Source organism: Odontesthes bonariensis, chromosome 23 (genome assembly GCF_027942865.1).
Source record: "Odontesthes bonariensis isolate fOdoBon6 chromosome 23, fOdoBon6.hap1, whole genome shotgun sequence".
Taxonomy (NCBI): domain Eukaryota; kingdom Metazoa; phylum Chordata; class Actinopteri; order Atheriniformes; family Atherinopsidae; genus Odontesthes; species Odontesthes bonariensis.
Window position 1 is genome coordinate 11150761 of NC_134528.1, and position 144179 is coordinate 11294939.

Sequence of the window (144179 nt, forward strand, 5' to 3'; positions counted from 1 at the left end):
GGGCTCTCAATGCACGCTGCAATGTAAGTTGGTAACGGTACATTAATCATTGGTTTTATCTGCGATGTTTGCACAGACAGGAAGTGGGGGACGGATTGGGGTCACTCAGTGGGGTCACATGGCACTGAAAGGATCGGATTATTGGCTAAATTACAATAAGACTGACTTGAGCAAGGGTAAAGGCCCATTTATGCCCTACGTTAACTACGGAAACGGACGCTTTCACCCGGTTCCGGGGGGCGTTTCATCCGTCAGTTTGTCCGTAGGTCAAGAGTTTAGCAATCCGGTGAGCTCCGGGCGAAACGGAGCAATACCAGATGAAGTCGTGGGGGCAGTAGAGAGTCAGGAGCGTGTTGGCTCCGGAAGTTATGGAGGAGGAAGAAGAACGAAGAGTAGGAGATTTACTCTGAAACCGTATACGAAAGGAACGGGTGTAAAAAAATAATAACGCACAAGTTAATGTTTCCTAAACACCGGTTTCTTTGTGTGCTGCCATAATAGATAGAGAACTGCAACTTCCTCAATTGACGCCATGTTTCTCAAACCCGCGGCCGACAATGACTCAATATATACCGCCCTCTAGAGGATTTCTTACGGACGTGCGCAATACGGACGGAGGCATAAACAGAAGCTCCGGGAGCAACGTATGGACCGGACAGACGAATTTCGTCCGGTTCCGTAGGGCATAAATCGGGCTTAATTCTCCTTGGATATATGGCGGTGAATCAATGGGATCAGAGGCACAAAGCGTGTCATACCCCGGTATGATAGGTGGCGCTGTACCCATTCCAACTATTGCTAATAGAGCCACTTCCTGTTGACCTCTTCACCAACAACAACAACAACAAACTCAGGCGTTGGGGAAAGATGGAGAACGCAGAGCAAGATGAAGCTACGTCCCTCTACATTTGGTCTGTGATGAGCTGCTTGTTGCACAAACTCGATGCCCAACGGAGCATTCTCCATCGCGTTGTTTGTTTCTTTCTGACGGCGACAACAACAGGAATATTGACTTACGGGTCACGACCCCGGGAAAAAATCTGGAGCATGCGCAGAACGCAAAGTCTAATTCACCACGTGCTTCAGCATCTACAAACACGTTTAGTTTGACTTTCAACCGAGTTATCTCGGGGTCTTAATCCGATCGCGAGTAACTCGATTCGATCCAATTTCTTGGCAGATTAAGGTGTCTACATGAACTTAATAACTCAATCTTATTGTAATTTAGCCAATTATCTGATCCTTTCAGTGCCATGTAACCCCACTGACTGTGACAAACGTCGATCGAGAGTACCATAGAAGTCGCATGAATTCCAATTTGACTGTTCAGACGGAGGTCGCATTCTAAAATTTCAATTTGTCACCTCATACTGAAGCGGCCCAAATTGGAATTGGGAAAACAAACAAAAAAAAAAGATTCAACGTGACTTCGGCTGTTCACATGGTCATTAAAAAAAAAAAATAAAGTCGGATTTTCGGCCACATTTGACATGCAGCCTGAAGGCAGCCTTAAAGCTGTGGGAACACTCCTGCTGCCTTGAGTGAGTCACACATAATACACATTCAGTTGGAATTTGGTCTGAACTCCCCATTACAAACAGGTAAAAAGGTACAGAAACAGAGAAACACTTGATGGTTAAAGCAAAACTTGGTAACTTTGAGGTAAAAGATTGAAAATTTGAACAAATACAACTGATAGGCCCCTCCCCTCCCTCCCTCTCTGCTGTGCTTTAGCTCGACATCCTGCTGCTTCTTCCTCTGTGGTGGATCACGGTCCATGTAAGTACAGCTGGAATCACTGCACAGACGTTGTTTTTAAGTCACTTGAATGGTAGATGAGGCCGTGGTAATAAAATCAGAGTTTTATTAGAGTCTGTAAAAGCTTTAAATGACCTTGAGTCATCCTGATGGGCAGATTTTCAGCCACAGTTTCTAATATATGCAGGATGTCGCGTGTCTATTTCGGTCAAACTTGTTTACATAAAAGTCTGGTTTTGCTCTGAGTAGCACAGTGAGATGTAAACTTGCTCAATGAGTAATACATTGGTAATGTATACATTTGTCAGTTTGTTTAATATGTAGCAGTGTCCCAATCTGTGGTTATTCTTGTAAGATGGTAACATATCCCTTTCTGATGGGCAGCTTTCACGCGACATGACGGGAATTGTGACGCATGATGATAAAAATGTTTTTATCTGTAACCACTTTGATTTTTGTCACAAATAACACTTTTAATGCCTAATCGTTTGAGGCAGAGCGCAGCAGAAAAGCACAGAATCATGAGTTGGAGGCTCGAACCAGAATTCTCCAACGAGACCCTCATTTCTCATTTTAAGTGTTTGTTTGGAGTTGTAGGAAGTCGACATGCTAACTCACAAAGAGAGTAAAACATAATCCTTCATTTTATTTTCATCTTATTTGTGAAATGGTAACATTTCGCATTTTATACCAACTATTTTCTGTTCTGTTGTGAGATCAGGTTGGTGATCGATAGCATTTCTACTCTGTGGGGTTCCCCAGGGGTCAATCCTGGGACCCCTATTGTTCAATCTGTACATGCTTCCATTAGGCCAGCTAATGCGCAGCTATAATGTGTCCTACCACAACTATGCAGATGACGCTCAGATCTACGTGTCACTGATGGCAGAAAACATGGGCCTGTAGATACGTTGTGTCGCTGCATCGAACAGATCAGTGTGTGGATGCAAAACGGTTTTCTCCAGCTAAACTCATTGAAATCATTGTCTGTGGCCCACAGAAACGAAGAGAAAGTGTTATCAGTCACCTTGAGACTCTCTCTGAAACCTAATAATCAGGTTAGAAATCTGGTGGTAATACTGGACTCAGACCTGAACTTTAACAGCCACATTAAATCAGTAACATCAGCAGCTTTTTACCATCTAAAAAACATTGGTTTAGACACTATTCCTTTGATTCTGGCAGACTTAGAGAGACTGATCCATGCGTTTGTCACCTGGAAGTGTTCTGGAAATCTGTACTCTTCACTTTTAATTGAATTAATGATTATTTTTATGTTTTAATGATTTTATACATATAAGCTTGCCTCGCCTTACTCCTCCCAGCTCTAATTGGTCGATTTCACTCAGGCACATGGGACTCTTAGACATGGCAAGTCTCGCAGTAACACATGAATCTGTGACTAAGTAGTGATTCAGCAAAGGTAATGAAGGGATTTTTATTCAAGTGACCAAGTTCTGCTTTAATGAGCCGATTTACAAACACAGAAGCACATTTGCTCAAACCTCTCTACATACAACACAACAGGCTTAAAACACTGTTGTCAGTATGCAGCTTCACCTGTTTACCTGTAGGGTAAGGCAACAATGACACACTGGCAAAAATAAAAGAAGAAAAAAAAGTACAATGAGAGCTTTCTCTAGCTGTAGAAGTGGATCTCGATGCAAATCGGTGAGAATTACAACTTTCTGGCAATTGTGGATTTACAAGATCTTTGCATCAATGTGATGAAGTACCTTTGTCAGGATCAACCAAAACAACAATCCTATTATGTCTAATAACCATTTCTCATGTCAGGCAGAAAATGTGCAGTATTCGAATCCTTATCCGATACCTCGAGAGATGCATGGATACCGTCTGCTCGCTCCGGCCTTACAAAAATAGTGTGTTCTCGTTTACCTGAAACCATGCGTTGCTTCTTTTAAAGAATGACTCACTTAATTTCATTCTAGTGACAATGCTGTTGATTCTTAGAGTAAATAGGGGTTTGTTGCAATAGCAGGAAGTTGTGAAACAGTACAGTAGTGGTCATAAACGAAGAAAGAAGTCACAAATTATTGGGTTGCTGAGGTTTGACCAACTGCTTTCTCAACAGCTCGGTAAGCAGACGGCCTTTAACAGTCACTTTGCTTCCTTCTTTCACACGAGCATGTCCTTAGTCTCTGAACCAGCCAAATATTAACCTTATATTACTTGTGATACCTTTAAGGATTCGTCATGTTCATTAATACAAGTAAAACATTTCCTAAAAAGTACAAAGTCTGTGGAGCTGTACAGTCTTGTTCAAAGTGCTGATCCTTTGTTGAAAAGCCAGAAAGTTTGCCATCTTTTACTGGGTGACGGTTTAATCGTCTTGTTTCTGTAAGATGAGAGAGTGACGAACACTCCCAGCTGTGGATGAAAAAGTTAAAGAGGCTGAAAATGTGATGCTTTTCAAGGGGTCTGTCCTTTCCACTTTGTCTCTTTGAGCCAGAAAAATATGTCCAACATACAGCTCTCCCCCGGGTTCACAAATGAATGTTTATACAGTAAATATTGATCTGGACGTTTTCCTATATTAATCATTCTCTTTTTTTAACTGTTTAGGCCAGTCCTACGCTGTGGTAAGACGGCGCTTTCGAAAGTGTCTTCAGGCGGTAAGAGGCACTGTCTTGTGTTGTGAAAACCTGACGTGGAAATATATCTGAAGTCATGCTAAAGTAGGCCCAGCTGTCGTCACAGCGAGGCAGCACATGTCCACAGCTGTTACTCCTTTTCTCCGTCTTCACTGCTTCCTACAAAAAGAGACACAAAACAGAAGAAATTAATGTGCATCAGTGTTCCCCCTCCTCCCCAAATGTTTGGACATTTGTCAAGAAAGGGTTGACTTTCAGTAACTCCAGATTTCCAGACAGAGATCAGGTATAAGACGAGATTAAATTAACCTTTTGACTCCAGATCAACGAAAATAAATCAAGCTGTCAGCAAGAACTTACAAGGACTCATTTTATAGCTCAGGTATCTCAGGTGTTTCTGCTCATGTTGGTTCCTATCTCAGATACTTCCAGGTAATTTAACTAAGTGGCAGCCATGATGAGAGCCGGTTGAGCTCAGAATTGAGAGCGTATCCTTTTTCAGACGACTGAATAACTAAGTCTCATCTTTAAAAAGTTATGTAGTCCTTATAAGGTTGTTTTAACCCATTTCTAACACCCGCTAAGAACAGCATGTAATATGTTACACTGTCATTATTTATTTATTTATTAAAAAAACTAAGTGAACTAAACAGCTTGAGCAGCAGTCAGCTGAAGTAATGGTTTCCTGTGGGACGTTCTCAGTCTCTCTCTTGGTTCTGGAGGAATCTTGTTCCCACTCTTCTCTCCAGCACTGCTTCAGCTCATTGAGGTTTGCAGCTCTGGTTTCTGCACAGCTCTCTGAAGGTCCCACCACGGCATCTCAGTCAGGCTGAGGTCTGGACTCAGACTGGACCGTTGTTGTTGATTCTTCTCTTCTTCACACATTCTGTTGTAGATCTGCTGCTGTGTTTGGGATCTTTGTCCTGTTGATGAGCCAGTTTCAGCCCAGCTTTAGCCTCACATCTGACTCTAGAACACTTTGGTATCCAGAGGAGTTCATGGTGGACTCACTGGCTGCGAGGTGCCCAGGTCCTGTGGCTGCAGAACCAGCCCAGATCATCAGCCCTCCACCACCGTGCTTGACAGCTGGTTTGAGGTGTTTGTGCTGATATGCTGTGTTTGGTTTCCTCCAAACGTGCGGCTGTGCATTATGAGCAAACATCTCCACTTTGCTCTGGTCTGTCCAAAGGACATTGTTCCAGAAGTCTTGTGGTTTGTTCAGATGCAGCTTTGCAAACCTAAGCTGTGCTGCCATGTTCTTTTTAGAGAGAAGAGGCTTTCTCCTGCAGCCCTTCCAAACAAGCCATACTTGTTCAGTCTGTTTCTAACTGTGCTGTCATGAACTTTAACCTTTAACATGCTGACTGAGGCCTGCAGAGTCTGAGATGTAGCTCTTGGGTTTCTGACCTTGGGGTGACCGTTAACCTTTAACATGCTAACTGAGGCCTGCAGAGTCTGAGATGTAGCTCTTGGGTTTCTGACCTTGGGGTGACCGTTAACCTTTAACATGCTAACTGAGGCCTGCAGAGTCTGAGATGTAGCTCTTGGGTTTATGACCTTGGGGTGACCTTGCTGGACGTCCACTCCTGGGAAGACTGACAGCTGTCCTGAATGTTTTCCACTTGTGAATAATCTTTCTCTCTGTAGAACGATGGACTCCAGATAGTTTGGAAACGGCCTTATAACCCTTCCCAGATTGATGGGCAGCAACAGTTGCTTCTCTGAGATCATTGCTGATGTCTTTCCTCCTTGGCATCGTGTTAACACACACCTGAACTTCTGCTTTTATAGAGGCGCTCACACTGACTGATGATCAGTTAATCAGAGCATTGATCAGCAGCAGCTGGCTCCCTCGGACTGGTTGAGTCAATCTTAATCCTGATCTTTTGATTACTTTTAAAACTTTGCTTTGATAATCATTCTCATGAGGCTCAACATTTTCAAGGCACAAACAAGAATCTTGTTTATTTCAAGAGTAAAGTTAATCGTTTACAATAAAAGGCAAAAGTTTAACTTCTCGAATGGTTTTTATTTCAGGTTTAGAGCTTTCTTCAAAGGCTGAGAAATAAAAGCAGTGGTTATGAATTGATGTGATTGAATTTGGTAACGCGTTGCTTTGTTCCTCCATTTTTTTATTTTTTTTGCATATTTGAATTAAAATTTTTGTTTGTATGTGTATAAAGAAACTCAAGATGAGCTGCTTTGTTGTTGAGGTGACCAACCTCCTGCCGAGTCCATATCGGAGTCCGAGATGTGCGTGATGGAGAAGCGGGAAACGCTGGACGGGGACACGGTGAAGCGGGAGTACTGCACGGCCGGTTTGGGGTCCGGGGCTTTGGTGACGGAGCGGGCCGGAGGGGAGTCGGCTGCAGACGAAGACGTTGGCAGAGGGAGGAGGGGAAAGTCGTCCTCCCACTCGAACGCTGCACCTGAGAGAAGACGGTGAGTAATGGTTTCTTATCTGCTAATCTTATTTAACGGGGTTAAAGTTAAAGTTAAACGTGTACTCACTCTCCTCTGAGACGTTCCCATCTGAGTCATCGGAGGCGTTGAGCCTCTCCTGGGATTTTCTCCCCAAGCTCTGACCCTCCATCCCTAAAGGGAAGCCGTGGTCAGCGAGCTCTTTAGTTGGGCTCTCCTGGTGGTAAGCACGATAGAAGAAGAAAGTCATTCATGGCTGAAATAACTGGTTTTGATGACTGGGAGAAGCAGAAAAGGTTTAACTGGCAAAACATCTCTTAGAAACACATCGAAATATATCCAGATTTGGTCCAATTGGTATGGAAGCCCATTTCCGCCACTTAATAAAAATAAATTTAGAAATACTATCTCATAATTATGAGATAACAAGTCGCAATGATGAGATACTAAGTCAAAATTATGAGCTAGTATTTCTAAATTTATTTTTATTAAGTGGCGGAAACGGGCTTCCATAGTTTGGCCATGGCAGGAGTGTGAAAGTGACTTATCAACATCACATGTGCAATTACGTTTGATTTAATAAGCCGTCCCCACATCAATCATCCATTTCCAAATTTTATGAATCAATGAACCGTAGATCTTACCAACCAATTTCTATACAAATCCATTCAGCCATTTATGATTTATAACCTAACCTTTAAATGAAGCACAACACTTTATAGTACAAAATCTCAAGTTTAAAAACTTCAGCAGGTTGGAATTAATCTATAAAATTAAAGCTGCGGTCGGCAACTTTTTTTTAGTCATATTAGCTTGAACTCTCATGGGATTCTGGAAGTAGAGTATTAAATAGGCTGTTTAGGAAAAATAACGAAATCTGTAGCTCCCTCTGAAGCCTGTAATCATGCTTGCAAAAATCGAGCGCTCCTGGCTGTTTTTAACCAATCAAGTTAGGGTGGAGGAATCCTACCTGTCAATCACAGCTTGTGCACACGCTGCTGAGCGTGAGTCTGCCCCAGCTTGTGTGCGCTCACACTGGTGTGAACTCACGTGCACAACCTCCACAGAGGGGGGAGGGGTTTGAGGGGGCGATTCGGAGCTTGTTAGAGGTTGGGGGAGGGACCTGAAAGTTGTATCAGTTCGAATTTTCCGACTTTAGACTCGCAATTTTGAAAACCTGCCGACTGCAGCTTTAAGGTTCTCATGAAATCAGGATGATCGGTTCAGCGCTTTCTAATGAAAAGTTTAAATGAAAATGACATATGTCATCTGTTTCTGAGATAAGCGTCCCACATGTTGGAATCAGAGAAGGAACTTTTAGAAAAATGTTCAATGTAAGCTATATGCTACGGTCGAATGGTGAAATTCTGCTGAGGAACCTTCATAACTGGATGAAATGACATGAAATGAGCTCAGAAAAGGAGCTCTGATGCTTTCTTAATGATCTCCTCTAGCAGATGAAACACTGGGCCGTCTTTTACGAGGGAAAGGGGATAATTCTGTCCCACAATTCCTTGCAACCGCAGCTTTTATAACGACACTCGATTATTTTCATCTCTGCTGAGGCCTGAAGGATCTTTCCTGCCACCTTACTTTAAACCCACGATGTTTATCATAGAGGTAGAATCTTCCATCCACTCACCTGATCAAACAGATAGACGGTGACATCGTCAAAGAAAGACACCGTCTTCGTCTTGTGTCCCAGCTCCTCCGGGCGCTCTGCGGTCAGCGTGGTCGGCATCTTCAGGAGGCTTCGCAGTTTGTGGGCCTCGCTGTCGTCACTTATCACGATGGGCACCGGGTGGGGCTCGTCTTCGCTCTCCTCCCCGCCGCTCTGCTCCTGCACACTGTAGGTCCGCAGGTCCTCGTCAGACTCGTCGCTGTCCGTGTCGCCATCCTCCTCGTCGGCCTCCTCGCCATCGGCCGGGGATGCTCTGCCTTCTGTTGCAGGGAGCGGGGGCCGAGGGGTGGATGGTGGTGGAGGGGATGAAGAAGAGAAGCGTCTGGCGTTTGCTGTGTGCTGCAAGGCCACCTCGTCTTTGGGTAAGCTGTGTGGGATGTCGCTGGATATCCCCGATGGCTTGTTTTCAACGCTTTCAATCGCCGTCTCTTCTGAAGCTCCAATAGAATCTTTCACGTCCTCTGTTTCCTCCTCATCTACCTTGAAATTGGAGGCACAATCACCGTTTAGGGCGCCGAGAGCTTCCTCCATGGCCCCCACCACCTCAGCTGCCCAGTCCCCCATAGATGAGCTCTCTTCCTGGGATGGCCATTCATCCAGCACCCCTTCTGTTATGGAGGCAGGGTCAGGGGGCTCTGAAGGTGCCCCAACCTGGCACCGCTCCTCTAAGTCTTCATCCATCTCTGTAGGAGAACTGGATTTCGTTTCCTCTTCTAGAACATGTTCCTCTTCCAGTTTTAAGTCTTTGCTCGCCACAGCATCCTCTAGTTCTTCCTCTCCTTCATTCTTCCTTTTCTCTGCCTTTTTTTCCTTTCCATCATTTTGTTCATCCGTTGCTCCCATTTGGAGTTCTTCCTCCTCATCCCGACTTTGCCTTTCATTTTCATAGTCTGAAAAGTAGGCAGAGTCTCTGTAAGGAGTCTCCTCACTTAGTGGTAAAAGACTGTGGTCGTCTGTTTGTGAGGCTTCTAGGGTTGAATCTTCACCACCCGTGGACTCCACTTTATCTTCATCCTCGTCTTCCTCCAGGCTTGCATCAAGGGTAGGCTTTCCCTGAGGTTGTGACCGCGGTTCGTGAGACTCTTTGGGGACAAACTCGGGACTCTCGTTGTTCTCGGTATCGTAGCCGCTGTCCATGGCTTTAGGCGAGCTGGAAGGGTGGGAGGACGCAGGGCTGAGGCCTTCGCAAGACCCAGTCGCTGATGGAAGATCCATGGAGTCCATGGAATCGGGAGTTCCTACCTGCTTCTGTAGCGACTTGATGGCCGGAGAGGCGTTCAGCTCGCTGGACTCGTCAGCAAAGATACCCGAAGTAACATCGGTGATGTCATCGTCTTCATCACTGCAGTCGAGGATGTCAACCAGGCTTACGGTGGAGTCGCCGCGGTCCACGCCGCTGTCGGCGGTGGGACTGAGCTCCGACTGGGGATCTGTGACGGTCACCATCACATGCATGTTGTCAGGAGGAGGCGGAGTGGCTTTAGTCATTGTCAGGGTCACCTCTTCTATTCTGGGCTCGAGCGGTTTTTGCATGATTAGATTTTCTTTGATTGCTTCCTCCCTTTTCTCTTTAAACGGTGTTTCATCAGCTGTGAGATCAACACACTGTTCCTCTGAGTCTTCACACTTTTTCAGGGTCGGCTTGGACACAATGGGCCCCCCTGGAGCCGGTGATAGATTAATCATCTCCTCGTTGCTTGGCACGTCAAAGGCTTTATCTCTAATGTAGCTGCTGTGACCGTAGCCGGGACAGTAGCTGTTGTTTCTCACTAACAAGCCAGTGAGTGGGTCAACAAAGTGGGAGTGGCAGCACTCTCCAGATGCCGGCAGCTGAGTCTCCCCTTCATGGCACAGGTACACATAGGCGTTGCAGTTGTCCGAGGGCACCACGGCATGATGTTTACTCAGATTGAGGCAGGCACTGTTATCTTTGGCCTGTTGCGGCTCCAGATAGTCTATGGGTTTGGGCAGAGCGTGGAAGGCCAGGCTGTGCTCGTCCGGCCAGGAGTCCTCGATGTCTGTACTTGGCATCGTGTAGTGGAAGTCGGCATAGCTGTCCTGTCTGCAGCTGTGGCTGGCCCGTCTGTGGTGGCCGACGCTGCTGTGACGGTGTTTCGAAGGCCAAGTGTTGCAGGTGTGTCTCTCAACAAATATGTCGTCTTCTTCCTCTTCTGACTCGCTGTCCCTGTGTCCGATGAACAGAGCCCCCTCGGCCTCCATGTTGATGCTGACAGAGTGGCTGTGGTGCCTGGTGTGGCTGGGCATGGTCTTCCTTAGAGAGCCCATCATGTCATAGTAGCCCCCCGTCATGGTCTTCCCCAAGATGCAGGTCTGACTGCTTTCCAGGTATGGATTGCTGTAAGCCTGCTGAGGTGGACTGTTTACAGATGGGGAAATACCGAGTGGGTTCTCCAGTTCCCCCAAAGCCTGACGAAGGCTTCTCGACCCCCAGCTTTCCTGATGCTCACCAGAATGCTCTCCTCCAATCAGGTAGTGATCTATCCCTAAAGGTGGGGAGTGCTCATAGTAGTAGCCCCCGTCTCGATCTTTGTAGGACACATAGTGACTGGACTCCCAGGGTCGGATGGGGCTGCTGTCTGCCACTTGCCCTAAAAGGGGCTCCATAGTCAGGGAGATGGCTGGGCTTGAGTCGTTGGAGTCGTACATGTCAGCTTTGTGGATGTCTGCAGACCAGTAGGGATCCATGCTTTTAGTAGCCTGTGATGGGCAGGCCATGCACTCTCCTGAGTCTGCGCTCCCAGTCAGGAAGCTCCCGCTGCTGCCCTGGTAGTCCGGGCTGTACGAGCACATGGTGTAGTCCGGGTCAATGTTACAGTCCACCGGCTCCTCGATGCGGATGTAGTACTCACTGCTCACTGAGGGGCTGTGGGCGCTGAGGACAGGCAGCACGCTGGGAGGATGGAGGTGTTTTGGTTGATAGTAAGGAGAAACTCCATGGTTGAGGCTTTCCATGGGGCAGCCCCCAACAATGCCCCCAGGTGGGTAAAACGCTTCCTGGCAACGATGGCTGGCTTGACCCAAAGTGCTCGAGGAGTCGGGGGCTCTGTATGGCTGATCCGCTCTGGCTTGCTCCCACTTGTACTCAAAGTTCAGGCCATGGGCCGTCTCTGTGACTGTCAGGATGTCGTCTCCAGACTCCGAGTGGTAGCCGTCACCAGCTGAAAAATGCTCCAGCAGAGGGAAAGAGGAGGTCGAGGAGGGGTGGTCCCGGGACGTGGCACCACGGTGGCTGTTGAATCCGGCATTGGGACGCATCAAGTTCCAGCGCCTCTCAAAGTCTTCCACTGCCTCACTGGCCCCCTTTGCACACAGGTAGCTGAGCAGCAAGTGGACCTCCTCAGCATTGGGTCTTTGTTCAGGCTGGAGCCAGCAGAACTGCATCACCTCATACCTGAGGAGACCGAAGCTCAAATAAGAGGGAAATACTGCAGATTGAACATAATAATGGGAATTTGTAGAAGTAGAAGTGGAATGGATTTATTTTTTTTGTGTGCGACTCACCAGCGCTCGGCCAGCGACACTTTGAGCAGCGGCTTGGGCAGTCGCAGCTGCTGCTCCCTCACAGCGTACGTCAGGACCTGTCGGTCAGAGTAGTGTCTGTAGGGTTGGTTTCCCAACTCAAACAGCTCCCAGATGGTCACACCAAGAGACCTGAGACGAGAAGCCGCCAACATTAAACAGAGCCTGAAACTTTTCTTACAAATTCTAAATTATAATCCTGATTTCTTTTTGTTGTTTTTTTTTGGGGGGGGGCTTTTATGCCTTTAATGGACAGGAAGCAGGGGCCAGAGAGAGGGGGAACGACATGCAGCAAAGGGCCGTCTGATGCGAGGACCACAGCCCCTTGTACATGGGGCGCCCGCCGTACCCACTACGCCACGGACCACCCCAATAATCCTGATGTGATCTGAGACCTCAGCTGTAACACACTGCAGTCTTATTATTATTATTATTATAATACGGGATCTAATCACACCTGTTAAACAAAGAAAGTATAAATACTCAACCTGAAGGTGTGTGATGTATATATTATGTTCTATAATTATCTACAGACCCCTTCCAGACCCCTCAGCTCATCTGGATCCGGTCTTCTATCAGTTCCCAGAGTCAGAACCAGACATGGAGAAGCTGCATTCAAACTCCCAGAAAGTCTCAGATCAGCTGAAACACTCAGTGTGTTTAAGTCCAGGCTGAAGACGCACCTATTTTCAGCTGAATAAAGCTCCAAATCTGAAGCTTTGAGTTTCAAAACTTTTATCTGATTTGATCTATTGTTCTTAGTTCTTTCTTTTTTGTTTAAAATTTAAATCTTGCTTTTTATTTCTACTGTTTTAATGTATCCGTAAAGCACTTTGAATCACCTTGTAGTTGAATTGTGCTGCACAAATAAACTTGCCTTGCCTTACAGGCTTTACATTGCTGAAGTGGTGTCGATTTTTGAGTTGGCCCAGATAAAAAAAAAATAATCATAATTCTTTCTTTAAGATGCATCTGATGTATTTATTTGCATGAAACTTTTAGAAATGATGCTGAATTTGACTAAACTTTTCATACATTTCACTGGAGTTACCAGTGAGAGATCGGCGGTGAAAGCAACGAAGTTTAAGCCACTGTCAGCTTTCTGTTTGAGGGTTTTGGGTTAAGTTTAGGAGAAAACGTCTGATGTATACTTGTGCAGAAACTATTTGGGAAGACACGGGTGATTGGATAAAGCTTCTGTTTATCATGGTCACCAAACTAACTGATGTGATCAACAGAAGCGCTGCAACTGGGAGGTGGTCATCCTACATTTCTGATAAGGTCAGAATTTTGTCTTTAAACTTCTCTCAGTGCAAAGTGGGATCATCGTTTTATATATACCAAAGATCCCTGGGTACAAAGTGTATATACACCCAGCTTTATGGAAACATTAAGTGGATCCTACCAGATGTTGCTCTGTTGGGTCTGATCAGCCACCAGCAGGTTTCCATGAACCTCGTCCACCAGCTCCGGAGCGATCCAGCGCAGCGGCACGTGCATCTGATCCGATGTCAGGTAGTAATCATCCTGATCGGAGGGGGGGGATTATTAACTATCCATCTTTGGATTTTTTTTATGTAAACTTCTGGATAAGAAAAGTGTTCTTGTTCTGAAGTCTAAAGACTGATAGCTGCAAACGGGGTGCCTAAATGCAGGGGTGGAAAAAGTACCAAAAAAATCTACTCAAGTTAAAGGAAAAAGTAGCTCATTTAAAATGTACTCAGAGTAAAAGTTACTTAGTTACTTCTTTAGTTCTTTAAAAGCAGGTTGTTCAACCACAGCAAATGGATGAAGGCCTTCACAAATGAAGTTAATCAGAACCTTTTCAACTTTTCCTTTCGGCACACGTTTGGTTCCACCCACTGACAGCAAGTCAGATATTCTTGCTTGCTTGGGGTTTTTTTCTGGTTCCATGGTCAGTGTAGACCATACTCTTTGGTTTCATTTTAAAGAGACCCAATAATAGAACAACACTAGAAGATTTTTTATTAGCCAAAACTTAATAGCTTTTTGGAGCATTTTTCAATGTGTTATTATACACTCATAAGCAATTGTCAACGCATATCATGGCTATATTAGCATACATTTGTGTGAAATTAAGGAATGAGTCAAATTTTATTGTTTAAAATGAAGCTTACTACCAAGTTAGCTAACGTTAACTAGCACTATAAAGCTGGCTGCTAACACTGACGTTAGCATACCATGATTGAGTAAAGTTATAAATTGAATGAATCAATGATTAATTGCATGTAACGTTATTTAGCTTCACGTGAGGTTATCTGACCTGTACATGCTTGCACGGGTTGGAAGCAGAGCTATTTAAAATGTAGTGAAGTAAAATACTTCCAACAATATTTACTTAAGTGAAAGTAAAATTACTTTTTTTTAAAAATCAAAAAAATGTTTTTTAAATTTTACTTTTAAAAAAATTACTCAAAGTACAAGTACACAAAAAACTACTCAATTACAGTAACGAGAGTAAATGTAATTTGTTACTTTCCACCCCTGCCTAAATGCCTTCAGCTTCGATCCACAAATGAAACAAAAAACACTTCATGTGTTTGCAGTGAAATAAATTACCTTGTACTTAGTGTGTGCCAGTCCGTAATCTCCAATCTTCACCGAGACGTCGGCAGTCAACAAGCAGTTCCTCAAGGCCAGGTCACTGATGGCAGGGCGGGGACAAACAGCTGTTACACGACCTCGCCATTTAGAAACACACTTAAACAACATGTGGGAGGGTCGCCGTGCATCTTAAGACGGTTCAGAGCTCTTCGTGCAGAAATGACGACTCTTTCGGCCTGATTCAACATGCTGTATTTGAGAAGAAGACCCCCGTCTGTCACTCTGGAGAAGAGGAGTCACCGCCTGCAACAAAATCACTGATGCTGGAGTCTAAAAGCAGCACTCGGGCAGCACCAGGATATTGTTTCAGGAAGTAACCGAGGAGCAGAATCCAACGTTGGCAGAAGCCGGAGTTGTGCTCGGTGGGATCATTATACATTTACACTGGGAAAAATTTAAATCTTACCAAGTATATTTTTCTCATTGAGTATCTCATTACACTTAATATCAGACACAATTGCCTAACAAGTACCATTTCAGCCAGATATAGGGACTTGTTTTAATACAATACATCTTGAATATCTTGTTAAGTGAAAAAGTCTTGAAAACAAATTGTTTTGAGTCACATTTCACATGAAACAAGCTTTTTTTTTTTCATTTGAAGAGGTTTTTAAGGTAATTTCAAGATCACTTTTAACTCAAAAGTCCTAAATATCACATCTTATTTCAAGAAATCTTGACAAGCTGATTTTCACTAGTTCCATTGGCAGATTTTTTCCTTATTTCAAGCAAAAACATCTTGTATTTCTTGTTTTTTTTTAAACTTATTTTTGGAGGGGCATTTTTTCCAGTGTAGCAGCAGAAACTGGTGACTACCTGTGTGTGAAGTTGTGTTTGTGCAGGTGCAGGAGTCCTGATGCGATGTCACAGGCCATCCGCTGGAGAATCAGAGGATCTGGGGAGATGGTCTCGTTGGACCTGCAGCTTCGGAGGTAACCCTTCACATCCCCCTGGAGAGAAACCAGAAAAAGCTGCATGCTACAACATCCGACCACTGGGGGGCAGTCTTTGCCAACTTTCTGCACGTTATGGCCTCTGAAAATTTCCTGTCTAGTCATGTAATTCTGCACGAAGAACAAATTTGAAGATGGACAAAGAATCTGAGTGATAAAACGCCTCTGACGTCTCCCTGGCAACACACGTCGACTACTGCTGCCATTTCCCCACAAGAGGTCATCTTGAAATTAAATTTAACTGTGAACCCAATGCTTTTCATCAGATAAAATCCATTTGCTTCACTTGGAGAATAAAGAAGTGATCTTTGCAGAAAACAAGTCTGGAAATGTTTACAGCAGCTGCCAAGAAGGATGTAACTGCCAAACATTACAGCACCGTTCTCAGTTGGTGTCATGTCAGTTATAGCAGGTTATTCTGACCTTAAATTAAAGACCAATTTTAGAATATATGTAGTTAAAACATATTTCTGAACGTTTAAGATTTCAACTACAAGGACATATTTGGTCAAAATGTTGAGTTGTACAAAACTTTATGACTTTATGTAATCTTTTAAAATGGTCTTCATCAATAGTTCTCCAGCTTTCAGAGTTTTTCTTTGGACATTTTCTGCTTTTTAACAATTTTTTTTTTCTTTATGAAGCCACTTAACTCATACCTATGAACCATTCAGGCAGAAAAAAGGCTCCTAACTCAAGGGATGAGCCAGTGTTGTGTCCACACAGAACAGACAACTTAGCAAAGAAGCCATTTTAAATTGGATCTTTAGGCACTTTGTTCCCAGCCTGTCACAGAGACACATCATTTGTTCCCATTTCTTTAGCTGCATGTGTGAAAAACAGCAAAGATAACACAGTCTGACAGACAGAAAACAGGATTTCTGCAGCAACAAGGTGATTCCCAAAGAGCTGTTAGCTGAAAACTTGGCATATCTCAGCATGGTGTGCAGTGTGTCCTTAAAACATTTGAGGAAACTGGACAAGTGGAGGACAGAAGAAGAAGTGTCAGGCCTAAAGAACTATCTACAGCAGATGAACAGGATCTGAAAGTGAGAGGAAAAACTCCAGCAAAGACCTGACACAGGAGCTGAGAGATGCATCTGGACCTTCAGCTGATCCATCTGCTGTTGGCCCAAGCCTCATCAGAAATGGGCTCCATGGAAGGGTGGCTGTCAAGAAGCCGTTCTTAAGGAAGGGAAACAGGGAGAAAAGGCTGAGCTGTGCCAAAGGACACAAGAAGTGGGCTGAAAATCAGTGGCAGCAGGTCTGATGGAGGGATGAATCCTCCCCAGAGCCCGGAGCTCAACATTACTGAAGCAGTGTGGGATCATGTTGGCAGAGAACGGAACAAAAGGCAGCCCACATCCAAAGAAGAGCTTTGGGATGTCCTTCAAGAAGCCTGGAGAACTATTCCTGAAGACTCCTTAAAGAAAGGACAGAAAGCTGGTCTGAGAGGGTTCAGGCTGTGTTGGAGGAGAAAGGAGCTCAGAGCAGATATTCACTTCAAAGCTGCTCAGAACTGAACTAACTCTGTTTTTTAACCTTTATATACGGTGTTATATTATTTCTTGGCAATATATAAACAAATGAAGGGTGGCTCAAGACTTTTGCACAGCACTGAATACTCAATACTGATTTATTTTGTTCATGCTGCTCTGAGTGTGTGAAACTCACCAGGGGGCAGAACTCCATCACCAGCAGGTAGGGGGTGACCTCTGTGCACTGAGCCAGGCACTGCAGCAGAGCCGGGTGCTGGAGAGCGCTGAGGAGCAGGAACAGGGGGAGATCTTAGGACCCTTACGTTTCCACACCGAATTAAACATTTATTTTAGACGCATCTACTTTCTGTTTAGGGCTCTGAAAACATTCCTCAGCTCTCACCTTACAGCAGGAAGCAAGATTACACAAATCAACTAGAGCAGAGATACTCATTGTGCGGCTCCTCAAGCTTTAATTGGTGGCTCATACTCACATAGTAGCTTATAACAATATGGTAACAATAACAATACATTTTTTTCAAATAACATACAGTGAATACAGCACAGTATTAAGTATTTTTTATTAAGTATTAATTAAGGCTTAATGGTGTTTCCTAAAGGGGGAACTGTTAAACCTGGCAACGCAGCCCACTTAAACCACCGTCACACTTCACCGCAGTGCACGCTAGCTCCTTTAGCCAGCGCGAGATGCAGGCACAATGGATCAGTTTTTAATTAAAAAAGGGCAAAAACCAGCACAAAAACCATGCTCATCCTGAATGTCTCACTATGATTACAACAACAAACTACAAATACAACATGAAGAAAGTCAAGGACATGCATGTCAGCTTCCACTCATCCCAGTATTAAGGTAAATGTGGTCTTAGTTGAACATGTATTGGCTGTGTTGTTTCTTTTTTTGTGGGATGTTTCATATGTAGAAATGCATATTTACACAAGGGGACTTTAGTATGTTGTGGTAAAAGTGGCTCTTCCCTTTGCCAATGTGGCTCTTGTGAAAAAAAAGTATCACTGAACTAGAATTTCATGAAACTCATCCAACAGAACAATATATCGTGAGCCTCAAGTTCTAGATGTAAAATCGAGTAGTTAAATCGAGTCTTAAAGTTTTAAAGGTGTACCGACCGGTAAGGTTGTGCTTCATCCAGGAAGTGCATCTGGTCCTGCACGCTCTTACTGGCTTTGAGCTCCTTCACAACCACCTGTGTGGTGTTTAGGCCCGAGTTCACCTCCCCCAGCAGAACCTGAAACAGCACAGGTGGAGACAGATGCATACAGGAGCACACACACGGATGCACGAACAAACCCAGTCAGCGTGGAGACAAAGACACGAAGCGGTCATGCAAGAGACGGCACAGAATGAACACATACAGATGGACATACCCAGTCAAGATACACAAGGATGGAGAGGGCGGAGGTGTATTCATGAGAGGAAAGTATGAGTCGGAGTCAAAGGAACGAGGGGAGTGGGGAGAACAAGAGAAGACAACATGTTAAATAGTTGGATAAGCGTGGACCACACGGTTCTGCCTGCACTGACGCCTCTCTGAGAACTAAGTTTAGGCCCAAAATACATCTGTGATCTGTTCAGAGAATATAAACCCAGCAGAGCTCTTAGATCCAAAGACTCAGGTCAGCTGGTCCAGTCCAGAGTCCAGACTAAACACGGAGAAGCAGCATTTAGCTGTTATGCTGCAAACAAGTGGAACAAACTGCCAGTGGAGATTAAACTTTCACCAAATGGAGACATTTTTAACTCCAGGTTAAAAATATTTCTTTTCTCATGTGTCTATGCATGAAATCTGCACAATATCTTTTCATTTAAATTCATTCAAATTATTTTATTTGTTTCTCTTTATATTCTTTTATGTATTTCTAATGCTTCTTCCACTCCCTGCTGCAATGCTTTTATTTTATAATAAAGCACTTTGAATTGTTTTGTACATGAAATGTGCTATAGTCAAATAAATTTGATTTGATTTAAGCAGCAGAAAATTAAGACTCTGGATCAAAGTAAGAGGCTCAAGCTGGAATTTCACGCTCAGACATTACAGGTCGGACATTTTTTAACCAAACTGTATTCTGAACAGCCACCGTGTGCTTACCTTCCCGAACCAGCCATTTCCGATCTCTTTCAGGTAGAAGAGACTGTGGCGGCCCAGGTCTGTGGACTTCAGGAGCTGGACTGCAACACAAGGACAAACTTTGTTAAAAAACACTAAACGTGGTAGAAATGTTCATATTTCCACATGAATCCGTGTCGCTCAGCACCGCCTGCACTAATTAAACGGTCATTAGGGTTGAGATACCGCAGTGTTACACAATAGAAAGGCGAGGTCATTAACTTTGATGGATTTCACCACGCAAACGAGCTCGAGTGATTGCCAGTGCTGATCGATTACATGTAGAAGTTGGGAATCTAATGGGTTAAACACAGTAAACAAATAACATGAAGCATTTAAAACTGCATCCCAACCCATTCAGATCACCATTAATCGGACTTGTTTACATTGTAAAGTCCCCTGAGGTTAATGTCATTGTAAATTGGCCCAAAATAAACAGAATTTAACTAAATTGAACAGAATTGGATTGTTTGGCAAAATATGAACCAGAAAAAAAGATTTATTCGTGCTGACAGACACAAACTGGGCACGTTTTCTCATAATAGTTCTTCCAACAACAAAGCAGCTCTGTTCCACACACAGACACAGCTTTAGTTTCTATTCGCCATACATGTAACAAACCCATAAACATATCATTAAGTTATGTATATACCATATAAAAGACACAACGCACCACTTCCAGCTCGTTAAATGCCTCCTGAAGAATCCATCTTCAGTCCAATCAGCCGCTGTCAACCATCTCTAAAGTGAAACATCCCAACATGCCAGTGAACGCCGCTCATTGCCCACGAGCAAACAAAACCGACTCTGTTCTTATGTGTTATTCTATATCGAGCCATCTCTGGCACCGATCCGTCTGCCTGTCCTCCAGCTCCCCGATGCGTCGCTGTCAGCATCCCCCGATGAACATGCCCGATCGTCCTGTCCTGACCTGTCCCAGCTCAGCCAAATGAAACGGACAGACTGCAACACCCCCTCCTCTGCCCCTCGCCATCCATCCATCCCCCTTTTTTTTTTGTTCCCCTCACTGCATCTCTTGCGATGACACTTAGATTCTTGCCATATAGCGACGAACAGGCCAGTCTTTGTGGCGTTATCGTCCTCCCACCAGACTGCCACACAGTCCAGTCACTGTGTGGAGGCCATATTGGACACCCCTGTCCCCGTCCCCGTCCCCGTCCCCAGACTGGTCATTCCTAACACCCACTCACACTCTCTCCGGCCCAAAGGGAGAATAGTCACCATTGTGTGGCTGCATAGGGCAGCACGGCACCAGTTAGGACCAGTTACTGTACACACTGGGGCTATTATCCCCCAGTTCCATGACACAGGGATAAACAGAGGTTTGGTGCTGCTGGCAGTGGGTTCCACCCACAGCCTCATGTTTACCTCAGCTATTCATAAAGCTGAGAGAACAATGGGAGGAAAATTACACGTTCTGAAAGAAAACGAGGCTCAAGGAGTTAATACGAGCCAGATTTCCAAACAGTTTGTGCCTGGTTCTGATTCTGATGGAGGGTTTCTTCCTGTTAAAAGTGAGTTTTTCCCCCCACTGTCACCTTGTGCACGCTCAGCACTGGGGGATTGGACTAATTTGGTATTGATTCAACTTCATTTGATTGAATTCAATTGTGATAAACCGCATCTTTGAAGTTTGTTGTGGCCCTAAATCAAACTGAGCTGAAACGAATGGGTGCTGATAAGGGCTGGGCGAGTTAACTCGTTAATTATTTAGCATCGATAAATATTTTATCGTTTAATTATTATTATTTATTTATTTTTTTTTTAAATTACATTTAATTTTTTTTAAAACATTTTTGGGGGGGCTTTTGTGCCTTTAATGGATAGGAAAGGTCATAGAGACAGGAAGCAGGGGGCAGAGAGAGGGGGAACAACAGGCAGCACAGGGCCATCTGCTGCTGTCTGCTGCGGAACCGGAAAAGAAAGTAATCGGCGGATCCACCAAACATGGAGAAGGGTACGGAACTTTTACTCGGCCATTTTCATTTTAAAGTTCTTCCAGACGGCGGAGTCGAAAGAACCAAAGTCATCTGTAAACACTGCCAAGTGTAATTGTCTTCTCAGCGTAGTAGTTCCAGTCTAAAATATCACTTAAAGGCAAAACACACAACTGATAGCAGCAAGTCATTCAAGGAAACAGACAGTGGAGCGAGGCTTCTACATAAATACTACAGAAAGATGCTGATGTTAAAAGTGTGTTTGCACAACAAATGTTATGGCACTTTCATTCATATGGCAGCCCATTTAAAATAAAACTAAATACTAAAAGCTATACACTACTTTGGAATTCATTTTGGGATTTTGCGTACAAATGCGATTAATCGTGATTAATCAGGGAAATCGTGTGATTAATTAGATCAAAAATTTTAATCGTTGCCCAGCCCTAGTAGGCTGTACTGTGGGATGTACTGTGATAAAGAGGCGCGGTGACAAGTTGGTGTCTGAGAGGCTGAGACGGTGATTTTTTATGCAGCCGACCTTCTTGCATGTGGATTTATAGGAGTTAAGGAAATGTACTGCTGACTGGCACATCTTAAATATTTAGTTTAACGGAAAGCTGCAGCAAGGAGGAGGTGAACGGATGATTAGATTGGAGCAAATCCAAGATGTCCTGGGACCTCCGACGACCATTAAAAAATAATGTGATTATTACTTATTTTTCTCCACACTGTAACAAAGTGCTTTTAGCAAGAGAATGAGACGCATCAAATGAGAATAAGGACGTAGAATTTCACCTTCTTCCAGAGGTCCCTAATAGGAAAAGCAAGAAAACCGAGAAAACGAGATGCTGTAATTCTCCTAAATTGCAGCCTTTTACAGAAACAGAGGGACACAGATTGTGGGCTATGGTGAAAGCTGGCAGTTAGGCGAGTTCAAAATGTTTTCCTTAACTTCGCCGTTACACATTAGGTTTAAATGACTGAATAATCGCCTCACTGATGTGCTGTCCATGGTGCTGAACGGTGAAACCGAGGAGAACCCTGAATGCAGTTAAACTGGATACTAAAAGTGTCGTTACACCAACGTAAAAACAGATTTAATTAAGCATATTTTTACAACTCTAAGTGGTAAACGGGTTCACCGTCATGCTCACGGCTGCCTGTGTTGTTAGTTGATTATCTGCGTCTGATTCTAAGCGGTTCTGCTTGTTTGCAACTCTTCCGATGTGCGTTGCTCTCGGTTAATGTTAGTTTTCACTGGTCATTGTTGAAATGAGATGATTGCATCGGTCTTAACATGCTGCACCACAGGATTAACACCAAGAAAAACTCCACCGGTAATTGTTTTCCCGAGCCAACAGGTTGAGTTAGGTTTGTCAGCAACAGATCAGCGTTTTTGTGGGGAATGACGAGCAGAACTGGTTTCTCAAGCTAATTAACAGGAAAAAGTCAGACCTCACAATCGCTTGGCCCTATTTTCTTTCCCTTCGTATCACTGCCTGCTGCTGCCTGCCGACAGATGCGCCTGTTACGGTGTTTGCTGCTCGGTCTGCACAGCAGGCAGTGATACGAAGGGAGAGAAAATAGGGCCAAGCGATTGTGAGGTCTGACTTTTTCCTGGAGAACGATTTTGTGATGCAAATGTATTACTCTTTTGAACGCATATTGTTTTGAGAAGCAAAACGCTTTATTTTTTAAACCCCAGCCAACTAGCCGGACTACCTTCATCAACACCAAAACGAGGCTGGAACTCGGCTCACAGGACGCAGCAGGGGGTAAGAAAATGTTCATAAATAATATTGCTGATATGGGATGTCATACAGCTTCATGTCAAAAGAGACAAACTATCCCTTTAAGACCTTCAGTGCAGACAGTTCAGTTGATTGAACAGAACAGGAGGTTGGAACAGAAACCTGCAGCAGCACCGGCCCTTTCACGGATCAGTTTGAGACCGCTGCTCTAAACCGTCTCTGACCTGTAAGCCCTAAATTACCCAGGAAGTTTTAAAAAGATGCATTTAGAGAAACTAAACAACTCCGAGCCAAGAATTCCCATCATCCCACTCAGCCCAGCTCCAGGATCCTGCTGCTGTTCTTGGACGATCATTTAAAGTCATGATGTTCGCCCATCTATGTTGAGTAATTCATTTAGAAAATGGTATCAATTTAGCGGTCGATAGATCTGAAATCGCCTTGAAGTGCATTGATCCGCTTTGAGTGTGCACACAAACAAAAAGAGATCAACTTGTTTTTTGTGCTCAGATTTCTCAGTGTGTGCACGGCTGCTCTCAGGTCTCCTCTGACTGGGTGAGGCTCCGTCAGTCTGCACAGTGCAGCCTGCAGCGCAGAACAGCTGCATCAGGGCGGCTCCAAACTGGGCCTCGGCCTGAGCCAAACTCCCGTAGCACTGGTGTCTCATTAAGACTCCACCCACAGCCTCAGTGTGCAGCGGGATGAGCGAAGAGATGTGAAGGATGTATGAAAGCTGCCAGAGTTACTCATGGCTGCAAAACATTCAGCTCCCCGGAGACATTAGAGATTAGAAATCCGAGACTCACATCTGCATGTGTTAAAAGCATGAGACTCTCTCTGCTTCGTTCTGCTTCAATAAAGTATTTCTATTTCTATTATAATTTCTTTGTCTTTTATCATCTCTTTGCCTTGTTGATAAATGTTAAACATTTTTTAATTTGAATATTTTGTCATCCAGTAAAAGCAATTTAAAACTGCACAGAAACTGTGGTTAAAATTATGGAAAATACCCGAGAATTTACGAAAACTTTAAAAGTTCTAAGCATTAAAGTGCAATGAATCCATTTCTTCTCTCCATTTCTCTTTGAAAACAAAAGCCGATATTCCCTGATGGTGTCACTGGGCGAGGCTGTCCTGGAGGTGCAGTAATGAAACCCCGACTGCCACTGCTGTAATACCATATGGTTTCTATTTTTCACAAAAGGACAAAGAATGGGTTATAGGCTCTGTTTACTCGAATAAATATGTTCTCTTACCCTCAAATAATGTATGCAGATGGCTTTGGTTTAGGTTGTTCTCTAAAACCTTTCTTTTTATGAGCACCACAAATCAAATTTAACTTATTTTTTTAAAATTATTTACCCTATTTTGTTGATATCTTAATGCCAGGGGTGGAAAGTAACGAATTACATTTACTCTTGTTACTGTAATTGAGTAGTTTTTTTCTTTGTGTAGCCTACTTGTACTTTTTTGAGCAATTTTTAAAATCAGTAATTTTACTTTTACTTAAGTAAATATTGTTGGAAGTATTTTACTTCACTACATTTTAAATAGCTCTGCTTCCAACCTGCGTAAGCACGTACAGGTCAGATAACCTCACGTGAAGCTAAATAACGTTACATGCAATTAATCATTGATCCATTCAATAAATAACTTTACTCAATGATGGTATGCTAACGTCAGTGTTAGCAGCCAGCTTTATAGTGCTAGTTAACGTTAGCTAACTTGGTAGTAAGCTAGTAAGCTTAAATTTAAGCAATAAAATTTGACTCATTCCTTAATTTCACACAAATTTATGCTAATATAGCTTATGAGTGTATTATAACACATTGAAAAATGCACCAAAAAGCTATTAAGTTTTGGCTAATAAAAAATCTTCTAGTGTTGTTCTATTATTGGGTCTCTTTAAAATGAAACCAAAGAGTATGGTCTACACTGACCCTGGAACCAGAAAAAAACCCAAGCAAGCAAAGCAAAAGTTGAAAAGGTTCTTATTAACTTCATTTGTGAAGGCCTTCATCCATTTGCTGTGGTTGAACAACCTGCTTTTAAAGAACTAAAAAAAGAAGTAATTTTTACTCTGAGTACATTTTAAATTAGCTACTTTTTCCTTTTACTTGAGTAGATTTTTACATCAGTACTTTTACTTTTACTTAAGTAAAATTTCATCAAGGCAACAGTACTTTTACTTGAGTAATGCTGCTTAATGCTTCGACAAATAAAAACTAAGTTCATCAGCATCACTAGATACTCGATCTACTATCTTTTTATCGTATTTATTCTTTTGTTCGAGCCGTGACGCCGTCCCGTGTCTGCGTGGGCATAATCCATCAAGTGTCCCCACATTCGGGTGTCATAAGTTTATCGGGCAGCATCACCTCATTAACACACAAGAGCCATTGTTCCTTTTAGGCAGGAGGAGAGAGAGAAAGAGGGATATTCTCACTGGGGTTTTGTGCTCTTGCATGCCTCACATACCAACGAGCAGCAGTGTAGGCCGGCTGCCTGGACGCTATTATGCAAGCAGCAGATGTTTGTGGGAGAATGTTAAAGAGTTCATTCTGCTGGGACCTGCAGCGAGGGATTGTGGGATAGGTGGAGGCCCAGCTGACCAGCATCAGGGTGGTGCTCGCTCCAGGGACACACAACTTCGCTCATTCTTCTATTGCTCTCACATGCTCGAAATGTACTCGCATGTGTAAGGATTCGGGTTCTTTTTGCAAAGCTGTTGCAAGGTTTGCGTCAGCAAAGGCCGAGAGAAATGAATCAGAAACCCCTGACACAGCCGGCGCAGATGATATAACGATTGGAAATTCTTTGACAGCCGATCCATCTTACGTTTGTTCCCTTTCAACAGCAGGGTGAGGGTGTAAATCTCTTTAAATATACTGTAGGGGGTTTTACAGATTCGATCGGTCACAAAACTGGGAATTAAAATCATTGTCCATCTTTAACCTTTTCAGCTCTTCTCTGTGTGATCTAAACATTCAGGATTTAAATGCTGCAGCACTGCAAACGGCAGAGTTTAAAAAAAGATTCGGCTGCAATGAGCTGGAGCGAACGCTGACTCACCCGATCGGACGGGTTGTTTGGCGGTCGGCAGGGACACCTCGGTGAGTGGCAGGACGTAGACGTCCGGGCTGCCCTGGGAGGCTGGCGAGGCCAGAGTGGACATGTCTGCATGGTACTCGTCCCCGTCCACATTCTTGAACTCCTGAAAAACACAATTGCAGAGTTTAAAGCGGGCTACTTTCTTTAAACTGGTTCCTTTTTTTACACGTTAGACTTATCAACACCTCTTTTACATGAATTATAAAGTAGAAATTGATGATCAGGTGAAACAAACTAGCAAACATCAGCCCTGCACTACGTCATCAAGAGTATGATCTCATCACCGCGCCCGTTTTTCAACAAAAGAAACAAAGACACTTTGGGGAAAATACTTCATATTGATGATACTCTGCCGAGGAATTGCTGTTTGGTTGTTGCACCAACAGCTAAACCAAAAACTGATGGTGAACCCTTAAAAAAAGGTCCTGACAGAGGATAAAATGGCTCTGGACACAGCTGACATGGAATTTGACTTATCTAAGAGGGACAAACGAGTTTTAGTTAAAGACTTTTATAATAACAGTTCTTTTTAATTCTTGGTTCATTCACAGCTCGCCTACACAACTGTGTTCTTCGGCTAATTTTCTTACCCTAAAGACTCATTAGTTTTATCTGTCCACACGAAACCTGCTGAATTAGAGAGAAAAAGAGCTGCTCCCAATGCTTGGTATCAGCTCCAAATTAAACTCAATCAGGTCTCTCTAGAATAATACAAATCCTACTACAAATGCTGTGATTGACCATAATTTCCCCTGTTTTGACCTTTAGAAACTGTGATCATAAAACATTCATATGTTTACTTTAGGTTTGTATTTAAGCGCGATGCTTCTGCAGTTTATTCTTCAGGAAACGCTTTAGTAAATAATTAATTTATGTGAACATACTGCATGTGTGCTGTTCCATAACTACAGTTGGTCCAACATGCTGTCTGTCTTGGCTTGGACATTCTTGTAAGACGGATTTAAAATATCTTTGTCTTATTTCTTGGTTCAACCCAGTCTCGCCAAATATTACGTCGGCCCAGATTGCAAAACGTTGCAGTTTCACAATAACAGGCTCACAAAGTGTAATTCAACCACACTTTCCGAGTCCAAACATTTGTTATCGGCCTCCATCTGACTTTGTAATTTGCCAAAATTTTGCATTTCATTAAAAAAAAACTGTAAGATTACAGCTCCTCAAATGTTACTGGCAACATTTTGCTTCACGTAAAACTGTTGCAATTCTTATTGCACAACTAAAACATGTAAAAAAAATGGAAGCAGGAGGGGCTGAAAGGTTAATGTCACACTGTAACTGAACTAAGTTGGAGCCCCATCCAACCTTGTATCATGGACTTTTGACTTCTTCTTTGCTGTAACTCTTGATTGTTTAATGTTAAAAATCTAAAGACTTAAGACATGATTAAAGTTAGATATTACTAATTCAAAGTGTGGGTTAATGACAAAAACACAAAGTAAAACATCAACATCTTACCATTTTTTTCACTTTTATTGCAGCACTACATTTCCCACATGTGAACAAACTTAACTATTTAATGTTTTCTTGTGAGACTGGGCTGCCTGGTCGGATAAAACTTAGCGAAACACAGCAACACATTAGTGAGACCTTGTGCTAATTCACTTTGCAGGATCTGAAAGTTTGATGTAAACCACTAACACGTCCTGGATGGAGCTCAGGCTAAAATGGCTATGCTAACATGTCGGCTATGCTAACATGCCGGCTACGCGGAAGCTAGCTAAGTGCTAGCTAGAATGCTATTAATAGGGATTGAAAGAGAAATGATGTGCTGATATTTCCTAAAGAGATTTAGTAAAGTAAAAGCAGTTGTCTGAGGAGGACACCATCTTCCCTAACAGAGTGAACATATACAACATAAAATATACTGCTATTTAACAATAAAGCTTGCCGAGAAAAGTCAAAGTTCCTAGATGTTCCCACTTTTGTTGCATTTGCTTTCCAGAGTTAGGTTAATGTAACTCAGCTTGTCTGATATGTTTACAACTCATTTACCAGTTCAACTATCTGACATTGTTTTTACAGCAAACCTTTTTTTTTTAATGTGAAATCAGATTAAAAGTACTTAAAGAAGAAAACACATCAGTTTATGCAGTTATTTGCAATCCTGATAAAGCCTCTCTAAACCTCATCAGTGGAGGATATCGCAGTTGAATTCGTCATAATTGACCCGTGCATAGAAAATACTATGCATTACACATTGTGAATGCTTTTTTGCAGTATGAACTGATGCTTGAAAATGTAGAAAGTTGATATTTTCACACAACTGCTGAAGGAGAGCCGAGATAAACTGAAGCAAGCTGTCCTGGCACAGTTCAGAGTTTCTCTGAGCTGTTTGTGAGGCTGTTGGAGAGTCATAGTGTAAACAAAGCCAGTCCACTAAATCCAGAGATTATTAGCTCTAAGAGTACATGTGTATCAATCTTCTTCTACACAGATAAGCTTTTTGGTTTCAGGTGCCTTTTGGAAACACGCACGGCACAGACGGTAGAGAAAAGCTTCTCCAACTGACTTTCACCGAATGAAAGAATGTTTTCTTTTTAGATATTTCTACACAAAAACCAGTGAAACATTTTTCATTAAAAAAAAAAGAGAACTGGAGAAGGATTTCAGACTTATTTTCCCACCATCTGACTCAGCCTCTCAGAGACACGAGTCTTAAATGGCACCAGACAGCAGAATGATCAATAAGCCTTCTCAAATCTGAGTGGATTAGGGCGACTGGTGTCACATTCATGACTCTGGTGCTAAAAGATTTTTCAAAGTGTGTCAACCATAAAAAAAAAAAAAAAAAAACTATTTGAAAAAAATGCACAAGTGAGATCTGGGAAAATATCGCTTTGAAATAAATTATGAATTTAAAGAAGTGGCGGCGAAAACTAACAGAAAATATCAGAAAAACACAAAAAATTGCCTGAAATTTTAAACAATACCTGGAAAAGATGCTGTTAAAAAGTTTTATGAAAAGCTAAGGAGGAACACTTACTGTGAACAGCCATCAAGAAAGATTTTTCTTTAATATTACCGTTTAAAATAATGTGGCTTTACACTAAAAATGTGATCATCAAAGCGAGTCTCAGCTTTACAGTTTGGCTCTTAGCTGGTGAAATATCCCTTTTGTCTGTCGAATGGGACAACAAGGCTGCAGAGGATGTGGAGAAGGGAGGGAGTTGGCTGCATCTACGGGCCGGATGTCAGAATAAAAAGTGTCTTAGATGGGAGCCGGAGGGTTACAGGGTCCCATGGCTGGAAAAATGTGACCCGCTGCAACACCCACACAAACATATGCACACATAAACACCTCCATCTCCCGCTTCATCCTGTCCCCCAAGAATGCGAGCGCACACACTCTCGTGCACGAGGCCACGCACCCCTCCCTCCGCCTCGGATCCAAATCTTCACACGGCCCTGCTCGCCCTCCCCTTCAACATGTGGTTTCACTCTTTGCAGCGACACACACACACACACACACACACACACACTCCAGTATTTGCAGAACTGTAAAAGTTGCTCTCACTTTCCCTCTAATTTGCAGAAAAGGGTGCACTTATTTTCTACCTTTTCTCTAAATATAAAGCGACATTTTTCACGCAGGTTTCAGGTTTTCGTCCTGCAAACGGTCCAAAAACTTAAAATGTGAAACAAAAGTTTTTAAAAAACTGAACTGGTTTCACTCTTTGCAGCGACACACACACACACACACACACACACACACACACACACACACACACACTCCAGTATTTGCAGAACTGTAAAAGTTGCTCTCACTTTCCCTCTAATTTGCAGAAAAAGGTGCACTTACTTTCTACCTTTTCTCTAAATATAAAGCAACATTTTCCACACAGGTTTTCGTCCTGCAAACGGTCCAAAAACTTAAAATGTGAAACAAAAGTTGTCACATTTAAAAAAACTGAACTGATATCTTCGATTTTCAGTTGATCCATTAAACTTCGGAGGACTTTGCATGTCAAATGAAGGGCAGATGGAAAACCACTGCAGATTTTATGATGTAATTCCTGCTAACATTTACAACAGACCCCCCTCGTACAAAATAAATAAAGTCTTCCAAGCATCACTGGGAGCTTACCTGCACTCAGAGTCCACAGAAGAAGATGACAGATGCCTTCAGACTTTGCATTTCAGCCTTTTTTTCTGGGTTTCCCATAAACACACACATGCAGCCCCCCACCCGGGTGCCCACCCAGGTGCCCACCGGTGGGGGGCAGCTGGAGGAAAAGTGGCCGAAGCTAAAGGTTTCATCACTCTGCAGAGAGAACCTCACTGTTGAGAGAAGAGAACGAGGGTTTGCAGCTGACCACAGACTGTCCCTGGGATCGCTGGCAATGGAGGGATGGAGAGAAAAACCAGAAGGAGGGGGGGGGGAGAGAAGAGGGAGGAGCACCCAGTCTCCCAGTTCACAAGCCAGGGCGAACCTCTGGTCATCTGCTGAGGGAGCGGAGAGAAACTGAGCCCTCGCAAAAATGTGAGAGAAAAATACAGGGGGGGGGGGTTCACATACTACACATGTGACATCACCGGCTTCTTCCTCCCCGTCCTAAAAGCCGAAGAACATCTGCAGGACAGTCGCCCCACTCCCAGACAAACAGCCACACTATACTTGTGAGGACCGTCGACTGACCACGTTCAGAGTCTGACCTTTGAACTCATCACTATAACCCTAAAGCTGGCGTCCATCCACTCTGGAATTCAACTCTTAAACTGACACAACCCCCCCCCCACCAGAAGTTACTCGAGCCGACACAGTCTTCTATGGTCTTTGTGAGATGTCTGTGACATGCTTTCTGTGGTTAAAATACCACAGAAGTAAACAAGTTAAAAAAAAACCTTGTTGGAAAACACCGCCGAGTTCAGGAAAGATTCTTCACACTGGAAAAAATCAAAGTCTTACCAAGTATATTTGTCTCATATCTAATCAAAATATCTCATTACACTTAATATAAGACACAACTGCCTAACAAGTTCTATTTCAGCCAGATATAGGGACTTGTTTGAAGACAATACATCTGGAATATCTTGTTAAATGAAAAAGTCTTGAAAACAAATTGTTTTGAGCCGGATTTCATATGAAACAAGCTTTTTTTTTACATTTGAAGAAGTTTTTAAGTTACTTTCAAGATCACTTTTATCTCAAAAGTCCCAAATATCACATCTTATTTCAAGAAATCTTGACAAGCCGATTTTCACTAGTTCCATTGGCAGATTTTTTTTGCTTATTTCAAGCAAAAACGTCTTTTATTTGTTGTTTTTTTTAACTTATTTTTGGAGGGGCATTTTTTCCAGTGCAGGATTTAAGCAAGAAAAAAGTGCAATGAAAATGTTTAAGATGTGACACGGATCTGCAGCCCCGAAACTGCAGCTGTTCAATAATCTACAGAAAATCCCTTTGGATGCTTCGTCTGATGCGGCCTCCTCACATCGCTACACCAAGGTCATCATGCAGAATAACATTTCATCGTCAAAGTTCAGAATAAAAAAAAAAGAAGTGAAATAGTGTCCGAGGCTCATATTCATCCACACGAATCCCAGTTCTGTCTGGGAACAAAGAGAAGAGGGTCAGCGTTGGTAAATATCTTGAGACTCGGGACCTTACAACCACTGACCAAGTTGGTAACCCCTGAGTGTTGATAGACTCAGATCTGACTTTCAGCAGCCACATCAAAGCTGTCACCAAGGCAGCTTTTTACCACCTCAGAAACATCAACAGAATTAAAGGTTTCCTCTCCCAAAAAGACCAGGAGAAACTCATCCATGCATTCATCTCCAGTAGACTCCATTACTGTAACGCTCTTTTAACTGGACTTCCCAAAAAGAGCATTAAACATCTGCAGCTCACCCAGAACGCTGCTGCTGGAGTTTTAACCCGGACTAAGAGATCTGAACACATCACAGCAGCTTTAAAATCTTTACTCTGGCTTCCAGTCAGTCACAGAATAGATTTTAAAAGTTTATGACTGCTGTTGAGAATTAGCTGTAAAAAAAAAAAAAAAAAAAAAAAAAAAAAAAAAAAAAGTTTGACTTCCTACTTTAGAGGTACAGCAAATGCAGCATGATTTGAAGTTAAATAAGGGTGAAGATATACATTTAAAAAAAAAAAAAAAAAGAGCTCAAGCAGCCATGTTTTCCCCTGAATTTATGTGAGAATTATTATCGGCACAAAAAAAAAGCCCCAAAACAGCTGTGAGACAGCTGCGATGTGATGAAGAATGGCATGTAAATTAGTATAGCAACTGAGAAACTCACTGAGAGAAAAGTGTTTCTCAGAAGTCTCGCTGGCACCGAGTTGCTGCAGGAAGACAAAAGTCCACGTGTGAGATGAGCAATGGGAAGTGTGGTGCAAAGCTGTACAGTTGGAGAACAAAATGTAGCTTCTACAGCCAAACTACGGCAACAAAATGTCAAGCTGCACTCCACAAAGCTTTCACAGACAACCTTTTTGAAGACCGGAAAAAGCGGAAGTTGTAGCAGTTGTTATTTGCTGTGCCTTGCACATTTTGACCACGATGACCATCATTTCCCAAAGAAAAGCTTCAGAAACCTGCTGCAGACTGAGTGGAGGTCATTTTAGCAGCTAAAAGCAGCTAACGTTCAGCCTTCCTTTGTAGAAGCTCTTCTTCTGTATGCATCGGATCAAAAACAGGGATGCCATCAAATTCAAATCCTCCAGTCAAATAGTCAGAAATCAGACCAGATCAGAGGAAATAAATTAATTCCAACTGTTTCTCTGTCTGAGGCATGATTACTAAAATAAATGATCAGGTCTGATTATTGTCAGACTGTCATAACCTTTGTAAACATTACTTAACATGGCCAACTCTGTTGGCATCTTCTTCACAATTAATACAATAAATATCTAAATGGAACCATGAATTATTTTCAGCCTAACCTGAGTCAAGGTAATGGAACTCTAATTTGGTTCATGCACTCCCTCCTGCCTCCTCATAGGACTTTTGAACATGCAATAGTTGGAAAACATTACATTTATGACAGTTTCAGATAACAAAACATAAACACGTAAGAACGAGCAAAGGGAAATGTGGGTCTGGAATGTTTTTTGAGCCATTTTGAGCATGTGTGACAGTCTCACAATTTAGGAATACGAACACAGGAATACATACACTGGAAAAAAATCAAAGTCTTACTAAGTATATTTGTCTCATTTCTAGTCAAAATATCTCATTACACTTAATATAAGACACAACTGCCTAACAAGTACCATTTCAGCCAGATATAGGGACTTATTTGAAGACAATACATCTGGAATATCTTGTTAAATGAAAAAGTCTTGAAAACAAATTGTTGGATTTCATATGAAACAAGCTTTTTTTTTTTTTTACATTTCAAGAGGTTTTTAAGCTAATTTCAAGATCACTTTTATCTCAAAAGTCCTAAATATCACATCTTATTTCAAGAAATCTTGACAAGCCGATTTTCACTAGTTCCATTGGCAGATTTTTTTTGCTTATTTCAAGCAAAAACGTCTTCTATTTGCTGTTTTTTACTTATTTTTGGAGGGGCATTTTTTCCAGTGTACGCAAAAATGCACATTTGAGCTTTTATTATAAAAATGCTACGTTTTGCTCCGTAGATCAAAGTGGCTGCGACTCGTTCTGCTGAGGCTGTTATGAGACAGTCGTGCTGCTCAGTTTTAGTGCCTTTCAATATTTTAGAGTAAAAAACAAGAGAAAATAGAGTCCTTGTGGAAAATTCCTGCATTTTCCTGAAAGATAAAATCTGCTACTTGGGTGAACCACTAAGTGTCACTTTAGCAGTCGACTCTAACTGCCAACCAAACTGGGCCAGAACCTAAAGTGAGCCCCAACTATGAGTTTAAAATAAATCGGCTTATAGATCTCTATATCCAGGCAACAAATTGGAATATATGAAGTGAGATCATATTTTATTTTATCTAACTGAAGAGGGTAAATTATTCGGTGGAGGATCAGGTTGAAAATAAAGGCAGGCAGGGGGTCCTGGTGCATTTTTCTGTTCATGATTCAGTGTTTTAAGTCATTTTTAAGGATTATTTTATGAACCCTGTCTGAGGCATCTCATCCAATGAATTTGGGGAACCTGCACGGGTTAAATATTTGTGCACAAGCTTAAAGAAAAACTAATTAATGCATTTTTGGTTCTTGTAATGCTTCAAGTTTGCTCTGAAGGCAACTGGATTTGCCTCCAGGATCTCTAATTCTCACCATCCTCCCGCAGAGGTCGAGTCTTCATCTGTGTTACTGTTTCTAAAACACAGAGAGCTTTTTTCTTTTTTCTTTCTCTTCTCTGGGAGGGGATGTGCCTAATTCCAGATGGGGCCCCGTGGCCGGATGCACTGTGGGCTCATGGGTATGCCCTTCCTCACGCCCTCTCACTTCCCCCCCTCCTCCCACTCCAGCCCCCTCACCAAACACACCCTGACAGGTTCCAGCTGGGTGGTCCCACCAGACACAAACCAGACAATCCTTGTACATCTTCACTGGATGACTTGTTCCCGGTTAGGAGCCTCATACGGTGTTTAACCTGGATAACAGAGTTTCCTCGCAGATAGGACGCTGTGTGCTACGGCTGTGGATATTCCTGGAATCGGATGTCCCTGACTGAAAGTGGACGTGATCTTGGACACATCTTGCACTTCTACACAGCTTCACAGAGGCCATTTCTGCAAAAAATAAATCATGTTCCTCTGACAAGTGCTGTGCATGATAATGGCTGCCAGCAGATGCATGTAGTAGTGAAACAAACACACAGGATATGATGAGATGCACTTTAGAAGGAAAGGAATCTTTTTTTGTTGATTATTTTTCTAAATAATTACCGTATCATGTCAAGTCTCATGCTGAGATCACTAGTTCAACTGTTCTGTTTGCCAGAACAGAGGTCAAAAACCTAAAGATATACACTTAAAATAACTTGAAATAAAATTAGACTTAAATCAGATCCAATTGGAGTATTTTCCCATGCTAATTTTCACTTTCGAAAAGCTGGAAACACATGAAATTTACCATATTATGGTATGACGCTAATTATCTAATGCTAACATGCTAAACTAATAAAGAAACCATGGCAAATAATCAACACATTCTCACTGCCAACTCTTAATTTATTAATATTTGGTCAGTAGCCACTGGCATGACACTTTAGTGCAGTAGGTACCCCTCTAGCATAACTTTTCAAGAAGTAAGATAGCAACTTACACAAGCATAACGCTAGTTGAGTGTGTAATAAAAAAAAGACTGAATTTGGAGTTTGAGGATGGTGTAAATGAAAAATACAAGACTTTCAAATAGGAGAATCAGATTCTATTCTTGTTTATTTGCTTGTCTGTTATACTTTCACCTGACCTTTGTTTTTTTTACCTCCATCAGGTGTGCGATTGCCACAGTTTGTCAGTTAGCATGCTAACTAGCAAAACTAATAATTTGATGGACATTAGTGGAGAATTGGAGCATGTGCAAAAAGAAAAGCTGTTAAAAATAGATGCAGATCACAATCATTTATGTCAAAAGTGCAAAATCCAACATTAGTCCTGTCAGAAACATTTAATTTCTTACTTTTGCACTTGTTATTTTCTGCTAGCTTGGTTAGGTTTAAGCACAGAGACTAAGTTACTTTATTATCTTTAGGAAAACTTTAAGATTTGTGCTAAAATAAACCCCCACGATAATGTCGACTAACTGTAAGGCAATACCTTTCCTCTTCTCGTCTTTCCTTCATTTTCTTGGTTACCATAGTTATGAGCCCCACAGTATTTAATTCACATGAAGAAAAACATTTACCCTCAGAATCAAGTGATCTGTAACAGGAGCAAAATGGCTTCTATTGAAATCTATTCAATATGATGCAGACGGGTTCCTCTTGAAATGTGAACCAGAGGGACGCTGATCAGCAAGTGACGAGTTAGGAGTGAAGATTAGTTTCAACTCAAACATCTGCATAAACAGATCTCATGTTTTTTAACTGAAATTAATATTCTTTTTCAGATGTTTAGTGACCAGTACTTACATGTGGAAAAAATTATATAATTTCACTTCCAGGATTGATTAAGCATTTCAGCTGAACTGAATTGAGTTGAAAAAGCTTTAATTCTGTGGTCCTTAACTAAACAACTTCCAGGGGTGGTCAAAGGGTTCATAAACTCACTTAAAATGCTGAGTATTGCTCAACTGGGGGCAAAAACCTGACTTTATTCCTTAAACCTGACAAGTTCTTATTACATTTCTCACACTTTCAAGTCAGTGAACAAGTAAAAAAAACTGGGATTAAAATACATAATATATTTCTTTAATTAAAATGAGTTTTAATTATGTGAGTGCATCTGGGAAACACCAGCATGATAGCATGTTGACATCAACACTTGTCAAGAGATCAGAGCTCTGCTGTGCATAAACACAACCTCCAACGTGGCTCCCAAAGAGACTCTGTGCATGATGAATCAATCAAGTAATTGCACTATTATCACTTTGTGCTTTTAAGTGTGTTTTTGGTGACCAGTAACTTGAGTGAGGTCAAAAAAAAGCAGAAACTTGGCGTGAAACACATTCCTGCCGAATGAGCAGAGTCAGTAGAAAGGAAGAGTTCACAGTGGTTTATGATACTTTGATACTAAGGACTGCAACAGGCAGTAAAGAAATCCTGCAGGTTTGTGAATATTCTATAATCACGCATAGAAATGCCTTTAAAGGCACATTTCGCCTCTTTTGACATGAAGCTGTATGACATCCCATATCAGCAACATCATTTATGAACATGTTCTTACCCCCTGCTGCGTCCTGTGAGCCGAGTTTCAGCCTCGTTTTGGTGTTGATGAAGATAGTCCGTCTAGTTGGCTGGGGCCACAAAAATAAAGCGTTTTGCTTCTCAAAACAATTTGCGTTCAAAAGAGTAATACATTTGCATCACAAAAATCGTTCTCCAGGAAAAAGTCAGACCTCACTGTCGCGGCCTTTTAAGTTTCCAAATGATATTTTCCAACAAAGGCCGTGGGTGGCAGCAGGTGGTTTTGTTCTTGCACGCACTTCAGTTGATTGTTAAAAAATATATGTAGTTTATTTTTGACAACAAAAAAAATATGAACAAAACAATAACAAAAAAATTCTTACAATTTGGATGAAAACAAAAGTTAACTTATTTTGATTTAACAAGATCTAAAAGTGGTCAAAAAATCATTCAACCACCACCTCCCCTCCTCACACCGGACATTTGACAAACAAAAAAGAGCCCCTGGTGTGTTCTTAATCTGTCTGATTAATGGGCGGGTCTAAAAGTCACCAAAATAATTTAAACAATCTCTAATACAAAAATGAACCCCAGATCTTGACTCCAAATCAACCAAAGTACATTCCAACTGCCCAAAGAAAACCAAACCGATAGAACCCATGACTTACATAACATAAATGGCCACAACACTCACAATCTCTTGGCCCTATTTTCGCTCCCTTCGTATCACTGCCTGCTGTGTAGACCGAGCAGCAAACACCGTAACAGATGCGGCTGTCGGCAGGCGGCACCGACAGGTCTGACTTTTTCCTGGAGAACGATTTTGTGATGAAAATGTATTACTCTTTTGAACGCAAATTGTTTTGAGAAGCAAAACGCTTGATGTTTTAAGCCCCAGCCAACCAGCCGGACTACCTTCATCAACACCAAAACGAGGCTGGAACTCGGCTCACAGGACGCAGCAGGGGGTAAGAACATGTTCATAAATGATATTGCTAATATGGGATGTCATACAGCTTCATGTCAAAAGAGGCGAACTATCCCTTGAAGTGTACACACAGTTTTAGTAGAAAGTTGTAAGTTTCAGCCTGCAGGTGAATCAGCAGTAACACACATACGCCCTGACACAGAATAAAGGCACACAGGCATATATGCATAGGTTTTGTCCACACACACACACACACCGTCCTATTTCCTTCAGTGCCGTGACCCATTTCAGTGTGTGCTGCAACATCCACAAGGCGGCTGTGGAAAGCTGCAGGGCTCCAATTGTGCCACGAATAGACTCGACCAGCTTTGTTTGCAATTGTTCCCACTTCCCATCAATATATCTCTGTGAAAATGGCTGAGGATGTTGTTTACTGAATGTATTGGATGTCTAATGAGAAGCTACGCGGGCTGGTGGAAGTCTATCCCTTTGAAAGACTGTATAAAAACTTGTGTGTGTGCCGAGGTGTGTCTCCATGCCTCATGTTTTGTTTTGTTTTGTTTTGTGTTTAACGTGGAGGTCGATGAGAAGTGATGCACTGCACCTTGAAGCCGATTTTGCCCTTCTTGCAGCAGAGGCAGGCCAGCATGAGGAAGACGAAGGTGAAGAGACCCGAGAAGGAGATGGCCACCACGGCCAGGGAGGACGACCAGGACAGCTCACTCAGTGGAGCGCCATCTGCAGGTCACAGAGAGGCAAGAACATCAGCTCTGGGGCCGGATTCTGCAGTTTGCATGAAGTACAACAGTGTGATCGGATGTTTATTCAGCATGCATCACATGTGAAAGCAGCCAGTTGGGATCTTTTATTTCCATCACAGTCCAGGCTCGTGTTTTTACTGGAAAATATATTCCTTTCAGACATAAACAGCCCTGCAGTTTTTACCCAGAACACAGTGAAGAACAATAAGTCTCTGCACAGCTTGACACCACAACACAGACACGTCTGCTGCACCAAATGGCCTTTTCATTCATTTTTCATAAACGGGGCTGTAACACAGCACTGGGACGGGGGTTTACAGAAGAACAAAATGCTTTTACTTCATTTTAGCTTACTCAAAATGTTTATTTTAGCTGAATTCAGCTAAAGTTTTATTATCTGTGCCACTGCGATGCTGCAGTGCCCCAAAAACACACTTATGGTGCATTTAAACCTGAAGCTCAAACCACAGAGCTTCCGTTAAACTGAAATATGCATGATCATTTTAAATGATTTAATGTGGAAACAACAACTGGGATACTTTCATGTCTTTATTTCTAACTTCTCGTCCTCTCCTGAGAATAAATGACAACAAACGATCCTCCACTGATGATTGGACTGTTGTGATCTTTGGGGTTAAACAGGATAATAAGCCTATGCATCTACTTCTACTTTGCTAAGATGCTTTTTGAATGTAGATGCAGCAACTTAGCAGATGGTCTTTTCTTTACATCTTTACTGACTGTAATAATAAAAGAGTTATTATTATTTCCTGATATCTACCCGACAGAACATGCACAGAATAGCAGATGTAGCAACATGTAAAGGCTTCTTGAGAGGGATCTGGTTTCAGACAAGATGATAGATGCATCATTATTTTTCTTGATAATTACAATAAGAAAAATTTGGCCAAAGAATGATCGCCAATAGCAGTGATTTTTATCATTTATTTTCCCATTGATGCCATGGAAACATGGAGCATGAATTCTTTCTATCAAAACCTTTATCACAACATTTCACAGTAAATAGCATTTGTATAAAAAGAATGGAAATGTTTTAAATTAAAGGTAAATAAATCCTGTTTCATAACTAAATCAATGCAACACAGCCAGCCATTGATTAACACTCTCCTGTTTTCTGATTGGCTGATTGTGGTCAACGGCATAAACGTCGGGTCGATGTATATGTGTATCTCCAGGCACAACAAACGCATCGTTTTAGAAGCCATTTAATAAATTAATTGGATTTAATCGTGAAGTAAAACACATCCGGCAGCTTTCTTATTAGTTATTGAGATATTTAGATTGATTAAAAACACTAGATTTAACCTTTAACCAGCCTAAAACCTGAAGCTTTTCTGGAAAACTTGGCAGAATCACCAGTGTCCACAACACGATTTAAAAGTTAGGCTTTAAAGAAACTATAAATATGGAAAAAAAAACATTTAAAAAGTTAAAACTGTCAAAATGAACGCATTAATAACGAGTTAATTATTCTTTTTTTTATGTAGACAAACAAACCTAACACTCGTTTTCTGATGAGTGGACTCATTTGAAAACCCTGATGTTGGAGAACTTTCACCCCAACATCTGCTGTAGCATCGTGCTCTGTCCACCGCGCCTCTGTGTCCACCATCCTGTTGCACTTAGCTTTTCAGATGATTTTTTAAAGCATTTCTGTCCTAATTAAGCAGTATAGAGAGAACAAGGCAGATACACAGATGTGCAACTGGGAACTAAAACCATTTAGCAATAAGAATTCATAACTAGCAACCAAACACAGAGCGACCTGAAGCTGCAGCACTACATGCTACAGACACCCTCACTGGGTCCTTAATGCAACATTTTTCATTGTTCTTTATGGGCAAAACAACAAATTTGGTGGTTTAATTAAAAGTGGGATGTGAACGGGATGCAAACTGAATGCAGATGAAGCGTCACGTTCACGCTCTCTGCTTCTGAGCCCCAACAGTCTTTTTCTTCTGCAGCATCCTTTTCCCGTCTCATCGAGCGGCTCCGAGCATCATTGGAAGCCCGGAGGACGGCGAAGGTCCGAATTACCCTCCACGAGGGCAGCTGCACGTCGTCTAATCTCACAGATAATACCTCGTTCCCACACCGGAAACGCAGCGGTTGCCACAGAAACAGCTTGGACGGACAGCCATGCGGGGGTCGCCTTCAGTATTAAATCTCTCACACCAACTCCTGCCAACAGCAGTGCCACCCAGCTGCACACACACAAACACACACACACACACACACACACACACACTTAATGCCGAGTAAGGACCGAGTAAAAACCACTCAAAGTGAGGACCAGTATTTCTAGTTCACTTAGAAACAAACAAAGTGTCATTCCAGACACTCGGTGGCATAGTGATCCAATACACTGCTTCAGATTTTGAGAAGCACAAAAGATTCAGAAAAAGATTTTAATCTGTGTTAAAGGGATAGTTCGCCTCTTTTGACATGAAGCTGTATGACATCCCATATTAGCAATAAATATATATATATATATATATATATAAAAACATTTTCTTACCCCCTGCTGCATCCTGTGAGCCGAGTTCCAGCCTCGTTTTGGTGTTGACGAAGGTAGTCCGGCTAGTTGGCTGAGGTTTAAAAAAATAAAGCGTTTTGCTTCTCAAAACAATATGCGTTCAAAAGAGTAATACATTTGCATCACAAAATCGTTCTCCAGGAAAACTCAGACCTCACAATCGCTTGGCACTATTTTCTCTCCCTTCGTATCAATGCGTTCAGCCACCTAGCGATAGCCGCACCTGTTACGGTGTTTACTCCTCGGAAGCAGGGGAGTGCTCGGTCTACACAGCAGGCAGTGATATGAAGGGAGAAAAAATAGTGCCAAGCGATTGTGAGGTCTGACTTTTTCTGGAGGGACGATTTTGTGATGCAAATGTATTACTCTTTTGAACGCATATTGTTTTGAGAAGCAAGACGCTTTATTTTTTAAACCCCAGCCAACTAGCCGGACTACTTTCATTAACGCCAAAACGAGGCTGGAACTCGGCTCACAGGACGCAGCAGGGGGTAAGAAAATGTTCATAAATGATGCTGCTGATATGGGATGTCATACAGCTTCATGTCAAAAGAGGCGAACTATCCCTTTAAACTTTAGGGGTGAAAAATTGACACTTAGGACATTCTGAGGTCCTACTCAGAAAATTAGAAGATAACATCTATATAACCTAAAGAGGTCATCTAGAGGGAAAAAGTGAGGACCGGCCAAAATGTCCTCACTATGTAAAAATGACCTCTGTTGGTTAAAAACTGGATTTGGTCCTCACTCAACACGAAGTGCAAGAACACACACACACACACACACACACACACACACACACACACACACACACTGATTTCTGCTGTTCCTTTGTGCTGATCCTCTGAAAGCTGGTGCAACCGGCTCTCGTGAGCACGGGGCTCTTAGTTTAATTGGACAGAGAGCAAACATCATTGTTTATCATGGTGCCTGGCAGAAGGAAGTAGAGAATGATGATGAAATAAGTATGAAAAGATGCAGCTTTAACCGTCAGCCACAGGATTAGCTGGCCTGTGCTCGCATGTTACCGAGCGGGGGCTCATAAAAATAGCGTTCCTCCAACAGGGGTCCATTAAACGTGGAATATGATGCCATATGCAGCTCAGTGGGAGGCCGGAGTGAAGAAGCCAGCTTGCTAAATTGGTCAGCGACCATTTAGTGCTCCGAAAAGCTAAACAAGAGAATTCAGATTTAATTACTCCATTTGTCGGGGGGGATAATTAAAGAGAGCAGAAGCATATTGTTTCCTATGTTGTGGTTTATGTAAAACTCCCTCAGATCCCGCCTCACTCGGCAGCAGAAACAGAAGAGAGTGACTGTAGAGGCTCTGCATATTAATATTTATGCAACAGAGAGCATTTAAACCCTGCAATCTATGAATATCACTGTCGTGCAGTCAACTTAAACAGCAGAATGAATCAACCTTTTGGTCCCAACATTAACATTTCTTATTCAGTTATTCTGTGTGAATCCAATTCCTGATACGTCTCATTTCTCTGTGGTTTTGGGTTCCACTTTGGGTCCAAAAACCACTAAAAACAGTAACCTGTATGCTGAAACATAAAATAACCACGAAAGTAAAGACACTGCGTCTTCTTTTAGCCAGCCATCATGTTAGTTCTGTGTTTGTGTGCTTTACAGAAGACATTTTCAAGCGGAAACCAAGAAAAATAAAAAAAAGAGTTCAGCAATGATGTTTTCTGATAAGCAGAGGAAAGCATGACTATCACCTGTTAAAACTCTTAATCACTTCTTTTGTGACAACTTCAGTAAACATTTGGACACTTTATGTCTGTATAGAAAAGGGAAAAGTAATTTCCCTGAACATAAATCTATAAATTAGATATTGGAAGAGTTTTTCTATGAATATACTGCCTTCACTGGAAAAAATCTAAATCTTACCAAGTATATTTGTCTCATTGAATATCTCATTACACTTAATGTAAGACACATTTGCCTAACAAGTACCATTTCAGCCAGATATTGGGACTTGTTTTAATACAATACATCTTGAATATCTTGTTAAGTGAAAAAGTCTTGAAAACATCTTGTTTTGAGTCATATTTCATATGAAACAAGTTTTGTTTTTTTCATTTGAAGAGGTTTTTAAGCTAATTTCAAGACCACTTTTAACTCAAAAGTCCTAAATATCACATCTTATTTCAAGAAATCTTGACAAGCCGATTTTTACTAGTTCCATTGGCAGATTTTTTGCTTATTTCAAGCAAAAACATATTGTATTTGTTTTGTTTTTTTTTTACTTATTTTTGGAGGGGCATTTTTTCCAGTGTTGATGATCTATTATAGAAGTACATGTGCATGAATCTTCTACATTTGAAAATTCCCAGTGCCTGTATAAGTCTTTTTTTCATCAATTTTCTGCCATTTATTTGAGAGCAGGTCTGCAGTGCGATATGAGACTTCCTGCAGCTCCTCTGAGGTGGGGACACAGAGGAGTTAGTAAAACAGACAAACAGAATTACAATCTCTCCAGAGAGTCCCGGCTTCCTCCCAGTGGGATACGTATGAAACTTCTCCCCTTGGAAATGAGCAAAAACGAATCCCGGCCAGATGTCCAAATACCTCAGCTGGCTAAGAGCCGTGACTCTGTCCTGAGCCATCTCTTCCTTCCTGTCACTACATGAACCCAGGTGAGGGTTTGAGCATAAATCAGCTGGTAAATCACTGCAGATGCTGCCCAAACCTGCCTGTTTGCAAACGAATCAATGTGCAAATATGAGACCCACTGCACATACACACAGAATGATATCAAGAGTAGGGCTGGGCAACGATTAAAATTTAATCTAATTAATCACGATCAATAGCATTTGTACGCAAAGTCCAAAAAGGAATTCAAAAGTCGTATATAGCTTTTAGCGTTTAGTTTTATTTTAAATGTGCTGCCATATGAATGAAAGTGCCATAACATTTGTTGTGCAAACACACTTTTAACATCAGCATCTTTCTGTAGTTTTTATGTAGAAGCCTCGCTCCACTGTCTGTTTCCTTGAATGACTTGCTGCGATCAGTTGTGTGTTTTGCCTTTAAGTGATATTTTAGACTGGAACTACTATGCTGAGAAGACAATTCAACTTGGCAGTGTTTACAGATGACTTTGGGTCTGTCGACTCCGCCGTCTGGAAGAACTTTAAAATTAAAATGGCCGAGTAAAAGTTCCGTACCCTTCTCCATGTTTGGTGGATCCGCCGATTACTTTCTTTTCCGGTTCCGCAGCAGACAGCAGCAGACTTTTACAAAATAAAAGCCTGTGAGCAACAGACTTTTACAAAATAAAAGCCTGTGTGCAACAGATTTTAATAATAATATAAGAAATAAAAAAAATAAAAATGTGTTAATGCGCAATAAAATATTTATCGTCGTTAAATAATTAACGAGTTAACGCGATAATAACGAGTTAACTCGCCCAGCCCTAAACAAGATCAATGAATTCTGCAAAGGTGGGTCCGACTACTCTTTTCTCCACAACAAAACAAGCTGCAATGTATGCCTCCAGATGTCAGTACATCATACACCCCGGGCCTCGAAGACAAGTAAACCTATAAACCGACTTTGTTCAACAAAATCAGAGTGAAGTGAATTCATCTTTTAATTATGAGACCATTCGCCAATACCTAAACGAGACTCCTCGAAGCGACAAGAAGCCGGCTGCTACAGAGGAGGAGAGTGTGGTTGCAGCAGCAGTGAAGAGGGGAATTCTGCAGGAGACAGGAACATCTAATCTTTTTTCAGTGGAAAAGCCACAGAGGAAATGTGTGCAGGTGCAGGAAAAAGCTGAGAACAGCAGAAAGAAAACCCAGAGGAGAGGAGGAAGGAAGATCACTGAAATGAATCGCTGAACATGTCTGAGGTCTGTCAGATTAGGGAGGAAACATCAACCGCCGAGAAACAGAGGCAGTCCTCGTTGTGGTGTTGAGGAAAACCACGGCCACTGATTGTTAATTCTAATTAATTAGATGGGACTCTTCCTTTTGTGTGCTGTAATGAGCCCAAGTCCAAAGAGACGAATGCCTCCCGCCAAAGGTTGTTTGTCCCCACAGAGATCTTCAGCACAATAACTCAGAGATGCTGCGTTTTTCTCTGCTTCCACCACTTAATGCCAGCAGCGTGAGCACCACATCACTTAGAGGTGGTAGCCATTTTTAGCCTCCTGAGGCAGAATTCTGTTCAAGTTGATGACTAAATGATGAAAAGGGGGCGAGCGTGAGCGAAGGAAAGGCGGGAAGAGAGAATCTGAGGAAGACCTACTCTGCAGCAGCTCCTGGGGGAGAATCGCTCGGAAACCAAAGCAGCAGCAGCAGCTCGGAGTCTTAAAACTGAGGCGTTCTGACAACTTCACGTGTTTGTTACTGTCGGAGCTGCCTGAAAAATCCCTCAGCAGGTATTTTTAAAGCTGGGAGAGGTTACTGCTGCGTATATTTCTGCAAGCTGAAACACCACCAGGGCCTGTGTGGTGCATGTTCACCAAGCATAGAAGTGTGGTGTAAACAGAAAAGATCTCTACACATCAGCTGATCGTATCAAAATGTGTAACGGAAAAGAAAAATGGTCGACCTTTGTTTATTGCAGGCCAAACGCTGTATTACATTATGCTGGAAAAATGTTGGTTGCCCCTCTTTTGCCCCACTGGTTAAATAACTTAACATGGAGTTTGGCTCTTGAGAAACTGACCTATATTGTTAGAAAGAGGGCTTCTGAATTTTAGGATATTTGGAGGATGTTTCTGGAACTGTTGAGGGAGGGAGAATGAAATAATGAAAAATATTTTAATATTTAATATTATAATTTTAAAGGGACACTATGTAATAAATTAAGTCATTTATTAGCTCAAATCAACATATTCATTCATAAGTTAGTCCTCATTGGTGTAAAATGATCTCTGTCAAAAATCTCACTTATCCTCCTGAGTGAAGAATAACTTGTCTGTATCTACATAGAGCAGGTAAGCTCTATGGAGGCTGCCATGTCCTTCCGGTCTATGTATAATGACGAAGTGCCGAGAGGGACATAAAGCACTTCGAATCGCGATTTTTTTTTTTTTTTTTTTCCGAATCGCGATTTCCCCACCAGGCCTACAAGCAGAAATGACGTCATTGTGACGTCATTTCCGCCAAATGGCTTATTACAGCCGCTAATGCTAAATAGATTTTATTCCTTGGCACATATGTCTTTGTGTTCATTAGCTTTCTTTTTGTAAGTGCATCATCTTCTTCTTTTTATTATTATTCCTATGCTCCCCCTGGATATCTTCTTTTTGGCGTTATGCTCACATTTGTAAACTGTTATTTTGTTGATTTACTAATAAAGTTTAAAAAAAAAAAAAAAAATGCCAAATAGATTTTATCTCGTAAATGATCCCACTAATAATGCACTGATTGTTACCAAACTTCTGCCGTAGTACACATAGGCTCTTAACTCACAAAACGAGGCATTAGAAAGTTTGTAAGTTTACCGGGAGTTTATTTACCGCTGCTAATGCTCCTCTTTGCTAACGCAGGCTAATGCTAACGCTGCGTCGTCGTCACTTCCGGTAACTCCCGGAATATGACTAATTGCATTGCTTGCACACCAAAGGAGATGTTATGTTATCTGACATGTTATCTGTCATCTGTATTCATAGTGTTGTTGTATGTGTGTTATATAATCCTTTGTACTGTGTGTCTTGATGTCTTTTTGTTTGTATGGACCTTGAGTCTGAAGCTATAGCTTCTTGAATCTTGACACATTCCGCTTGCCGTAGTTCAAGAAGTTGCAGCGCACATTTGAAAACGTGAGGCGCTAGAGAGCAAATTCATTCAACTTTGCAAAATAAAATTGCACCACTAGATGGGGGAAGAAATTACATAGTGTCCCTTTAAAGCTGCAGTCTGCAACTCTTTTTCAAGCATAATGCCTGGAACTGTCCGGGGATTCTGAAAGTAGTACATTAAATACCCCAATACAAAAAAAAATGAGTTCTCTAGGTCCCCTATATGTCCCGCTAGGTCCCTCCAAAGCCAGCAGGTTTGTTTACAAAATTGCAGACCGGACCGGTAGAAGGTAACCAATCAGGTTTACGAGCTGGGCTCTGCTGCCTGTCAATCACCGATTGTGCACGCGCGATACAAGGTAGGCTCGTCCCCACGCTTATTTATCTAGACTATTGAACTTCATTACGGGCTAGTCTACTTACTGTGTCTTCCATGATCGCAAATGACAGGTGAGTTGATGAATGAGGAGTCGTGTAGGCGCATCTGGCGTGCACGTAGACGTGCACGAGTTCTCATGTGTTTTGAAGGGGCGGGACAGGAAGTTGAATAACTTTTTATTTTTCGGTTAAAAAATAAGCATTTCTTGCATTTTGCGACTACGGAGGTCACCGTTTTCAACTTCATGCGTTCTGATAGATCATGTAAACTCTTAAAATGCCAAAAAGTAGGACTTTACGTATGACAACAACAAATCCTGCAGACTGCAGCTTTAAACATATTTTTATTATGATTTTTCATTGATTTAAACATTGACATTTAAACATGAACATTATATCCCCATCTGGCAATAATAATAATAAAAATAAATTTAAAAAAATAGAATCAAAATAAATAAACAGAATAAAACAAACAAAATTATACTAATGTAGATAAATAATCATTAATAAAATAAAGTTACATTCCAATAGGGTCACAGCAGTGCACAAATTGCAGAACTTGTAGAGTTATGTACATTTTGAATACTTTTATTTATTATTATTTATACATGTGTTTATTTACTCATTTTTATTATTTTCATTATTTCATATTGATTGCACAGTAATTTGCTGACTAATTACTGCGATTTAATGTATCTTTTTTAATCATTTAATATGCCATATGTTTTGGATGTTTAAATTGTTGGCTGTTGTTATATTAACATGAAAAACCAATAAATATATGTTTAAAAAAAAAAAAAGTGTAAAGGGCTGAAAGTAATACTTTTTAACCCATAAAGCCTTATGGCTCCATTTAAAACGTGACTGTTTGGAAGAAGGCTCCTGAAAACTAAGGAGTTTAACTAAGGATATCCTTCGAAACTTTTTCAGCCTGAAGAAACAAAAAGCATTTGACAGCTTAAACTGTCCATCCAAAACTATCATTTCGCTGCAGATCTGAAAGGCTAACAAATTTGGTTCATGAATGTTACAATAATTAATTAAAGGATTAAAGTCTTCAATCCTCTAAAATTCTCAGAATTTCTATGTTGAGGGAAACTTTGGACAGCCTTTGCTTGCATTTACATTTAAAGAACCTTTTCCAATCTAAATGTGCAGTCGGACCAGAACAATTACGTTAAAACGGGCCGACGCTTCCTGCCAACCTCTGCTGCAGAGTCAGATACCAAAGATACAACCAATTAGGAACATTGTTCAAAGAATTAAAATACAACTGAGAGACTTTTGGATCTTTTAGTTCCGCGAACTTTTAGGAAACGTTTCCGTTGGATTCTTGTTAATCTACCCTGAGCAGAACCACAGACTAACATTAGTTAAAGGAGTTAGTTAAGGGAAGGAGTTAAAGAATATTTTATCAACCCCTAAAGGGAAATCGGGTTGTTGCTGATTAAATAAACCAACGACAGTCACTTGCATGGATGGGACATTCTTGGCCGATTGTTTTTTACACTTATTTTCCTTTAATCCCAGAGAAACACTGAAGTATACTTTTAAAAGTTAAATAAAATATTCAAAGTATGACATGATCATGATCTAGCATCTCGCAGCATAAGTCCTTAAACATCTGACTGTTCCTTTGAGGCAACGCTGCAAGATGAGGGTCACGTCGCCGACTATTTCTTGTAAAAGAGTCCTTCACGGGTCGAGATTTTCTCCTCCGTATAAATAATAAAACTGAACCAAAAGGGAGCTGGAGAAGCGTCTGAAAACACGGTCAAAGTGTTTCTGTGGTGTTCGAGTGTTCTCAGAGGTGTCGGTGAATCACTGCCTTGGGTTTCAGACCTACTGACACTCAGTGAGGGAACGCTGGTATTTTCAAAGGGACGGTCAACAGAGCAGGTGGGAGTCACTGTTCTGGTGTGAATGGACTGCTAAAGAGTGGCAGGCAGGTCAGGCACTTAAACTACAGCTGAGAGACTGAGGCAAGTCTGAGCTGCACGCATAAAACAACACTTCCATCAACAGATGGCAGCTCCATCAGCGTTCTTACAGCGGCTGCATTCAGACAAACCAACAGGGACACCATCACCGGCCCAGTTAACAGATCCTCCTGTTGGTATTCCTCTCAGGGGGATCAGCAGGAAGTCCATCCAGAGGACTGCCGACACCCTTCACCCATCATCGGCCCAGGTGAGTGTCCACGACAGAGCTGCATTATCTAAAGCTCAGCGGAGACGAAGGTCCATTTGGAGGGCTGGAAACAAGCCAGATCCCAATCAAGGATGAAAGAAGCTGAACCAGAAAAGAAACTCGTGCAAAATACTGCCTGGTTGGCCGGTTTGATGTGATCAGCAGCATCATCAGGCCCTTAAAAAAGCTGAAGACATATTTAACATCAAGACTCATTAGAGTCGATAAATATTTTATAGCGCATTAACGCAGTTTTTTTTTTTTTTGTGCCTTTAATGGAAAGTTTAGAGAGACAGGAAGCAGGGGGCAGAGAGAGGGGGAACGACACACAGCACAGGGCCGTTCGATGCGGGACTCAAACCGGGGCCAGCTGCAGCGAGGACTATAGCCTCAGTACATGGGGCGCCTGCTCAACCTACTACGCCACAAACCACCCGTTTTATTATTTATTTTACTATTGTAAAAGCCTGTTGCTCACAGGCTTTTATTTTGTAAAAGTCTGTTGCTGTCTGCTGCTGAACTGGCTTTTGTGCCTTTAATGGATAGGAAAGGTCATAGAGACAGGAAGCAGGGGGCAGAGAGAGGGTGAACAACAGGCAGCACAGGGCCATCTGCTGCTGTCTGCTGCGGAACCGGAAAAGAAAGTAATCGGCGGATCCACCAAACATGGAGAAGGGTACGGAACTTTTACTCGGCCATTTTCATTTTAAAGTTCTTCCAGACGGCGGAGTCGACAGAACCAAAGTCATCTGTAAACACTGCCAAGTTGAATTGTCTTCTCAGCGTAGTAGTTCCAGTCTAAAATATCACTTAAAGGCAAAACACACAACTGATAGCAGCAAGTCATCCAAGGAAACAGACAGTGGAGCGAGGCTTCTACATAAAAACTACAGAAACATGCTGATGTTAAAAGTGTGTTTGCACAACAAATGTTATGGCACTTTCATTCATATGGCAGCACATTTAAAATAAAACTAAATGCTAAAAGCTATACACTACTTTTGGATTAATTTTTGGATTTTGTCACATGACAGGATTGGAGACGCATGTAAATACAGCCAAAATGTGCTGTAACCATGTCGATTATTGTAAATGTGTGTATTTTGCAGAGGTGGGTAGTAACGTGTTACATTTACTTGAGTAAGTTTTTGAAAAAAATCATACTTCTAGGAGTAGTTTTAAATCACTATACTTTTTACTTTTACTTGAGTAGATTTGTGAAGAAGAAAATGTACTCTTACTCCGCTACATTAGGCTAAAATGAGCTGGTTACTTTTCTTCTTACCTCTTTGGTATTCTACGCCTCATTATTTTTATCCCCCCGCGTACGCCTCATTTTAATGTTTTATTCTGACAGAGAGAGAGGCTGTGTTCGAAACCGCATACTTCTCCTACTACTCCCACTACTCATACTTACTTTTTGAGTTAGTGTGCGAGAAGTTCCCGGATGCATACCAGATTCGCCAAAATGTTGGGTATGCATCATGAGGTTACTACTCATACTCAAACTACCCAAGATGCAACGTAATGTGACGTCGCCGATCGTCATTTCCTGTCAAAACGGCAGTTTCAAGCTAGCTACAACGAGGGTAGGTTCACTTCCTATTTTCAAAACAAAAGCACCAATTGTATCGTAATGGCTTTCCCTATGATAAAAGGCAACGGGTATTTTATTTTTTTATTTTATTTTAAAATAACCGGAAGTGCGTTGCTCACTGCGGCTAGCTTTAGTAGCGCCGAATTCATCGGAACAAAATTGTAAATAGCCGGTATTTTGTCAGATTTTCAACACGTTTGGGATCTAAACGACTACTTTCTTGCCTGAAAATGTTTCAAATGTTGCTAAAGTTTACAGAGTTTAGAGCTTAAGCGAAATCAGCTTCAAGCCGTCTGATTTCGGCTTGGGCAGGAGCGAAATGCTTTGTGGGTAAACGCTCTGCATACTGTCTGATCGATGAGTATGCCGTATGTAGAATGGAAGTATGCAGTTTGCAAGTATGTAGTATGCGGTTTCGAACACAGCCAGAGACTTCCGGCAGACGTAGCCGTGCAGTCTGGTCACGTGACCATACTCAATCTCAGCGGCGGGACGGGTTAGCTTTACAGTTCACAGTCGTAGCAAACAAACAAAGAAACAGATGAAAAATGTCAGAATCAACAGTGGGAAATGAAGACACAGACGAGGCCTCATACTGAAAGCATGTTTACCTTACAAAGAGTGAGAAACAGCAGCTACATTATGTGTCTTCTGTGTCAACCAAAACAAACGCACATTTCAGCAGAAACTCAACATCTAACTTGAGGAAACATGTAGCGGTAAGTTTCATAAACTCGTTTTTTTCCCCCATGGATAGGTGAATGTTTGTTTTTTAGGTTACATATGGGTTACATATGTTTTAAACATTTCCTAAGTCTCTTATATTTTATTGAAGTACTTGAATTTACCTGGATTATTTTAATTTAAGCTATTTTGTAATTAATTCATTAATTTTAATTTATTTTATCAACTGGATGAACTCTAATTTGCCTAAAGATGATTATTTAGTATTTTTGTCTGTCTGATTGAATGCTTGTGTTAACAAATAAATCAGACGTTACTCAACAGTTACTCAGTACTTGAGTAGTTTTTTCACCGAGCAATCTTTTACTCTTACTCAAGTAATTATTTGGATGACTACTTTTTTGTTTCGTAAGCGTTTTAATAAAAGGAAAAAAAAAAACGGACGGAGGATATCTCTACCCCTGTCGGTCTTCTTCGGGTCGAGGCAACCGATGAAAAGAAAGGCTGAGATGGTAACTGAGGGTCTACCATCACTCTACATACCATCAAAGTTGCTGAGCACACTGTTAGGGCAAAAAGCACAGGGCAGGACATCATCTCCTCGAACTACGTAGCATAAAATGACACAAATAAGCGCCTTAATAACACGCCCGTGTGCAATAACGACATCTTTTCATGAGGCCAGGCTACAAATGCACGGAATCATGAGTGGCAGGAAGTGCAACGACAGTTGGGAACATTGTACAGGATGATAATCAAACCAGTGATCACCAAGGTCCATGAATCAGTGGCCTCTGCCATCCCCTCTGACCTCATCGTGAGGTCATCATGAGGTCACACTGGAAAAAATGCCCCTCCAAAATTAAGTAAAAAAAAACAACGAATACGAGATGTTTTTGCTTGAAATAAGTAAAAAAATCTGCCAATGGAACTGGTGAAAATCGGCTTGTCAAGATTTCTTGAAATAAAATGTGATATTTAGGACTTTTGAGTTAAAAGTGATCTTGAAAATAGCTTAAAAACCTCTTCAAATGAAAAATAAAAGCTTGTTTCATTTGAAACATGACTCAAAACAAGATGTTTTCAAGACTTTTTCACTTAAGATATTCAAGATGTATTGTATTAAAACAAGTCCCTATATCTGGCTGAAATGGTACTTGTTAGGCAGTTGTGTCTTTATATTAAGTGTAATGAGATATTCAATGAGACAAATATACTTGGTAAGATTTAGATTTTTTTCCAGTGCATCATGAACGGAGTTGTCAACATCCGGACAAACTCGAACTTCAGGTGCATATAAACTGGGAACAGAATAAGGAGACTATTGTATTTGTATGGTTTTTTTGTGCCGTTTGAGCTTTTTTTCTTTTTTAAATGTGAGTTTCCACAGACTAACCTTTGGAGGACTGGAAAATGCTAACATTGAAGTAAACACCTTTGTTGCTACGCTACATCTTACAGATCGAAATGGATGGAAACACACACACAGAGTCCCGTATATGTCAGAAATTCTGTCTGAAATTTCCCACAGTCTGCAGCATCAGGGGACGGGCCACTTAAAGAGACATCTTAACTGTTATTTTAAGACCAGACTGAGCAGCAGCAGCAATATTTAGCTCTTCCGTTTGTCTGTAAGTAGTCTCAAAAGAGGTTTAAATGCTGCGAATTGTTCATTAGGTTTTGTCCCACTACATCAAATATACCCCAGAGAAAACAAAGTGAAATCACCCCAAAAAGGACCTCGGGTTTCTCTGCAGAGGTTGTAAACACGGTCACAAGATAAGGAATGGATACGATCAATACCAGCTCCTCTGAAAGAGATATGCATGAGAGTGTCCGTGTGCCAAACCAGAGGCAGAGATGGAGCTGCTGCTCTCACAGCCAACAGTCACTGTATCAAAAATGCTGGTGCCGGTAAAATAAATCACGGCCCCCGCCCCCACCCTCTGCCCTGACACCATGCATCCATCAGACGCTCAGTGAGATGCAGGGCGGCATGACAACAGGAGGACTCATCATTCTGAGGAAAAAAAAACAGCAACAGAAGAGAGGAAGAGATGATGGAGACGGGCGGGGGGGGGGCGCAGATGGGTGGAGCTGGAGGTGGTTAAACAACATGTGAAGTGCATGAAGCTGATGATCCGATCACGAACAATCTGTGTCTGAGGCCGAGGACTAAATCTGCTGCACAGCTGCTGGTTCTGCAGCGCTCGCGCTCGTTTCTGCTCGCAGGCCAACAAACAGCAACCTCGGTGCACGTTTGGCGTGTCATCAGCAACGTAAACACCAAATGTTCCTGAACAGCTGCTGAGAGACGTCTGGCTCAAAAAAAATAAAAATAAATAAAAATCTGCACGTTTCCATGGCAACGCCTTCCCTGAAATCCCATTCGGGCTCATTCGAATGCTCTCCTGATGCTCACGAACACAGAGCCAAAAACAAAAAAAAAAAAACTTGCCTTTGACACCGGAGAGAAAATTAACCCTCCACACACTTCCTGTTTTTCTTTTTGATGGTTCCTGAATACTTCTGTAAACAGTTTCAGGTGATAGAAGGTCCATTATTCTCTCTCGTGTGGACTGTCTGCAGCACAATCTCATATTCAGATATGTCAGATGTGCACTGGTCCACAGGAAAAAAGACCTAAACGGTTTTAAATAAATAAATTGTAAGGTGGATCTGTTTGGGGGGGGGGGGTGTCATCACCCTGTAAATAGGATGTTCTGCTCAGTGGTCGCCCTGTTTCACATGCCCTTTTTGTCAAAAGATCGCCTCATGTTTGCTTCTCTGGTGAATTATAACAAAATTTTGTAGGATAGCCTGAAGAAAACCCATCTATGGGTGCATAAAGACATAAAAGCTAAAAGTTGTGTTTGGTGCGTCTCATCATGAGAGTCTGGACCCCTGCTGACCAGGAAGGCCATCAAGCAGGAACTGGATAGAGGGGATGATAGCTTGTCTTGTCGTGGAGTCTGTCCCATCCGAGTCTGGATGTTCCAGCAGAAAAGATACAAACCTTTGAGAAAATATGGAAACCTTTCTAAGAGTTTCAGAATTGCTAACGGTACATGGGACGCCTTCAGTCCCGGAGCCCAGAGGGGGAACATCCGGTTTGGCTTTATTTTGATTCCAAGATGGTTTACACAGAGTTTGTAATTGTAGGGAAATAGTTTGGAGGGTTCCCAGGCTAAATATAAGTTAATCATGTCTGTTATTTTGCGTAAAAAAATGAAAACCCTGCATATAGATCCATGAAGTCCCACTTTTCGGTTTTTCCTGCAGATATGACGTGTAAGGCTGATTTCAGCCTGAATGAACACCTGAGTCATCTCTCCTCTTTAAACTAATTCAGACGGCCTCCCGTGCTGGAATATTCCGCTTTTCATTTCCCTGCCGAAGCCGAAAGCTTCAAAACAATTACAGTGTGGATCCATCTCACAGAGGAAGAGGAGGAAGAGGAGGATTAGCCCCTCGCATCATGTGGGAGTCGGGCCTTCCTTCCATCCGTGATCAGGCAGGTGCTGCAACCTAATTACGCAGGAAGCTTTAAGCGTGAGACACGTGTCCTCGGAGCAGCCATGTTATCGGTGTTCAGCATCTCTACAGATAAGAGGAGCCTGTGTCTCTGTGAATAAGACCTGATGTGGCAGAGCATTCAGCAGGCTGAGTGTTTCCTCGGCTTCTGACAGCCTCCATCTGAGACTCCGCCTCCATCAGCTCGGCCCCCAGAGGGCCCGACGGGCTCCTCAGCACAGCAGAAGGACGCTTCTCTCCATCTTTCTCCCACTCTTTCCTTTGGTCATATTCATTTATTTCTCCTTTCTGTCACTTCTCTACCTCTTTGTCTACTTTTACTTTCCCTCCATCTCCCTTTGCTCTTCTTTTTTTGGCTCTTTTCCACTCGTTTATGCTTTTACTTTTTCTCATTTTTCTTTGCTCTGATCCCTCATCACCTCTTCTTTTTAAACTTTTCATCACTCGTCTTTGCCTCTCTTCTGTTTTCCCTTCTTAATTTTCTCCTCTTTGTGTTCCTTCAATCTATTCCTTTAATTTCCCTCTTTCTTCCTTTCTCTTGTCCTTCCTTTTGTTACTTCCTACATTTATTCATTTCTTCCTTTCCAGTTTCTCCCTACCTTTACTCTGTTCTTCCTTCCCTCTTTCCCTTCAGCTTTACCTTATTTCTTCCTTCTTTTCTTTTAATTGCTTCCTTTTCTCTTTCTTCCTACATCTACACCATTCTTCCATCTTCCTTTCCCTTTCTATTCCTTCAGTTTCTTGCTTCTTTAACAGTTTCTCTCTCTTCCTTTAACCTTTGCTTCCTTCCCTCTTTCCCTTTTCCTCTTGTTTCCACCTTCTTATTTCCATCCTTTCCTTTCCGTATCTTTTCACCCTACATATTTTCTGCATTTCTTTTTCCCTCCCTTTCCTAAACACTTTTTTTCCACTGACCTAAAACCCTTCTTTATTTATTTAATCATCTTTATCATTTCCAGCATACTTTGATCGAGCATAAAAGATGTTAGTCTTTGCTGCGAGTTCAGAGTCCGTCAACAATCATCTGACAACTTTAACGTCTCTTCTGCTTTTCATTCAAAGCCGTGAGATAAATGTTTACACTCATAAGCTGTGGCGTGCACGTCCACATGCTGAGCTGTATGTGTGTGGGATCTGTTAAAGGTCACAACACCGAGAACCAGCAACGCGATCCCTGCTTCTGACCTCCCGTCACAACAAACTCCTTTGTTTGCCCTCATCTTTTCTGCCCTTTTCTCTCCACCTTAATGCGTTGCCAGTCCCCCGGGATGAAGGGATTTCACTGCATGTGGGTTTCTCCCGGTGTTTCCGTCGTGTGCGTGGGGTCAAACTGGAGTCGCGTTGTTCTCTGTGGGTTTGTTTGGTGGCGGCATGGAGAAACAGCCAGCCTGCTGAGAGGATTAGGAGTTTATGAAGACAATAAAACCGCAGGCGAAGGCGGATTAAGCGCCCGTGTTGGCTGATGACATTACATGTGGATTTTAATATTAATGTAAATGCGCTCTGAGCATTTATGTCCTAAAGTGCTATCAGCCATTATATTACACATCACGTTGAATCACCAAGCCTGCAACTGTCCCTTGAATTTCCTGCAAATATGAAGTTATCGGCTGTGTTCGAAACCGCATACTTCTCCTACTACTCATACTAACGTTTTGAGTTAGTATGCGAGTTTGAGTAAGCGAGAAGTTCCCGGATGCATACTAGATTCTCCGAAATGTTGGGTATGCATCATGAGGTTACTACTCATACTCAAACTACCTAAGATGCAACGTAACGTGACGTCGCCGATCGTCATTTCCTGTCTAAACGGCAGTTTCAAGCTAGCTACAATGAGGGTAGGTTCACTACCTGTTTTCAAAACAAAAGCACTGGGACGGTTGGTGGCGTAGTGGGTTAAGCAGCCGCCCCATGTACAGAGACTACAGTCCTCGCTGCAGCTGGCCCCGGTTCGAGTCCCGCACCGGACGTCCCTTTGCTGCATGTCTTCCCCTTCTCTCTGCCCCCTGCTTCCTGTCTCTCTCCAACTGTCCTGTCCATTAAAGGCATAAAAAGCCCCAAAAAATATTTTAAAAAAAACAAAAGCACCAGTTTTATCGTAATGGCTTTCCCTATGATAAAAGGCAACGGGTATTTTATTTTGTGAAAATAACCGGAAGTGCGTTGCTCACTGCGGCTAGCTTTAGTAGTGCTGAATTCGTGGGAACAAAATTGTAAACAGCCGGTATTTTGGCAAGTTTTCAACACGTTGGGGATCTAAAGGACTACTTTCTCGCCTGAAAATGTTTCAAATGTTGCTAAAGTTTACAGAGTTTAGAGCTTAAGCGAAATCAGCTTCAGGCCGGCTGATTTCGGCTCGGGTAGGAGCGAAATGCATTATGGGTAACGCTCTGCATACTCTCTGATCGATGAGTATGCTGTATGGAAGTATGTAGTATGCAGTATGTAGTATGTAGTATGTAGTATGCAGTATGTAGTATGCAGTATGTAGTATGTAGTATGCAGTATGCAGTATGCAGTATGTAGTATGCAGTATGCAGTATGTAGTATGGGGTTTCGAACACAGCCATTGTCTCTCAAAAGAACCGGCACCTTCCCTTCTCTGCAGTAGCCTTACATTTCTCCGTCTGCACTCCTTCAGATTTTTAAATACTCGGCGAGCAGCTTCAGCGAGCAGAGTAATTGTCAAGATGCGAACGAGAGAATATCCTCCAGCGTGTGTTTGCAGAGCAAGCTTGGCATTTATCGAGTCCTTCTGGCTGTGAGCGCAGACTTCAGGGGACTGTTGCTCCCTGAAGTCTGCAGTTCAGGCGTAACTGCAGCTACGACCAGCGAGGCGTGAAAACACAACAAGACGTCACGTAGATGCCGCTCAGTGTGCCCAGATACCATTAAAGGGAAGAGAGATAAAGTGTTCAAAGCAAAGAGGGAACATTAAACAATTCACCTGAGTGAACCTCACAAAGCAGAGCAGGAAGCCGTCCTGCTGTTTAAGGTTCTTATCTGGATGAATCATCTCAGCCGGGGAGACTTAATGAAGCAGAAAACACGAGCCCTCACATCTCAGATGCTGGAGCGGGTTTTAGTCATTCCTGCATGCTTTGCTGCTGCCTCCACAGCCTCCTCGTTTTAAACCATCACTCACAGGTTTGCATTTGGTCTTTCTTTCTTTTCTTCAGAGGCCGCTGAAGCAGAATGAATGTCTGCACATGCTCAGATATGACATCACATTTCAGGTGTCCACTTACAGAAGCAGCTCATTCTGACATTAAAGTTGACATATTTAAGACACAAAAAAACACCTTTTTCTTGGTTTTGGGAGCATATATTAGGGTGTCTGGGGCCACCAGCAAGTGTAAGTCGTTCTCATTTCAAAATCATATCACTCCTTAAGTTGACCCCGCCTCCTCTGCTAAGCCCCGCCCACTCACAGCGACCCTGCTGGAATGATGAAGCCAGCTGTGTGTTTTTGCAGCTTTTTATGTAATTTCTGTCCATTTGGTCTTTTTCAAGCTTTTCTGTCATGCTTTTGTGATACACACTAGTGTGAAAACACTTGGTCACTTTTTGTTCAGTTGCAGTCAAAAATCTGTTGTTTATTTGTGTGGATAACTTTACACAGCACTTTAATATTGCCAGTAATAACTAGCTAAAGATTCAATGATTTAAAAATACTATTGTGGGAGGCAATGTTGGTGTACAGAAAAAAAAAAAAAAATGGAGAAAGCGGAACCGAAGTGCGGTAATCGTTGCACCGCGACGTCTTAGGTGGGGAGTCCCTCCCTCTGCTCTCAGACCGAGGCTGTGTTCGAAACCGCCTACTACATACTACATACTTGAAAACGGCATACTGATCGATCAGACAGTGTGCAGAGCGTTTACACACAGTGCACTTCACTCCTGCCCGAGCCGAAATCAGCCGGCCTGAAAAGCTGATTTCGCTTAAGCTCTAAACTCTGTAAACTTTAGCAACATTTGAAACATTTTCAGGCGAGAAAGTAGTCATTTAGACCCCCAAGGTGTTTAAAATCTGACAAAATATCGGCTATTTACAATTTTGTTCCCACGAATTTGGCGCTGCTAAAGCTAGCCGCAGTGAGCAACGCACTTCCGGTTATGCCGTTTTGACTGCTCTCGTCCCGTTAACGGAATTTGACCGTTCAAATGGCGATGGGCAACGTCACGTTACGTTGCATCTTGGGTAGTTTGAGTGTGACAAGTAACCTCATGATGAATACTCAACATTTCGGCGAATCTAGTATGCATCTAGTGTACATCCGGGAACTTAAAAAAGTAGGACTAGTAGGAATAGTAGGAGAAGTAGGCGGTTTCGAACACAGCCCGAGATTCGGGGAAGAAGATGGCGGCTTGCTCTTTCACTTACAGATGCAATGATTCTGTTTTCCAGGTTAGTACACGGTAAAATGTACATAAATCTGTCTCCTCTTGAAGTGTACAGTCATGTGTAGTAGCTGTGATATGTCTGTTGTGGAATTTTTTACGTGTTTCAGTGAGTTTAGGAACCGCGGCTAGAACCGCGAGATACAGTTTTTTTCTGTAAGCTATGGCGCTAACGGTTGTTTAGCCTGTGTGTGCTTGTGACTGTGCAGGTGTTCGATTCTGTATGATGATGTCTCCACTCCCTGGCAATGTCTTCATTTCGGTTTCTGAGGTCCTGATATGTTAAGGATGAGTGTTAATGTTATAGTAAAATAAGGAGGTTTATAGTTAACAGCTTAAGAGTTATTCCTGAATTTTCACAGGAACCGTTATGGTCTGGTCTGAGCTAAGAAAAATGCAATATAAGTTGAATGGTTATCCCTATGTGTACAATGTTCCATGTTTTGACTCTAAAGTCATTTAAAGATTAATTTAAAGCCAAAGAGAGTTACATTATTACATTAATGTTAAAGTGAGTTTCCTGAGTTAAAAAGAAACAAAGATACATCTACCTAGATTAAAGTGTTTATTCTTTTGAGATTAGTGCACTTGGAAGAAAGTGATATATTTTTGTAATATGATTATTTCTCTGAATGTGTGTGTGAGAAATATTGGCCACTGATGTGTGGAGAGTACAGAACATTGTGTTAACAATTACCAAATGAAACTGAAACATGATTACATGTGGGGAAACGTTTATTGTTTTATACCATGATTGTTGGAAGTTTGTAATAAATCAGACCGAGATTCGGGGAAGAAGATGGCGGCTCGCTCTTTCACTTACAGATGCAATGATTCTGTTTTCCAGGAAACATCCAGGAGAGTTGACAGCAGTGAGCCAGAATAAATATCATTTGTTACTTCCGGTTACCACCTTTGAAACCCGTAACATTTTGGTCTATTTTTTGTGTCTTTCTGGAGTTCTTTCGTGGTTTGTTTTTACTTTTACATGACAATGAAGATAAATGTTTTTTTTATATACTTATGGAATACCTCAGGATGCATGGATGGAGCATCTCCCATCTTGTTCCTGCCTTCATCTTTTTGGTGTTTTGTTTCTCACACTTCAATCATAAAGAGGTCATTCCTGAGTCATAGCTCAGTCACTCAATAATGTGTCTGCTGACTCCATCTTTAGGTGTTACCTTGCTGCTGTTCTCCCCTCTGATCTCTGAGCCATTTGTTTCTCTACATGACACTGCTTATTACTCGTGTTGCCAAAGAAAGAAACTGACAGTTAAATAAAACGGACACTAACGGAAACTGGAGCAAACGTGGTCACATAATGTGCAAGTGTAAGTCGTTCTAATTTTCATCTATAAATCAAATCACTCCTTAAGTTGGCTCCGCCTCCTTTGCTAAGCCCCGCCCTCTCACATCCACCCTGCTGGACGGATGAAGCCACCCAGTGTTACCAGATTGGGCGGGTGGCCGCCCAATTGGGCGTCTTTTGACTGCCTCCGGCGGGCAGAAAATGCCTTCGGCGGGCGAATACAATTTGGGCTGCTTTCGACACGTTTGGGCGGGGATTTTTGTTCTCACAACAGTTATGCATTTTATTCAGTGAATAAAAAGGTTAATGTTAAAAGTGAATAAACAAAATCAAACTGTGTTCCTATCAATCCATACAGTGTAGGCCTACGTACACAGCAGGCGGCAGATATGCCGTAGCTGGTTGAACAGAGCCATATAGTGGTTGAGTACAGGTGTCGTGCCAAAAAGTGATTGTCTGCCAGAATCTGATTTGCTGCCGCGGGAGCGCGCACAGCAGCCCGTTGAGCGGTAGCGCAAAACCGTCTGCTTTTCTCTGGGTTACGCGATCTTACTATGCAGATACACACAACTGCATTATAATGTAGACTTAATTATAGCTTCGAAAGTTTGACGTTTATCACGTAAAGACAATTACGTGATAAACATGTATCTGTGCTCGGTATATCTGATGACTTTGTAGAGCCCTGTCTTTGGAAATTAGACTGTAATGAATATGATTTAGGCTATTGGTGGATTTTCAATAAAGATATGATAACTTTTGCAGCGATCCTCGTGACTGCATTGTTTTTTTATCGGATCTGGGCCCTTCATAGTATTTGCTTCCCATGTTTGGATGCGTTTTGCAGTTATCAATCAGTTTTCACCTGCCAAAAACTGATTGAAGGCCAAATACAGTCCGGATCTCGCTTTTGCAATATTTGCACCGTGCCTTGGACGGATCTTGCAGGACAGGTGCAATCCATACTTTTAGGACGTCCTCCTGCATTATACTGATATCAACAAAAAAAAACGAAAAAAAAAACAACAACTTTGTAACACTGTGAAAGATACTTGTCATGTGGTTAATGAGTAATATGTTTCAGAATTTAAGTATTACTCAAATATTAAATGTTTTCATGTGAAAAACGTTGTTGGGCGGTTTTTTGCTGAAGTTTGGAACGTGATTGGGCGGAAATCGCTCAACCTAATCTGGCAACACTGAAGTCACCTTCTGGTGGAAATGTTCTGCACTGAGGAGCATGCATCTTCCATCCAGCAGCAGCCTCAGAGGATATCAGAGCCCAGTGGATAAACGCCATCTGAGGCTAATGTTCCAGCAGAGTTAGGTAAAGACTGTGGATGTGCAGCAGCCACTTTTCATCCCACTGTTTTAACAACTTGGTCCAGTTCAACACTGGACTGAAGAAGCTGAGCCACAAAGAGGGATCAGATGCTTCCATTTCCCTGCTCTGAAGTTCAGGCTCTGAGAAATAATTCCTCCTGGTTTATCTATTGATTTATTTTCTCCTTTAGCAGCAGCAAACGCTAACAGCTTAGCTCCTCATGGTTTATCTATTGATTTATTTTCTTCTTTAGCAGCAGCTAACGCTAACAGCGTAGCTCCTCATGGTTTATTTTCTCTTTTAGCAGCAGCAAACGCTAACAGCTTAGCTCCTCATGGTTTATCTATTGGTTTATGTTCTCCTTTAGCAGCAGCTAACGCTAACAGCTTAGCTCCTCATGGTTTATCTATTGGTTTATTTTCTCCTTTAGCAGCAGCTAACGCTAACAGCTTAGCTCCTCATGGTTTATCTATTGATTTATTTTCTCCTTTAGAAGCAGCTAACGCTAACAGCTTAGCTCCTCCTGGTTTATCTATTGATTTATTTTCTCCTTTAGCAGCAGCTAACGCTAACAGCTTAGCTCCTCCTGGTTTATCTATTGATTTATTTTCTCCTTTAGCAGCAGCTAACGCTAACAGCTTAGCTATTCATGGTTTATCTATTGATTTATTTTCTCCTTTAGCAGCAGCTAACGGCCTTTTGTCTGTTTTTACTCCTCATTTTTGTGTTTCCAGCCAACAAGTTAATTCTTCTCCATTTGAACCACAAACCCACTCCTCTGCACACAGATGGAAACTAAAGGGCTTTGATGAGTAAAAACCTGTCAAGCAATCACAGTGAGCGCAAATGGAAAGAAACAACCTGTGACATGACAAGCAGATGAGCCTGTTCCCGTCTGGAAAATGGCTCTTCATGAAAAGGAAATACCAATTAACTTGCATCCCTCAGTCGGTCATTAAAACGCGGCACTTTGGAGATCCTGACCCGCCGAGTGCGCTCCAGTGTGGTGGCATTCTTCTCCTTTTAGCCTGGACATCTGCATAAAAGCAGCTTTCAACTCAAATCAAGTGTGTTCGCTTTAAAAGGCCGAACACACACACTGAAGCGTCTCTTCACAGGCTGCACTCTCCTTTCAGGCATTAATGAGAGACGCCGGCCAGGTTTGTGATACGCGTCCGCCTTGATTATGCACCATCACAGGGAGCGGGCGCACAAAAGTGTCCTGCTGTGTGCCGGTTTTCGAAGCACGGTTGCCAAGGAGACGCTTTTTAGTATATCAGGCTGCCTCATTTCCGTGCAAAATGACTTTAGGGCCTGAAAACGTTATCTATTTGAAGTGCTTTCAGCGAGAAATTGCGCCTCAATTTGGTACTTCCTGCCCAGAGTGTCCAGGAATAAAAAATGTGACGTGGCCGTGACGCGTGTGCACGATAGAGTTCATTTACAGCTGAAGATTTCATCAGAAAACATTGTGATTTCCTTTCACATAAAATCTTCACGAGTCTGTTGCATAAGCTGCTCTCGTGGAGGCACATGTGCTGTCAGACAGTAAGTTTCACAGCACCAGGACATGTTAAGTAACACGCCGTGTGCCCACACCTCCATTGTTCCAGTAACATTTTACAATACAGCAGAAAAATGTGGCCTCAAACAGTCCTTAATAACAGTAAAATACTTTAAAAAAAAAAAAAAAAAAAAAGCTCATAATGAGCTTAAACGGTGTTAGTTCATTATTCTGTTCTTTTTGTATGTTTTCTGTCTCTCAGAAGTGAGTTTGTGTGCTTTTTAGCATCTTTTTGCGGTTTCTTAGTCTTTCTTTGTGGTATATTTGTGTTTCTGTTGTGTCTCACACTCATTTTATGGTATTTATCTCAGTTCATTTGTGTCTCTTTTTTATTGTTACTGCTTCTGTGGTCTTTTTCCGTCTCTTTGTGTCTTGTAGTCATTTTTGGTCTTTTTTTTGCCTCTTTTTGTGTTCGTGTGTGTGTAACTTTTTGTGTCTCTGGTCAGTTTACTTCTCCTTATGGTTCTTTTGTGTTTCTTTCTCTATGCAGTATTTTAGTCTTGTGGTCCTTCGGTTGTCTTTTCTGCATCCCCACTGGTTTATTTGTGTTTTTTAAAACTTTTTGTGGTTATCTGTGATCATTTGTGTTCATTTATTGGTATTTTGTGTCTCATTGTGGTCCATTTGTGTCTCTTTGCTTTCTTTTGGTTGATTTTGTTTCTTTTCTTTTCAAAATTGCTGTCTCTCTGTGCCTTGTTGTGGTCTGTCTGTGTGTTTTTGCAGCTTTTTATGTAATTTCTGTCCATTTTGTCTTTTTTTTTTCAAGCTTTTCTGTGACAGTTTGGTCTATTTTTTGTGTCTTTCTGGAGTTCTTTCGTGGTTTGTTTTACTTTTGCATGACAATGAAGATAAATGTTTTTTATATACTTATGGAGTACCTCAGGATTCATGGATGGAGCATCTCCCATCTTGTTCCTGCCTTCATCTTTTTGGTGCCGGGGGTTTGTTTCTCACAGTTCAATCATTAAGAGGTCATTCCTGAGTCATAGCTCAGTCACTCAATAATGTGTCTGCTGACTCCATCTTTAGGTGTTACCTTGCTGCTGTTCTCCCCTCTGATCTCTGTGCCATTTGTTTCTCTACATGACACTGCTTATTACTCGTGTTGCCAAAGAAGGAAACTGACAGTTGAATAAAAAGGACACATCTCTGGCTGTTTAGGACTGAACTTGCTGTGATCATGGAATACTGATCTAAACCGGAATGACTGATATTCTAAATATTGGATGAGCTCATCTGGGATCTAGAGGAGGGTTTGTGGGGGGGTGTAGTATCGGAAACTGGAGCAAACGTGGTCACATAATGTGCAAACACACAGCAGCTACACACAGATGCTCTCGTTTAGACTCTATTCCTGCTCTCACACACACACAGCAACGGGCTTATGGCCACCGGCGGCGAACACACACTTAATGCCAACTCCTGCGGCTGCTTCACGTGCATCGTCCGCCGCTCACGTGTGAATTTATTCTCTCGCTCAGACCTTGATTGCTAAAAGCGGTCTTAAATGCTGTGCTGAATCACAACGCCGATGCTGTGAGATGCGTTGCCATGGGGACGGTGTGACGGAGTGTGCGCCGTTATTACATCTGCTGATGCTTGTGGTGGCTTATGAAAGCGTGTGGGTGGTCAGAGGAGTCAACCTCGCAGGTCAGCCGCCGTGCAGAGGGAACGTGTCAAAGTGGCCCTCCTCAGGTTCAACAGCAGGACCTACATAAGCCCTCCATGTTGCACATATGGAGTGAGAGGGGCTTCTTTCCTGTCCTGACTACAGCAATTACATGGAAATTACTTCAAACACTTTTGATTATTTGATACTAGGGCTGGGCAACGATTAAAATGTTTAATCTAATTAATCACATGATTTCCCTGATTAATCACGATTAATCGCATTTGTACACAAAATCCAAAAATGAATCCAAAAGTAGTGTATAGCTTTTAGCATTTAGTTTTATTTTAAATGTACTGCCATATGAATGAAAGTGCCATAACATTTGTTGTGCAAACACACTTTTAACATCAGCATCTTTCTGTAGTTTTTATGTAGAAGCCTCGCTCCACTGTCTGTTTCCTTGAATGACTTGCTGCTATCAGTTGTGTGTTTTGCCTTTAAGTGATATTTTAGACTGGAACTACTACGCTGAGAAGACAATTCAACTTGGCAGTGTTTACAGATGACTTTGGTTCTGTCGACTCTACCGTCTGGAAGAACTTTAAAATGAAAATGGCCGAGTAAAAGTTCCGTACCCTTCTCCATGTTTGGTGGATCCGCCGATTACTTTCTTTTCCTGTTCCGCAGCAGACAGCAACAGACTTTTACAAAATAAAAGCCTGTGAGCAACATACTTTCACAATAATAAAATAAATTAAAAAACAAAACAAAACAAAAATTGTGTTAATACTCGATAAAATATTTATCGGCGTTAAATAATTAACGAGTTAACGCGATAATAACGAGTTAACGCGCTCAGCCCTATTTAATACATTCATTTTTTTTGTATTGATATGTTCCTTTGGCATGAAGTTTATCACAAGTTGTAGTTATTATTAGAGGTGTGAAACAATGCTGCAAGAGCTAATTAAAGTAAATGATCATCAGCATGTAAAAGCAAGGCTGCATCCTCGTGGCTGTAGAGATAATAAAAGAACAAAAGGAGGAATTCAGGGTGGATGGACGGTCAACAAGGAAGCAGGTGTTTGTTCTCCTGCCGAAACAGTAAATATTCTTAAGTCTTTTAGCTCTGACCCTGCAACAATCTGAATTAGCTTAAGCATCCTCCAACACAAAACAACAACTTTACTTTATCCTCCTCCTTTCCTCTTACTGCTCTGTCTGCAGTCTCTGTCTGCCCGGATAGTCTTAAAGCTGAGCAAAGAGCTGTTAGAGCTGTTACTGCAGCCAGGTCTCTGCCTGATATTCCTGCTGTGTCCTCATCAGGGCTCCAAGCTCGTCCATTTTATCCTCCAGTTTCCTCACATTTCCCATGATGATCAAGGGAAGAAATTGTTTAAACTTCCTCCTCCTTTGTCTCCATTCTATTCCTGCTCTGCATCCTAAAAGTATCCTCCAACTCATCTTGATTTTGGGGTCTCATTCCAGGCATTACTTGGACTTTGGAAAGCTCAGTTAGCTGCCTCCAACTGGTTGACAACTTTCCTGTTGCCACGGTTACGCGCCATAACAGTTACCATCAGAAGTCCCTCCAGCAGCACAGCATGGAAAACCGTTTCAGAAATCTGTGTTTTCACAGAAAAAAAAGCAGCAAAGAAGGACACAAAACATCCGGAGTTACAGTAGCAGTAGCACCTCAAGGGCGGCGCCATTCTGGAATTTAAGAATTTAAGATTTTATTCATCATTTCTAAGGCACAGATTGGCAGCTAAGAACCTTGATGAGCCAAAATGAGTAGCCAGATATCCTCCAATTGGTCCCTCTCACAAACTCTGACCAGTATTTTGTTTTCATTGCTGCTGTATGAACAGAATTCATCGTTAGTCGTATTATAATTAGCATCAATTCTCACTGCTTATTTGACAGTTTCATCTGCTGCAGCTCCGACTCTCGTTTTTTTCCTCGTCTGTCATCGTCCGTCTCGTCTCTCTGCATCTGGTTGTTTTGATTAGAAACTGCTTATTTTCTGTTGTTCATGTCCCACTCTAATCCAGTCTGGCACGAGATCCTGGAAAAGCAAACCAACAGCTCTGCGTGTTGGAAATGAACGTGCAGCGTTTCCAGAGTGATTATAATCCTTTCCCCTTAACCAAAATCAACTATCTTACAAATTTAGTAGAAGCCAAAATATACTTGATACCCGTCTAGATGAACATTTCTGATTGTGGTTCGTCAGAAAGAAGCCAAACACACACGGTGCATAGTTTGCATAGAGCATATTCTATAAATACGCTCTTATACGCTCTTCAGCATAAGAAAAAATCCTGTTTACCTGAAAATATAAACATGTTTGTATCCTTTTGAGAGATTTTGGCTCAGATTATCAACAAGATGGAACATTTTTCTGTCATTTGGAAACATTTACCCACACATTTGTAAACATAAGAATATCTCAAACTGGGGGGGTGCCATCTACAGCCATCTAATAGAGAATTATGTTTATAATGACACAGCTTCACAGCCACGTTGATAATCACTCGACAGAGCTTTACTGTTCTAGTCTGATGGGTTTCCATAAAGCCAGTTCCCCGTCTACCTCTCAGCTCCTCCCTCGCTCTGCTTCAGGATGCTCTTGGACTCTAAAAGCAGTCGGACCATTTTGCAGCCGGCTCAGCAGAGCAGACGATGAATCCCTCTAAATCTCAGGCTTACCGGCCTGCTGTGATGCTGCAGACACAGCGAGGGCTCCGTCGCACTTTTACATACAATGAAAGAGAAGACTAGGGAATAAGTAGGGAACAAAGCACAGCAGATAACAGGAAAGGTTCAGGAAATCAAACCTTAAACGGGAAAAGAGCGGGATGACAGAGGATCAATATCACCGATCTGCAAGTGCTCTGCAGTGTCGGTCAGTAAGTGCTCATCTGTTGACTCCAGGAGTCAAATGATCGGTCTTCCATCTCATCCAAACAGAGCAAAGATGATTAGCGGCCGTCTCTAACCCGGTTTCAGCCCAGAGCGATCAATCTGTCACTAATGTCTAATGCTAAAAAGGTGACCAGGAGCTGGAGTTATAAAGATGGACTCACAGCAATCAAAGAGAGAGTTTCCATCTGTCCAGGGAATCTTTTTTTTTGTTTGTTTCGGTTTGTATCTGCAGACACTTCTGAGCCAGAGGACCTTATGGTGACACGTTTAGCGTTTATATGCAGACAGCAACGCTTCTTTTGGATGTTCCACAAACTTAAGTTACAAAACAGAAAACTTCTGTTTGGTGTATTTCTTCATGCTGCTGTTAATCTTATTAAAAAGGATCTTTGGAAGTTAAATATCGAGATAAAAAAAATACATATTTTCCGTCAAGATGCGATGCAGCGTGACTGTTCAGCTGTTTCTGTTTGCAGAGAATGAACACGATAAGACGTTCCTGAGGATATACTCAACAGCTAAAGGGAATTCATTCTTTACACATACTGTGTGTGGACAAGGCAACTGCTTTTATTTACAGCTCTGCTCACTTCAGCCTTGTGTAACGGGTCTTTTGTCACCGCTTGCTGTAAAACAAGGAGATGAAAACAAGCCTGATGCATGCTTCTTGTTATGCAAATTAAAATTTTGTTCGGTGAATTCAATTTTTGTTATTCAATTTTTTTTTTAAATTTTTTAAAATTTTTAAAATTTTTGTTAATTTTATATACTTTTTTTGCAATTCATTTTTTTAAATCATTTTTTAAATGTTTTTTTATATATATATATATATTTTTTTTTTTAATTTTTAAATTAAAAAAAATATATTTAAATTTTGTTTTAATTTTTGTTATTTTTTTAAATTTTATATATTTTTTGTTATTCAATTTTTGAATTCATTTTTTGATAGTTGAATTCAAAAGAATTCACCCAACAGTTGAATGGAAACAGGTTCTGTCACAGGGACCCATGGAGCTCGACAGAAAACCATTTAGTAAAACAAGTGTCGGTTTATAAAATTCAGAAAAGCATGAATGAAAATGTTTTCATCCATCAAAGAAAACTCATTCAAGTCGCTCCAAGTTTCTCTTTCAGCTCATTGCTTTGTTTTCATGACGGGAGTCCACAGTGCTTAAAGCACGTCTCAGATAGAGGCGATGCCTCAGAGAATAAAACCCCCATCAGACCTGCCATGTATTCACTCAGCAACACAACAATCTGCCTGATCAAACATGGCTGCCGCCCGGAAAGTTAACGGCTCTCATCAGGAGCTGCAGAGACGGACACGCCGGCCGGGGGATGCAGCCGCAGCGCAGAGGAGATGGAAACAGGTGACGAGTGTCACACTCCATCATCCGTCCCATTAGTCAGACCCACTGCAGGACAAGATGGAGGCGGCAGGCTAATAAAACTTGCTCAAGGGCATCGCTGCAGAGATCCTGCAGGAGGAGTCTGGGCTGGAAATATCTGCAGAAACGATCAGTGGGAGGATTGAGCTGCTTTAAACGTCGACCTCCAGTGGCCTGAAATCACCTTCAAGGCTTCAGATTACACGCAGCGTTCTAGTGTTGGAGCCGGTGTGGAAAAGCTCTGCGATCGGTCCTGTTTAATGTCTGAACATTTCCACATGTCCTGTGGTTGAGCAACAGAGAGTTTTTAATCTTCTAATTGCCCTAAAAGCAGCAAAATTATTCAACTGGATTCCTGAAGGAGAGCCAACGTTGTACAGCTTCTTATAAGAAGTGAAACTGAAGCTAAAACTAGTTGGTGTGCGACTCATAGAACATCCTGTGCCATCCCCGGGTTAGAATGTAAAATAGTTTTTTATTAAACCGACCAGGGGCGGAGCAGTGATTTTAAATGTGGGCAAATTAAATGGATGGGCATAAAGGGCCATTTCACTGCATTTTTTGCCTTTTGATCGCCCTAAACTGGGTCCTGTATGGAAACTACAATTGTTACACTGCTCAAATCTGGATAGAATTATTCTAAAGAGGCTGTAGATTCATTAAAACCTTGTTTGGGATTTGTGAAACCTTTTTCTGATTTGTGAAAATGCAGAACAGGGTCATTTTACTGCATTTTTTTTTGCATTCTGCAAAAAAAAAAAAAAAACTCCTCGGTGGCAAGGCCCCGGGGGTGGATGAGGTCCGTCCTGAGTTCCTCAAGGCTCTGGATGTTGTGGGGGTGTCTTGGTTGACACGCCTCTGCAGCATCGCATGGACATCAGGGGCAGTGCCTCTGGACTGGCAGATCGGGGTGGTGGTCCCCCTCTTTAAAAAGGGGGACCGGAGGGTGTGTTCCAACTATAGGGGGATCACACTCCTCAGCCTCCCTGGTAAGGTCTTTTCGGGGGTACTGGAGAGGAGGATCTGCCGGATAGTTGAATCTTGGATCCAGGAGGTGCAGTGTGGTTTTCGTCCTGGCCGTGGAACAGTGGACCAGCTCTATACCCTCCGCAGGATCCTGGAGGGTGCATGGGAGTTCGCCCAACCGGTCTACATGTATTTTGTGGACTTGGAGAAGGCGTTCGACCGTGTCCCTCGGGGACACGTTGGAGAGACTATGTTTCTCGGCTGGCCTGGGAACGCCTCGGGGTCCCCCCAGAAGAGCTGGAGGCCGGGGACAGGGAGGTCTGGGTCTCTCTGCTCAAGCTGCTGCCCCCGCGACCCGATCCCCGGACCAGCGGAAGATAATGGATGGATGGATGGATGGATGGATCTCCCTAAACTAGGTCCTGTATGGAAACTACAATACTTACACTGCTCAAATCTGGATAGATATTCTAAAGAGTTCTTTCTTCTTTCTTTTCTATTTTCATTTGGACCATCTAAAACCAGAACCTGTATGAAATATAATTAAATATGGGCTTAATTATACGGGTAAGACGCCCATGAAACCGACTGTATGTTGTCTAGTAGCAGACTTGAAGGGAAAAAGCAGCAGTAAAAGTATTCAGGTTATTACATTTCATTCCCCTGCTGCTTAACTCTCAGCTCTAATGAGACTCCGTGTGGGAGAGACAAAGTTAGAAGTCTGGAATCTACAAAACACACCGAACACAAAGGGTAGCGTCACATGAGACGTAACCTTCCCGTCACCATCGGCCTGTGGCCTCACCGCTCTGCCCTCCCAGTGATATTTAAAAAAAAAGGGTCATCTCATAGTATGACGGAGGAGCTTCTACATGCAGCATGACATTTTTAATTAACTGTGGCATCAGCTCAGAGTCTCAGACGGTAGGAGGTCCAAACCTCCCGCACTCCTGAGGACTGAGCTGAGGCTGATTCCACTGGCAGAGCGGCGCTCGGCCTGCACGCTGCAGCTTCTCTGCAGCCACGAAACGGGCCGAGAGCCTTCAAACGGGAGGCTGGAGCAGCCTCTCTGCTGCTGTGCAGCAAAGCAAACAAGAGGAGAGCTTCCCTCCAGGATCAATGAAGAATTACACATCATTATTATTTCATTAAGTGTGCCTTTGCATCTCCACCAGGAGCTTAAACCATCACAACTCTTCTCGTACAGAACGCACGCCGCCCGTCTGAATCCACTGGGACGAACACGAGTTTCTGCTCTGCTCTCATCCGTTTGATGCTTTTACTGGAAAACACACAATGATATACAGCTGAGATCTGCTTCTAAACAGAGGTTACCTCCACCAAGGAAGTTGGGATAGGGTTTCTTTCTTTTTAAAAAAAAAAAAAAGTACTTTGCTGAAACACATAGATCAGAAAATAAATGAAAGAACAGCCTTTTCAGAGAAGAACATAACCGAGATGCAACATCCTCAAAATCCATAAAAGAAACCAAAGTCTCATTTTAGACCTGAAAGATGAGCAAAACCCGATTTTTTTTTTTTTTACATTACAGGAAGTGTGCCATAAAAGGAAAATGACCGACTGCTGAGTACGTGCACAAAAAGGAAATACCCCTTTAAGCCAGGATAGAGCGCTGGGTGTTATACCGAAACAATGCTGCCATGGTGAGTCAGCTTGTGTGTCACAGTACCTAATAACCCCCTAAAGTCACATCACAATAGCTTCAACAGAGCTCACTGCTACTTACTTTTGCATTTGGTGCATTAAAAGCAAAGTTACAGCACAAAAAAATGTCATTAAAAAGTAACTTTTGAGCTTTTTTAAATGACTTTTCATTTTCTTTGCAGCTGCAGCTCCCAATGAAAACCCCACAATCATTTCTGAGACCTGAAACCTCTCCAAGCCCAGTTTTTTTTAAAGTTTTTTTTTAAATGCAGCTTTGTTGCAGATGCAGCCACAACACCTGAAAACAGTTTGTCCATCATCATACTGCCTTTCTGATCCAACATGCAAACATCAAGCTTCACAGAAATTCACCCTCATCACAACAGCTGGACTCAGAGTCTGTTTTCCATCAAGAAATATTTTTCTTTGAGAATCTAGCAGACACACAAAGAGGCTCTGTGTGAGTGCGGGAGCCATTAGGAATCAGAGGCACGTCTGCAGCGGCAGCCTCACTGCAAACACTCAAAGTGGCAATCATGGAGCGCCGAAGACACAACAGAAAAAAGGGAAAAAGCACTCGGTACCGTCTCTGTCCTTTCATGTCCTCAGATGAGGAGGAGTGCTGGTGAGTTGCTCCTAATAGGAGGTTTGCAGGGAAACTTTAAGAAGCTGCTCAACTGCTCTAAATGGCTGGAACCCAATCTGGAGTCAGATCTTTGTGCCCTCCACTTGTGCAGGTCACCAACAGGAGTCGTTCATTCAGTGGGCTTCGATTTCAGTCAAAGCACCGCCACCAACGACACTAAGCTCGCCCTTTTTCTCCGTTTGAAGGCCAAGCAACACGGTAACCGACCCCTCTGACAAAGGTTTACCTGGAGAACAGGAGTTCTGCTGGAACTCTGAACGCACAACGTCCTGCTTCCCCTTCCCGACCGCACAGTCCAATCAGAGTGCACTGCTGTGTGAACAGCCAGGAGCCCACAGAGAAATGTGAAATGGATAACCTGAGGCCTGGGACACCGGCCAACGCTGCCAGTAAAATCACTCCCCCTGCTTTTACTGAGCTGTGATGTCATCCTTCTACCCCTTACACAACTGTCTGCACAGCCAGGAAGACTCAGATCATCCTGCCTCTCCCTTTCACTTCAATCCTTTTTGCTTTTGCTCTTCTATTTCTCACTTCCATCAGGCTATTTGTCCTTCTATCCTTCCGTCTTCTCTCCTCGACGTCCTAAAATTTGTAGATAAATTTACAGATTCTATGTTCAGTCGAACCTAAAGAAATCTGGAATCGTTACATTCATGAGAAAAATTATCCGACTTACAGGTAAACACCTGAAATATTGTCATCAACCACTTCCCTCCATGTTTAACTGCTGAAACATGCTGCTGTGCTTCAGTTTTCACTCTGTAAACATGATATCGAGCTCTCACGCATTGATTAATAAAAAAAAAAGACAAAATATTGTGGTCCACGTCGTGTTCCTGAGGAACTGCAGTCATCAGAAAATTAAGAAATAAGATAACAGACTGAGGAAAACAACTAAAATTCAACAAAGTTTTATTTTCTAGAATGTTCAAAAGCTTGCTGCCAAGAAATTTAGAATAGAAAAATACTTTATTCATCCCCCAATAGGGGAAATTTAAATTAGTCAAGTAGCTCAATCAATAAATAAATAAATAAAAATAATAAAATAATAATAATTGTCATCCCTTCTCTTTCACCATGATGTCCCCTGGTTGTTTGTGACTGCAAAAATCCTGAAAAATACCTGAATTTTTTCTTTTTAAAATTATGCAAATTGCTTTGAACGAGCATCTCTGTTCTCTGCACAGCAACTCATTGTCATTTCAGCACCTTGGTCAGCTCCTTGACAACAGTTGCCATGTATTTTTTTTTACATAAAAGATATTAATAAGAACGCGAAACTACCAAAGATTGAATTACACCACGAGCTGAGCACATAAAAAAAAGTGGAAAATGAAAAAGGAAGCAATAATCTGACACAAAGAACTCATGAAAATTCAACCCATCAGATGTAAAGCAGCCTGTTCGAATGTTATTAAAAATCTGTGTGAAAATGACATCGATCTCATTGTTACCGTTTCATGAAGAGTGCTGTTCCAAGGTCCTGATACAGCTCTCATTTCTTTATATTTTCCTTCCAAGCAGCCAGAAGTGGTCCTGATCAACAGTTCTCCAGCTTCCTGAAGGTCTTTCAGAGTTTTTCCTTTGGACATTTTCTGATTTTTTCCCTCATTTTCAGTCCTTGTACCTGAGCATTTTCAGAGGAATGTGTTTTTTCTTTGTTAAGCCACTTAACTCTGACCGATGAATCATTCAGACATAAAAAAGGCTCCTAACTCAAGGGATGAACCAGTGTTGTGTCCACACAGAACAGACAACTTAGCAAAGAAGCCATTTTAAATTGGATCTTTAGGCACTTTGTTCCCAGCAGCCTGTCACAGAGACACATCATTTGTTCCCATTTATTTAGCTGCATATATGAAAAACAGCAAAGATAACACAGTCTGACAGACAGAAAACAGGATTTCTGCAGCAACAAGGTGATTCCCAAAGAGCTGTTAGCTGAAAACTTGGCATATCTCAGCATGGTGTGCAGTGTGTCCTTAAAAGATTTGAGGAAACTGGACAAGTGGAGGACAGAAGAAGAAGTGTCAGGCCTAAAGAACTATCTACAGCAGATGAACAGGATCTGAAAGTGATGTCCTTAAGAAAGAGGAAAAAACTCCAGCAAAGACCTGACACAGGAGCTGAGAGATGCATCTGGACCTTCAGCTGATCCATCTGCTGTTGGCCCAAGCCTCATCAGAAATGGGCTCCATGGAAGGGTGGCTGTCAGGAAGCCGTTCTTAAGGAAGGGAAACAGGGAGAAAAGGCTGAGCTGTGCCAAAGGACACAAGAAGTGGGCTGAAAATCAGTGGCAGCAGGTCTGATGGAGGGATGAATCCTCCCCAGAGCCCGGAGCTCAACATCACTGAAGCAGTGTGGGATCATGTTGGCAGAGAACGGAACAAAAGGCAGCCCACATCCAAAGAAGAGCTTTGGGATGTCCTTCAAGAAGCCTGGAGAACTATTCCTGAAGACTCCTTAAAGAAAGGACAGAAAGCTGTCTGAGAGGGTTCAGGCTGTGTTGGAGGAGAAAGGAACTCAGAGCAGATATTCACTTTAAAGCTGCTCAGAACTGAACTAACTCTGGTTTTAACCTTATAAAGTTTCCTTTTAAGTTTCAATAAATCCCAAACCATTTCCTTCTGTATGGTCCATTATGATGTCATGATGTACTGTGAGGTGAACCTGTAGTCACCATGTTAGGATCTGAATAAAGAAACAGCTTGTTAAAAGCAACAAACAGGATTCTTTTTTTTTTTAAATCTTAAAATGAAACAAAAGACAATATTTTGTTATTGTAATTTCCAGCTTGGACCTGCATTCCTTCCAGCCTGATTTCATTTCATTTTGGAGAACAGAAAAGGCTAAATTTGTTTTCCCTTCCAGTCGCCTGCTGCAGAGACCTAAACGCTGCACTGGAGGGGGAGATTTATGCGATTCAATTAATGTGTTCTGAAAAGGGTGGCAGAGCATTCTGAAACCGAGGCCGCCTCAGCAGGAAAAACATGTTCGGAGGACATCGAGTGGAAGACGTTTGGCTCTGGTTTTATGGCACACGGAGCCCCACATGGTGCCAAACGTAAAAGAGTGAATCCATTTATCCTCCACTGATGGAAACTAAAGGAGACTGCTGCCTCTATAAATGTATTTTATTTATACAGACAATCCTTATGGTGTACCAAAGTGCTTTACAGCAGGTAATAAATAAAGAGAAGAAGAAGTAAAAACAAATAAAAACATAAAAGCACAGATAGAAATAAATATATGACCATAAACCACCTGAATGACAGTAAAGAAGCTGCTGAAATAAAAAACATTTTCAGTTCATTTCTGCTTGTTTCATCACAATCTGCCTCCATTCATCATTTCCCATAATCCCCCTCTTCCTCGGCTCTAATTGGACCACTCAGAGGACTCCTCTGTCCTCACCTTTCACCTTTTCCTGCACCTTTGAACCTCTCAGCAGATCTGATCTTTCCACCCGAATCAGACCGAAGCTGCAGCTCTTTGCCTCCCAAATCCCAACAAAAGCATGCAGGACACACTCAGCCTGAACACTATTCTCACAGATACAAGCGATTACATCATTTCTAAAGCCTGTAACTGTTTTTTTTTATATAGATTTGGGCGAACAGAAAGGCTGTGTGGGCGTCCAGCAGCAACAAATACAGTTTCAGTTTTCAGGGACCATGATGGGGATTATTCACACGGCCCCATTCTGGGGTGGAAGCGGCGGAATGTCGACTCACCTGGGTTGAAATGGGAGCTGAGGGCAGAGCCGGGGCTGAAGAGGAGCGAAGACATGGTCGCCAGGAGCAGCAACATCTTCACAGTTGCAGAAGCGAAAGAAAAAAACTGCGGGCTTCGGAGGGCGGAGAGCTGGAGCGGACCGTTTCACCAGCACAGCTTCATGTCTCCGCGGCGGCGTCTTCGTTTCCGCTCATATCTGCGCGTTCAGAGACGCTCCCGAGCCGCTGGGGTCAGATGGGCGCTGCAGATGGAGATGAAAGTCCCCCCCACACACACACCTGGATGCAGTCAGACCACCGGGGACATTCCTCATGTGACACCTGTGCACACGCGCCAAACCAAAGCCTCAGGCTCGTGTCAGAGCCGCCGGAGCTGTCCGAGGTGCTGACAGCCAGAGCGCCATCTTGCTCCGTAATGCGCCCAAAGAGAATTTCTGGAGCGTTTTTTTTTTTTTTTTTTGCGGGGGGGAGGGGGACGTTGTAGGCGGCGGATAGGCTACTGCGCTGCCTGAGCATCCTCAGCAAACTCAAACGGACAGCACAGAGCTGAACTAAAGTGGAGCAGGACACTATTTTTACAGCCAAACAGGCACATTTTGCATCTCCAACCTCAGAGCTGAAGGCGCCACCGAGTCTTTGGTTTATCTGACTTCACAGGAGGTGTTTCAGAGCTTGTGGGGGCTGCAGCTGCCTCCCTGCCTCATGGCTCAGTGAGATGAGCAGTGAAATCATTAAAAAAATTAAAAAATAAACTAATCTAATGAAGGGGCTGTGATGTAACACAGGCACGGAGCGGGCCCTGGCTCTGTGGACTACCCTCACTCTAATCCTAAATGCTGGATGAGGCCCCCTCCCCCACCCGGCCGGCATTCATCCCCTCCTCCGCTGCCTCCCCTCATCCTTTCTGCCCATCATTTCGGATTCCTGGCAGGAGAGCGTTAACTTTTCTCTGCGGCTCTCACACGTTTACTATGTTTGGGATGCTTCGCCCACACCAAACCACAGAGATGTCACAGACCGAGCTGCCCAAAGCGGATGAAAACAGATCCGCCTCAGCACAAATCCGGTCTTTGTCAGACCCTCCATCCTTCTTGTTGTACACCCGGCTCCTTATTGCATGCCTGAACAGTTACATAAGGCTTCATATATTATTAAAAAGACACACAGTCTTGATGATTTTCTCAGCGCTGATCAGAATACAAATAGAGCAACATCTTAAAGATGTACAAATCACAAAGCCCCATGTAAGAAAGAAACAAGCTTTGGCTGACAAATCATGACATAAATGCATCTTTTCTCTCATTTCTGCATTTTCTTCTTCTCTCTTTCTCTCAGTCAGCTGACAGCAGGTCCTCATACGTCCATTTTCATCCAGAAATTGTCTCAAGGAGACTTCCAACTTTCATTTAGGTTCCACACAAACACAACAAGTACCAACAACATGGCGAAGAGTGAGCCTTTCCATAGAAGTATTAAGTATTATTTAATAAAAGTACCATTACCTCATTCTACTACAAGTACTGCAGGTATAAGTCCTGCATTTGTAGTTTAAACTGCTAAATGCAACCAACTAAATACAAACTCTGTATCTACAAAGCTTTTGGATATAAAGTGCTCATTCTTAAGTAATAAAAATTCTTATTTTCCCACATTTCTATACAAATTAAACATATGAATATAGCGCTGTGTTTTCCTAATGAGTTACCTCAAGTGTTAAGCCCCCACATACAAAATGCACTAAAGAATGAGGATTTTATCCACCTTATGAGCTGTTGTGCGCTTCTGTTTGAATATTAAACTGGTTTTCTTTAAAATATTGATGTTCCAAGTATCCAGGACATCACAGTGTAGCAGGGGTAGTGTGAAAGGAAACTGCAACTCCAGTGGTGTTTTACTTTTTTTTCTGTCCATTTTCATCCAAAACAAAGGGCTCAACGAGACATCTGACGTTTATCGTTGTGCAGCATCTCCAGAAGACGTCTGAACATTTAGTTTTTCCAATATATTGAGATCCTGATAAAAACCTCAGCTCATCGACAGTCGACAGTAACATTTGCAGCTTGTAGTGACATTTTCAGACTAAATACCCCCGCACCATCTACCCCCAAATTACTCTGGATATAAAATCCTCTTTCTAAAAGGTGATAAAGATGCTCAATTTCACATAATTATAATGAAAACTAACACATTTATTGTGCGTTTCTGCTAAAAATCACATGAAAACCTTATTAAGTGTTGGTTATCTTGATGTTTTAAGTATCCAGAACCGATCAAAGCGGAGGTGGCATGAAATGAGCCGGCAGGTTCGGTGATGTAGTGCTTGAAAAAGTCCCTGAAAAGCATTTAAATAAGGCTGCTTGAACAGATTTGAGATTAGTTCTAAACAGACGTTCGGTAGTAGCTGTGGAAGGAAACCTTTTCAGCTTCGGATGAATTTCTCTCGGGCACTTAAATCAGCTCCAAATTAAACTAATCTTGACAAACTGCGAATGTCTACAAAGGAAAACAAGAACCAGAACCAGCGACAAGCTGAATTCTGTCTGATAGATTTAAAAGAAGAAATGATGATGATGTGTCCAAACAGTTTCTAAGCCATGACCCTCAACACAATTTAACAGCAGAGTCGGGGTATTTGTTCTCCTGAACTGACATCTTCTAATGTTTTGATGGGCATTTGGGTAACTTGGAAGCATTTTCATTTGATTTCTCTTTCCCTGTAAATCAGAGCTGAACTCTGAACTTCTGAAGGATGAGTGGAGTTTAACCCCCGACCTTCAGTTAAATCTGATCCTTCAGTCTTCCTGCAGGGACGATCAGAGCAGGAACATGTCTGAGGAGGATGCTGTGATGAACGCGGGGGAGTGAGACGCTTCACATCTCCCTATTTTTGGACACTCGGTTTCTCCGAAAGGAATATTCCTCCCTAAATTTTTCCACTTCTCCTCCTCCGCCTCCTCGTGTTTCATCGCGTCATATAGTCTCTGAAACGTTGTGTTGCATGTCCGCCGTTTCCCTGGAAACAGAAAGGAGAGGATGAGATGGATTTCAGCAGAGCAGAAAGAGCCTCCGCTCACCTCACATCTCACTCATGGAACATGACGAGCTTTCATGTCGGCCACGCTTTGGTTTCTGTTGGATGATACTGAACACAACCCGATGTGTGTTTTCGAGGTGAGGAAAGCAGAAACTCTCTCAGATCTGCGCAGGGCCCGGAGCAGGCTGGGGTCCCTTTTGTTTGGTTTGGGGACTGTAAAACCAGAGAAAAGCCGCTCCGGCAGCCTTCTGTCAGATGCAAACACACTTTCCTTCTTCTGACAGGTTTTTTATGAGGAGCAAGGACTCATGAAATGCTCTGCAACACAACCAGAGCACATTTCTTTGGTCAATCTTGACATAATACGGTGCTTTACTGTCTCTGGGGTTCAGTAAGAGAAAGTTGTCTCTCCATCCGCTTAATTAAATTCGCTGGTTCCTCAGTTTGTAGATTAACAGATCACAGCTCTCACAGCATAAACTTACTCACCCACTTATGTCCTGGAGGATTATCAGGCTGAAGTCTTTACTGACTTTAGCTTTTAAAGCACTTCCTGCTCCTCTGTGGCAGGATCAGCATCCTCGTGTGCTGCTGCTGACCTCCCAGACTTTCACTTCTTTCCGTTATTCTAGTGACAACTGAACGCGTTTTTCCTGGAAAGTCTCTTGTGAACTGCTCCGGTCACATTAACATAAATGATACGAGTATGAATCCCACAGATCGCATTATTAGACAAATAACAGCGATGTGTAAACTGTCCTTCACTGGAAAAAATGCCCCTCCAAAAATAAGTAAAAGAACAACAAATACAAGACGTTTCTGCTTGAAATAAGCAAAAAAATCTGCCAATGGAACTAGTGAAAGTCGGCTTGTCAAGAATAAAACGTGATATTTGGGACTTTTGAGATAAAAGTGATCCTGAAATTACCTTAAAAACCTCTTCAAATGTAAAAAAAAAGAGCTTGTTTCATGTGAAATCTGACTCAAATCAATTTGTTTTCAAGACTTTTTCATTAAACAAGATATTCAAGATGTATTGTATTAAAACAAGTCCCTATATCTGGCTGAAATGGTACTTGTTAGGCAGTTGTGTCTGATATTAAGTGTAATGAGATACTCAATGAGACAAATATACTTGGTAAGATTTAGATTTTTTCCAGTGTTCTCAATAATCTGCCGCCACACAGCTGCTTTGTTTCTCAGCATCTGAGCCAAAAAGAACGAGAGAAAACTGTTGGAGCAGCAGCTTCGGCTACCTTTAAACGGCATTTTCAAGCTGCGAGTTTGTTAGCTTGCTGTGAATTTTCATGGTGAAACTGCAGCTCTGGAAGGACTAAAGGAGGTTTGTATGGTGGTGCAGCCGCTCTTCTGACAAACTTTAGTGGAGACGGCGTCCTAAAGACAAGTGAAACAACACTATGACCGTTCGATAAACTTAAATACGTAGAAAGTCTGGTGTTTCATCTTCTGTCCACCACTGTTACACGACCACTGCCGCATGCTAATATCAATAATTATCACAGATATAACATTTGGTGAGAAAATTGTCTCCAATCTTATGGAAATGGAAAATATTGAGCACGCACTGTCTGAATGAAGCATGAGGAAGGTTAACATGCTTCAGCCATCACAACAAATAAAGATGAAGATAAAACACAGAAAATAGAGGCTGAAAGCTCATAAGTTTCTACCTAAGTGTGGGTAAGATGTGTCGCTTTAAGGAAACAAATGTCTCTTTACTTTCGCTTGATAACCGGCTCATTCAAATATCTGCTCTGCACTAAGAACAGACGGATTCTGCAGTGAAATCTCTGATTCAGAAGATTCAGAAACACTGGGGAGCTCTGTGAGCCGCAGCAGAAAGGAGTAAAGTCCTCCAGGTTAAAGAAGGATGGAGGCTGCCATCAGCGTGTAGTTTAAAGCTGCATCTGTGACGGTGTAAACGTGTTCATCTGGGAAGGAAACAACGCCAAATGATTCATAAAAGGACTCAGCAGGGAAAGGTTATAACCCACTGAGACCATATGGATCATTATTGAACAAAAAGTGAAAGAAAGGAGGTAACAGAACTGTCAAACGCCTTAAATCCAACATATATGAAGTTAATGCAGAAAGAAAAACATTTAAATCTCTCTATTTCAACATTTCATATGCCGTCACTGGATGTTTTCAGTAAAATATAAGAGTTGCATGTTTCATTTTAGACTTTGCATAGCAACAAACTCTGCTTGTGACTTCTGAGTGGACACGAACTGAAAGCATTTTCACTTATTTGTCTGTAGTTTGAGCCTCAGCCTTTTAGAAATATTCAGTTTTTATATTAATCCAGAGGCCGGTTGTGTTATGTGAAATAAAAAATAAAGAGCATCCGACACAACCGAAGTAAGACAAAGCACCTCGTTGTTGCCGTGCAAGCCGACGATCCTTCTGCAGAGAAAGAGAAAACCTTCGGCCCCTGTGGACTGTTCATTCAGGAATCCCTGCCCAGCATGAGTAAATGTTTAGCAAACACAGAGAGGGTGATTAGGGAGTCTGCATGTTTGTTTGTGTGCATCTGTGTGGGTGTTACCTCAGAGTCCTGCAGGCAGAAGCGAGGTCCATGGGGAGGACAAAGTGATTCAGCCACAGACGTGCAGTAAGTCTGCAGAGAGAAGCAGGAGCTGGGAAACATCCGGGTCTGTCACGGCAGCTTTTCATGTTGCTTCTGAAATCAGAGGATTTTTCATCCATCCAACAAGGAAACTGAACTGTTTAGTTTGAGTCCAAATCAAGCAAAGAAAAGTTTTTCCACTCTGAACAGTTCTGCAAACCAGACTCTGCTGCTCTTTGCTTATTTTAATTTCAAACAGTAAAAATGTTCATGCATCATGTCCAGTGCTGGGAAACTTCCACTTCCTGAAAGTTGGAGCCTCACAGGTGTCCTCATCCTGCACCGATTGGCTGCAACACGAAATCTAACCAATGTTTGAGTGGCCCCTCCCCTCTGCTAATCAAACCAGCCTGTTCACCCCTACCTAAACTTCAGCTGAGATGAAGAAAAGAAGAAAAGCAAAAGAAATCAGAATTATTGGGGGGGGTAATAAAAGTAACCCAAACTTCTTTTTGCTATTCCTAACATAATAAAACGTTTCACAGTGTAGATTTATTACTGATCTGCCTCTTCAGGTAAAACTACATGACTGTTGACCAACATGACAACAACTCATTTCCAGCAGCTGAAATTGGAGTGATTTAGAGTTCCAGTTTCCTAGGTTCATCAGATCCACGATTCTACATGCGCCATCGTCCAATTTCCGCATGAAACGACACAGTTTTCTGAAGAAAATAAAGATGACGTGAAAGTGTGTGCTGTCGACTGTAAATAGATCACACAAATTCATCACATTTGGCACGTTATGAGGGGGAGGACAGTCTCCAAAAGAAGCTTTACACTGAAACACGCGTTAAATAAAGTAGTCAAAGTCAAAGTCAAATTTATTTGTAGCACATTTCATGTACAAAACAGTTCAAAGTGCTTTACACGGTGGTGTGGTGGTTAGCACTGTTGCCTCACAGCAAGAAGGTTCCAGGTTCAACACCCAGCTGGGGCCTTTCTGTGTGGAGTTTGCATGTTCTCCCCGTGTATGCGTGGGTTCTCTCCGGGTACTCCGGCTTCCTCCCACTGTCCAAAAAATCATGCATGTTAGGTTGACCACCTGCTGGTGGTGGTCGGAGGGGCCGATGGCGCCGGTGCTTGGCAGCCTCGCCTCTGTCAGTGTGCCCCTGGGCAGCTGTGGCTACAATCCAGTAGTCTGCCACCATCAGCATAGCACTTTGAGATTCCGTATGAAATGAAAAGTGCTTTACAAATGTAATTGATTATTATTATTATTAAAATAAAAGCATTGCAGCAGGGAGTGGAAGGAGCATTAAAAATACATAAAAAAATATAAAGAGAAACAAATAAAATAATTTAAATTAATAAAAACAAGCAACAGTCCAGTTCAAAGATGCCGTGCAGATTTCATGCATAGACACATGAGAACAGAAATGTTTTTAACCTGGATTTAAAAATGTCTCCATTTGGTGAAAGTTTAATCTCCACTGGCAGTTTGTTCCACTTGTTTGCAGCATAACAGCTAAATGCTGCTTCTCCATGTTTAGTCTGGACTCTGGACTGGACCAGCTGACCTGAGTCCTTGGATCTAAGAGCTCTACTGGGTTTATATTCTCTGAACAGATCACAGATTGTAAACCATCAGCAGGCTTTTAAAATCTATTCTGTGACTGACTGGAAGCCAGAGTAAAGATTTTAAAGCTGCTGTGATGTGTTCAGATCTCTTAGTCCGGGTTAAAACTCCAGCAGCAGCGTTCTGGATGAGCTGCAGATGTTTAATGCTCTTTTTGGGAAGTCCAGTTAAAAGAGCGTTACAGTGATGGAGTCTGCTGGAGATGAATGCATGGATGAGTTTCTCCTGGTCTGTTTGGGAGAGGAAACCTTTAATTCTGTTGATGTTTCTGAGATGGTAAAAAGCTGCCTTGGTGACAGCTTTGTTGTGGCTGCTGAAAGTCAGATCTGAGTCTATCAACACTCAGAGGTTACCAACTTGTACAGTGATGGTAAGGTCCCCGAGTCTCAAGATATTTACCAACGCTGACCCTCTTCTCTTTGCTCCCAAACAGAATTATCTCAGTTTTGTAGTGTTTTTCCAACACTGTGTCTGGCAGGAATTAAACATTCCAATGATTCAACTTCTGCTCACACACTGGTGTCAAAAAAAAACAGAAAAAAAAAGCTTTGCATGTTCACACATCATTAGGAAGACATCTGCAAAACTCTGGCGTGCCAGTCCAGCGCGCCAATGTTGGCCTGTTAAACGTGACGGGCCTTTATGGAGTCAGTTTCAATTACGCTTCAACACTCACCAAACGAGTCCTTCATCACGCGGTTCACAGATCTTAATGGGATTAATTATTCTTCCCTTTATGTCAAAGTTTGGGGGGGGTTGTTTGTAGAGCAGTTGGACCATTGGGACTTGGGGTTGTTAGTCCTCTATCCTTGAGTGAGACAGAGTCGTCATGCTGTGTTATCGCTGCTAGAAAAGAATATTAAACCTTCAGATCAATTTTGGTTAAACGTAAGCGAAGCACTGTTTGATGAAAAGTGGGCCGACACAAACGCAGTTCACCTGATGATCAAAGCGGAGGTTTCCACACCAGGAGGGCAAAGGTGGGAGCTGGATTCCTGCCACAAAAGGTGCCTTTAGAACAAAGTTTTAATGAAATCACACTAAACCTCAGTCAAAACATGTAAGCATAAAGGTAGATATCAGCAAGGCAAGGGAGGGAACTCATTTGTTTAACTAACTAACATTTTACACAGTAGTATTTCAGCCACATGTGGTCATTCCAGCAGAATATTGAGCCTGGCTGCAGGATTTACGACATACTGGTATTTTACTGGGAGAAACGTTTCTTTATGAAGCTGGTTTTTGAGCATGGAGGCACTTTCATTTTGAAAGAAAGGACGAACAGAAACTTATCATAAAGTCAGACGCTCTGTCATCTTATCTACATATGCGTTGGTCCATTCAAACAGGCTCTCTGGGGTATTTATTCCTGAAGAAATTACCCAAATCAGTCTGTGGCAGCTCCATCAGAGTGAACCAAACCGAACCACCACGGGCTCTACGGATCAGAAAGACTGAGATATGAAAAAGCAGCATATTGACCAAAAGCTTCTGGTACGCCTCACCCAGATAAGATAAGACAAGACAGACTTTTATCCATCCCACAGGGGGATAAAGCAGCAAAAGATTGAGGAAAAGGAAACAGTACTGGAAAATATTAAGATTGAAAGAATACCAAGAGATTTTGGACAGTTTCATGCTCCCAACTTTATGGAAACAGTTTGGGGAAACAGTTTGGGGATGGTCCCTTCCTGTTCCAACATGGCTGCGCACCAGCGCACAAAGCAAGGTCCTTAAAGACATGGATGAGCCCGCTTGGTGTGGAAGAACCTGACTGGCCTGCACAGAGTTCTGACCTCAACACTTTGGGTGGAGCAACCTGTCACTGAAGGTGCATCTTGGAGGGGTGGGAGTTGGTGTCCATGATCGTTAACAGCTTGGCGGTCATCACCCACCACTTTCAAAGGCATCCCAGGACCGAGCTGCCATTTCTGCTCACATTGTCCAGCATCTTCCTGTCAGCTGCTGTAGCAAATTAACAACGTGGCACCTTCCCACAGGCTCATGCTGGGGTTTGATTCTTCTTTTTAATGCTTTGTAACCACTGTAAAACAATCAGAAAGTGAATTAAAAAATCAGAGTATTCTCGAATTTCTTTTAGAAAATGATGGCAGCCTCGTCTCAAAAGGGAAAGAAGATCTTACCTCACTGGAAAGTAGGAATCTGAAGTCCACACCATGTAAACAGCCTCAGACTACAAATGTATCTGTCCACATAATATGTACCATAGATGCACAGTAAAGTTTTATTCAGTTTCCTCTGCTCTGAAGTCAAATTTATTTGTAGCACATTTCATGTACAAAACAATTCAAAGTGCTTTACATGAAATAAAAGCATTGCAGCAGGGAGTGGAAGAAGCATTAAAAATACATAAAGGAATATAAAGAGAAACATATAAAATAATTTAAAAACAAGCGTGCAGATTTCATGCATAGACACATGAGAAAAGAAATGTTTTTAACCTGGATTTAAAAATGTCTCCATTTGGTGAAAGTTTAATCACCACTGGCAGTTTGTTCCACTTGTTTGCAGCATAACAGCTAAATGCTGCTTCTCCATGTTTAGTCTGGACTCTGGACTGGACCAGCTGACCTGAGTCCTTGGATCTAGGAGCTCTGCTGGGTTTATATCCTTCCCAGATGAACACGTTTACACCGTCACAGATCCAGCTTTAAACTACACGCTGATGGCAGCCTCCATCCTTCTTTAACCTGGAGGACTTTACTCCTTTCTGCTGCGGTTCACAGAGCTCCCCAGTGTTTCTGAATCTTCTGAATCAGAGATTTCACTGCAGAATCCGTCTGTTCTTAGTGCAGAGCAGATAGTTGAACGAGCTGGTTATCAAGCGAAAGTAAAGAGACATTTGTTTCCTTAAAGCGACACATCTTACCCACACTTAGGTAGAAACTTATGAGCTTTCAGCCTCTATATATTGTAAGGTCCCGAGTCTCAAGATATTTACCAACGCTGACCCTCTTCTCTTTGTTCCCAAACAGAATGATCTCAGTTTTGTCTTCATTTAATTGTAGAAAATTCTCTCTCATCCGGGTGTTTACTTCCTCCAGACACTGACACAGTACGTCTGCTGGGCTGCAGTCGTCCGGTGACAGAGACACATAAAGTTGTGTATCGTCTGCATAACTGTGATAATTGATGTTAAAGTTCTGCAATATCTGACCCAAATGGAGCATATACAAGTTAAAACAGAATACAGTATAGCAGTGATTCCCTTCTGTTCGGTCTTCTCAGACAGCTGTGCATCACTGACAACCAGCTCAACTCTAAACTCTACCGCACAACAGATTTATTGCATGCCATACATTTAAAAACATCCAACAAACTTATGACTCTGGTTTAGATTTCTACCAACCATGAACTCAAACTGCGGCAACGGGTCGAGCTGTGCTCAAACATTATGGCTGAGCAGGAGTCTGATTTTAGATTCTCTGAATCGATACTCAGTAAGAATCAAACTCAATACACACCGGCGAGCTTCAACAAGCCAGTGGACTGTTGTTCTTCTATAAATAATGGCTCAAAGAGCACAACTGAAAAGAAACTCTGACCGACATCAAAGCCAGCTTCACAGCATCTACCGTTGGCTGTATGGTGATCACTGATGTACACACAGCTGCCCAGAAGTCTTTCTCTGCTCTTTTATTTTTCATCTCATCTTCCACACACGTTAGACACAGCTTGGTTATATAACTGTAGCACGAACCCCGTTTATCTGCCCAGTAGCACTCGTTTGTGAGGGTGCAGCAAGCGAGCTGCAAACCTGATTACCTGCCTGTGGCGCTGCTGGCAGGGGGGCCCGGCCTGTCGCTCTGAAATGATTCATCACTGCAACGGTGATTTCTCATCAAAGCCGTGATGCTGTGGGATAAAACGGCCGATGTATCAGCCTCATCTTCCTCACCTTTGAAGGGTGGCAAAAGATGTTAAAAGTCAGTTTTAATCATTGCCAGTAGAGCAAGCCTTTAGGGACATTTTACTTTGCTGTGTGGTCGTATATGTACTTAAAACTACAATCCGTTAAGACTTCCCCACGAACCAGGATGATCCATCCACTACAAAGCCTGTTCCTACTCCGATGTTGTCATATTCTGGTACTGCGTGACGAGCATAGCACTGACACCAAAGGACTTAACTGTAGTATTTATTATCCTGGGATCAAGAACAGGGTGGATTCCCATTGGAATAGCGTTATGACTGCCTGATAGCAAGATGGCTCCTGGTTAGAATCCCAGCTGTGGTTGAGCTGAGTGTAGTTTGAATGGTCTCCTTGTGCCTGCTTTGGTTTTCTCCCGATATTTAGAGATATGTCGGGTACAGTACTTGGGTGACTTGGGCCAGTCTGTTAAACCGGGTGAAGAAACCTGGGTGTCGTGTTTGACAAAGACACTGCAAACGGCTGACCAAAAATTGCTTTTTTTCAACTGAGGAAAACCTCCAAACTCAGGAAAATGGTGTCACAAAATCATTTGGAGCTGATCATTCATGCATTTGTGTCTTCGCGTTTGGACTATTGTAATAGTTTGTTTTCATGTCTAAACAAGAAGGAGCCGTCTCGCCTGCAGTTAGTGCAAAACTCTGACCCGCTCTAATAGGAGGACTCAATTAACTCCTATTCTTAAAGCTCTTCATTGGCTGCCAGTTTCCTCTCGGATCGATTTTAAAATGTTGATTTTAACTTTCAGAGCATTGCATGGTCAGGCTCCACCTTACATCAGTGATCTGATCCAGCCTTATGCTGCGTGTACACCAAGAGCGACCTCTGCTACCTGGTAGCTCGTGACGTCACATTTAGAATGTTCAATTCTTAAAGGCCCCGCGGCTGTGCAGTACCCCCGCGGAAAAAAAACATGAGGAAAGTGAGGTCAGGGACACAAATAAACGTGTTGTAATTTACAATTTGTTATACAAAATATACATCACATTACAAATGATGTAAAACTACATTAGGTACACCTGAGAAGAGCAGGAATAGCAGAGGCAGCTGTGAAAAAGAAACTAAATTCGAAATAAAATCCGCAATAAAACTTAATTGCAGTGAGAAAGGTATACGTGGGGTTACTACACTATTGTATTGAAGCACTCGACACGGCAATTGCAACAGTCTCAGGATTAAACGACTATTGTTTGGATAGGAACTAAAGTTTACACATCTGTTTCCGCGAACCCCGCGGATTGTCGGACCCCTACAATCTGTGGATTGTCATTGGTTTTCGCCGAAACGCGTCATAGCTCATTACCATAAAGTTAGCTGGAGTTTAATCACTCGAATCCGCTCTGGTCGCTCAGGTAGCTTCGCCACTGGAGAATCCGCTTTGGTAGCGCAGGTAGCTCACCCTCCATAGAGAAATAATGATTTCCGGCGCTCAGGTAGCGTAGGTCGCTCTTGGTGTACACGCAGCATTACACCCCAGCTCGGGATCTGAGGTCTGTGGATCAGAACAGGGGCGTAGCACCAAATTTGGGGCCCCAGGAACAACCACTACCATGCATATTTGAACCAACATCGACGCTATGTTAGGCTTTTGGGACACTTGTATAGGCTAATAGTTATTATGAAAATAAATACATTTAAGACAGATATTGCTTCTATATCACAATTATGTGGTAGCCAACAAAATGAGAGATTAGTTTTCAATTATTTGACTTCGGCTGCTATCACAGTGGTATGCAACGGAATGGGAATGGGATAATCAGTTACTGTAGGCTGTAATTTTTACATTTGGGCTCACCTTTCTTGGGAAAGAAATCAGTCAGCAGTTGCTTTCCTTCATTTTGTTTCCTCTGTCTCTCTTGCCTTTCTTTTCTGAAAGCCTGATTTTTATTTATTTATTTTTTGGATGACATCTTTCATGTGCCAGCTGCTGCGTTTCATGCCTAATAATGAAGTGAGTGAAATTTATTGCGCATGTACGATCAAAAGTCCGCCAGAAGGTGGACTAAACCAATGCGCACTGATAATGGGGGTGTCTGATATAGATTATAGCCTATTTGCAGGCTGGGATATACATTTCAACAGATGTATATCCAGAGAACATTGGATTTGCATAAATTACCAACATATATTGACATTATTTAAAAAATGATTTTTAAAAAATGAAAGAAGAAGAAAATTTCCCTTAGGCCCCCCCCTGTAGCCTGGACCCTGTGAATCAGTCTGACTTTTCCCCCCTGTTCGACGCCGCTGGATCAGAACCTACTGATGGTGCCAGGCACTCCTTTCCGGACCAGAGGAGACCGATCCTTCCAGGCTGTCGCTCCCAGGCTTTGGAACGATCTTCCGCTCTCTCTGCGTTCGATGGAGTCTGTTGACGCCTTCAAAAGGCAACTTAAGACCTTTTTATTTGTTCAGGTTTTTGCTTAATTGTCTTGGGGCTGCTATGATTGTCACGGAGTTGCCTTTTAAACTTATACTTTTATGTACTTCCCAACTGTGTGTTTCTGTTGTAACTGTAAAGTGCTTTGTGACCCTGGTCTGTGAAAGGCGCTGTACAAATAAAGCTTACTTACTTACATCTGTGATATTAAACTGTCCACAGATATGGTTGCCGGTCTCTGAGTGATGAGTGCCTGCCTCTAGCCCAAATACAGCTGGGGTCAACTAAAGGGTCTTACTGGGCGAGTTGGTGTTTATCAAATCCGACTCCGAGACTCTGCAGCTCCAGCAGAAGTACGGTGTGTCTGCCTTTTTACTTGATATTCAGACTTAAGAGAGAGAGCTGCACAGCTGAAAAATAAGATCTTTTGGAGAGGTAGCTGTTGAGATGTTGTTGAACCTTAGCCGCACCGTCTTTAATTATTAATGAAACCACACAGCACAAATGCATTCAGAGCAAAACTTTTACAAAAGTTTCTGTTGCAGAAAGAAAAAGCTGAAAAAGTCGAGAATCACTTCATGCTAAGAATAATCTTTAAGTGCTCCCCTCCGGTTCAGTCGCATTCAGAAACCTAACGAGGGGTTTTGTCCTGGTACATCTGCTTTCTTTAGCATCAGACGCCAAACTTTCATTGAGAATGGCTCTGCTGGGTAGCTGGCTGCTTCCTTTTGTCTACAGCAGACCTTGAAGTGGGGGGAGTCGGATACGGAGGACACGGCAAACAGGATGGCCTGTTGATGCAGTAGCCGATAACGATTTCCAATAAGTCGAAGCTGTTTTCCATCTGGGTGAAAGTGGACAACAAGGTTTTTCCTTTTCAGAACCTGTAGACCAAGACGTGAAGCGTATTATTAATCGAAACGATGTCAGAGTTGATTAATAATACCCGTGTCCCAGCCTTTAAAATTTCTGGAGAAGTGTATTTCGGACCCTCTCACTGACCCTAGACACTAGGGGTGGGACGATATGCTTTGGTCACGATTAAATTGTATCACGATTCTTGATAATTGCGATTCTACAAGTATTATGATTCGATAAAATAATCAGTAATTGCAATTTTCTTCCTCCTCAAAAAACAATCAAGTTGAATCATACACTTCTAGAATGAATGTCGTTCCCATAAACAATGCACATCAGTCTGTGTCAGTCAGTCCAGCAGCTGACGTTTATTTCAACTGAGACAAAAAGAGGTACTTAACATGTACAGCATTTTTTACAGTCACAAAATTAATTTAAATGTCCACACAGCACAAATGTGGGCTAGTTTTAACATAACTTAATGTAATGAATTAATGAAGTTTTTCTGGACACGGATATGACGTAATATAATCGATTCAGGGGAGAAAAATCCATTTTTAAAATCATCCCATAAAAACAAAACAAAAAACAAAAAACAAAAAACATCGCGATATGTCCATGAATCGATTTTTTCGCCCACCCCTACTAGACACTGCCATGGAACCTGATCCACTCTTGGCCCTTTTTGGTGTCACTCCCAATGGTTTAAGGACCTCATATCTTGCCTTAAGCTAGAAAAGATACGATACTCATATTCGTAAGTCAGAACAAAAGTTTTATAGGATATGGGGACCGCTTCTTGCCTATTTTCAAAGATCTGATGTAATAATTGACCTGATAGTTCCAACGCTGCCCTTGACGTTTCAGTACTTAGTAAGACGCACAGACCAGGCTCCCAAAAATGGAACTCTTGTGCCTTATAGCAATTGTCTTGCTGTGTGTGTTTATATGCCACCCTTCAGTCATTTGTGTACTAGTACTGTATTACTTACATATATACATACATGTGTATATATATGTTTTTGTTTATTTGTTTATTTGTTTGTTTTGGGTGGGGGAGGGGTGGGTTTAAATACTCAACATCGTTAGTACATTTAAAAACTACCCTGTACATCTGTCAATATCTGCTTAAAAACCAATAAAAATACTTTGAAAAGAAAGATTAATAATACCAAAACACTGTAAAGGAGTACATGCTAGTTAGAGATTCAGAAGAAGAAGAAGAAGAAGAGGTCAGGTATTTCCTGTTAGTCTTTGTTTGGTCAGTTCTCTTTTAGTTCATCGTTTTGGACTTGGAGGAGAATCAGAGATCAATACTAAAACTACTTTGAAAGATAGTCGTAGATGACCTATTTTAAATTTAACCAAAGACCAGATAAGAAAGCAAAAAGAAGTCTAACAAAATGCCAGAAGCATTAAGTAGAGTAACTATAATCTATTTAGGCCAAAAACACAAACCTGGTCTCAGGAGGCTTTTTGAACTTTACAGCTCGAGTCCTTCGACCTGGATTCAGAGAACAAGAAAGTAAAAAAGGCTTCGAATAAAAGGAAGAAATAAAAGAGTATGTGTGATTATTCCCTTTTTCTTAGTGATACATCCTGCTGGAGGCTTTTAGAATCTTTTCTCGTTGCTTTACGTTTGAATCCAAAATTTATACCAACATCAGATGAAAAATATGGGAAACATCGAGCAGATCTTTAAAGGCACGTTGATGCTGTGATGGTTGGAAGCAGTGCGGAAACACAAATGCACAAACAGCGAGGTGTAATTCTTTTAAAAGCAGTGTTTATCAAACGGAACAAGACTCAAAACCACAGAAATCGTTCGCTGTTATGATCCGACTGTCAGGGAACAAATGACTTCTGTCATCATTTCAGTTGGAAAACTTGCTGGTTTTGTATGCTTTTATATATATATATATATATATATATTAAAAAAAAAGGGATTTTTCTCTGACTGCACATGGCTGCAGCTCCATATATCCACTTCCATCCATCCATCCATCCATGGATAAAACCAATTCAAGTCACCCGCCCTGAAAGGGCCAGTCCGCACTGACCGGCCACCTGATTGGTCAAAACTGGCCGGCTCGTGTCGACTCGTGTTACACGGTGACGTAGATGCAAATGATGCATTTCACACAGCTCAGCAGCAGCAAAGACATACAAGCGTTGCTTTATTTGCTGTTGGCTTTGTAGCTTCAGAGACTTTTTAACATGAATGAAAGAAAGAAAATGGGCAGAAGACTCTTAAAGCCTCCAATAACTTTTTGGAGCTTTTCTGTTTATGGCTAATTTTGGGCATCAGGAAATGGTCATGCCCACCACACCCAGCAGCTCCTGGCAGAGATGGGGACTCAAGTCACTGTGACTTGGACTCGAGTCGCTGTTTTGATGACTTGTGACTTGACAAAAAAATAAAAGACTTGAGACTCGACTCGGACTTGAAGTGAAAGACTCGGCACTTGACTTGAGACACGATGACTTGAATGACTTGAGTGTTATTCAGTTCATGTTTTCAGTTTGAAAATAAAATTAATAAATTAATCAAAAAAATAATATCGATTACCGGGAGCGCAGGCTGAGAATGGCGCCATGACTGGATCCCTACCCTGTCAATCAGTCATGCCCTCTCTACATACCTTAAGTGTTTATTTGAGAGAATAAACTCATATCAGATATGCATCAACATGGCAGCGGGAGGGTTTCGTAATTACCATTTTGACGGCAAAAGACGAACAGCGCAGTGCTAGACATGCGGCGTCAACATCTCAGACAGCCAGACGACAACTTCCAACTTTGTTTGTCATTTGAAGATCCATTCTGACCAGTAAGAGCTTGTCAAATTAGCTAATATTATCCTGTTAGCCTAGTCTGTAGTTAGCTAATGTTAGCTTGATATGATACGGGGTGGACAGGTTGGACACATTGGCCAATGATGTTTACTGACAGTTACTTATATCTTTGTCTTTTCACTTTATTAAGATCAGATCCTGGTTTAGCTCTTTCCATCTGGTGTTTGCTTCCGGCAGGCAGTGAACAACATGTTTCTCAGAGCTTTGCCTTCTCAAACCAGCAATGCACCCGGAAACAGTTCAAGGAACACGCAGTGAGTGAATCATAACTGTATGTTCGCAGGTTTGGCTTCATCACAACAGTTATCATCTGATTCACACTAACTATAAACCGGTTATCAGAGTTTTCAGGCGCTCGTTCCTTCAGAAATCTCTGGCTCAGGACAGTTTTTATTTGCAGGTGAAGGAGGCTCACAGAGCAGGACACTGACCAGACGCCTCGTGAGATGAGGGCATGTGATGATAAAATGTGTGTGCACCCGTATTACTCATGTTGTGGGGACATAAATCTGGTGACGCAGTCAGACTGTGGTGACTCGACCATCTTTTGATGCCAGAAAAAGGACATAAGTTCCTTCAAATCATCAAATTTCGGGGTGCAGGCTCGGTTTAAGGTGCGGGGAAGATTAGGGTCGGTCAATCTAACGGAGCGTGTGTGTGTCGGCCCATTAGAGATGGCAGTCGTGCATCAACTGTGACCTACATGATGAACGATGAGGTGCTCATGTGTGAGTCATAGACTCCATTTAACCGTCTGACGTCACCTCCTCTGTGCAGGAAAGTTCAGAGTGGAACAAGACGAAAAGAGAACGTACGAGCCGAAGGCTGGTTGCATCTATGCGAGCCCGTTTTCACGTAGACGGAGTCACAAAAAGACATTTCTCATCATATTTGACTTTATGTTTGAGAGTCCTGACTCCGACTCAAAGATCCGACTTATTCTGGCTCAGTTGTGTCTGAAAATAGATTAAGAAACTTTACTTGAGAACTATTTTCAACTATTTTTTGAGAACTATTTTCACCCGACCCCCTAATACTTAGCAATACCCTCCTTGGCTGAAACGCCTACCAGTCTTTGAAACTTTGCCCCCCTCAAAGAAAAGTAATACATTTGAATCACAAAATCGTTCTCCAGAAAAAGTCAGACCTCACAATCGCTTGGTGCTATTTTCTCTCCCTTCGTATCACTGCCTGCTGCGTAGACCGAGCAGTAAACACTGTAACAGGTGCAGCTGTCGGCAGGCGGCAGCAGGAAGGGAGAGAAAATAGCACCAAGCGATTGTGAGGTCTGACTTTTTCTGGATGAACGATTTTGTGATACAAATGTATTACTCTTTTGAACGCTTTATTTTATAAACCCCAGCCAACTAGCCGGACTACCTTCATCAACGCCAAAACGAGGCTGGAACTCGGCTCACACGACGCAGCAGGGGGTAAGAAAATGTTCATAAATGATATTGCTAATATGGGATGTCATACAGCTTCATGTCAAAAGAGGCAAACTATCCCTTTAATGGTTTTGGAGACTTCTTGTAGCATCTGCTTTCAGAGTGCACTTGATTTGACGGCCAGACCTCAACATGTTGGCAGATGTTTTGAACGTCCTCCACTTATAGACAGGGAAATGTCTGATTTAAAAAGTCTTTAGAGAGCTTTTTAAGTCTCTTACCAGACTCATAAGCTGCTACAATCTTCTGTCTGATGGCCTCACACAGCTTCATAATGTTCACTGCAGTCAGGAGCAAAACAAACTATTGTGAACACAACAAACTGCAAATGTGTGTTCAGTAGTTTGTTGGACATGCAACTCTATAGAAATTATAGGAAAATCCTATTTTCATGTCAGGAAATTCAGCTTTAATGACCCCCTAAACGTCTTCTTCTGTGCGTCTCTCCCTTTCAGACGTCGTGAAGATGCAGAAGAAGTCACGCTGCTCATCTGAGTGTTAAAGAGGACGATTTTAACTTAAAGAGTGCCTGCTGGGGATCATGAATCGAGCAACTGCCAGAGGATGAGAAAGTTCTTCTTTTGAGTGCTGACAATATGAAGAAACCGTTTCCTGTTTACCGTCGTCAGTCAAAGCCGCCTTTCACTGCAGCAGCTGAAATGTATTATTATTTCATCTGGGTGGGACTGCAGAGACTCTGCTGAAGAAAATGGGTTAGACGGTTAGCGTGGTTACCATGGTAACTGACCCTGCCAACCAATCCTGCCCGCTGGTAGGTTTTTCTTTGATAAACTCCTGCTGATCTGACAGCCTGGATCATCAAAGGACTTATTGTGACGCATCCAGTTTCATTAAAATCCCGGTTAGTTGGTAGAAAAGATGCCGTGTGACTGATGTTAGATTGTTACACATCAGCTGTTTATCAGTCGGTCGTCAGTGTGAGGTGGACTAATCAGACATGCAGACACGAGGGCTCCTTTGTGACCAAAGATCAAGTTTGAACGAATTTAAAAAATGATACAAAATGTATTCTACTGAATCGGATTCACGCATCCATCCTAAACATCTGTTATTAACCACATTATTTACCTGGTATAGCTGAGCTGCTGATGGCCCTGAACTAGCAAACACTGATATAGGACACGCTATAGGTCATGTTAACAGTCAGTTAGGGAGCGCCCTCTGCTGGACACCAAAGCAAATTACTGCAAAGTGTGTCTGGTGCTCACAGTGAACATTATAGTTGCATCCATCCATTCATTATACCCGCGGGGCAGCTGGAGCTTATCCCAGCTGTCATTGGGCGAGAGTTGGAGTAGGCAGGTCGGGAGCCCATCTCAGGGCTCATTATAGCTAAAAAAAATTGATAAATGAAATCCCAAGTGAACGTAAAAGAACCCGTCAGGTCGTTGCTCGGAAACATTCAGCATACATTACTACAGCTGCAGGGTTTATAATGATATTATGGCCCGTCTCCTTCATCAATTATCAAAATAATCAAAAGAAATTGGAAATCTAAATTAGGGTTCCAGTTTTTATATATGGAAAATAGAATTATAGAAAAATAAAACTCATAATATAGAAAACAATTCCTTTCGAGGTGCAATTAATAACATAAACAACTCCAAACTGTATCATTTTGATGGCAAATCAAAGGTGAAAGACTTTCGAGCTCTGAACAGAAGAAGGAAGCAGCATTCTGCACCAATCGTACCAATAAATCCTGAATTTCACAAAGCATTCATTAAAACCACAAAGGAGAAGCAGAAAAGTCTAAAAGGTGTGTGTGATGTAGGTGGGTCTTTGTTCTACTGACCTGTTTCAGGATGTGTTCACACTTCAGAGGGTTGGTCCGCTCTGAGGAAGTGGGAACGCTTTCATGAACGCACCACAAGGTGGGTTGAGACCGCTCGAAAAAGCGAGTCTCAGGCTGTGTTCGAAACCGCATACTACATACTTGCAAACTGCATACTGATCGATCAGACAGTATGCAGAGCGTTTACCCACAATGCATTTCGCTCCTGCCCGAGCCGAAATCAGCCGGCCTGAAGCTGATTTCGCTTAAGCTCTAAACTCTGTAAACTTTAGCAACATTTGAAACATTTTCAGGTGAGAAAGTAGTCGTTTAGATCCCCAACGTGTTGAAAACCTGACAAAATACCGGCTATTTACAATTTTGTTCAGACGAATTCGGCGCTACTAAAGCTAGCCGCAGTGAGCAACGCACTTTCTGTTATTTTCACAAAATAAAATACCCGTTGCCTTTTATCATAGGGAAACCCATTACGATACAATTGGTGCTTTTGTTTTGAAAACAGGAAGTGAACCTACCCTCGTTGTAGCTAGCTTGAAACTGCCTTTTTGACAGGAAATGACGATCGGCGGCGTCAATCTTTGGTAGTTTGAGTATGAGCAGTAACCTCATAATGCATACCCAACATTTCGGCGAATCTAGTATGCATTCGGGAACTTCTCGCATAGTAACTCAAAAAGTTAGCATGAGTAGTAGGAGAAGTATGCGGTTTCAAACACAGCCTCAGTCTGCTTTCAAACAAACTCGGAGTAAGTTTGACTGAAATTAACGTAACACAGACCGAAAACACTCAAACACACAGTTCTTGTTTCTTTATTCCTGTGATCATAGCAGCCGAGATGGTTTGGTAAAGTTGCAGCCGTCTTCATGAGTGTGCAACAAAGGACCCCCCAACGTTATTTTGACTTTACTTACATCAAGACTTCTCTGTGACATCCCGTCTGGTAAAAACACCAACATGAATATCCGACTCAACTCCAGGGAGCACATTTATCCTGACGTACACCTTGAACAAAGGCCTCTTTTCAACTGCACCTGTTTTCATATATTTTAAACATGCTTCTGAGGGAAAAATAGACATTAAAAGCCTCCACTGAGGTTAAAGTTAAGTTCAGCAAACTTGCTTTGGTTCTTGATATTACATTTGCTCAGAAAAGGTAACAAAACTCTGTCCATCAGCTTTAATTTGTCTTTTCTCACCAAGGAGAGGCTACCAGAAAACCAAACAGAAAGGTTAAATTAATTATTTTCAATAACATAAAACATTGCTACGACTTGGTCATATTCAGCTTTTTTTTGCTCACAATGAAAATACAGCTTTACAAAACACAGAAAATTTAAAGTGACATTGACCTGATTAGCATATCAATCATCACACGTTTGACCAATCCTTCGGTCACATTCTGCTGCACCGAACCAATGATTAGTCAGTAAATACCAAGAAATGGAGCTAAACCAATGTCAGAATAACAAAAACCTCCTCCAAGCCTTAGTTGTTTCTCCACCCCATTCAATTAGCGGCTAATTAGTTAACGCTAACTATTAGCCGCTAACTTTTTTAGCAACTGGTGATATGAACAAACCCACAAGTGAGTGTGCTGCTGCTCATTATTGCAAAGATTGGGAACAGAAACATGACCCAGAGTCCCATTAACATGTACATTAGACATAATTTAATGCTTATTTGAGGCAACAAAACTACAGCTTGACATCTGAAGTAAATTCCTTGTGAATCCTGTTATTTTACTGGTTTTAGGATGGAGTCTGTTTTCTGATTTATTTGTCTTCGATGGAGGCAGGAAAAGCAGAAACTAGTGCTGAATTATTGTTGCTGGGGAAAAAAAATACAAAAAGATTTAAAGAAAAAAATACAATAATTTTGCATCCAGTACAGGTGGCTTCATGGCAGGTCGTGCGTGGCACATGCACCACTGCTGGTACAGTTACAGATATTACCCCAAGTGGAATCTCATGTGTCTATTTAAACTTCCCTGTTGGGTAAATTCTTGACCACAAACACCACAACCAAAAGGCTTCTCCCCTGTATGAACCGTAATGTGTGAATCGAGGTGTGTTTTCCGAGTGAATCTTTTACTACAAAAGTCACAACTGTATGGTTTCTCACCTGTGTGAACGGCCATATGCGTTGCCAGATATGTCTTACGGTTGAATCTTTTACCACAAACTTCGCAGCTAAACGGTTTCTCTTCTGTGTGAACGGTCATGTGAGTTCGAAGATGCGTCTTCCGTTTATAACTTTTACCGCAAATATCGCAACTGTAGGGTTTTTCTCCTGTGTGGACCGCTTTGTGCGCTCTAAGACTCGTCTTGCGATTGAATCTTTTACCACAAAGATCACAACCAAATGGCCTCTCACCTTTGTGGACTATCATGTGTGTTTTCAGGTTATTCTGATGTCTTGCTCTTTTACCACAAATATCACAAACATAAGGCTTCTCTCCTGTGTGTATTCTCATGTGCGTCTTCAGATTGTGCTGATGCTTGAATCTTTTACCACAAACCTCACAGGCAAACGGCATCTCTCCCGTGTGAATCCTCAAGTGGATCTTAACGTCATGCTGATGCTTAAATCTTTTGCCACAAACATCACAGCCAAACGGCTGCTCTCCTGTGTGAACTCTCATGTGGGATTTAAGACTAAACTGATCTCGAAATGTTTTCCCGCAGTCCTGACAACCAAATTTTTTCTTTCCTGTGTGGACTCTCGTCGGTAAATTGACATCTTGTCCCACTCCAGAAGATTTCTGACCAATCAAACAGCCGGAAGAACTTTTTTCTGTGTTACGTCTCATGTGTCTCTTCAGAGACTGCTTATATAGAAACTGTTTACCACAATCTGAGCAGCTGAAAGGCTTTTTGGCAGTGTTACACCCCACATCACTATTTACACCCGACTCGGCCATCTTGCGCTGCTCCCAACCATTGTCAGTGTCTGACAAAGGTTCCCGCCATTCATCATCATCATCATCATCATCATCACCATCACTGACTTCAGTCTCAGAAGAGCCAGCAGACTGTCTCTCAGTATTTGGCTGTAAACTACTTTGGTTATTGGCTAATTCAAGTCTTCTACAGTCCCCTCCATCAATTTCTGTTTTGATCCATTTAAACGAGCTGCTGGTTGGAGGCTCAGTTTCTCTGGTTTCAGTTGGTCTTTGATAAACCTGTGAGGTCTGTTGCTCCTCTTCATCATCTTCACTCTTTACGATAACATTGAAAGGGAACCTGGTGTATTCCTGAAGCTGCTCTCCCTCCTGAATGGCCCAGAGTTCCTCCTCTTCCTCCTTTATGTGGAGGAGTTCTGGGTCCTGCTGGTCCAGAATGGAGCTCCATGGAACCTCTTCTTTACTCACCAACAGCTGCTGGACATCTGCAGGAAACACAGAAACACACGGACAGAATTGAGTGCAACTAAAAAGGGCTCACAACTGCAATGTGAACATGGTTTTACATCAAAATAAATTAAACGACAATATTTTTGTTGCGTGTCTATGAAGAGATGCAAAAAAGGACCAAAAACATGACTTTTGGCAGACCTGCAGATAAAATTCACAAATAAATGGGACCAGTAGATAGATGAGGAGTGCATCGGAAAAAACAAACAGGCTTCTGCCAGGGAATTTAAGGCCTGGAGAAATTGATTCCAACAGGCCCCCGTGATCTCCAGTAAGTCATTAAAACAGTGCTCAACAGCAGCTTAGTGTAACACGCGAGCTTCGAAGGCCGGAGGTCCTGTTTCTGTTTACTACATTTACATTTATTTCATACTGTGTTTTCTTACTGTTGAGTTAGAAAAATCCATCATTTAGATGCATTTGTCTTTGTCATCATGCTGATTTAGTGCATAATAGCATAAGCTTGCTATTAATAGCTAAAAGTTGAACTACTACAAGCAGAAATCTTAAGAGGAGGACTACATTTTACATGACTGTATATACACTGAAGACTACTTAAAGAAACGACAGAATGCTTGTCTAAGAGGGTTCAGGCTGTGTTGGAGAATAAAGGAGCTCAGACCAGACACTGAGCTACGAGAGACGCTATGCGGACTTGGGCTGCTACGGCAACCAGGCCTCCAGACCGTGGCTTCGCCTGAAGCTGGCAGCCGAAAGAGGCGGCATCGGAAGCGGTGCACGAGACTACAGAAGCGTGGAAAGCGGGCTGGAGTTTGTGCTAGGCTAACAACAAAGCCAACTCAGCCAGCTCTCAAATGTCTGCTCCCTGGAGAATAAACTGGACTGCATCCGACTTCAGAGAACTACACGACGAGAATCTAGAGACTGCTGTGTCTTTGTTTCCACGGAGACGTGGCTGAGCGACAGAGTTCCCGACGCCAGCTGGACATGGGGTGCTCAATACGTCGATCGCAATCTACCAGACGATCGCAAAAGGTAGTATTGGTAGATCGCATGACATTAAAAAAAAAATAGACGTCCATTTTTTTTTTGATTGACATACAGGGCAGATAATCAGATGACAACTGAATTTCTCTGACCGTTAGGTCACCGCGCATGCGCAAAAAGACGCTAAGTGCAGCAAAACTAGCAAGCTTATCATCGAGTCATCTCCAATTTTAAAACTAAAGAAAGCTTATGACCATCAAAAATTAGTAGGGTTGCTGGACCAAGTAAGAAGACAAAAATGTATCACTTTCATACGGAATGGGAGGTGGACTGTTTTTTTTCACAATGTCATTTTCCAAGTGCGTTTGCCTCATTGCCAGTCTACCATACCAAAGAAGGGAAATGTGGAGCGGCATCTTCGGACTGTTCATAGCAAATACGACACCGACTTCCCGCTGAAAAGCGAGCTGAGAAAGAGAAAGGTTAATGAACTAAAATCCTAGTTGTCTGGACAGCAGTAATTTTTCACACAACATACTTCAAAAGCGAACGCCGCCACCGAAGCATTGTTCCGGGTGAGTCACGCCATCGTTAATAACAAGAAGTCCTTCCAAGACAGAGATGGTAAAAGAGGCATTCGTACATTGTAAGAGCAGCTTTAAATTGCTAAAAACACTGATTAATGTGATTAATTTCCTCCCCTCAACAGAGAAAATATTAAACTGAACTTCTCACAACTCTTGGTGTTCCCTTTGAAGAGCAAACACTTTAAATGCCATTTTCTTTACACTATACATTCTTAGTTGTTTAGTTGGTTAATTATTAATGATTTATTTATTAATTATCAAGGCCTAACGTGTTTCAGAGGGAACAGGTTTTAGTTTGTTTAGGCACTTTCACAAAAATTTTCATAGTTAATTCAGTTGTGTTGTGCAATATTTTCTCATGCGGCTACGCAAGGTACATCAACATACATTCTACATAAAGAATCCTCAATAAATATATGTTTTGCATTTTTGTAGTGGGTAGATCTTTGTGACTTGGTCATTTTATAAGTAGCTCGCATGCTGAAAAAGTGTGAGCACCCCCGGGCTTGAAGGACTAGCCTCGTTTCGTGCCGACAGAAACTCAGCTCTGTGCTGTAAGCCTCGTGGTGGCGGACTGTGTGTTTACATCAACACAGAATGGTGCAAGAACTCTGTACTAGTGTCTAGTTACTGCTCATCTCTAGTGGAGTTTATGATCGTCAGATGCAGACCGTTTTATTTACCGAGGGAATTCACTACAGCACTGATTCTCAGCGTTTACATCCCACCCGCTGCTAACGCTAAAGATGCGCTCTGAACTGTACAGCGCTATCAGCGGACTACAGAACGTACACCCTGATGGATTCTTTATTGTTGCTGGAGATTTCAACCATGTGAATCTCAAGTCAGTTTTCCCTAAATTCCACTAGCATGGGAACTTTGCTACTAGACTGGCGAACACTCTGGACCTGTTTACACAAACATTCCCAGCCCGTACCGGGCAGAGCCCCGCCCTAGCCTCGGATACTCCGATCACATCTCTGTTATGCTAATCCCAGGTTCTGAAGCAGGTGAGGTGAAGAGCCATCTCTGATCTTCAGGACTATTTTGAGCACACTGACTGGCAGATGTATAAGGAGGCTGCAACCTACAGCAACACCACAGGCTTGGAGGAGTACACATCATCTGTGACCTGCTACATCGGCAAGTGTATACACGATGGGACTGTCTCCAAGACCATCCCCATACGTACCAACCAGAAGCCGTGGATGACTGCAGAGGTGCGTGCTCTGCTGAAGGCTCGAGGCTCTGCCTTCAAAGCAGGAGACAAGGCGGCCCTAATGTAGTGTTTCCACTATGCAGTCCGGTACGGGTCGGTTCAGAACGGTTCGCTTATTTCAGTGTTTCCACTACCACGAAAGCGTACCGGTCCCATGGAACCCGTTACCATGTCTGTAACCCTTCTGCTTGGGGTACCTAGCACACAGGACCGGTTCCAGGCTCTGCTCTCCGTTGTTGGCGAGGAGGCTGTGCAGCGGGAGCTCGATGGCGCTGTGCCAAACCAAAAAGTTTTCCAGCTGATTGCCGCAAAAATGGCAGAGAGTGGTTTCAACCGGACCGCGAGCCGGTGTCGCATTAAGCTGAAGAAGCTTGGAGGTGGTTCGAAATTATGGATGTTATTGGTTATTTGCTATTTACGCTTCGGCACGCACTCTGCCCACCCCTGAGGGTCCCCTTTGTACAGTGGCACCGCAAGCTGACCCCAAAGCGACCCGACCCGTACCGGACTGCATAGTGGAAACGAGGCTTCAGAACAGCAAAGGCCAAACTGTCCCGGGCCATCAGAGAGGGAAAGCGCGCACACGGTCAGAGCATCCACAGCCACTTCCGAGACAGCGGTGACACGTGGCGCATGTGGCATCCAGGCTGTAGGAGCCATGTTTTATTTATGAACATTTTCACTGCCAAGCCACAAGGCGGCAGTTTCTCTTTGGTGCACTGACCTTTACTGGATGTTGGCGGGGGGTCAGGCAGTTTAAATCAGCGTGCTCAGTGTGGCACAGGTGACGCTGATGAGTGGGAAGCAAACAGTTTTCGACTGTGCTTGAGCGATAGCTGTCTATTGTGCATGGACAAATTATAAGTATTGTGGCTTCATAAAGATATTAAAAGCAAAGTATTATTTCAAGCCAAAAGGAAGGTTTCGTTGGATTATATCCCAAAGTACACGTCAAAACTAAAACAATCCGCATCCAGTAGCGATAAAGGAGGGATTGGTCACTACACAGGCAATCAGCACCTGCAGGACAACACCACCTGCCTGTGACAGTGATGCCTCCCTTCCAGATGCACTGAATGGCTTCTATGCTCGGTTTGAGACACAAAACGGCGTGGCAGCGAAGAAGACCACCCCTCCTCCCAACGACCAGGTAATGGGAGGCCTTACAGCAGCTGACGTGAGAAAGACTACGCAGAGTCGACCCATGGAAAGCCGCTGGACCAGACAACATTCCTGGTAGAGTGTTCAGGGAATGTGCAGACCAGCTGACAGATGTCATCACCGACATCTTCAACATCTCCCTGAGCAGTGCCACCGTCCCATCGTGCCTCAAGGCAACCACCATCATACCCGTGCCAAAGAAGTCTTCAGTGTTCTACCTCAATGACCACCGTCTTGTTGCACTCACACCCATCATCATGAAGTGTTTTGAAAGGCTTGTCATGAGGCACATCAAGACTCTGCTGCCTCCTTCATTAGATCCTCTGCAGTGTGCGTACCGTCCCAACCGCTCAACGGACGACGCCATATCCACCACCCTTCACCTGGCGCTCAACCACCTGGACAATAAGAACACTTATGTTCGGAAGCTGTTCATAGACTTTAGTTCAGAATTCAACACGATCATTCCTCAGCACCTGACCGGAAAGCTGAACCTACTGGGCCTGAACACTTCTCTCTGTAAACTGGATCCTGGACCTCCTGACTGGGAGACCTCAGTCAGTCCGGATCGGATGCAACAGCTCCAGCACCACCACACTGAGCACTGGAGCCCCCCAGGGCTGTGTGCTCAGTCCATTGCTGTTCAACTTGTGACTCATGACTGTACAGCAATGCACAGCTCGAATCACATAGTCAAGTTTGCAGATGACACGACTGTGGTGGGTCTCATCAGCAAGAACGACGAGTCAGCATACTGAGAGGAAGTCCAACGGTTAACAGACTGGTGTAGAACCAACAACCTGTCTGAACATAGACAGGACCAAAGAGATGGTTGTTGACTTCAGAAGGACAAGTCTCTACAGCGTCTCTACTTCCTGCGAAGGCTGAGGACGGCCCATCTCCCACCTCCCACCCTCACCACATTCTACAGAGGAACCATCGAGAGCATCCTGAGCAGCTGCATGACGGCCTGGTTTGGGAATTGCACCATTTCGGATCCCAAGTCCCTGCAGCGGGTAGTGAGGACAGCTGAGAAGATCGTCGGTGTCTCTCTCCCCTCCATCACAGACATCTACACTACACGCTGCATCCGCAAAGCAACCAGCATTGTGGATGATCACACACACACTCTTCACCCTCCTACCGTCTGGGAAAAGGTACCGAAGCATCCGGGCCCTCACATCCAGACTGTGCAACAGTTTCTTCCCCCAAGCTATCAGACTCCTAAACAATCAGAGGCTGTGTTTGAAACCGCATACTACATACTTGCAAACTGCATACTTCCATACTGCATACTCATCGATCAGACAGTATGCAGAGCGTTTACCCACAATGCATTTCGCTCCTGCCCGAGCCGAAACAGCCGGCCTGAAGCTGATTTCCCTTAAGCTCTAAACTCTGTAAACTTTAGCAACATTTGAAACATTTTCAGGCGAGAAAGTAGTCGTTTAGATCCCCAACGTGTTGAAAACCTGACAAAATACCGGCTATTTACAATTTTGTTCCCACGAATTCGGCGCTACTAAAGCTAGCCGCAGTGAGCAACGCACTTATTTTACTTATTTTCACAAAAATAAAATACCCGTTGCCTTTTATCACAGGGAAAGCCATTACGATACAATTGGTGCTTTTATTTTGAAAACAGGAAGTGAACCTACCCTCGTTGTAGCTAGCTTGAAACTGCCGTTTTGACAGTAAAATGACGATCGCCTTGGTCCTGGAGGAACGTTGTTTCGTTTCACTGTGTACTGTACACCACTGTATGTGGTTAAAATGACAAAAAAAACTACTTGACTTGAATAAATTATTTAAATTTATTTTTATCTGATGCAGAAGCTGTAGTGCTGCATAATCATGGCCAAAAATAATCAAGATTAGTTTGAGCATTATTATTTACCGATTTTTTTGTGGAAAATAATGTTATTACACTTTTCTGTGAACATAACTCTGCTTTCATTCACACTGAACTACATTCCTGCTTCTTCTCATCAGAATCAAATCCGCTTTCAGATAAATTCAGAGCATCTCTTAGAAAAAATAAAGATATTCTAACAGAATAAACCAACAGGGCCCTGCTTTCTATAAAGCATTCAATAATTAGGTTGGTGCTAGTTGAAGTTAACAACCATTGGACTGTTTTTCTTGGCCTTCATGCATTCGTCATCCTGCAGTTTGTGGTGTGTTTTCAGATGCTTCAATAACTCTGCAGCTCTTTCTGCAAATGATCAGGTCTTGGTGAACATCACTCGCCCTAAATCCAAAGTATTTCTGATCTGTGCCAGCGTTTGGTTTGCGTTTCCACGCTCTGCTCTCTGTTCTTGTAGATCTGTCCTCATGTGGCTACTCAACCAAATCTCATCCAGGAAACTTCCAGCTGCTCCCAGCCGGGAACAGCTGTGACTGACATATGGTCAACAGGGAGCGCTTGATTTACGTTTTAAATATCAGATGATCGAGTTTATCCAGGTGTACAAATGTTTATGATGCATGTTGGTGATTAGTCAACCCAAAAAACTATGAAAAACATTAGCACAAATTGTGGCAAAGCCTGCACCTAAGATAAGCTATATTCAAATCAAATCAAATTTATTTGTAGCACATTTCATGTACAAACAATTCAAAGTGTTTTACATAAAATAAAAGCATTGCAGCAGGGAGTGGAAGAAGCATTAGAAATACATAAAATAACATAAAGAGAAACCAAAAAAACAAGCAACAGTCCAGATAAATTAAAAGATATTGTGCAGATTTCATGCATAGACACATGAGAAAAGAAATGTCTTTAACCTGGATTTAAAAATGTCTCCATTTGGTGAAAGTTTAATCACCACTGGCAGTTTGTTCCACTTGTTTGCAGCATAACAGCTAAATGCTGCTTCTCCATGTTTAGTCTGTACTCTGGACTGGACCAGCTGACCTGAGTCCTTGGATCCAAGAGCTCTGCTGGGTTTATATTCTCTGAACAGATCACAGATGTAAACCATCAGCAGGCTTTTAAAATCTATTCTGTGACTGACTGGAAGCCAGAGTAAAGATTTTAAAGCTGCTGTGATGTGTTCAGATCTCTTAGTCCGGGTTAAAACTCCAGCAGCAGCGTTCTGGATGAGCTGCAGATGTTTAATGCTCTTTTTGGGAAGTCCAGTTAAAAGAGCGTTACAGTGATGGAGTCTGCTGGAGATGAATGCATGGATGAGTTTCTCCTGGTCTGTTTGGGAGAGGAAACCTTTAATAGGAGGGTTTCACTTGACGTCACTTCCGTATTTTTTAAGCGCGCGAACCTAAGTGGTGGGCAACCTGAGCTGGAGCCCATTGGAAAAACTGTGTTTTGTCTGCCACTTTTTTGCCCAAAACGCCTCAGTTTTGTGGATGTAGCAATCGGTCTAACCGAGAGAAGGGAAAGGGTTAATATCGAGTACCTAAGGTAATCGCCCATAGAGGTGAGAAATGGAAAAAACTAACAGAACAACGCCGCAAAAAGTGGATAGCTAACCTACGTTTACAGACTGGAGGACGTGTCTGCGGTGACCACTTCGTCAAAGGTATGTGCGAAATCTAACTGTTTAGTTGTAGTACAGTAAAGTATTATGTTGTTAAATGCCAATCAACAGTAATGTAATACGGGCTACGTTTTGGCTTTGTTTTGAAGGCTGCCCCAGCGCGTTGTTGGCTACTGAGTCAGTGGACTGGGCTCCGACGGTCAAGCTGGGTTACCATCTCGGCATTTTATCAAAACATAAACATTTTTTATTGTTATTTGAGTGCCAACATTCACAGCTCGGCATTCAACATGTTAGTTCTGCTTTACTGCCCAGCCCTGCACTGCACACTGCATTTTCCATTGGGATAATGCACCATAAACAACACAGAAAGCAAACTTACCCTGGCGAACACCAAAACACAATCATTCTGTAGACGTTTTACTCCGAGTTTGCTGATCCATCCGCTGTGGTAATAGTTGTATGCCTCCAAACATTTGTGGGCCTTCATCTGTTGCTTGGTGTAGTAAGACGTCTGGAGAACCAGGTAGCTCGTTATGTCCACAGCCTCTATTTTCGGCAAATCGTTCCGGTCTTGCGATAATTCGGACATTTTCATTAACTATGGGTCACGCCCAATGTATTTATCAACTAACGCCAAATACCTTTCCCTATATGCCAGCTCCAAACCACTAAAATATTCACTCATCTCCATATTCTCCATGTTGTTGCTATGCTGTAGTCAAGCGTCCAGCCCACCAACTTAAATTTGCACGCTCCCGTGATGACGTAACTGAAACCCTCCTATTCTGTTGATGTTTCTGAGATGGTAAAAAGCTGCCTTGATAGCTTTGATGTGGCTGCTGAAAGTCAGATCTGAGTCTATCAACACTCCGAGGTTACCAACTTGGTCAGTGATTGTAAGGGCCCGAATCTCAAGATATTTACCAACGCTGACCCTCTTCTCTTTGCTCCCAAACAGAATGATCTCAGTTATTGTCAAATGGCTGTTTGCACTGGTCTTCAAGCCGTAGCAACTGTTTTGTTAGCAAGTTCCCCAAAGTTAAAAAGGGATCAGCTTATGATTTAGTTTTAAACTGTTTCTTACTTTCAATGGCATTTACTTATCGATTTTAAATCCGTTTGTTTAAGCAGTTTTATTTGACAAACTTTAGATTAGATGGACAGTTTAGCCCCAGATGACATAATTTGGCCCAAACCTGAGACAAATTCAGCCACAGAAACGCTTTCTTGAGAGGAAAAGTTTGTAAGTTTTGAGTTCTTCCATTTGAACGGATTTACACAGCTATGACAACTCTGAGGCTAATTAACCTAAATGAACATATGTCAGCCTTTAAACTGGAACCGCTAGTTTTCTATGCTGCAATTACTTTGATAATTTAAAAACTAGCTCGTCTTCTTCCACTGACCGTTTGTTTTTAAGAAAACATCTGGGGGAAGACGTGTTATCCTGAACAATGTGCAGGTCTTTCATAAGAAAAACACATCTCCACAGTTATGTACTTCACTCAAATCAGTGCCGATAAGTTCAATCTGTTCTATTTCATCAACACAAACGTGAAAACAAACTCGTGTTTTGGGGGGTTCATCTTTAACGGAGTCAAATTCTCCACCGTCGCTACAACAAGCTAACAGTTAGCCGTTTTCTCCTGGAAGAAAAAAAAACAACTAAACATTAAATCTGTGATTATTCTTACCTGCAGTTTGGTTTGCAGCATCCCGCGACTGATGAACACCGATGCGTTTAATCTCCAGATCGTCTTTTAAAGATTTTTTCTTAATGTTATGCGGTTGAAGAATATCCATTTTGGTTATGGTGACTTGGATCTTTTCTTAAGTTGAACCAGGCCTGCGTCGAAAACTGTGCAACACAGCCGGTTACATCTCCGTCAGACTGGGTCCAGGAATCTATTATACGAGCTGAAGATACCCTCAGACTGGGCCCCGCTCCGTTTAGACGACTTTTTTTTGTGTGCGTTTGTTGGGTTTTTACACAGGCACCTGCACAGACACCTTTATTCTCCGTTACCATAGAAACCAGAGTCCATGGTTTTCCGGTTAATCAGTCAAGCACTTCAACTCAGCGACAAACTATAAAACACACAGATGATCAATAAATATTTTAAACTAAATTAACTTTTATATTCTTAAAGCCTGTTTGGTTTATTTGTAAAATACCTGTTAAATTATCGTTTTCTTCATCTTTGAAATATTTGCTTACTATAACCTTAATAAACATCATCTTTCAAATGAATTTGATTAAACTATTGCTGTGAATGATTATAAATAAGGCGTTAAGACTTAAAATCTTAACATATCTAACACCAATCCTCTCAATGTAACAAATAAAACAGTGATTCTGTGAAACTGGAGTAATGTGGTTACAAATGCTAGTTTTAAGAACATATTTTTAATAAATTAACACAATAAGTCTGTTTCAAAAGTCACAAAATGTGTGCAATATTTGGTTGTAATTTAAATATATTTTGTTTGTAATTTAAACTCTTGTGAGACGAAGTACTAAAGTGAAACTTAACTTTCTTTCCCTTTGAAAATGACAAGTTACCCAAAAAAATCTGCCCAAGAATCATGTGTGAATGTCAGTAATTTCAACCCAAACTTATGAGGTGTTTTCACCTCATTTCATGAACCTAAAATACCAAAGGACACATATCCCACTGAGTGAAATATTAAGTAATCTTTTTTTTTTTTTTTTCATTTTACGAGGAAGCCCCAGTAGGATAAAAAATAATGTCCTCTACAACAGAGACTTTGTAGCAATGGATTTCTAGCGCAGTCTTAACTCGTGATGTGGTTAAACTGCTTTGGGGGTGTGTTTTCTGCTATTTTCTCATGGTTTCTTATAGGCTTTTCTGCCCATCACTCTCTCCATGCATAACATTGGTAAAACAGTTGATTCATAAACCTGGAGATCAAGTTTATGAAGATTTAACCATCCATCAAAATGTCAATAATGAAATTCATTTCAACATATTTGGAGAAAACTCATGGATGATATTGTGTCTCAGGGCTCTTTGGATCACTGAATTCAATCTCATTACTGTGGTAATTAGTTTGCCAGGTGAGCCCAATTAAAGGAAAAACTACTTAAAAAGGACATACTATTAAGCAGACCACCATTTTAAAGCAATATGGGAAAGAAAAAGAATTTCTCTGCTGCTGAAAAGCGTGAAATAGTTGAATGCCTTGGACAAGGTATGAAAACCTTAGATATTTCACAAAAAAGTAAGCGTGATCATCGTACTGTTAAGAGATTTGTGGCTGATTCAGTGCACACACTGGTTCGTGCAGATAGAGGCACAATAAGGATGGTTTCTGCCAGACAAACACATGAGAGCTGCTGCTAAAGTGCGATTAAAAAGCAGCAAACACGTATTTGAAGCTGCTGGAGCCTCTTGAGTCCCCGCAAACATCAAGGTAAAGGATCCTCCAGATGCTTGCAGTTATGCATAAACCTTCTATTCGGCAACCTCTAACCAATGCTCACAAGCAGAAACGGCTGCAGTGGGCCCAGAAATACATGAAGAGTCATTTTCAAACAGTCTTGTTCACTGGTGAGTGCCGTGCAACCCTGGATGGCCCCGCTGGATGGAGTAGTGAAGGGCTGGTGGACGGCCACCATGTCCCAACAAGGCTGCAACGTCAGCAAGGAGGTGGATCTATCAAATGCAAAAAATAATCTTTTATGCAGTTGCACCAACTATGCTCAATAGCTTGTCATGTCTATTGTATTTCTTAGAACTTTGAAAATAAAACCCGACTTCTTCCCGAATCTGTTGGTACAGTCGATTGTACAACAGCTCGTCGCCATTTTGAGTCGTGTTTTCAAGCCGGTCAAACAGTCTGCGCCCAGGAGTCTCTTTACCGCTCGGTTGCTAAAAGTGGGCGTAACCCAACTACAGTCGCATGTCTGATGACATCATCTCTAAGTGACACTTTCATGTCTTGACCATCAGTGGAAGAAAAAACACATTTCATTCAGACAGAAAACTTAACACTGGAAATTAGTGAGAAAAAAAGCTTGTTTATATTTCAATTAAATTCAGTTTAACATGTATTAATATCCATACATAACATGTTTAATTAACACACTTAAACTGGTCATATTCACCTTAATAATTAAAAGGTGCGTGACAATAATAATACATGATCACAAATACACTGTATTGCCAAAGGTATTCACTCACCATACCAAATAATTAAATTCAGGTGTTCCAGTCACTTCCGTGGCCACAGGTGTATAAATTCAAGCACCGCGGCATGCAGACTTCTTCCACAAACATCTGTGAAAGAATGTTTCGCTCTCAGGAGTTCAGAGAATTCCAGCATGGTACCGTGACAGGACGCCACCTGTGCAACAAGTCCATTTGTGAAATTCCCTCGCGACTAAATATTCCACAGTCAGCTTCCAGTTGTATTATAACAAAGTCGTCGGCCACGTAAAATGACAGAGCGGGGTCAGCGGATAATGAGGCGCATTGTGAGCAGAGGTCGCCAACTTTCTGCAGAGTCAATCGCTGCAGACCTTCAGACTTCATGTGGCCTTCAGATTAGCTCAAGAACAGTGCGTAGAGAGCTTCATGGAATGGGTTTCCATGGCAACTGCATCCAAGCCATACATCACCGAGTGCGATGCAAAGCGTCCGATGCAGTGGTGTAAAGCACGCCGCCGCTGGACTCTAGAAGTGGAGACGCCTTCTCTGGAGTGACGAATCACGCTTCTCCATCTGGCAATCTGATGGATGACTCTGGGTTTGGTGGTTGCCAGGGGAACAGTACTTGTCTGACTGTATTGTTCCAAGTGTAAAGTTTGTTGGAGGGGAGGATTATGGTGTGGGGTTGTGTTTCAGGAGCTGGGCTTGGCCTCTTAGTTCCAGTGAAAGGAACTCTGAATGCTTCAGCATAAAAAGAGTTTTCACGCTCCCAACTTTGCGGAAACAGTTAGGGGGGTGGCCCCTTCCTTTTCCAACATGGCTGCGCACTAGTGCACAAAGCAAGGTCCATAAAGACGTGGATGAGCCAGTTTGGTGTGGAAGAAGCTGACCGGCCTGCACAGAGTCCTGACCTCAACCTGATAGAACACATTTGGGATGAATTAGAGCGGAGACGGCGAGCCAGGCTTTCTGTTCAACATCAGTGTCTAACCTCACAAATGTGCCTCTGGAAAAACGGTCAAAAGATCCTATAAACACTCCTAAATCTTGTGGAAAGCTTTCCCAGAAGAGTGGAAGCTGTTATAGCTGCAAAGGATGGGCTGATGTCATATTAAACCCTCTGGATTAAGAATGGGATGTCACTTAAGTTAATATGACTGTAAAGGCAGATGAACTAATACTTTGGCAATATCGTGTACATAAAAGTGCATAAAGTGGCATCAGCCCTGTTAGGCCTTGCAGCCATTTTGTCATTGACTAGTGACACAATCTGCTCTGCTGATAAATAACGTAATAATTAGTCAATGACCATCAAGTTTAAGCTAAAGCCAAAGCAGGAGGAGCTGACGCCACAGAGTTGCTGCATCCAAAAGAATCCCTCCAAGATGCAGCTCACTCTCATTTAACAAGTCACCTTCTGACTCAAAAACAATAAGTTCATACATTATTTTCCAACCAATCATTTTAGTTTAATTTTCTAGCCGTCTTATAAAGATGCTGGTAGTCATTTAGGGAATTATTGCTCCATTGGGTTGATTGTAAAGCTTTCTGAACCATGGCTCAAAGTGCCGAATATGTCGCCCTTTAAACCAATAACCATAAAAAGTCATTAAAGAGTCATTTCTTTAGAACCAGAACAGCTCTTTCATTTTACTTGTCTTGATTGGCTAATATTGGCCCTTTAACTTGTTTTAGAACAAACCAGTTCTAATTATGTCTGGGTTTCTCTGCTCAAGCTGCTGCCCCCGCGACCCGATCCCTGGAGAAGCGGTAGATGATGGATGGATGGACAGTTCTAATTATTCTGGATTGGAAAGCACCAACTAGTCAAATTCCAAATAAAGTCAAAATACAGCAATGAGGCTGTTGCTTCCATTATACAGGAAATAAACCTTTGTTTTGGGTTTTACATCAAATTAGATCCTTTACTTCAAAGCCTGCCACTGTCATTGTGATTGTACCTGTGGTTTCTGTTATATCTTCGTGGCACATGCACCACTGCTGGCACAGTTACAGATATTACCCCACATGGATTCTCATGTGCCTCTTTAAACTTCCCTGTTGGGTAAATTCTTGACCACAAACACCACAACCAAAAGGTTTCTTTCCTGTATGAACCTTGATGTGTGATTGGAGGTGTGTTTTCCGGGTGAATCTTTTATCACAAAAGTCACAACTGTACGGTTTCTCACCTGTGTGAACGGCCATATGCGTCACAAGATGTGTTTTACGGTTGAATCTTTTACCACAAACTTTGCAGCCAAACGGTTTGTCTTCTGTGTGAACGGTCATGTGAGTTCGAAGATGCGTCTTCCGTTTATAAGTTTTACCGCAAATGTCACATCCAAATGGTTTTTCACCTGTGTGGGCTGTCATATGCGCTATGAGACCTGTCTTGCGATTGAATCTTTTACCACAAAGATCACAACCAAATGGCCTCTCACCTTTGTGGACTATCATGTGCCTCTTCAGGTTATTCTGATGTCTTGCTGTTTTACCACAAATATCACAAACAAAAGGCTTCTCTCCTGTGTGTATTCTCATGTGCGTCTTCAGATTGTGCTGATGCTTGAATCTTTTACCACAAACCTCACAGGCAAACGGCATCTCTCCCGTGTGAATCCTCATGTGGATCTTAAGATTGTGCTCATGCTTAAAGCTTTTACCACAAACATCACAACCAAATGGCTGCTCTCCTGTGTGAACTCTCATGTGGGATTTAAGACTAAACTGATCTCGAAATGTTTTCCCACAGTCCTGACAACCAAATTTTTTCTTTCCTGTGTGGACTCTCGTTGGTAAATTGACATCTTGTCCCACTCCAGAAGATTTCTGACCAATCAAACAGCTGGAAGAACTTTTTTCTGCGTGACGTCTCATGTGTCTCTTCAGAGACTGCTTATATAGAAACTGTTGACCACAATCTGAGCAGCTGAAAGGCTTTTTGGCAGTGTTACACCCCACATCACTATTTACACCCGACTCGGGCACCTTGCGCTGCTCCCGGCCATTGTCAGTGTCTGACAAAGGTTTCTGCCATTCATCATCATCACTGACTTCAGTCTCAGAGGAGTCTGAAGGCTGAACATCAGTATTTGGCTGTAAACTACTTTGGTTATTGGCTAATTCAAGTCTTCTACAGTCCCCTCCATCAATTTCTGTTTTGATCCATTTAGACAAGCTGCTGGTTGGAGGCTCAGTTTCTCTGGTTTCAGTTTGTCTTTGATAAGGCTGTGAGGGCTGTTGCTCCTCTTCATCATCTTCACTCTTTACGATAACATTGAAAGGGAACCTGGTGTATTCATGAAGCTGCTCTCCCTCCTGAATGGCCCAGAGTTCCTCCTCTTTCTTTATGTGGAGAAGTTCTGGGTCCCGCTGTTCCAGAATGGAGCTCCATGGAACCTCTTCTTTAATCACCAACAGCTGCTGGACATCTGCAGGAAACACCAAAACACACATGGACAGAATTGAGTGCAAATAAAAGGGCTCACAACTGCAATGCGAACATGGTTTTACATCAAGTCATCCAGACTAAATGAAGTTATAATATTTTTGTTGCATATCTAAGAAGAGATGCAAAGAAAGACCAAAAGCCAAACCTTTAAGTGGGAATAGCAGCCCTAAAAGTTATTATGTCCAAGATGCTTACAGTCAAAGAACCTAAGAGACCAATTTTAAACAGGATGTGGAAATGATGTCTTTTTTTTTTTTTTTTTTTTAAATGGAAGTTTTTGTAGGACTTAAATACTTGAAACCAGCTAAAATATTTCACTATCCATAAATGTGTATTTATGTGTGCACAAAAAACAGAATACATATGTTTAAGATGATCTGTGTACATTTGGACACTTTTGCATCCAATCACGCTTCTCCATCTGGCAATCTGATGGATGACTCTGGGTTTGGCGGTTGCCAGGGGAACAGTACTTTGTCTGACTGCATGAAGCCAAGTGTAAAGTTTGTTGGAGGGGAGGATTATGGTGTGGGGTTGTTTTTCAGGAGCTGGGCTTGGCCCCTTAGTTCCAGTGAAAGGAACTCTGAATGCTTCAGCATACCAAGAGATTTCACGCTCCCAACTTTGCGGAAACAGTTAGGGGGGTGGCCCCTTCCTTTTCCAACATGACTGCGCACCAGTGCACAAAGCAAGGTCCATAAAGACATGGATGAGCGGGTTTGGTGTGGAAAAACTTGACTGGCCTGCAGAGTCCTGACCTCAACCCGATAGAACACATTTGGGATGAATTAGAGCGGAGACTGCGAGCCAGGCTTTCTTTTCAACATCAGTGTCTGACATCACAAATGTGCTTCTGGAAGAACGGTCAAAAAAAATCCCATAAACACTCCTAAACCTTGTGCAAAGCTCGCCCAGAAAAGTTGAAGCTGTCACAGCTGCAAAGGATGGGCTGACGTCATATTAAACCCTATGGATTAAGAATGGAATGTCACTTAAAATCATATATGTGTAAAGGCAGAGGAGCAAATACTTTTAGCAATACAGTGTATATCAGACTTTAAACCGCTAGTTTTCTATGCAGCAAAAACAACTGTGATCATTTAAAAAATAGCTCGTCTTTTTCCACGGACCGTTTGTTTTTAAGAAAACTGTGCTGACATCTGGGGGAAGTGTTATCCTGAACAATGTGCAAGTCTTTAATAAGAAACCCGATCTCTAAAGTTATGTACTTCATTCAAATCAGTGCTGATAAGTTCAATCTGTCCTATTTCATCAACACAAACGTGAAAAAAAACTCGTGTTTTGGGGGCTTCAGCTTTAACGGAGTCAAATTCTCCACCGTCGCTACAACAAGCTAACAGTTAGCCGTTTTCTCCTGGAGGAAAAAAAATAACTAAACGTTAAATCTGTGATCATTCTTACCTGCAGTTTGGTTTACAGCATCCTGTGGCTGATGAACACCGAGGTGTTTAATCTCCAGCTCGTCTTTTAAAGAAAACATTTTAACGTTGTGGGGTTGAAGAATATCCATTTCGTTTATGGTGACTTGGTCTTTTCTTAAGTTGAATCAGGTCTGCGTCGAAAACTGTGCAACACATCTCCGTCAGACTGGGTCCAGGAATCTATTATACGAGCTGAATAAACCCTCAGATATACCCCGCTCCGTTTAAACGACTTTTTTTTGTGTGTGTGTTTGTTGGGTTTTTACACAGGCACCTGCACAGACACCTTTATGCTCCGTTACCATAGAAACCAGAGTCCATGGTTTTTCGGTTAATCAGCCAAACGCTTCAAAATACTCAGATGATCAATAAATATATTAAATTAAATTAACTTTTATATGCTTACAGCCTGTTTGGTTTATTTGTAAAATATCTGTTAAATTACCTTTATTTCATCTTTGAAATATTTGCTTGCTATAACCTGAGGTCAACTGTACTCAAGTAAAAGTACTGTTACTTCAGAATAATATGACTCAAGTAAAAGTAAAAAGTAGTCATCCAAATAATTACTTGAGTAAGAGTAAAAAAGTGCTTGGTGAAAAAACTACTCAAGTACTGAGTAACGTCTGATTTATTTTTTAACACAAGCATTCAATCATACAGACAAAAATACTAAATAATGATCTTTAGGCAAATTAGAGTTCATCCAATTGATCAAATAAATTAAAATCAAATAATTAATTACAAAATAGCTTACATTAAAATAATCTGGGTAAATTCAAGAACTTAAATAAAAAATAAAAGAGACTTAGGAAATGTTTAAAACATATGTAACCCATACCCAGATAGCAAAACTCTTTTGGCCCATGTCCGGCCCACACCTGACATGTTCATCCGGCCCACATACAGCATGGAATGATGGCACTTAGGCGGTCCACTCATGTTTGCCAAAAGTGGGCCACAACCAAGCCATCACAATGCCAGACGTCAACCAAAAACAGACCAAATAAACCAGCACTCAACCGGATGTGGGCCACTGTGCATTTTAATTCTGTCCAGAACTGGTTTACACTCTATGACCTTGACTAACCTGCACACTTAGGGAGTCACGACCATGATAAAATGGTATGTCAAATATGAAAACATAGAATAATGGTCTGAATTTTTGGCTACATGCCATTATGGTACCCACAGATACTGTTTGAATGGTGGCACGCATGCAGTGGTCCAGTCTTGTTGAGACTCATCTTGCGGTCTAAGATGAGGAAACCTACTAAAAAAAATTGAAGAAATGACCAAACACGAGAAAAAGCTGGTGTGATTTTTTTATTTTTATAACTTGAAAAATAAGATGGCAAAACAAAACAAAATCCAGGCCAAAGGAACAGAGTTGTTGACCTAAAAAAAAATCCAAATCCGTCTTGTGGTCCTTTAAGAAATACACAAAAGAACAAATTTAGTTGACTCAGTAAAGCATTACTGTGGTTACTGTATATGGTGGCAGTGAAGTGCAAAACCTAAAACATCATCAGGAGACCAAACAAAAAGGCCCTGTGAAATGATAGTTATATATTATAATATTGTGTCGATGTCTTTCAAAACTTCAACTTCAAAGTCTAGTCTGTTTTTAATTACAATTAATCTGAAGCTATAGTTGATTTTATGCCTGATCACTGACCCAATATCTACTTGCTCAAACTTATTCTGTTCAGACAACAATGAAAGTTGGGTAACAGGCAATGTGAGCTGGAGTCAAACACTCTGAAAAACTTCACATTTAACCTAAAGTTACAGTAACAAATCATAATGTTTATGTTAGTTTGTCTTCATGTTAAAGGTGATGTTTTGCTTTTGGAAGGTCTTTAAAAAGTTTTAAAATAATATTGAAATTAACCTCAGGATTCCTGCACACACCCTGCATTCTTTTTTAAATTTTTTTATAAACACATGCTGGCAGGTTCATCTTGATTTCTGCTGTCGAACAGCATCACACATATTGCAAGAAAGGTATTGTAACCGACTTACCTTTAATATAGGCCTCCACCTCCTGGTCAGTGGCAGTTAACTGGTTGTTTCTGACTGTTCCTAAAAATTGAGAAAACTGTAAAGCTTTTGATACATTACACACAATGGTGAGGAATTGTATACTCCAGTCTCTCAAATAACTTGCTAAATCCCTTCTGTCATCAACATAATTTCCGTCATCATCATCATCACAACTTAATCCACCATCTCCACTGTCTATATCAAAGTTTGGTGGTGAATCAGCGATTGCTTCATCCTGAAAACTGAACTCCTCTTCAGCGTCAACCTCAAGCTCATGCAAAGAGTCAAAGAACTGCTTAACTCTTTTTACAGCTCTTTTCCTTAAATTACTGCGTGTGGCATTCCACTGTTCTTTATCCATGGCATTACAGTATCACTAACCTATTTGAGGTTTGGCAACTTGTGCAGCTCGATCAGCAGCAGGCTTTTATTCTGAAAAAGAAATGGGAGCAAGTATTAAACATTGATACATCATAGTATATCAGTACATGTATTTCACCAGAGCAGTTGAGTTCAATAATCTATATTTCCACTAGCAAATTTCTTAATAAGCACACTTATTGTAAAAATCATCATCATGACAATAATACACTGTAGTTAAAAACACATGTAGTACAAGTAAATGTGTAATTTTACTTCACAAAAATAAATTCATACAAACAAAAAGAAAGACACATTCCCATTTCGCTGTAGACAAATAGAATTTGTTTTTTTTTCCTGGGCATGTTATATTTATATTGTTTGAGTTGAAGCCACCCCAAGAAAATGGCCATAAATTAAATTAAATCCGAAAATGTACTGGTAGCAAATGCACTAGCAGATGAAAAATGTACTTACACTGTCTCAAATTTTAGGGGCAAAATGCGACCATTTAGTGGCAATCTGGAGCCCTGAGCCTAAACCCTGCTCAGCTACCAACCAAACTACCATCAGCTCACGTAAAACAGATCCTTATCTAAAATGGCGCCCGGAAGGACGCGATCAACTGCCTTTCTTCATGAAAACAAACGCTTCTCTTAAATGCAAAACTCAGGCCCCATCCACACGTAGCCGGGTATCTGCTAAAACGAATATATCTTTCTACGTTTGGACCTGTCATCCACATGAAAATGCATAAAAACGCATCATAAACGAATATTTTTAAAAACTCCGGGCAAAGTGAAGATTTTTGAAAACTCCGTTTATGTATTTGCGTGTAGACAGAGATAACCGGAGTTTTGCGTTTTCGAACATCACAATATGCGCCAAAACAACAACAAATCTGCTCTGACGTCAAACGTGCGACCTTTGTTTACTGAAGAAGCATGGATGCCTTGAGAACTGTGGTGGTTATTATTGTGCAGGCGCTGTTTACTGCCTTGATTTTACACGCCCAAGTCATACTCCCAGAGGAATGGCGTGACAATTTCCGCATGTCCCGGTCCTCACTCCTGTCGCTGTCGGAGTTATTACGTCCTCATATCGAGGGGCAGTCCACTGTCATGCGATCACCTGTCAGTGTGCTCAAAAAAGTTGCGTGCACACTTTATTATTTAGCTGACGAGGGCAGATTACGCAAAACAGCAAATGCATTCGGGTTGTCAAGACAGGTGGTCTGAAACATTGTCAATGAATTAAAACGCAGATGTTTGGTTATGTGTGGAAGGTTTTTTTTTCGAAAACAAGGTAATGTGGATACAAATTATTTTATAAACCGAGGGGGGGAAATATTCGGTTTTAAAAATACCCGGCTACCTGTGTACATAGCCTCTATTCAACATCTCTGTACATTTACAGTTCAATCGGGTTGTTTTTTGATAAGGTTTCAATTTTGCTTAATCATAAGCGAACAGAAAAAAAAATCCCCCGAATCACACGTCCATCATTAACATAGCATGCTAAGCTAAGACATAACGTCCTCGGTCGCATAAAACAAAAGAAAGCAAATCCTCCAGTCCTAGTGGTCTGAAACTGTGGCAACAACTTCAGACTCATGTAACTAATGAACATTGAACAAGCAGTGTTTCTTCTTGAAAAATGTCATCAACCTCACTCGTGGCTGTATTTTGGTCGCAGCATCAAGCTTTACAGCACTACGGTCATTTTGAAAAGTAATTACATTTCAACTATAGCCAAATTTTGCCAACCTTATCTGAAGAGGAACAATGCCATTTGTAGACACAGCAGGTTTGGGTAGTTTAAGAGTTTAACAAAGCTAAAACATCTCACACATAAAATTAAATAAGCTGAACCGAACTCACCTTCAACTTTTCTGTGGATCCGAGTAGGCTGAATGCGGCCAGTTTCTTCTGCAAGCTTGGAACATATCAAACCACACCAAGGGGGCGTGGCAGGGAAAAAAAACCTCACATCCGGATTAGTCGTTGCCAACTTGCCATATATCGGCCAAAACTGGCCCAAATATGTTTCAACAAAGGTGGGCCAAGTGTGTTTCTTTATATGTGGGCCACTTTAGGCTCACATCTGTTTTTTTCCGGGCCAGAAGAATGCCTACAGTGTCGGATCGTTGCCTCAAGTAGCCCACATCCGCATGCTATCTGGGTATGTAACCTAAAAAACAAACATTCGCCTATCCATGGAGAAAAAAAAACGAGTTTAGGAAACTTACCGCTACATGTTTCCTCAAGTTAGATGTTGAGTTTCTGCTGAAATGTGCGTTTGTTTTGGTTGACACGGAAGACACATAATGTAGCTGCTGTTTCTCACTCTTTGTAAGGTAAACATGCTTTCAGTATGAGGCCTCGTCTGCGTCTTCATTTCCCACCGTTGATTCTGACATTTTTCATCTGTTTCTTTGTTTGTTTGCTACGATTAAACTGTAAAGCTAACCTGTCCCGCCGCTGAGATTGAGTATGGTCACATGACCAGACTGCACGGCTACGTCTGATTGGTGAAACACAGTCAGGTGGTAGAGCCTTTGGCGGAAGTCTCTCTCTGTCAGAATAAAACTTTAAAATGAGGCGTACGCGGGGGGATAAAAATAATGAGGCGTAGAATACCAAAGAGGTAAGAAGAAAAGTAACCAGCTCATTGTAGCCTAATGTAGCGGAGTAAGAGGACAGTTTCAGCTGCACAAATCTACTCAAGTAAAAAGTATAGTGATTTAAAACTACTCCTAGAAGTACAATTTTTTCAAAAAACGTACTCAAGTAAATGTAACTCTTTACTACCCCTCTGGCTATAACCTTATTTAAACATCATCTTTCAAATTAATTTGACTAAACTATTGCTGTGAATGATCATAAATAAAGTGTAAGACTTAAAATCTTAACATATCTAACACAAATCCTCTCAATGTAACAAATAAAAGTGATTCTGTGAAATTGGAGTAATGTGGTTACAAATGCTAGTTTTAAGAACTTAATTTGCACCATAAATTAAACTGCTCTCCATTTCTTTTGGCATCTATAAACATGTCAGAATCTTTAAATTAAAAAAATAAAATCTTTAAACATATTTTAAAATCAAATAGGTTCTCTTTGTAGAGTTCATACCATTTACCGTCTGCCATGACAGAGGCATACCCCTCACTTTCAACTGCTCACTATTAGACATTGAGGGCCTTTGTCCATCAGTAGGAGGGAGGATTCTCCCATATTTGCCCTCTACACACTCAAATATCGAAGAGCCAGGGGGGTAAGAGGAGGGTTCTTCCTACACCCCTGTTGCCTGGGTGCTGCCTGGGGCGGGAGGGGTCAGGTGGGGGTGGGGGTTGTGGCGACCCTATGCACTCATAACTGAGCACAATTCATGTAAAACCTGTACCATATCTTTTGAATGTTCATGCACATGCACACACATTCATTCATTCACCCAGTCACATGCTTGTTACACAGTTGCTGTGTCATAGTGTGGTTTCTAACCATCCGTATCCACCGTTATGTTACATGTACTTGCTGCTGCTGGTGTTGTTGCTGCTGCTTGTTTTGTTTTTTTCTTGTATTGTTTTTTCTCTCTCCGTTTGTCTACTTGCAGATGATCCTGATGGTTCTCCGCCTGGTTTCCCCACAGAGGCCGTAAGATGTTTTCTGTTTGGTTTCTACAGATAAAGCAGCTAGTTTTCTTGTTTTCTCTTGTTTTTCCTCGTCTTCTCCGATCATTTCTTTCCATCTCGGTCTCATTTCTCTTTCTGTGCTCTCCCCCCGTTTCCCTGACCCTCGGTCAGGTTTGGCACTATTACATGTAAAGTATTGTAAAAAATGAATAAATAAATAAATAAATAAATAAATAAGCAGTACTTGGGAGCCAAGACGAGCTTTACATTCATAAAGCTTCCCTTGGTAAAGCAAATGGGTTTGGCATAAAACAGTATTCAAATTTCGATTCTGCTGCCATAATGCTGGAGAGGACAAATTACTTTGGCTCTCTTCTCTATATATTTTTTTAGAACTTTGTAAAAAGAAAACCCGACTTCTTCCTGAATCTGTTGGTATAGTCGATTGTACAACAGCTCGTCACCATTTTGAGTCGTGTTTTCAAGCCGGTCAAACACTCTTTACCGCTCGGTTGCTAAAAGTGGGCTTAACCCAACTACAGTCACATGTCTGATGACATCATCTCTATGTGACACTTTCTTGCATTGGCCATAAGTGGAAGAAAAAACACATTTCATTCAGACAGAAAACTAAACACTGGAATTAGTGAGAAAAAAAGCTTGTTTATATTTCAATTAAATTCAGTTTAAAATGTATTACTATCCATACTTTGACATGTTTAATTAACACACTTAAACTGGTCATATTTGTCTTAATAATCAAAAGGTGCGTGATAACAATAATACATGATAACAAATACATAAAAGTGCATAAAGTGGCATCGGCCCTGTTAGGCCTTGCAGCCATTTTGTCATTGACTAGTGACAGAATCTGCTCTGCTGATAAATAACGTAATAATTAGTCAATGACCATCAAGTTTAAGCTAAAGCCAGAGCAGGAGGAGCTGACGCCACAGAGTTGCTGCATCCAAAAGAATCCCTCCAAGATGCAGCTCACTCTCATTTAACAAGTCACCTTCTGACTCAAAAACAATAAGTTCATACATTTTTAATTATTTTTCAACCAATCATTTTGGTTTAATTTTCTAGCCGTCTTATAAAGATGCTGGTAGTCATTTAGGGAATTATTGCTCCATTGGGTTGATTGTAAAGCTTTCTGAACCATGGCTCAAAGTGCCGAATATGTCGCCCTTCAAACCAATAACCGTAAAAAGTCATTTAAAGTCATTTCTTGAGAACCAGAACAGCTCTTTCATTTCACTTGTCTTGATTGGCTAATATTAGCCCCTTAACTTGTTTTAGTGTGTCTTTCAGGCCCAAGATGTTTATTGTCTGTTATGGAGGCAAAATTATGAGAAACCAGTTCTAATTATTCTGGTTTGGAAAGCTCCGACTCTGGAATAAAAGATTATTGAAAAATGGAAAGCATATTAACTTGTATCAGTTATAGTCAAATTCCAAATAAAGTTAAAATACAACAATGATGCTGTTGCTTCTATTATACAGGAAAGAAACCTTTGTTTTTGGTTTTACATCAAATTACATTTATCACTTCAAAGCCTGCAACTGTCATTGTGATTGTACCTGTGGTTTCTGTTATAGGTTCACGGAACGTGCATCACTGCTGGTACAGTTACAAATATTACCCCAAGTGGAATCTCATGTGTCTATTTAAACTTCCCTGTTGGGTAAATTCTTGACCACAAACACCACAACCAAAAGGCTTCTCCCCTGTATGAACCGTAATGTGTGAATCGAGGTGTGTTTTCCGGGTGAATCTTTTACCACAAAAGTCACAGCTGTATGGTTTCTCACCTGTGTGAACGGCCATATGTGTCACAAGATGTGTTTTACGGTTGAATCTTTTGCCGCAAACTTCGCAGCCAAACGGTTTCTCTTCTGTGTGAACGGTCATGTGAGTTCGAAGATGCGTCTTCCGTTTATAACTTTTACCGCAAATGTCACATCCAAATGGTTTTTCACCTGTGTGGACTGTCATATGCGCTCTAAGACTCGTCTTGCGGTTGAAACTTTTACCACAAAGATCACACCCAAATGGCCTCTCACCTTTGTGGACTATCATGTGTGTTTTCAGGTTATTCTGATGTCTTGCTCTTTTACCACAAATATCACAAACAAAAGGCTTCTCTCCTGTGTGTATTCTCATGTGCGTCTTCAGATTGTGCTGATGCTTGAATCTTTTACCACAAACCTCACAGGCAAACGGCATCTCTCCCGTGTGAATCCTCATGTGGATCTTAAGATTGTGCTCATGCTTAAAGCTTTTACCACAGTTATCACAGCCAAATGGTTTTTCTTCTGAGTGAACTCTCATGTGGGATTTAAGACTAAACTGATCTCGAAATGTTTTCCCACAGTCCTGACAACCAAATTTTTTCTTTCCTGTGTGGACTCTCGTTGGTAAATTGACATCTTGTCCCACTCCAGAAGATTTCTGACCAATCAAACAGCTGGAAGAACTTTTTTCTGTGTTACGTCTCATGTGTCTCTTCAGAGACTGCTTATATAGAAACTGTTTACCACAATCTGAGCAGCTGAAAGGCTTTTTGGCAGTGTTACACCCCACATCACTATTTACACCCGACTCGGGCACCTTGCGCTGCTCCCAACCATTGTCAGTGTCTGACAAAGGTTCCCGCCATTCATCATCATCATCATCATCATCATCATCACCATCACTGACTTCAGTCTCAGAGGAGTCTGAAGGCTGAACATCAGTCTTTGGATGCAAATGATTTGGGCTGCTGGCTAATTCAAGTCTTCTACAGTCCCCTCCATCAATTTCTGTTTTGATCCATTTAAACGAGCTGCTGGTTGGAGGCTCAGTTTCTCTGGTTTCAGTTTGTCTTTGATAAACCTGTGAGGTCTGTTGCTCCTCTTCATCATCTTCACTCTTTACGATAACATCGAATGGGAACCTGGTGTATTCGGTCTCCTTCAACCCATGATACTGCCCTCCTCCCTGACTGGTCCAGAGTTCCTCCTCTTCCTCCTTTATGTGGAGGGGTTCTGCATCCTGCTGGTCCAGAATGGGGCTCCACGGAACCTCTTCTTTAATCACCAGTGGCTGCTGGACATCTGCAGGAAACACAGAAACACACATGGTCATTAAGCACAACTCTGACTTAGTTTTAAAATAGTTGAAAGTAATATAACTACAGCGATGGCTCACGTTACCAATGACATTACAATTGAATCTGTTCATCATTTTTACTGAATCCAAAACACTCCCATATCACAGACATTTTGGAATCTTTTTGGTCAACTTCTTTGACATTTGAGTGGCTTTTGGGGCTTTCTTAAACTACACTCATTCTCTCCTACATTTCTGCTCAGTTTCTTTCCTCAGTCCACTGGTAGGTCACTGTACTTTTACTTTTTCTAGGCAGTTAGCAACCAGCTTAAATGCACACTATCGCCAACTAGTGGAGTGGAGTGTGCTGAGGGATACATGTCTCGCACTTATCATCGAGCTCAACATAAATTTGATCACCATCAAAGTTTAAAATAGTTTTATCACCCTACTGTCATTACAAAATTCTATTCCAACTTTTATCAAATAAATTCAGTGAAATAACAATGCTGTTTTAAACATGTTGGGTTGGATTTAGTATTTGTCAATAGTGGCTGTTTGATTCCTTTGTTTCAAACACTTCGGATCAGCTTTTCAAAATAACAGGAGGGTTTCTATCAGACTAAACAAAAATTTTGATGAGGAGATAGAGTTCTTGAAGCAACCATTTAAGAGGACACCGAGAGGAGAGTATAGACCGGTGTTCTTCAACTCTGGTCCTAGGGCCACTGCCCTACATGTTTTAGATTTGCTTCAACGCACATGACTCACATTAATGGGTCATTAAAAGGTCAGAGTACCCACACTTTTTGGAGTCCCTGGAGGAGGCACTGGAGAATAGGCCTGTAACGGTATAATGTTTTCGTACCGAACGGTACCGAAAAGACCTTCGGTACGGTACAGTGCTGTACCGAACGAATACAGTCCATTTATATTCAGCCATCACAGAACAGTTAATAGACGAGCAGCGCCTGCTCTACCCTAGGTCTGTGCCTGTCTACATGTGGCTATTTAATATTCATTAGATACCTGTATGTGATTGGAGTATGTAGATGGGAGTATGTGATTGGAGCATGTGGATGCGAGGGACACGCGTCTGTTGTATCAGAGAATGCAGGTTATCTGTGATATGGACATTATGGCTAATGCTATCGACCAACCGGAGCTTGAAAATCCTCCCGTCGTTAAAATCTCCCGTGTGGGAGCATTTCGGTTTCCCAGTGAAAATATGCAACGGAAAAAGACGAGTGGATAAAACGAAGGTGGTATGTCGTCATTGTTTTACTGTGGTCGGCTATGTTTCGGGCAACACTTCAAACATGCTAACTCACCTGACACGGCACCACCCAAGTGCTAAGATTAGTTCTACCGCGACTAGAAAGAAAACCTCCGTAGTGCAAACACCACTGACATCTGCATTCAACCATCCTTTCAATCACAATTCCGATTGAGCTAAAGCCATTACAGCATCAATTGGGGCTTTTGTAGCATCGGATCTCAGACCATATTCAGTTGTTGAGAATGCTGGTTTTAAGCACATGCTAAAGGTTATTGAACCACGAAGTACCCAGTCGTCCACATTTCAGCCATAAAGTCATTCCAGACCTTTATAAACAAACCAAATCTACTGTCGTTGAGGACTTATCAAAAGCATGTGCGATTGCACTGACAACTGACGGATGGACATCCAGAGCTAATGAGAGCTATCAGTGACTGCCCATCACATCACCCCTGAGTGGCTAGCCACGTCCTGCAAACAAGGGCTATGCACGAACAACACACCAGCGCAAACCTAGCAGAGGGGCTGAAAGAGGCCGTGTTGGAGTGGAAATTGGAGAGGCCAGGAACAACAATAATTGCTGTCACAACAGACAACACCCGGAATATAGTAAATGCCGTGATTGAAGCTGGAATGGGTCCCCAAATAGGGTGTTTCGCGCACACAATTATTCTTGCCTCTCAGAAAGCTACAAGCCTCAACCAACTAGCCAGGCTGCTAGGTAAAGTGAGACGCGTCGTGACTTTCTTCCACCGTAGCCCGAGAGCTGCACACATACTAGAGCGCAAACAAGAGCTTGGTCTGGCGAAACTTTACTGTTTTAAATTTATTATTTTTAACATTGGTTAATCATTTGAGAATATTTCATTTAACTTAATGGTACCAAGCAGCACTTTGAATTTATTTACTGTTTTCATTTGTATATTGACAATTTTTTGGTTAAATAAACAACACACTGTGGAAGAAAATGGTTTTGCATTTTGTTCCCATACTGTACCGAAAATGTACCGAACCGTGACCCCAAAACCGAGGTACGTACCGAACCGTGATTTTTTCATACCGTTACACCCCTACTGGAGAGTGCTCCTGCAGGACACTCCCTCGTCCTGCTGGGGGACTTCAATGTTCACGTGGGCAACGACAGTGAGACCTGGAAGGGGGTGATTGGAAGGAACGGCCCCCCTGAATCTGAATCAGAGTGGTGTTTTGTTGTTGGACTTCTGTGCTCGTCATGGACTGTCCATAACGAACACCATGTTCAGGCATAAGGATGTCCATATGTGCACTTGGCACCAGGACACCCTAGGCCGCAGCTCGATGATCGACTTTGTGGTTGTATCGTCGGACTTGCGGCCGTATGTCCTGGACACTCGGGTGAAGAGAGGCGCGGAGCTGTCAACTGATCACCACCTGTTGGTGAGTTGGCTCCCCTGGTGGGAGAGGAAGTCGGTCAGACCTGGCAGGCCCAAACGTATTGTGAGGGTCTGCTGGGAACATCTGACGGAATCCCCTGTCAGAAGGAGCTTCAACTCCCACCTCCGGCAGAGCTTCAACCATGTCCCGGGGGAGGTGGGGGACATTGAATCCGAATGGGCCATGTTCTGTGCCTCCATTGTTGAGGCGGCCGACCGGAGCTGTGGCCGTAAGGTGGTCGGTGCCTGTCGTGGCGGCAACCCCCGAACCCGCTGGTGGACACCAGTGGTGAGGGAAGCCGTCAAGCTGAAGAAGGAGTCCTATCGGGCCTTTTTGGCCAGTGGGACTCTGGAAGCAGCTGATGGGTACCGACAGGCCAAGCGGAACGCGGCCTCGGCGGTTGCTGAGGCAAAAACTCGGGCCTGGGAGGAGTTCGGGGAGGCCATGGAGAACGACTTCCGGACGGCCTCAAAGAGATTCTGGTCCACCATCCAGCGGCTCAGGGGGGGGGGAAGCGGTGCACCGTCAACACCGTGTATGGTGAGGGCGGGGCTCTGCCGGGATACTTCGAGAGCCTCCTCAATCCTACCGACACGCCTTCCGATGAGGCAGTAGAGTCGGGGAGCTCGGACATGGGGCCTCCCATTTCTGGGGCTGAGGTGGCAAGGCCCCGGAGGTGGATGAGGTCTGTCCCGAGTCCCTCAAGGCTCTGGATGTGGTGGGGCTGTCTTGGTTGACACGCCTCTGCAGCATCGCGTGGACATCGGGGGCAGTGCCTCTGGACTGGCAGACCGGGGTGGTGGTCCCCCTCTTTAACTCTTTCGGTGCCATTGACGTCTATAGACGTCAATTTAAAAAAAAACGTTGACTGCCAAAGACGTCTATAGACGTCAATTGCGTTTTTTAATGGAGCGGGCTGGGGGACAATCTAGCGGAGTTCGTCACTAAATCTTAGGCTTGTAAACACTAAACAGAGAATATACTGGCAAAATTACCCGCAAGGTGGCAGCAGTGCCACTTTGCACAAAAAAAAGAAGCTCGTTTTTGGTCAAACAGCCGTTTTTGGTGAAACCAACCTATGTTCTACTGTCTATTACTAAAGGACTGAAAATGGTAGAAACAAACTTTTTTTCCCTGATCAAAGAAAAGAGTCTACTCTTTCTTTTGGTCATTTCGGTGTGTACATAGTCATAAGACACACTTTTCTGTGGGTCTTGGAAAATCAGTCAAAATACTGTAAAACACTTGGCAGTATGGGTCTCTCTGCACTGAAAATGGCTGGCAGCCAATGAGTTAAAAAGGGGGACCGGAGGGTGTGTTCCAACTATAGGGGGATCACACTCCTCAGCCTCCCGGGTAAGGTCTTTTCGGGGGTACTGGAGAGGAGGATCCGTCGGATAGTCGAATCTCGGATTCAGGCAGTGCAGTGTGGTTTTTGTCCTGGCCGTGGAACAGTGGACCAGCTCTACACCCTCAGCAGGATCCTGGAGGGTGCATGGGAGCTCGCCCAACCGGTCTACATGTGTTTTGTGGACTTGGAGAAGGCGTTCGACCATGTCCCTTTGGGAGTCCTGTGGGGGGTGCTCCGGGAGGGGCTGTTGGGTCTCTGTATGACCGTTGTCAGAGTTTGGACCGCGTCGCCGGCTGTAAGTCGGACGTGTTACCGGTGAGGGTTGAACTACGTCAGGGCTGCCCTTTGTCACCGATTCTGTTCATAACTTTTATTGATAGAATTTCTAGGAAAAGACAGGGCGTTGAGGGGGTCTGGTTTGGCGACCTCAGAATAGGGTCTCTGCTTTTTGTGGATGATGTTGTTCTGTTAGCCTCGTTGGGCCGTGACCTTCAGCTCTCAGTAGAGCTGTTCGCAGCCGAGTGTGAAGCGGCTGGGATGAGAATCAGCACCTCCAAATCCGAGACCATGGTCTTCGGCCGGAAAAGGGTGGAATGCTCTCTCCGGGTCGGGAATGAGATCCTTCCCCAAGTGGAGGAGTTCAAGTATCTCGGGGTCTTGTTCACGAGTGAGGGACGAATGGAGCAGGAGATTGACAGGCGGATCGGTTCGGCGTCCGCAGTGATGCGGGCTCTGCACCGGCCCGTTGTGGTGAAGAAGGAGCTGAGCCAGAAGGCGAAGCTCTCGATTTACCGGTCAATCTATGTTCCTACCCTCACCTATGGTCACGAGCTGTGGGTAGTGACCGAAAGAACGAGATCGCGAATACAAGCGGCCGAAATGAGTTTCCTCCGCAGGGTGTCTGGGCTCTCCCTTAGAGATAGCGTGAGAAGCTGGGTCATCCGGGAGGGGCTCGGAGTAGAACCGCTGGTCCTCCGCATCGAGAGGAGTCAGATGAGGTGGCTCGGGCCTCTGGTTAGGATGCCTCCTGGACGCCTCCCTGGTGAGGTGTTCCGGGCCCGTCCCACTGGGAGCAGGCCCCGGGGAAGACCCAGGATGTTGGAGAGACTGTGTCCCGAACGTGTGGCTGGCTGGGAATGCCTCAGGGTCCCCCCAGAAGAGCTGGAGGAAGTGGCCGGGGACAGGGACGTCTGGGTTTCTCTGCTCAAGCTGCTGCCCCCACGGAAGATGATGGATGGTGTTGGAGCTGGTGTCAAAGAATTGGAAGAAGTAAAGAGCAGCCAAATCCACAATATCTGCAAAGAGTCAAAAGCCATAAAGAAATACCGGAAGGAAGGAAGGAAGGAAAAATAAATGGACTTTGATTGGACCGTTGCAACACCTTGATTCTTCTCTTCTTCACACATTCTGCTGTAGATCTGCTGCTGTGTTTGGGATCTTTGTCCTGGTCCTGTGGCTGCAGAACCAGCCCAGATCATCAGCCCTCCACCACCGTGCTTAACAGTTGGTGTGAGGTGTTTGGTGCTGATATGCTGTGTTTGGTTTCCTCCAAACGTGCTGCTGTGCATTATGAGCAAACATCTCCACTTTGGTCTGGTCTGTCCAAAGGACATTGTTCCAGAAGTCTTGTGGTTTGTTCAGATGCAGCCTTGCTAACCTAAGCTGTGCTGCCATGTTCTTTTTAGAGAGAAGAGGCTTTCTCCTGCAACCCTTCCACACAAGCCATACCTGTTCAGTCTGTTTCTAACTGTGCTGTCATGAACTTTAAACTTTAACATGCTAACTGAGGCCTGTAGAGTCTGAGATGTAGCTCTTGGGTTTCTGACCTTGGGGTGACCTTGCTGGGACGTCCACTCCTGGGAAGATTGACAGCTGTCCTGAATGTTTTCCACTTGTGAATAATCTTTCTCTCTGTAGAACGATGGACTCCAGATAGTTTGGAAACGGCCTTATAACCCTTCCCAGATTCATGGGCAGCAACAGCTGCTTCTCTAAGATCATTCCTGATGTATTTCCTCCTTGGCATCGTGTTAACACACACCTGAATGCTCCAGAGCCGCAAACTGAATAAACTTCTGCTTTTATAGAGGCTCTCACACTGACTGATGATAAATTAATCAGAGCATTGATCAGCAGCACCTGGCTGCAACCTTCTGAACTCCTGTGGAAGCAGAGTGGACTCCTTCTGCATTATTTTCTTTGTTTTTTTAAATAAGTGGTGTAATACATAAGATGTTGTTCATCTGAGGTTGTATTTACCTCATTTTAAGGACGTTTTTTTTTATTACATGCTGATAAATAAACCTTAGAATTTAAGATTTAAGCTTTCCTTTCTACAAGATCGAGTACAATGATTTTTTTTTGTTGACTTTTTTGTTGGGTTAGTCATTCAAATAGTTCCTGAAAAATCAGCTTTTCTAATGACTAAACACTTGCTCAAGAATATTGGCACCAAACTGTCAGCAGCAAATGCTCAGCAATGAATGTAAGATTCTGTATGAATCTGTTGAAAAGGATTATTTAATTCATAAGAGTCAGCTCAGGTAATACAGTTCATTTAGGCTGACAGTGAAAGATTCTAATAGTTATTTCTAAATATTTTTTTCGTTCAAACTTGTTTTTGTAGACACATTCAGAACCTGCACTGAATGTTTCACAATGACTTTACATGCAACTTATCTCGGGTACACAATGCCGGCTCTTTGCCCTTTTTGTATGTAGCCTGAAGTGATGTGTGTAGCTCCCTGCATGACCTTTGGAGATTGGATTTGGAGTCAATTTCTACTGATTTGAATCAAATCTGCCAAAGTTAGCAGTGGACATGGAACTGAGAACATTTTTGTGCGTCATTCCTCATTATTCAAATATTTTTATTGATTTTCACATTATACACTCACACTAGTACTCAATACCACATACCAGAGGGGAAGAAATAGAAAATAAATAATGATAATAATAAATAAATACAAAATCAGAAGAAGAAAACAGATAGATCACTCGGTATATATAAAGTGGTTGTGCGTCATTCCTCATTATCTGGAGCTCACTGTAAATACACTGTACGTGTATTTTAATCCTAAAACACAAACTGAACAGAGACGTTTTTTGGCAGGAACTGCCTTTTAACCTGAGGTTATGTTTTCAGCCGCGGCTACAACAAGCTAACCGTTAGCCGTTTGCTCCAACATAAACATTAAATCTGGGATTATTCTCACCTGCTGTTCGGTTTATAGCAACATCCTGCGGGTGATGAACTCCAATGGTTTTCGTCTCCAGTTTGTCTAAAGCCTGCCTTTTAGTGTTGTTCAGTTGAAGGAAATCCACTTCGTTCATGGTCCCTTTTTCTCGTCTTTACCACAAACTGGAGGCTCGTTTGTGACAAACCGGGCCTGCTCAGAATCGATCCCCGCCGATCGCCGTACAATCCAGCCGCTTATGTTTCTGTCAAACTGGACCCAGGTTTGGATCATAGGAGCTGGATACACTCAGAGAGGGCCCCACTTTTTCTTTTATTTGCATTGACGTTTGCTGTGTTTCGAACAGGCATCTGCCCCGGCACCTTTCACTCACCGTTACCATAGTAACTACAGCTCAGTTTATCGCTTGAACGCTAAAATAAACCCCACCAAAACAGCATTAAACTATAAACCACAGAGGCAATAAGTAACATTTTTTAAAGCAAAAGGTTTTGTGTTATCTTTATCCAATTAAGTTTAGCTCCCTACTAATCCTGAACATTAAAAAAAAAAAGCGATACTTTTTTATAAAGCTTTAGGAATCATGTTTATGATGTTTATGATAGGAACAATGTTTATTTTGCCATTTAGTCATTTATTATTATTTAGTTAGTAGTAGTAGTATTATTATTGTTGTTTTATTGTTGTTAATTCAATCATTGTAAATATTTAAAAAAATGTTGAGCTACTTGACGAATTTGAATTTCCCCCATTGGGGGATAAATATAGTATTTTTCTATTCTATTCTATTCTATCAGTTCTATTGATTCATTTCTTTTACTATTGACTTTCATCACTTGGAGTTTCCACTTAATGCATTTTAGGGCAGTACTTTTGTAAAAACCAGAGAGGAGTAGATTTTAGTTTTGCAAATAATCTATCGATTGGACTAAAGCTTCATCTATTCAAATCATATCTGGTCTTATTTTTTTTAAATTTTCAGAGGAATGTGTTTTTTCTTTGTTGAGCCACTTAACTCTGACCTCTGAATCATTCAGGCAGAAAAAAGGCTCCTAACTCAAGGGATGAACCAGTGTTGTGTCCACACAGAACAGACAACTTAGCAAAGAAGCCATTTTAAATTGGATCTTTAGGCACTTTGTTCCCAGCAGCCTGTCACAGAGACACATCATTTGTTCCCATTTCTTTAGCTGCATCTGTGAAAAACAGCTTCATAGTTTCAACTTTTTAGTACATTTAAGTTAAAACTGCTTTCAGTTACCAAAAGAGTCAAATTAATATAAGAAATACAGTTTAAAAAAAATCCTAATCCCAAATAAATGAATGTTATCACGTCTAAAAGTAGGAAAAAAAACAGACAATAATAAGAATGATATTTTATTCAACATCAAGAAAAAGTAAATAAGATTCAATTTAAATCTTAAAAAAGGAATATAAGATATAATCTAATGACTAATTATAGAACAATTAATATAAATTAAATGATTAAACTGTTTTATGCCACCAGAAATGAATAATCTAGAAGCTCTTTGGAATTAAAATTTGTTCCCATTTCTTTAGTTGCATCTATGAAAAACAGCAAAGATAACACAGTCTGACAGACAGAAAACAGGATTTCTGCAGCAACAAGGTGATTCCCAAAGAGCTGTTAGCTGAAAACTTGGCATATCTCAGCACGGTATGCAGTGTGTCCTTAAAACATTTGAGGAAACTGGACAAGTGGAGGACAAAAGAAGAAGTGTCAGACCTAAAGAACTATCTACAGCAGATGAACAGGATCTGAAAGTGAGAGGAAAAAATCCAGCAAAGACCTGACACAGGAGCTGAGAGATGCATCTGGACCTTCAGCTGATCCATCTGCTGTTGGCCCAAGCCTCATCAGAAATGGGCTCCATGGAAGGGTGGCTGTCAGGAAGCCGTTCTTAAGGAAGGGAAACAGGGAGAAAAGGCTGAGCTGGGCCAAAGGACACAAGAAGTGGGCTGAAAATCAGTGGCAGCAGGTCTGATGGAGGGATGAATCCTCCCCAGAGCCCGGAGCTCAACATTACTGAAGCAATTTTCTTATCAATGTCACTCATGAATGATTGTTTTTATTATTCTGATTCCAACGTGCATGTAACAAGAAAGCAAAAACAACTTCTGTTAAAACTGATACTTCTAAACACGATTTCTGGCATTTCATTAAATACACAGAATTTATACCAGATGCTTTGTTTTTATGAGCTAAACCTGAAGGAGACCCAGAGTCTTAAGTGCTCTGAACAGGTGGAATGACGTGTGTGTTTGTTTAAAAGCATCACAGCACAGATGCAGTCGGATGGTGAAGCTCGTCCTATCGAGCTCAATTTACCTGAAGTCAGGATCAAATGTGGAAACACACTGACCATGCTTAGTCATTTACTGCATTACAGGTGCGACGATTGATGCAAAAAGACTGGAAAGCAATTAAAAACATGTAAGCATCAGTCAAACGTTTGGATAAACCTGCTCGTATTCAAGCTTTTGACCTTTTGAGGCATTTCTGCTTCGTACGCTGTCTGGAAATCATAAACAGCAGTGACCTTCAAAAGGAAATATGAAGCAAAAAATGAATTTTGTGTACAATTACACCCGTGCACATTCAAATATCCTCCAACATGAAGGAGAAATGACCTTAAAGGATCGTGTTCTGGCACCGACAAAGATCCGCCACAACATTAAAAACACTGGAAACATCTGTTCAGCCTTTGAACCCTGAGGATGTTTTTGCATCACTACGTTGTGTCCAATAAGATTTCCCCAACGTTTTACATGAATCATCTTTATGAGCACAACATTGTTCATTTTCATTGGAAATAAACACTCTGACATCACTGAGCTACAAACAAAATGTGAAACTTTTCACACTAAAGTGTTGCTTTGCATCAAAGCAGATTTGTAACAGAGTTATTCGAAGAACCTTCTGATGGAAAACACTGGTTCTTAGTAGGGCTGGGCAAGTTATCTCGTTATAATCGCGTTAACTGGTTGATTATTTAACGCGATAAATATTTTATCGCGCATTAACGCAGGTTTTATTATTGTAAAAGTCTGTTGCTCACAGGCTTTTATTTTGTAAAAGTCTGTAGCAACAGTCTGCGGCGGAACTGGAAAAGAAAGTAATCGGCGGATCCACCAAACCTGGAGAAGGGTACGGAACTTTTACTCGGCCATTTTCATTTTAAAGTTCTTCCAGACGGCGGAGTCGACAGAACCAAAGTCATCTGTAAACACTGCCAAGTTGAATTGTCTTCTCAGCGTAGTAGTTCCAGTCTAAAATATCACTTAAAGGCAAAACACACAACTGATAGCAGCAAGTCATTCAAGGAAACAGACAGTGGAGCGAGGCTTCTACATAAAAACTACAGAAAGATGCTGATGTTAAAAGTGTGTTTGCACAACAAATGTTATGGCACTTTCATTCATATGGCAGGACATTTAAAATAAAACTAAATGCTAAAAGCTATACACTACTTTTGAATTCATTTTTGGATTTTGTGTACAAATGTGATTAATCAGGGAAATCATGTGATTAATTAGGTTAAACATTTTAATCGTTGCCCAGCCCTACTTCTTAGCTTTCAAGTGGACATTACTCGTATAAGCCCCGCCTACCTAAACATTGCGGCACACCATGAACAACGGTGACCTCCTTCAGTGCTGCAGAAACTGCTCGGGGAAAGTTTGAGGAACATGCGAGACACGGTTCAAAGAAAGTCATTTCCACATTCCTCGGATCTCAGTCTCATGAACATCTGTCGAAGACAGTCTGACCTGCAGAAGTCCAGCCTCGTCACTTAAAGGGATAGTTCTGTATGACATCCCATATAGGGCTCGGGCACGTGACGTCACTACGTGAGCGGCGGCCATACTGGAGGCTCAGAACTGCTTTGTTTACATTGTTTTCCACTGCGCGCAGACGTACTCCCGCCTGGTCTCGGAACTTTCTTCGTTGGTTTATCTATTTTACTTATTGCCTTTGCCACTATGGTCGCACGTTGCTGTGTCGTGGGGTGCAATAGCGTAAGCCGTGACAGGAATGGGGGGGAAATCGTAAATGGTTTATCTTTTTTTACCGGTTTCCTGCTTGGAGGCGCACCCACGGAGACCAAACAAAGCGTCGTCGACTAGCATGGATCGCTGCTGTAAGACGACCAAGCATAACTTTCCACTCAATCCCGGTGTCGATGAGAGTGTGTTCTCTGCATTTTCATTCTGGTAAGTTACAGACTTTTGAGTGCTGGGACTTTTGTGTGCTGAGGTAAAGATCCCCGCCTTCACAAGAGGACACTGTCAGTTGGAAGCAAGGGATGTCTCAATGGGTTAAAAGCGGAGGACAAATTTCGTGTGTATGCATGTATACATGACAATAAATCTGATCTTAATCTTAATCTTAATTTAATGTGGAAAATACAAGGAAAATTGCCCATCTCCAAATTCACATGGAAAGGGCGATTGGAACTGTCAGAAACAATACACCTTTTTGTCAGCAAAAGTACCTATCAACATAGTTCTGCCATGCGAAGGTGAAGACAAAACATTCTTTGACAAGATTGTGTCTGTATGTTGTACTCTGACCACCATGAGCAGGAGTGTTGTGCAAAGTTGAAGTCGTCTGAAATAAATATGCTTTGAGATACAGCCAAGTGTATGTGTTTCATTATTTATTTACAAGTAGAGTAACATGACAAAAGTGTCATTATAATTGAAACTGTTGCAAAGTATAAGCACTGACACCACATACTATATACGCAATTATGTCCAAAAGGGTGAACTTAGGCAGTAAATCTTCGTCGACAATCCATTCCTTGCTCGGTATTTCATAAGGGTCCAGTCCGTTTATAACGCCAATCTTCTGTATGTACCGATCTCTGGCTTCCTTCTGTAATGTATCCCGGTATATCCCACATCCTTTCTTCGATTTTAACATGCTTTTCTCTCACTGTTTGGTCCTTGATCTCCGTCTTGCCTTGGGTTTGTTTACGAGATTGTGCCTCCAATATGGCGACCATATCCCAGAATGCAACGCGTGTGCCCGAGCCCTATTAGCAACATCATTTATGAACATTTTCTTACCCCCTGCTGCGTCCTGTGAGCCGAGTTCCAGCCTCCTTTTGGTGTTGACGACTAGCCGGACTACCTTCGTCAACACCAAAACGAGGCTGGAACTCGGCGCAGCAGGGGGTAAGAAAATGATCATAAATAATATTGCTAGTATGGGATGTCATACAGCTTCATGTCAAAAGAGGCAAACTATCCCTTTAAGTCTGGGGTGTCACGATTTATATATTTTTGTGTTTTTCTGTCTGGTTTCGGTTTTTTGACATTTCGATGACCTTTTTCCTCAGTTCCCTCCAGCCAGTCATCCGCTCCACTCCCTTCGAAACGAAAACCGGGAGTTAATTAATTAAACAGTATAATTAATTCCAACAGCCTCAGTTTGAAATCATAACCCTGTTGTGTGCGCGCTGTAAACCGTCCGGCTGCTGCACTGAGCCTTCACCGTTCCGCTTGTTTCAACTCGTCAACACGAAGTTATCAACAACAACAAAAAAAATAAACTTATATTATCTACCGGATCGTTTTGGGAGATTTGTGAACGCACTCAAATAAACAGAAAACAAGAAGCTCAGTTTTCTCATAAACGTTTCCAGTCACCGCTACAAGCTAACCGTTAGCCGTTTCCTCCAATAGAAACATTAAATCTGGGATTATTCTCACCTTCTGTTCGGTTTATAACAACATCCTGCAGCTGATGAGCTCCGAAGGTTTTAGTCTTCAGTTTGCCTTATAAAGTCTGTCTTTCAGTGTTGTTCTGATGAAGATAATCCACTTCGTTCATGGTCACTTTTTCCCGTCTTTGCAACAAACCGGAGGCTCGTTTGAGACGAACTGGGCCTGCACAGAGTCGATCACAACACAAAGCAGCCGCTTATATTTCTGTCACACTGGATCCATGGATGTATTATAGGAGCTGGGTCCACTCAGACGGGGGCCAGAAACGCCGTGGTCATATTGTAAACTATTTATTAACGTTTCTGCCGAGATTTGAACAGGCACCTGAACGGCTACCTTTATTCCCCATCACCATAGTAACCACAGCTCCGCGTTTTCCTGTTCATCAGCCGAACAGCGGAGAACCGTAACAGAAAGTACACAAATAACAAATTAACAGATGAAAAATCGATAAATTAACAAGTTTTTCATCTGTTTCCCAAGTCTGAAAAAAACTTAATCAGCAATTAGGTTTTTCTTTAAACAATTTAACTTCAAATTTTAACGATTATGTTCTTTATTTACATTTTGTAACATATAGAATAGAAAAATATTTTATTCATCCCCCAATGGGGGAAATTCAAATTAGTCAAGTAGCTCAAAAATGATTAATATTTACAATGATATAAATATATATTAAATATATATATATATAAATAATAATAATGAATATAATATATCAAATTTATTATTAAAAAAATTAATATATATATTTATATTTATATATATATATTTACGTATATAAATATTATAAAATAAAAATATATATAATTATAAAATATTATAATATATAAAATAATTTTAACATATAAATATATATAAATTATATAAATATATATATATATATTTATATGTTGAAATTATTTTATAATATATTTTATGTATTATATTATATTTTATATATTATAATAATATATATTTTTATTTTATAATATTTTATACATTAAATGAATATATACATTTAACAGTCCTGTAAACACTGTGCAGACAGAACACCTTTTTCACAATCAGAACCAGTCCAGCTGCGTTTGACTAAAGATAACCTCCTTAAAAAGAGAAACAAAGACCCCGATCAGCCATAAAATTAAAACCACTGACAGAAAAGGCGGTAAGCCTTGTTGCTATGACACTGTGAAGTCCGTTTTAGAGCTTGATGAGTTGGAATCAGGAAAAAAGAGCAAGAGTAAGGATCTGACACGAGACCTGTCAATGTGGGGCCTGGTGGGCTGTTCCTGGTACAGAGCCCACTGAAAGTAATTAAAGGAAAAGCTTTAAATTTGTTTAAGTTTGACCCAGATTAAAGCGTATTATATGCTTTGAGGTAGATCTGTACAGTGTATTCAAAGTTTATCGTTTTCACAATATCAAATTGTGCAACATTAGAAGCCTGCTTGGACTCTAAGTAGAAGGCTAAATATCTTTTTCACTACAGACTTTTAGACTTAAAACAGGAATAATCAGAATAATAATTAAAATAATGCAATTATAGTTATGATTATAATTAATACACCTGAGCTTAACACCACCTACCTGGACACCAGTCGCACCCCTTCTGACTGGAAAATACCTTCTCTCGGCTGGATGATGTTCAGGAAAACTGTAGAAGGATTCCACTCATCCTCCACATTCCCCAGATGTCAGTCTGATTGAACATCTGGCTCATCCACGGAGGCCCGACCCGGCAGATTTCAGGACTCATGAGGCAAATGCTTTTAATGTTGTGGCTGATAAGTATGTGACCAGGAAATGTTCTTTTTCATCGTTAAGACACACGAGATAAAAAACTTACATGATAAAAAAAAACTCAGTTTGACGGATGAACACTGATGAACACTACAGTGTCTACTGTCTGTGGAATCTCATGTGTCTCTTCATGTTTCCCTGCCGGGTGAATCTTTCACCACAAACGCCGCAGCTAAACGGTCTCTCTCCCGTGTGGACAATGCTGTGCCTTTTCAGACTGTTCTGTTGGCTAAATCTTTGTCCACAAACGGCACAGGAAAAAGGCTTCTCCCCCGTGTGGACTCTCATGTGTCTCTTAAAATGCGTCTTTTGGCTAAATTTTCGGCTACAGAATCCACACTCGAATGGTTTCTCCCCTGTGTGGACGGCCTTGTGCCTCTGAAGATGTGTGACGCGACTAAACGTTTTACCACAGTCGTCGCAGATGAAGGGTTTTTCTCCCGTGTGGACTCCGCTGTGCCGCTTCAGACTCCCCATTTCTGTAAATCTTTCACCACAAACATCGCAGCCGAACGGTTTTTCTTCCCTGTGGCCCATCAGGTGTCGTTTGAGATTATGCTCCAGTCGAAATCTTTTTCCACAATCATCACAGCAGAAAGGTTTCTCTCCTGTGTGCACCGTCATGTGCACTTTAAAATGCGTCTTCTGGCTGAATTTTTTACCGCAGCGTTCACACTCGAACGGCTTCTTTCCTGTGTGGTCTGTCATGTGTATGCTGAGATGAGCCTTTCTGCTAAACTTTCTACCACAAACATCACAATCAAACGGCTTCTCACCAGTGTGGACCCTCGTGTGTGATTTGAGAGAAGACTGGTGTGTGAATTTCTTTCCACAAACATCGCAGCCAAAAGGTTTTTCTCCGGTGTGAATTCTCGTGTGACCCTTCAGGACCGCTTGTTGTCTGAACTTCTTTCCACAGAAACCACATTGGAACGGCTTCTCTCCCGTGTGGACACTGACGTGACTCCTCAGGTCTCCACGTCTTGCAAATGTTTTACCACAAACATTACAGCCAAATGTTTTCTCTACAGTCTGAGCACTCCTGTGTCTCTTTAGATTTCCCCGCCGTGTTGTTCTGTCCGCACAAACATCACGATCAGACTCAGGTGTTCTGACCTCTTTCCAACCGCTGTCACTGTCCTCAGTTTCAGAGTCTGACCAAGGTTCCTGCCAATCGTCATCCTCACTGACTTCAGTCTCAGAAGAGTCTGGAGCCTTTTCATCAGTTATTGGTTGTAAATGACTGTTTGGATCTGGTTTCCTGGCTGGTTCTGGTTCTCCACAGTTCTCTTTATAAGCTTCTGTTTTCATCTGTTCAGCTGAGCTGCTGGTTGGAGGTTCTGTCTCTCTGTAGTCTTCAGTTTTAATCTGAAGAAGCTGTGAGGACTGAGCTTTCTTTTCATCATCTTCACTCTTCACAGTGAAGGAGTTCTGCTCATAAAGCCGCTCTTCCTCCCGACTGGTCCACAGTTCCTCCTCTTCCTCCTTTATGTGGAGGAGTTCTGTGTCCTGCTGGTTCAGACTGGAGCTCCAGGGAAGCTCTTCTTTCATCACCAACACCTGATGGACATCTGCAGGTAACAGTGAAGCACACAGATATCAAAAACAACTTCGCATTCATATAAAGTTAAACAGCAGAACAGAACTAATATGCAGTGGTTTCCACTGAATGAGAAACATGGACTAAAGTTAATTTAAAATCGACTGAAGCAAATGAACACTATTCTGTGGTCAGATGGATAAAAACCTGAAATTCTTTTAGAAAATCATGGACTTTGCATCCTCCAGACTAAAGAGGAGAGAGACCATTCAGCTTGTTATCAGCTCTCAGTTCAAAGCCTGCATCTCTGATGGAATTGGGGGGGCTATGGAACTGGAAACCTGCACATCTGGAAAGGCTCCATCACTGCATTAAAGGTATATACAGGTTTTAGAGCAACATCTGCTCCCATCCAGACGACGTCTTCTTAAGGGAGGGCCTTGCATATTTCAGCAGGACACAGTAAAACCACATCCTGCATCTATTCCAACAGTAAGAACGTTTATTTATTCAGTTTGCTCCACATAGAAAAGAAGCGGGCTGCTCTTGGACATGACACTCGTGGCTCTGGGAGTGAATACAGTATAATGGTCCCTTATATAACCCAAGGATCAAATAAATATTAACAATATGTTTCACTTTTGTCTTGACGTGCTGTTTTAAAAGTTTTTAAATCCAAACTGAATGAAAACGCTGCTTTTTCATGAGACGGAACTACAGAAAACTGTTGTGTTGTGTGCGCGCAGTAAACCGTCCGGGTGCAACGCTGTACTTGCGCCGTTATGTTCCGCTTTTTTCAAACGCCAGTAGTAAGTTCTTAACTAACTAGTGTAATTAACCACATTAAGTTTCAGCATTTGTGAACAAGTTTATATCAATCGAATATAAGAAGCTCCGTTCTACTCTTAATGATATTCCATCCGCTGCTACAACAAGCTAACAGTTAGCCGTTTCCTCCAACAGGAACATTAAATCTGGGATTATTCTCACCTTCTGTTCGGTTTATAACAACATCCCGCAGCTGATGAACTCCGAAGGTTTTAGTCTCCAGTTTGTCTTGTAAAGTCTGCTTCTCAGTGTTGCTCCGATGAAGATAATCCACTTCGTTCATGGTCACTTTTTCTCTTCTAACAAACTGGAGGCTCGTTTGAGACGAACCGCGCCTGCACAGAATCGATCACAGCACAATGCTGCCACTTAAATTTCTGTCAGACTGGATCTATGGATGTATTATAAGAGCTGGAAACACTCTCAGACATGGCCACGAATCTCTTGAATTATTGTGTAAATGATTTATTAACGTTGCTGCTGTTTTTTTTTTTTCAACAGGCATCTGCAAAGACACCTTTAGTCCATGTCACCATAGAAACGTGTCCGATTTGTTTCCGTTTCCGCTAAAAGCTTAAAATATTCACATCAATCTGATTTTAGGAACACTTAATGAATTTTGAATGGTAATGTTATTTATCAAACCAATAAAAAGAAGGTAAACTGTGAAAATGTCATGATTAAAGAACTATTCAGCTGGGAAAGAC

General features: G+C 42.1%; 4 protein-coding genes across 8 annotated transcripts; all 4 read right to left on the reverse strand.

Moving 5' to 3' along the window:
* Positions 1–3073: 3073 nt before the first annotated feature.
* On the reverse strand, positions 3074–77141 carry aatkb (apoptosis-associated tyrosine kinase b). 3 transcript variants are annotated; one of them, XM_075458291.1, is made up of 14 exons: positions 76727–77141; positions 38320–38453; positions 26000–26141; positions 19198–19277; positions 18218–18336; positions 17268–17355; positions 15457–15590; positions 14596–14680; positions 13421–13542; positions 11998–12147; positions 8437–11887; positions 6885–7011; positions 6596–6802; positions 3074–4532 (listed from the first exon to the last, which is right to left on the reverse strand). In XM_075458291.1, exons 1-14 carry the CDS (start codon positions 76800–76802, stop codon positions 4504–4506), a joined length of 4944 nt encoding a protein of 1647 aa, XP_075314406.1. In that variant the 5' UTR covers positions 76803–77141; the 3' UTR covers positions 3074–4503. The 3 variants fall into 3 exon arrangements, with proteins under 3 accessions (XP_075314406.1, XP_075314407.1, XP_075314408.1); XM_075458292.1 differs by lacking the exons at positions 38320–38453; positions 76727–77141 and adding an exon at positions 30144–30351; XM_075458293.1 differs by lacking the exons at positions 38320–38453; positions 76727–77141 and adding an exon at positions 29043–29117.
* Positions 77142–98945: 21804 nt separating this feature from the next.
* LOC142374579 (uncharacterized) lies at positions 98946–117439 on the reverse strand. Of its 2 annotated transcripts, none has more exons than XM_075458319.1 (2): positions 117175–117439; positions 98946–100686 (listed from the first exon to the last, which is right to left on the reverse strand). In XM_075458319.1, exons 1-2 carry the CDS (start codon positions 117281–117283, stop codon positions 99248–99250), a joined length of 1548 nt encoding a protein of 515 aa, XP_075314434.1. In that variant the 5' UTR covers positions 117284–117439; the 3' UTR covers positions 98946–99247. The 2 variants fall into 2 exon arrangements, with proteins under 2 accessions (XP_075314434.1, XP_075314435.1); XM_075458320.1 differs by lacking the exon at positions 98946–100686 and adding an exon at positions 112170–115732.
* A 6459-nt stretch (positions 117440–123898) lies between these two features.
* LOC142374578 (uncharacterized) lies at positions 123899–139381 on the reverse strand. 2 transcript variants are annotated; one of them, XM_075458318.1, is made up of 3 exons: positions 139308–139381; positions 135380–135489; positions 123899–126333 (listed from the first exon to the last, which is right to left on the reverse strand). In XM_075458318.1, exons 2-3 carry the CDS (start codon positions 135423–135425, stop codon positions 124877–124879), a joined length of 1503 nt encoding a protein of 500 aa, XP_075314433.1. In that variant the 5' UTR covers positions 135426–135489; positions 139308–139381; the 3' UTR covers positions 123899–124876. The 2 variants fall into 2 exon arrangements, with proteins under 2 accessions (XP_075314433.1, XP_075314432.1); XM_075458317.1 differs by lacking the exons at positions 135380–135489; positions 139308–139381 and adding an exon at positions 133587–133972.
* Positions 139382–141203: 1822 nt separating this feature from the next.
* On the reverse strand, positions 141204–143761 carry LOC142374577 (uncharacterized). Its single transcript, XM_075458316.1, has 2 exons — positions 143635–143761; positions 141204–142675 (listed from the first exon to the last, which is right to left on the reverse strand). The coding sequence occupies exons 1-2, from the start codon at positions 143753–143755 to the stop codon at positions 141204–141206; spliced, it is 1593 nt and encodes a 530-aa protein (XP_075314431.1). The 5' UTR covers positions 143756–143761.
* Between the last annotated feature and the right edge of the window lie 418 nt (positions 143762–144179).

Excerpts from the sequence above, each read along its gene's own strand:
- aatkb (XM_075458291.1), bottom strand. The coding sequence starts at position 76,802 with ATGTTGCTGCTCCTGGCGACCATGTCTTCGCTCCTCTTCAGCCCCGGC. Across the intron at positions 11,888-11,997 it reads GTGTCGCTGGCCGAGCGCTG|GTATGAGGTGATGCAGTTCT; the intron begins GTGAGTCGCACA and ends CGGTCTCCTCAG. Across the intron at positions 7,012-8,436 it reads CCGTCTATCTGTTTGATCAG|GAGAGCCCAACTAAAGAGCT; the intron begins GTGAGTGGATGG and ends GCTTACCACCAG.
- LOC142374579 (XM_075458319.1), bottom strand. The coding sequence starts at position 117,283 with ATGGATATTCTTCAACCCCACAACGTTAAAATGTTTTCTTTAAAAGAC. Across the intron at positions 100,687-117,174 it reads TGCTGTAAACCAAACTGCAG|ATGTCCAGCAGCTGTTGGTG; the intron begins GTAAGAATGATC and ends TGTTTCCTGCAG.
- LOC142374577 (XM_075458316.1), bottom strand. The coding sequence starts at position 143,755 with ATGAACGAAGTGGATTATCTTCATCGGAGCAACACTGAGAAGCAGACT. Across the intron at positions 142,676-143,634 it reads TGTTATAAACCGAACAGAAG|ATGTCCATCAGGTGTTGGTG; the intron begins GTGAGAATAATC and ends TGTTACCTGCAG.
- LOC142374578 (XM_075458317.1), bottom strand. The coding sequence starts at position 133,704 with ATGAACGAAGTGGATTTCCTTCAACTGAACAACACTAAAAGGCAGGCT. Across the intron at positions 126,334-133,586 it reads TGCTATAAACCGAACAGCAG|ATGTCCAGCAGCCACTGGTG; the intron begins GTGAGAATAATC and ends TGTTTCCTGCAG.